The following is a 144,179-nucleotide window of genomic DNA, read 5'->3' as shown; positions in this document are numbered from 1 at the left end:
AAAGGCGTGCGAAACAGAGCACTTACCTGCTCCCATCCGCGCTGCTTTGCAAATGGTGGCCATCCTGTGGCCGCCATTCACTTTCTTCATAGCCGTGATAGGCTATGTAAATACTTATGTAGCCTATCACGGCGGGGGGGGGGGAACCCAGCGTACGCAAATGGCGGCGGCTACCGCCATTTGCGTATGCTGGGTTTTTTCCCCCTGCCGTGATAGGCTACGTAAATACTTATGTAGCCTATCATGGCAGAGAGAAAAAAACCCAGCGTACACAAATGGTGGTAGCCGCCACCATTTGCGTACGCTGGGTTTTTCCCCCCCTGCCATGAGAGGCTACGTAAATATTTACATAGCCTATCACGGCTAAATACAGGAACGCAAATGGCGGCTACGACAGCCGCCATTTGCGTCCCTGCAGGGCTGCCCAGTGGCTGGATGTCCGACTGCGGGCGGCCAGAGTCGGCCAGGCAGGATTCCAGGGGGTAGGACCGGATCGCCTCCGCCCCCCGTCGAGGATTCCGGGGGGAGGGACGGAGTGCCTCCTCCCCCAGTGGAAACAGAACGGAACGGAAGGTAAGTGTTCCGTCCACCCCTAGAACTAGCCCATCCCAACAGATGGCTGTCCAGTCTCTGCTTGAAGACTTCCAGTGGGTGACAGCCCACCTCCCTTCTAGGCAATTTATTCCATTATCAAACTCCTCTTACCTTTAAGACATTTCTCCTAATGTGCAACCAAAATCTACTCGCCTGTAATTTATGCCCATTACATCTAGTCTTGCCTTCTCGGGCAGCAGAGAACAAGCCTTTGCCCTATTCTGTGTGACAGCCATTCAGGTATTTAAAAGGTGCTATCATGTCTGTCTGCCCTCCATCTTCTCAAGGCTAAATATCCCCAGTTCCTTCACCCCTTCTTCATAGGACTTGTTTTCCATACCATCTTCTTTGTCCTCCTCTAAGGGCTTCTCCACACAGGGCTTTTATCCTGCAACTGAGATTTTTTACATCATGGAAGTTTGCGGGCCCTTTACATGACGTTGTCATCCTCCAGGGCATCTCCCGCGCTAAATGACCTTTATCCCACTTTCAGATCGGAGATAATGAGCTATCAAATTACTGCGCGTTGAGTTTCCTTGTGAAAAGAGGAAGTCATGCAATATGAGGTGCTAGACCACAGTGCCATCTAGTGGCTATGTAATGAAATATATAAAACCTGCAGATGGGGGGGAGTGAGGAAGGGAAGCCCATGTAAAGGGAGCCTATATTTAAAATGGAAGCAGAAAGCCCTGGTAAAGTTGTGGAATTTTAGGCTGGTGTAGAAATGCTCTGAAATGGGTGGTGCGGTGGGGTTCTACACCTTTGTCATATCAATATGATCCCATCATAGGGATGCTATTTTCATCTTGTGTATTTATATCTCATAGCAGATACAATGACATCTGTTCTGGTATTTTGGATAATACTGAATAAAAAGCAGGAAATAATGCTAGAAAAGCAGCATACGGAATGTGTAATGTGCCCCAACAGTTATCAATGCACTTCAATACTGATAAAAAGCACTAGTGTAGATCTAGCCTAGGAAACTGTAATGTGGTTTCTGGCCCAAAGCTTACAACAACAAGAACAACAACTGCATAGAATGGGTTATGAAAGCACTTGTATCTTCTTATGGAGGCCCACAGCACAGTTGGAGAACCAAGGACCAAGTGTAACATTTTGGAATCAACAGGGAAGGACCTTAGTTTGGAGGTTTGCTTGTACATGATGTGCTATTTATTAATAGCATTTCCTCCCTAAATAATTCTTCATGTGCAAAGTGAAATAACCTGCCACATCATAAATCAGTGTTTAGCAATATGAAGGGATGGTACATTTGTATTAAGAAGATCAGTTAGCATGTCCCATGAAAGGAACTTGATGAGCATCAAAATAAAAGTTAATCTTTTGGAGAAGATGAATGGTGAGCACATCATACATTTAGCAACAAAAATTATTCTAAGTGGGAATGATCCTGATTAGAAGCAAGGATGGCATCTTAAACAGACTGTGAAACACTTAACTTAGACATTTGAAAATGTCATTGACATTACAAATTTAGGATAATGAATTCGTTTGCTTGCCTCATATTCCATTTATAGGGGTTGTGTTTGGGCTGTTTCATACACTGCATGAATTATCAAATGCAAGAAATATGTCAGTGAACTCAAGCTTCACGCAATGATAATGGTGAAGGGCCTGAAAACCAAGTCCTATGAAGAAAAGTTGAATTAATTGGATATGTTTAGCCTAGTTAAGTGATGATAAAAAGTGATATGATAGCCACCTTCAGATATTGAAACAGTTGCTACCCAGATGATTGAGTAAATTTGTTTTCTGTTGCTTCAGAGGGTAGGACACGAACCAATGGGTTCAAATTACAAGAAGGGGGATTTTGACTAAACATTGGGAAGAACTTCCTGTCAGGACAAGCTGTTCAACATTGGAAAAGACTGCCACAGAAGGTGTGCGATTCTCCTTCATGAGAGTTTTTTTAAGCAGAGGTTAGATGGCCTCCTACAGTAATGGTTTTTCTTCATAGGCAGGAGGTTGGACTAAGTGACCTTTGAGGTCCCTCCCAACTCTATGATCCCACTTTATTATGCTTCTTATAACATGGGAAATGGCAAGCTGCTAGCTTATATTGTCCTGGGGCAGACAGTTAAGAAGGCCAATGTATTTTTTCTAGCTAAACAGAACTGACTTCTCTGGGCTTTGGCCCCTTAATTTAGGGAAAGGGAAATTGAGAGCACATTTTATTTTTACAGAAGGAAGCTGTCATACAATAGGTTTGTGCTTGTATGCGAGCATGTGCAGAGCACATTTTATACAGAGAGACCATATATTTGCACAACATGTACATCTTATGAGCTGTCGCCTGACTTGTTCACTACAATCATTTCAAGTTCAAGCCCATAAAACACAATTCACTTATATCAATTCTGCTAGCAAAGATATCTACAGAAGATATCTATTCAAGACTGAGCATTGAACTGCACGCACTGCAGATGAAGCAGAGATGGGCACGGGGGCCCTATTCAAGAGCAAGTGGTATGTATGGGTGAGGAGAGCCGAACCCTTCCCTCTCTGACAGCTTTCTTCCCGCAGCCCCTCCCCTCATTTTTCACCCAACCCTGCTCACTCGTGGAATCATAAGATGAGCAGTGCTGGGTCATAACAAAGGCCTGTCTAGTCCAGCATTCTGTTTCCACACTGGCCAACCAGATGCCCATGGGAAGCCCACAAGTAGGACATGAGTGCAATAGCATTCTCCCACTAGGAAAGAAATCCAATATTCCTTCAATAACTTCTCTCATAACAATCTGGGAATAACTGTGTATAAGGTAGGGACATTGCCTTGCATCTGGTAACCAGTCAATTGCCAGTGCAGTTTATAGCAAGATCCCTCCCTTCTTTATTTCCTTGCGAAAGGTGAATGATTTCCAGACTGTGTCTTTCAGCTGATCTTTCGCAACACATCACTACATTGGAAATGGCTTGTTTGTGATGCCATATTTAAATATTTTACTAGATGTCTGCATAAATTATGAAGGCTCTAAGTGTTTACACTGTGTATTTCACAGAGAAGCCAAATGGCAGATAAAATTAAGCAACAGAGGTGACATATGGAGTGCCATATGTCAAAGAGTAATTTATTGAGGCATATAAGTAATTCATTGAGGCATTGAGCAGGGGGTTGGACTCAATGGTCTTGTAGGCCCCTTCCACTATCCATTTAAGTCAGATAGTTACACTATTAAAACAGCCACTAGATGGCACTGTTTCATTGATCTCTATGGAAACTCAAAAATTAAAAGCTTCCCCTCTCAGCAGTCACGTGGTTGTCACGGAAAGGCTCCAAAACGGGAGGACTACCGTTTTTTTTCCCCTTAATGTAAAGGCAGCTGTAATATCTTGTAGGCTTCAGTACGTTGTCTTTAATGAAGGAGAGTATTATGGCACATACATGGCACTGCCTCTTTAATGAGCTTCCATCGTGCATTAAAAACGTGGTTGTTCAAGCAGGCATTTGGGGTGGGTTAGGGTATTTTAGAAAATGTTTTTATTGTAGAATGTTATTGTTTTAAACTGTTTTATTGTACGCTGTACATCGCCCAGAGTGGCTGGGTGGCCAGCCAGATGGGCGATTAATAAATTTAATAATAAATAAATAATAAAATAAAATGGTGAGCAGTCTTCTATAACCAAGTAAAGATCAATGCCTTATCTAGAACTGGAGTTACTGAATATGCTAGTTACACAAGGCAAGAATCAGAAAGGGGGCAGCAAAAATTCTGATGCACAACAGCACATCCAAATAAATGGTTGACATGCTGGCTAATGATGATAAATGTTTTTCCTCTGTGCTTTTCAAATGTTTATTCATCTTTATGTAACTATGCAGCTATGCAATTTTGCAGCCTCTGAAATGACCATTAGCAGTCTCCCATGAATATGTGTATCGTCATACAACACAGAAGTCATGTTGACTAAAATGGTTTTCAAGCTTCTGATTGTTTGAGAACTAGGATGCTTTTTATGTACTTAGGTTTCTTAAGCTGAGCTGAGGCAGTGCGTTCATCATAAGTCAACAATACATACTGTAAATATAAATATGAAATGTTCACATCTAATCTGCAAGAAGGGAAAAGAAAGAGACATGATCCACAAAACAAGGTGTTGTAGAAGCAGATGGGGGAAAAATAACAAGGGAAGGGCACCAAAATTAGAAGGCTTCTTCCCACATTTCATTTTGTTTTGTCCTTGTGGGAGTATACTTTAGGGGAGGAGCCACAGTTGAGCCATACACATGCTTTGTATGGATACATTCCCATGTCCATCCCCTGGTATTTAGTGATGTGCAAGCTCCCCTTCAAGATCAGTATGCTATGAATTCATTTTGTAAGAATGCTTGTTTTTATAAGAGTTCCCTCTTGCTTTGCAGTGGTGGCACAATATTGCTATAAGATGGCATTGATGCTGCACATGAACAGCCCATTGGGATTTGTAGTTTGATTTCTTTGATGCATTTAGGGGTGTACGAAACCCCCTTACCTGAACTCTGCGGGGGTCCACGGGGGGGGGGAGGCGATCCGTCCCTCCCTCCTGGAATCCTCGCCGGCCGGCTCTGCTCCTCAGCGAGTCCGCGGAGCTGCCGGCTGGCTCTGAAATGCCAGCGATACAGCTGCCATTGCCGTATCGCTGGTGGGTAGGATTGACCGGGATGCCATTTGCAGCCGTAAATGCTTTAGTTTAAGATAAATGCAGCCGTAAATGGCTGCATTTACCTTAAACTAAGGCCTTTACGGCTGCAAATGGTATCCTGGATGCCATTTGCAGCTGTGCTTTTACTTAACGCGATAGGCTACGCAAATATCTGCGTAGCCTATCACGTAAAAACAGGGATGTCTCTGCTTTTATGGCTGCATTACCTTAAACTAAGGCCTTTAAGGCTGCAAATGGCATCCCAGACGCCATTTGCGGCCGCAGTCAATTCGCCCAGCCAGCGATACAGCAATGGTGGCCGTATCTCTGGCACTCCGGAGCCGGCCGGCAGGGAGGATCTGGCTGGTTAGGATTTCTACAGGAGGCAGAGGTAAGTCTTCTGATCCTCCACGGACTCCGCGGGGCTGGATTCTTTCTTTTCCCCCCATCCCTAATGCATATGCAGCCTTCCATGTGCAAACTATCCATGCATTCCTGAGCTGCACGTCACATGTGTCCTGCAGTAAATGTTCAGAGCCACAAATGAATCCATAGTGTGAATCCATAGTAAAAATGGTCCCTGCATGGGAGACCTTCCTCCCATACTCTGGTGGAGGAGAGGTGCACCCTGTGACTTCTTCTGCAGGGCTGGGAGCAGCTTTGCACCCCTCTGCAGAGGCAATGGAGCCGGGGTGCTGGTGATGGGCATAGTAACTGATGGGATGGAGCAAGAGGTGCTGCTATTAATGGTGGCAGGGCAAGGCATTAGGCATGCATCGTTCCTGGTCTTCTGTCACCAGGTGTTAGACTTGTACTTGGCTGCATGGCTGGCTAGGCTGTTGCTTGTAGTAGAGTGGTGTGTTTTCGGTGGCAGAATCTTCTTTCATCTCCACCTCTGCAGGACCAGCTGGGGTTGAGGGTCAGAGCTGGAAGGCTGCACAACTCCACAGAGCCAACTGTACCTGCTCCTGCAAAGGCTCTTCCTGTACCACTGAAATGATCTAGTCTAGCCACAGGAGTTACGGTGGTTGTTGCTGTTCAGTTTAAGGTCCTGGATGTGCCCCCTTTCACTCTTCCCCCTCTTTGTGATGCCACTGCAATGAACAAAAACGATATTGGTTTGAATCCAGACTCGGATCCAAAAATGACAGAGGGTTGTTGGATCCAGATGTATGATGTGGACCCATTGAAATAAGTGGAACTTAAGCTAATCATGATTAACCAAAGTCCCATTTATTTCAATGGGTCTTCTACTCTAACTATGAATAAGTCTGGATCCAACCCATGATAAGTAACATCATCACAACTACCCCCATTTGTGCAAGCATTTCAAGAATATGTCATTGGGCATAACTCCCCCCCTTTATTTGCTAGCTCTGAGGCACATTCTGCAAATCTGATTAATTTTTAGTAATGCAGTAGGATTAATTCTGTAGTAATTAATCTGTAGTAATTAAACACCATATAATTAATTTTTAGCAGCACCACATGATAAAGTTTATATTGCTTAAGCAAACACTATTTCGCTATTTGCACGAATGCAGAGGCTTGTCTTGAAAAACACACACCTTGTTTGTATTATGCTAGCTTTGAGCAATATGTGTAAAAGCAACAGCAATAAAGGGATGCAATTTTACTTCTTTCAAGGCTGTGGACTTTATGATGGTGTGTTGTGTTGTATCTAGCTACTTGAAAGCATCCCGCAGGACACAGTAACATGAGGAGACCTAAGCCCTATACAGACTTATTCTTCTGTGTAGAATGAGCACATGATGGGGGAGAGCAAGGACACACATTCTAGCTCTGCCCCCCCCCCCCCCGCATTGCTGTCCCCATCATCCTCCATGAGTTGGAGGTTTAACTTCTAAAGCAGAGAGACTTCTCTACTTGGGCAGGCATCCTGCATGATTTAGAACCCTGGGAAATCAGGGTTCTAGATGGCACATGAAGCCTAGATGAGTGGAAAGGGCTTCCTGCTGTAAGTGTTGGCCTCCAACTCATGGTGGTTGATGAGGAAGGAAACAGAGGGGGCGCTAGTGAGCTCATCCTTGCTCTTCCTGCCTGCATGTTTCTGCTGCACAGAAGATGAACACCTGAATAGGGCTGTAGTGGTGCCTGGTTTTGTAGTGGTTGAATTTGGTGAATCAGTAACAAAAATAGCTAAGAAAGAAAAGGAAAATGTAAGCATGTCTAGAACAGAGAATGAGGGGAAAATCCCTTCCAAAGGCTGGCTGAGGAGTCAAGATGAGGTGGCAGTGCTGGGCAGTCAGTGGAGAAGGCCTCCACTGGTGAAGCAGCATGTGTGCTATGGAGGCCATTGGTATGCTGGAGAAAGCTGCACAGGTATAGATCGTCTGCCAGAAGTAGACCCTGAAATAGGGCATAACAGAAGTAGGGAGGGGGCAGCCATGTATCCGCTGGATCCAAAGCCCCCTCACTCCTCTGGCAAGCCTAGGATGGCCAGGTGTCCTACTTTATGGAGGACAATGTTCTATTTTGGAGAGCTGGCAAAGGACAATCTTCTATTGGAAAGTGCCCTCTATTGGATGGGCTGTCCAGTCCAAGTCCAGTTTAAATATAAAGAACAATAAGAAGGAAGAGCTGAGCCTTGAAGCTGCCTATCCACAGCTATCACCTGGACAGCAGACTGAGCAGGCACACGGGTCACCTGGCCACATGTCTTCCCCACTATGGTGAGATATATTACATTTATTTTTAAATAATAGTTCTTACTTCTAAATGTGCACCTATACATAAAAAGTTGCACATACAATTGTTATGCAAATGGCTGTCCTCTTTGGTCCTCTTTTTTTTGGCAATGTGTAAGTCACCACCTTAGATATACTCCCAGATTGGGCTCAATAGGATGGATAAAAAAAGAAACACAGATGAACATCTAGAACAAGAAACGTGAAAAAGCTTCTCCCCACTGTCTGCCCTGGCTGCTATGAGCTCACATGGCAGGGCTGTGGATATGGTGGCATCTCTGTGGTGGATCTCCCCCCCTGCCCCCAATACATTGCTCTGCCCACTGATATAATTTGTTAAAGGAAGACACCTGCTTTGAGTGAATGAGTTTGTGAGGCACTGTTGTGTTGAAGCATCTGTTCAAATCTCTGGGATTCCACTATGCAAAATTCTGAAACTGAGCATTCCACACCGACAATGAATATGAAAATCTTCACATGCGTGCACACACACACACGTACAGTCTAGTGCAGAACATTACACTGGTATATTCTACAAGTCAATATGTGCAAACATTTGTGTCAGTTCATCATATATACATTCTCTACATTTCAAACAAATGGAATGCTATAGGCCTATATACAATGAAAAGACAATGTGTGTTATTATTGCATGGGCAGCAAGACTGAGGAATCCAATCCATTTAAAATTACAGATAACAGAAAAATGTTAGCCCTGTAAAGTGAGTTTTTAAATTTTAATTGTATTTATTTCATCTATATCCCACCTTTCTTCCATCATGGAACTCAAAGGGGCTACATGTGATTCCCAGGTGGTCCAAGCACCAACCAGACCCAGACCTGCTTAGCTTCAGCAAGGTAGCTGTCTAATGTGCCTTCAGACCATGCTTGGGGGAAAGTGATATGAATATACTCTATGCTGCTGTTACAACCATGCATGAAAATTGACTGCCCTAGAGAATAATGGCTGACTTCCTCAGTACTATTCCAAATACAAATTTATTGGCATACTAAACCCACTGTGAAAAACTAATTGCAACTGTTTTGAATCTTTCATGTTTGCTGTTGGCATAATTAGGTTGGGTTTTTTTTATCACATTTATTCTGACTTAGCTGTTTCTGATAAATTGGATAAATGTACAACATAGAATCAGCTGGCAGAATATGAATAACTGATCCTAAATGAAAGCAATAATTCCTTGTTGCAAATTAATTCATGGCAGCAAGACTCTCAAAATGATACAGGCTTTTTGTCCTTTGACAATGGCAGGAAGCTTGGCTATTGGCTTCTGTAAGAAGCCGACTGAGCATATTATTGGAATTCAGAACAGAGTAAAATAAATCAAAAGCAGTGTAAACTGTAGGCCCGTAGAGAGAAAAAATATAAGCCACCAAGTGGTGGAGGCCAATATTATCATAAGTAAGTCAAGATGCATCACTGCGAAGGAGCGTGCTTTGCATGATGGGTGGAGATGCAACATATGCTTAACTGTAACTGTTGCAATATGTTCAAGGACAAATGGTGCTTGGGACACCTGTGGCTACTCCCTACCCACTTGGAATAAGTAAGACAGAAGGGCTGGATGTGCCTGATCTCGTCTGATCTCAGGAGCTAAGCAGGGTCAGCCCTGGTTAGTACTTGGATGGGAGACTGCCTGGGAATCAGGCTTCCTGCATTGAGCGGGGGGTTGGACTTGATGGTCTTGTAGGCCCCTTCCAACCCTATGATTCTATGATCTATGATCTAAGCCACTTTGCACAATTGGCAGGGTTAAACAAGCTACCATGGCTTGTTAAATTTCTGGCGCATGCTGGCGTGCGTGGGGGGAGTTAGCTTAATTACCTGTCCTGGTGCAGCTTGTTGTATCATCTGAAAGCAGGCGGCATGGCTTGTTTGAGGGGGAAACAACCCCCAAATAACCCATGGGCTGTTGTTGGGTTATTTGTGGGCTTGTTTAGCCCCTGCCAATTGTGCAAACTAGGTCAGAGTCTGGGCTTTGGGTCACCCTGAGCACAAGTGGTACTGAGGATGCAGATCTGTTGAGGAAAGAAGAACCTCTTGCTTTCTTTGTGGAGTCAAAATTAAAGGGCTGATTGGTTACAAGACCTTTTTGCTAAAAGGTCTATAAGAACTGAACTATTGCTGTGCTGAATGCTTGAAACAGAAAATGGCTAAGCTTTGCAGTAGTGACCCCAAGCTATAATTACTATTGGCTGAAATCATTCATAGGTAGGCTCATCCTTCCTGGCTGAAATCATTACTAGAATGGACGGTTTTTTGAGCTACACAAACAGCTTGGATCTTGTTTTTCAATTCCTACCAGCTGAAGCTGTGGAGACCAAAAAAGAGCTACAGGAGTAGCCTGCCAGATGTTGGTGGACTGCAACTCCCATCAGCCATGGCCAGCATAGGCAATGGTGTGGAAAGATGGGAGTTGCAATACAACAACATCTGGAGGACCACACATTCCCCATCCCAGCTCTAAGGAATAGCAGGCACCCCCAAAATATTTTCCACTACTTCATTCCTTCCCCTAGCTTTCAGTCACAGGATAGAGAAGCCCTATATACCTGGGGTGCACTACAGTTTCATAGCAGAGGGCTGGATTGCCCCCTCCCAGGCCCTCCACACCCATTGATGTCATTCCCCCTATGTCAGCATTCTCTGTGCTGAGAGAAACATGGAGTGCTCTGGCTTTATGTGGTGCCTGGTGTCCCCAGGGGGGCTCTGGACACTAGGTGAAGTGACCCGACCGCCAGTGGGAAAAGCAGCCACTTTTCCTGGCAGCAGCTGATTCCCCCACTGTAGTGAGTTTGGTTTTGGAAGACTGGTGACGAGTCAGGTGTTGAACTGACACAATGTCCTATATGCTGTTTGTAAATGAATAGAGACCTGCATAGCCTAACATAGGGGGCAGATTTTAGTAACCAAGTAGGCTTCTGTAAGCTAGGCCTCTCACACGAGATCATTGGTACCTAGCAAGTTCAGCCACAGCTCTTTGGCCTATGCCAAATGATCTCATCCTTTGAGATAAGGTTGTTGTTCTCCTCTCTCGTGAGAAGTGAAAGAGCCCCCCACCATCTCCTGAGAGGGGGTGTCCCATCTGTGTTTCTCATGACAGGCTGTGAAATTTAGGAGAAACACCTATAAAATCCAGCAGGCTGGTTTTACTCTTTGGTCTTGCTCCAAAGGGGAAAACATGCACTACCAGCCTGGAGAAATCTCTTGGTCCACGAGGCAGCATCTTGTGTACTGTGGGGCCACTGCACAGCCAGCCGTGATGAAAGCCTGCTTTGCTCATCTGAAGGGACATGTGAGCTATCTTTGCATTTCTTTCTGTATCCATGTGTCATCTGTATAATCAATAAACTGTTAATCTAACACATCTGTGACTTCATTTCACTTTGGCAATCCTCGAAACCAGTTTGACTGGCACCTGACAGAACCAGGCCTCCAGAATTAATACAACTGCTGTCCACATCTCCACTGTAACTTCCGATCTCAGATCAGAGATAACGTTTGGGATTCCCCTCCGTGCTGCTCCTCCTCCCAATGGGGGCTCCATGAGCTGGATTAGGGAGCCTGGCAAACTGCATTAGGTCCATGGGCCAAGGGTCCTGCATCCCTGTTATATAGTATATATGCTATCCTAGCTTCCCTAATTTGCTTGTGCCTTTGCCATGACTTCACTCCCAGCAAGCTGGCTTTTCTGGAGTCACCTCGAGGGTGACGATGGAGAGTAAGTGCCTTCTTAAGCAAAGGCTATTGAGGTGGGAGCCACTGGGGCAGCACGTACAGCACTGTGCAAGCAAGAGCAGTGGCCATGTGACTGGTAGGTGCCCAGGGGCTGATCCAGGGAAGTGGAGAACTGCTCCGCTTGGTTATCCTCGAGAGCACAAAGCTGATGAGACAAAGATGCAATCAGTTTCTTGTTACTTCATTATTTAGTAATGGCGGCAGTGGAGCTAAAGTGATGTGATTGAAGTGATGCTCTTTCAGAGCAGCAGAACGATTCCTGGCATGAGTCAGAGGCTTTTAACAGGTTGCTGTTCAGGACGATGGATCAGCAACGTGGCAAGGGCAAATCCCTTTATTTCAACATAGGCATGCCAATTCTGCCAGCTGTCAGTCTATCCTGGTAGTAATTGATGCTACTTAAACTCTCAGTTTGGTACAGAAAATGAGCACATTCAGCTGGGAAACTATTTCTAGCAATCAGCAAGTCACTGCACCACTGCATTCCTCTTGTTCGTGAGGTTCTGCCCACTAACACAATTGCCACATCTCTGAGGTCTAAGAGCCACATTGGCTTCCATTACCCCTGGAAAGAGGTGGCAGCTGGTGTAATTGGAATAGCCCTATTGAAATGAAGGGATTTACAACACTAGCCAAGGAGCTGACCCATTACTCTTTCCATATGCAGAGCGGTGCTGTGTACTGTAGCTAATTACTTACACTGTGAATGAGAGCTGGCTGGTAAAGTCAGTAGGTCAAACAAGGTCTATGTGAGTTCAGCAGAGGGGATCTATAGATGAGACTCAGCAGACTTTGATTGCTCAGGAAGTATGGGATGCGATGAGTGACCTTTGCTTGTTTAACTCCTGTTTTCTAAAAGGCCAGCCCTAGTGGAAAAGACTTCAGAGAATGCTCAAGGTCAACCTGAGGAATATATACACACTAGTGAATGGACCTAGATTTGCATGGGTTGGAATAGCCCTCAGTTTGATACTGTGGAGTGTTCAAGCAAACTTACACAGATGCAGTGGTGTAGTGGAAGCAGGGCTCACAGGGACACAGCCCCAGCACTTTTTCATTAGCAAGGACTCTGATGTCATCTGCCTCCCCGCCCCTGAATTCCCTGTTCCTTCTGAGCTTAGCTGTGATCCTCACTGTAGCTGTGGGGGGAATAAATTTTCCAAGCAACAATATATAGTTCCATGTTGGAATGCAAAGTATTTGGGATGCCTTGGTCTGGAATGGGCAATTAAGACCTATTCGCTTTACCAAAAACATCCTCCTGGTGGAGATGAAAACTCCTAGAACTGGTTTGTTGATATGGATAGACACAGCTGCCTGAAATTTTTGGACTGCCCTTGGAGACTGTCACAATGAGCTCCTGCATTTCCAGATTTACCACTACACAACTCTCTCTCTCTCTCTCTCTCTCGCTGTGTGTGTAAGAGAGAGAGAGAGAGAGTAGTTTAATCCAGCTGGGTGTGTGGATGTTTCTGTTGGGGGAGGGAGATATAGTGAAGGCGCTTAGGGAAGGCTACTGGGTAATGTTGAGGTGCTAAGGGAGTGTGCAAGGGGGCTGTTTAAATGAGAAGGGATCTGTCCATGAGGGCTGAGTTGAGAGGCTGAAGCTTCCATAGAGTATCATATTTTGAAAACCTAAAATGTTTGTGTTTGAGTGAGTGAGTGGGTGAAAAAGATCAACACCCCTGCATTTTTTCTCAGATGTCCAATTGAAATACCACTGCCTTACTCTCAGCTGCACTGTTTTTGGATCCCAGTTGAAGGCTGTATGTCTTAGAAGGGGTGTGGCTGTGAGGGGAGGTGGCTGTGACTGTCACGAAGGGACCCTGCACTTCTGAATCTGCCACTACACTACTGCATAGATGTTAGAGTTAGACACATTGTGCTCACCTCATCTAAGTGAAGCCACACCTGCTGGCCCCCTAGGCATTTATCCTGCCATGGTACACCCCTATAGCCCTCTGAGGGAGGGGCTGTTCACTTCATTCTCAAGGTGCGGGGGCTGCACCACAGCAGCGGGGAGAGGGCAGCCATATGATTCTGTCTGTTGGCCTACTAATCTGGCTTCAAACTGAATGGACTGCAAAACTACGTATGTGCTGGTTAGGGAAGTCTGCCCCTAGTGGCTGAAGGTGTTACTGCAGGCTTTGACCACATGGGCACATTTAAATGAATGAAAACTAATTAACGAGTTTAAAAAACCAAATAGTCCAAGGTTCAGATCCCCAGGGCTCTCTTAGTATGCATGCCAAGTTTCAGGTGTCTAGGTTTCATGGTCTTGTCGGTGTGGTACTGACAGACGCACAGACAGACAGACACATCCTCTTTTATTATTATATATAAATTAATATATATACACATACACTAACAAGAAAGCCACTTTGTGCTCCCTTTATGGCACTTGGTGCTACAGATGCATTCTTCCTAGGCTTTGGTCCAAGAACTGAAGATGAGATTATCAACAGCTATTACTAATCGTGAGTGCCGTGTATTATCTCTATCATCAGAGGCACTATGTCCCTGAATACCAGTTACTGAGGAACACAAGCTGGGTGGATGCTATTGTACTCATATTCTGCTTGTGGATTTCCCTTTATGGCAATTTGTTATGATTTTATTTTGTGATTTTATTTTTTATTTTGGATTTTTGTTCTAAAGAAAAGCGGTATGGAAATTCTCTAAATAAATAAAATAAACAAACAAACAGGCCCCTGGCTGGCCACTGTAGGAACAGAGTGCTGTTCTAGGTTGAATCTACACATAGCAGTTTTACCGTTATCATACTGCAGTGATAACTATTGGTGCCCATTGGTGTCATGTGCACCAATAGTTATCATTGCAGTATGATAATGGTAAAACTGCTATGTGTAGATTCAGCCCTAGAGAGCCTTGGGTCTGATTCAGCATGGCTCCTTTAATTTCCTTAACCCAGAAGGCAGAAAATCCAGCACATAAATGTTCTATGTAATTCAAGGCCTCTGCAAAATGCTGGCATATCTTTTAAAAATCTAATGATAAGGCATGCTTGCATATATAGAGCTAACTTTATACATTTAACATCATGTATGACATTACTGGACAGTGACATGGCCTGCTAATTAAGTCCTGAGCGGAAAGGGCGTAAGGAACAGGCATACAAACAATGGAGCATCCAGCTGCCATCGCTCAGCTGCTCACCTGAGGCAAACATGGACTACTCCCTCTCTGTCTTGGCTGGAGAAAGCAACTCTAGCTTGGAGAATGGGAACACCCACAATGACCTAATGAAGGATATGCCGCCACAGAGCAATGTGATGTGTCAGAATGTGCAGAAGCAGCCCTACAGTAATTTTGTTTTATTATTAAGGTAAGCCACCTTGGGGTTCTTTCTGGATCAAAAGGTGGGACAAAAATTGAATGAATGAATGGATCACAGGTAATGTGAGCTGGGAAGTCCTCTCACCTCAGCCATGGACTTAACTAGGTGGTGACCTTAGACAGGCTACTCCCATCCTCACCCTCCCATCTGCAATATACAGTGGTGTCACTGCAGCCCTCCCCCGTGACAAATGGTGGTGGTGGTAGGTAGATTCTGAGGGGAACGGCTCTATCGCACAAATTAAATCTTTGCAAGCAGAAGCATAGTTATAGTTCACATGAATGCTCCAATTCTAAACATAGTAATGCGTACGTGCGTGACATTGATTTCAATCAGATATATGAGCATGATCCATCTGATACATGTCTACCCAAAAGTAATCCCACTGAGTTGAATGGGGTCCTTCACAGATCAGTGGGCAGAGGATTGCAGCCTAAATATGTTCCAGATAGCAGCCTCAATTCAAACTATAATGTAAGATTCTGCTTATTTTATTTTGAAAAGTTGTCACAGAGAGGAAGGCCAGGATCTCTTCTCGATCATCTCAGAATGCAGGACACGGAATAATGGGCTCAAGTTACAGGAAGCCAGATTCCGGCTGAACATCAGGAAAAACATCCTGACTGTTAGAGCAATATGACAATGGAACCAATTACCTGGGGAGATGGTGGGCTCTCCCACACTGGAGGCATTCAAGACGAGGCTGGACAACCATCTGTCAGGGATGCTCTGAGTTGGATTCCTGCATTGAGCAGGGGGTTGGACTCAATGGCCTTGTAGGCCCCTTCCAACCATACTATTCTATGATTCTATGATTGTAGAACCATAATGGGGGGGAGGTTGCTTCCAAGGCCCTCCACAAGCCAGATGACATCAGTGGTCATCACCCCACCCCTGTCCATTCCTTCGCCCCGCGTGCATTTTGCCTTTCTCTGTGCTGAGAGTGACACGGAATTCCACAGTTTCTCCGCATGAAGAAAAGGGCCTGGCCAGTGCTGGGAAGAGCAGCCTCTCCTCCCAGCTCTGGTTGAGTCCCTGGCTTCAGGTGACATCCTCATGGGGGCAGTGCTTGGCATGCAAAGCCACTCAGCCAGTGGTGGGAAGAATGGCTGCTTCTCCCAGCACCATCCAAGTTACCTGCTGCCCACATCCCTGCTATATCTGATCCAAAGAAGGCGGGTTAGATGCGGAACCCCTACAGGCCTTATTAGGCCTATGGGCCGGAGCTTCTGCATCCCTGGCGTAGGCACTGTTAAACCAGAAGTGTTGTTCTTCCGAACAGGGAATAATAATGAGAAGACTTGCCTCTCCCCCCGCCCGCCATCTAGTGACCAAGTGTCAAGGGAAACAGCTAAATACACCAGTGAGTTAAGCGTCAGGGCAAGGAGAAGATAAGTACTACCCATTTATTTAATTTATTAAACATCAGCTGAAGCTGAAACAAGGGTGCAGCAAGGACACTGTATCCAAGGAGTTAGCAAAGAGGCAATTTCTGCGGGGGGATCCTATAGAAATTTAGTTTTGTCAGCTCTGTTCTAGCAGTAAAGCCTTCAATGGCTACATTAAGCCTCAACCAGAAACACAGACAAAAACCAGTTTTGGAAAGGGGGTGAACTAATATCGAGCACTCCACCGACAAAGGCTGCAATGGTGCAAAGGGAGTAGGGATCTCACTTCACTGAGACAGGCTGGTGCTGGGGAGGACACTGCAGCTGTGGTGCTTGTCAGCACCAGTGACATGGGCAAATGTAGTTGAGTGGTCTGGGAAACTAAATTTAGGCTGCTAGGAAGGAAGTTGAAATCTATGACCTCCACAGTAGCTTTCTGTGAAATGTAACTGTTCCATGTGCAGGGCCACTGTAGGCAGACAGTAGGAGCTGTGGGGTCTCAATGCATGTATGAGATGGTGGTGGCAAGAGGAGGGGTTTGCATTTGTTAGGCACTGTGTACAGTTCAAGCCATCCAGATTGTACATGAAATCAGGTCTCCTATCATGCATACACACATACAGTTTGTACACATAGGTTTTGTGCAGACATGCTGGACAGACATGACACAGGAAAGGCGCAAGAGCAGTGGGCATGATCCACTCCCCCAGTGTGGTGTAGTGGTTAGAGTGTTGGACCGGGACTCAAGAGATCCAGGTTCTGGTCCCTACACGGCCACGAAGCTCACTGGGTGACTTTGAGCCTGTCACTGACCCTCAGCCTGACCTACCTCACAGGGTTGTTGTGATAATACAACATAGAGGAGGACGACCATGTAAGCCACCTTGGGTTCCTTGCAAGAGCGAAAAAGGTGGGATATAAATGTAATAATAAAATAAATAAATATAAATAAATATGTGTGTTCAATTTATGTGACTGTAATTTCTGCACAGTCTTTCTGCCTTGAATGAAATAAGAAGAACCTGCCCATTGCACCACTCCCCAGGCATTGACTTATGTGTGTTCCTGAATACTGAGAGATGAATTGGGATTTATTCCCAATATTACTGGAGAATCTATTATCCCTGGTGAGAAGCATACCATCAGGGGTAAAATAAATCTTGAACAGCATCTGTGAAACATTGGGAAAGAGCAGATCCTTGTCAAGGTAAAGGCCACTGGGATCTCATGATTTATACTCTCACAGGAGTCAGATGTAGAAAGGCAAAGTCAATCTTCATGAAAGACACATTGGGCTCCTTCACACCAGGCTTTTATCCTGCGATTGAGATTGCTCCTTCGCGGAAGTTTGCAGGCTCTTTACATGACGCCATGAACCTCCAAAGCATCTCCTTCACTAAATGCCCTTTGTTCCGTTTTTAAATAGATCACAGATAATGAGCTATCAAATTACCCTGTTGTGTTCTGCTTAAGTTTCGTCTGTGAAAAGAGTTAAAGCAGCAAGAGGAGAAGCGAGATCAATGACAGATAATGGAAGACTCAGATAAGGGGGAGAAGGAGGGAGGAAAGGAAGCACATGTAAAGGGAGTCAGTTGTGATCCTGCATTTAAAACAGAAGCAGAAAGCCCTGTTATAAAATGCAGGATTTTAGGCTGGTGAAGAGATGCCCATTGTCTGAGGTAGTCTCTTGTTTGGAAGCGCTCAAAGTCAAAGCAGATGGAAAAGACAAGTAGCAGCGACAGAGTCCTCAGCCTACTCAGGCAGCACAACAGATCTAAACTGACCTTGACAGAATTACAAGGATGAGATTTTCACATGGATGATCTGTTTGTGAGCATTATCTTCTGCACAGTCAGCACAAACAGGCCTTTCTTTTTCAGCATTAGGAATGGAAGCATATTAGTCTTATGGTGAACAGAAGCTGCCATGCAATAGATGTGCTGACACAAAAATTAGGAACATTTGCAGCTGGAATATGAAAGTGGCAACATCAATGCCAGTAACATGAGTTGTGCAGGGGCAAAGGGGCAGTGGTGGTGGAAGGAACCCAGCATCTGAACAACCAGGTCCAAGCAATGAACTATATTTTTGCAAGAGACTGATATATCAGCTTTCCCATTTGGGGCATGAAACACCTGAGTTTAGGGGGACCTTCTTTTCATTTTGAGATTCCACATTAATGGTGGCTGTCATTAATGTGAACTTCCCAAGAGTTCACATCAAGAACAAAGCACTTTACAAAACAGTTCCTTGACAAGCTAATAAAAATCATCTTTGTAATCCAGCTATACAGCACAGACCTAAGAATATTTCATCTCTGATCAAAGGCTTGCATGCACATTTTTCAGAATCTCAGCTTTACCAGTAAGGTAAGAGAAGATCAGATATAGAACCAGATATAGAAGATATAGAAGAGTAGAATTTACAGAGGAGGAGAAGATAGCAAAATACTGGTCTGCCTTTCCACTGCCTACATAGTATTGCAGTATATGTATGCATGCATACATTTATTAAAATACCCTGCTTTTCAATTGGTGGTGGTGGTAGGGGGAATCTTAAAGGAGCTAATAACAATGTCATGCACAGAGCAAATTTAAGGGGGTGGGGAGATTGCATGGCAGGGAAAATGCCACTTCCTAACCCTGTCAATTTGCAGAAGGGCAGGGCAAAAGGTGTGTCAGAGGGTGGGGAAGGGCCAGCTCAAGACATTTTGCTGCTAGAGGGAAAGAACAAGATGGCATCCCCTCCTATTTCATGTACACACATCAGCTGGACAAGCAATTAAATCTTTCTTCCACACTGGTGATGGAGCAGCATCCTCCCCTGAAGCTGAGGGCATCAGACTAATGTAGGGAGTACAGGGCAGGTCATGTGGCATACAAGCTCCTCCTACACCTTTCTGCCCTCTCCCAGCAACTGCTGCCTGAAGTGGCTGCCTCACTCTACCTAATGATAGGACCAGGGCTGATGTTGGGGGGTGGAATTTCTACCACCTCCCATTTGGTCTTTTAAAGAATTGCCCTCCTGTTGCCACTAACGGGAGGGAAAATCATTGCGCCAGCTCCAGGGCTTGCATAATTTGTTGGCCTTTCTAGGAGCATGTCAGGGGGACTGAGAGGAGGCTTTGGACCCAAGCACCCCCCCCCCCGACACTCCTCAGAGTTGTCCCATTTTCAGCAACAGCGCCAGGAAGGCCTCTGGTGGTGGACATCCCTCTCCACTGATGGAGAGAGAGGGTCACAGCATTTCTTCTGCCTTGCCTGGTTCTTGCTGGCAGGACAGAGGATAGACAGCAGGCTCTTAATCTATTATTGTTGCATTTTTACTGCCAGGGATGGATAGAGAAGCTTGTAAGATTTCCTGCTTCAGGTGCAAAGCAATCTGTTCTTGGGTACCATACACCTTGACTTGGGAGAGGAGTGCTATTTGCTGCTGTGCTTCAGGCAGCAAAATATCTTGCGCCAGCCCTTAGCACGGAAACGGTGCTTGAGACCCACTCTTTTCATCTTCGACAAGGGCACTATGGGCAGTATCTCTGTCATCCCATTAGCACAAATGATGTTGCGCTACCGGAAACTAGGTTTTGAACTATGCGCAAGAGGGGAATCCGACTAAAGTTACATTTGCAGAAGCACAGCTGCGCATTATGCTTGTGTAACCTGTTGTGCATAACTCTTGTGCAACCGACTTAGAGTCGGTTGCACAACATTCCCCCAAATGCCCTGACTTAGTGTTCCTTTAAGGCATTGTGGGGAATTAAAATGGTAGGTAGAGCCAGCTACCTGGTGCTGCCCCTGCCCTCCCTATCCCCCCACCAGGTAAGCTTGCTAGGACTCACCAACTGAGGAGGGGCCCCAACTGAGTGCACCTCGCCCAGAACCTCCCTCAGTCCTGGAGCCAGCCCTGGAGACTAAGGGCCATACTCAACATTCTGCTAATCACACAGTGACCTGGTTCACGTGATCAAAATAGCCCCCTGTGCATCCCAGCTGGGATCTGCATATTTAATGCCTGGCTGCAGCTTGTCATGTCATGCAAAGCTGGGGACCATGGGTTATGCCAGGCATAACCCAACAGCAGACCACGGTTATTTAACCCTTGCATAACCCATGATCCTCAGGTTTGTACAGCACGAAGAGCCATGGCCAGGCACTGAACATTCAAAATAGCCACCTGCACACACTAGCTTGTTTCACAGTCAACTGCAGCTTAAACAGGCCACGACGAGCTGTTTCATTGTGCAGACTGGCCCACGGTGTGGCGATATGTGATAGTTTTCCTTACTCTTGAGTAAGCCCATGGGCCCCCAATTTGGATTGGAACCATGGCACTCCAGATGGGGGGTTTAAACCTTTTCCTCATTTTCCCTGAAATTCCACACACCCCATGGGGGGAGGGGTGTTATAAAAAGAAAAAAAGTTTCTATTGACTCCAGTGGAGAGGGTTTTTTCTTTTTCTTTTTTTCTACCCAGGTAGTATTTCAGGAAAAATGAGTGAGGAAGGTTTAATGCCCCCTCCTAAAGTGCCATGGTCCTGATCCAAATTGAGGTCCCACACACTTACACAAGAGTAAGGAAAACTCACACATAGCTACGTTATGCATGATAAGCAGAATATTTTGTTGAGCCCTGAGAATTCATGAGGAGATTGGCAGCCAATGTGCCCTAGACCTGAATTTCCCTTGCCTTCTCAGGTGCTGCCCCACTAAACTCCTTACCAAAGTTAACCACTGTCTGGGGGGCGGGGGGCAAAACAGGCAAACCTGCTTGTCTTACAGAGGGTTTTTTCTCCAGGTCCTTTAGTGTACTGCTCCATAGCCTTTTTAAAATATTGAATTTGGTTGGCTGAGACTTCTGACTGGCACCATCTGGAAGCATATTTTAGCATTAGCATTCATTAATGCTGCTTTTATCCTGTGTTTCTAGTCTGTTTTGGACATTGTTTCTTTTGGGGGACATTTTATGGTCTTGGTTGTAAACTGCTCAGTAAATGAATCAACGATAATAAAGAGAAACACAGAAGCACTTTAGCCTTCCTTGACACCAGAACAGACACAGAGACCACAGGTGCTGCCAGCTGCCACATCTTATCATATCTTACAGCAGTCTTGTAAGTTAGCTCCCAAATGTTATTAGCAGGCAAAAGGTTTTTTATGTTTAAACTCGCCTGCTTTTTATGCATAAGAGGGGCTGGCACAGGACAAACAGAGCACTTTGCTCCTTCTTCACCAGCCCTTTTTACGAGTAAAAAGCAGACAAGTATTTTTGCAGGCTAGAGGTACAGCAGGCTGGTGAAGGAGGCATCACATGGATCCTGCCTCCACTGCCAGCCTGCTTGCTTCCTATGCTGGCTGTGTTGGAAGAGGCTTTGGCCCCTATGTGTTTAGCATAGAAATGGCGCAGGCTAGCAGTGGAGGGATGGGTTACTGTGCTTTGGATGCATTGTAGGCACAAAAGTGGGGTGTTGATTAAGTCATTTTTAATGTGACTTCTATCCTTTCTCCAAGGAGTTCAGGGCAGTGAATATGTTCTCTCTCCCCCATCTGCCGCCATGAGGTAATCTGCCCTGAATCTCTACCAATCAGCTTCATTGGATGACTACATGTTCTAGTATTGAAATGCATGGATTTCCAGAAAACCAGGGCAATAACAGAAAGGCCCTCTCCTTCCTTGTCTGTGTAAATAACATGCCCTGTGGAGCTGGAACAATCAGAAAGAGCTCTGTATACATCTCAGTGAGTAGAGGGGCGTTTGTATAGGGAGAGATCCCTGCCATGGGTATTTATACACATACAAAAGATGGGGAAAAGTATTGGGTCATTAACTCCCAATTAAACTTTTTTCTTGTTAAGCATGTATTGGAAATCAAAGCTGCCAAGCCTTTGTTACTCCCATGCAACTACATCTTGATGACTGTGTTTTCCAGAAGGTGTACTTGGTTGGGTTGGATCATTTTTTTGAATTTTGCATACAGTTGTTTCTCCTCTGCTAAAGACTGGAGCTACAATTTAGCACCTTAATCTTCACTTAATTCCCTCTCAATTGGCACTAGATGGGAATTATTAGTGTTTCTCTTAATTATGTCAATGAACAACTTAAGTGGAAAATCAGTAGGCAAGTTTCAGGAGACACGGCAAAGTTAAATCTCTCTCTCTCTCTCTCTCTCTCTCTCTCTCTCTCTCTCGTCTCCCTAAAAAGTTTATATTCCCTCATTTGCATCCTGGAAGTGTTTTAGTTCACAAACACTTTAAGGGCGCAATCCTATGCAGATAGGTGGCTGCCTCTGAACTCCAAGGCGACCACCTATCCAATGCAGGGCAGGAGAAGCACGGAGGGGATCGTTCCCTCCGCACTTCTCCTGACCTGCATTTTCGGCTAGACAGTTGATTTTGGCTGTCTAGCTGTGGGAGGGCAAAGAGGGGGAGGAGGCTGCCAGATGACATATAGGATGTGTTGTATTGGCATTTCTGCCCTCCCTGCCCTGGAACACCCCATTTTGGCCACTCCGTGCTCCTCTTGCGAGTAAGGAGAATGGGGCTGTTCTGCGTTGCCTGCGAGGCAGCACGAAAGGGAGGGGGGAAGGTTGGTTCAGATATCAGATATCCTATGGCCATCTAGCTGCTGACAAGCAGCCATAGGATTGCTCCCTAAGTGTCTGGATTAATTTGACTGAGAGCAGATGTTAGAGGGAGATACAGAGAGGAGGGGCATCAGTGAATATGACACCTACGGATGCATTTGTTGCTGAGTGGCAAGCAAAAGGTAGAGCCCTACATCAGCCTTCCCCAACTTGGTGCCCTCCAGATGTTTTGGACTACAACTCCCAATGTCCCCAACCATAAGCCCAGCTATCTAGGGCTGATGGGAGTTGAAGTCCAAAACATTTGGAGGGCAGTGGGTCGAGGGAGGCTGCCCTTCTGTGGGAATATTAGGAAGCAGTTGGATAAGTTTGCAGATAGCAGTTGCAATAAACAGTCTGTTAAGACTTATAGTCAAGGTGAAAAAGAAGGATAAAAAGGATAAACAACTTTATTCAGGGTAAAAAAAGGAACATACATAATAATCTCAGCTGCTGGAAAATAAAACAACACCTCATTGCAGATGGAGGAAGGAGGCGAGATAAGAAGGGAAGTGGTCAAGATATAGAAGCAGACAAAAGGCAATTAAAAGCAGGTTAAGCAAGTTAACCCTTTATTTACCAGAGAGAGGATTAGTCAGCAAGGACAGAAAGATTATTGCAACTATCACCTCCCACTGGCCCAAACAATTAACTAATAAGTGTTGTTGCCCATTGCTAACACCTTCATGGTACAGTTTCTAGCTTTCTAGCCCTTCTTAAACTGTGGTCTAGGGTGCACATTCAGTTGGTGCCCTAAGTGAGTGCTGAGCAGTAATGGGGGTGGCGGTGGCCTCCTCCATTTTAGCAATATTTTAGGGGCAAACAAAAGCGTCCACTGGGACGGAGAAAACTAGTTATTAACAGGTCAACACTCCTTGCCTTCTCATATTTTGTAATCCTCTGGCCTCTACTTTCTCAATCTAAGAGAGATTCAGCTATTGGGCGGTAGAGAAATGTAATAAATACGTAAATAAATATCTTATAGCAGGGTGTTGAACCTCAGGGCCAGGGGCCAAATTCATCCCTCCTGGAGTCCCAGTTCAGCCCTCCCTGGTTCCTCAGATGGCCATGTCTCCTTCCCTATGTCATCAGGTGGTTCTCCCCACCCCACCCCCAAGCTAACATATGTTGGTATTTTTGATACATTGGCCCTGCCCGCTACTGGAATGCGGCACCCCTATCTTATAGGGGCAAACACCCGATAATGCATAGATGTTATTATTTAATATATTTACAGCCTTTTTTAAGGATAGGAGCTTGACAACTATATATTTATTGGATTTATATACTGTTCTTTATCATATAATTCCAGGGAGGTTTTAAATATTAAAACAATGTAACAATAACATATGTTCAGTTAAGAATATTAAGGCAACAATACTTAAAAGCAGCAGAAAAATGAATCAACTGGTAATTCTGTACTCCTATAAACACTTACTTGGGAGTAAGTCCCATTGGACTTAATGGTTTACTTTTGAATAGACATATGTTGGCTTGCACTGTCAAATGTTTAAAACTTAAAATGCTCTAAGGCTATATGAGGCTGTAATCTACTGATTCTACTTTCAGTTTCGTCACAGAATTGAGATCTGAGCTCTTCACAAAGAGCTTTTCCTTTCTTGCTTTTTCACTACATAACCTCTAGATGGTGATGTGCTACCATGGAATATCACAATTACACAAGTAGGAAAATATCATTTTTTCACTTTCATAATTAATACCCAATTTTCCCCACTTTATCTCCCCCACCCCGGAAAGTGCTCTTAAAAAAACAGAAGTGAAACTGAAGGATCACAATGCTGTCTAAAGAACCCATAAACAACCATGAGTAAGGAATCATGAGCACACAATAAACACTTCATGTAGAAAAGCTCTCAGAGGCATTGGAAAATAAAAAAAAGGCCTTTGGCTTCCATAGAAAATACAGCAACTTAGGAACCAGGTGAGCTGCCTCCTGGAGGGAGTTTTACAACTGAAGCACCATAACTAAAAATTGATGTGGAACTTAAGTACATAATATCAAATGTGAAGCAGTCTCAGTTGGACAGTGATTAGTCCAGTGGATTATTTTAGGGGTATAGAATAATGAAGCATATAACACTGGTTCCTCATGGTGAACATGGTTTAGACCTTGAGTTCTCTTCCATGAACAAAGGAGCTCCTTCCATCCATGGAAGGAACTCTGATCTAGCGGATGCTTCCACTGTAGGAAAGGGCAGGAGGCAATCTTCACTGATTTTCCCTGCCTTCTGCAGCTTATTGTGCCACCTGCTACATCATTCTAGACGGCCCACCAACCCTTTGGAGCAGATTTTTAGGAGTGCAAAGGGATGTATATGGGAGGGGGAATAGGTCAAAATTGCCTACCCCCCTCTAATCTGTCAGCAGGAGCATCTCCTCAGTAGAACAGTGAGGGGATAGTCCTATTGACAACATTTTAGTTAGAATCGAAGCCCATGATTGGATTATAAAGACTGCAGGGCATAGATAGCAGAGTATTATCTTTAGGCAGAAGGAGTTAAGGGCAAAAACAGTGAGCTGCCATGGCAAAAAGGAAAGAGATGCGATGTTTGTTCATCAAAGTACAAAATAATCTGGTCACAATATCTGACCTTACACAATGTCCATTGTCTTTACTTTGAGATTGTCCGTATTCACAGAAGATGAAAAACCCTTTCAAAAATCTTGGTTTTCTTTATTTTTCTTCCAGGGAAAAAAATAGACAAAAGATTTTTTAAAAAGTGATTGTGTTCTTTTTCCCATGCAACAAAACACTTCAAATGAAAGCATAACATTTCCTTTGTAAGTTGTCAGAATGGTCTACAAAGCAACAGCCCCATAAAGTTTCCCATCACTAATTATTTTTAATGAAGATTCAGCCATTGTCAGAGTAAAGGTTCAGGAAGTTTTATTTATTATAAATGGAATAAATAATAATAATAAGTAAAACCTTCTGGACTTTTACTCTGGCAACAGCTGAATCACCATTAAAAAAACAAAAAACTCTTGTGGACATTAAAATAAAAGTGAAGTTTTTCCCTCCTCTGGAGCTGGTTAAAATAAATAAAAGCAGACTGGTTATCTTGCTGTCCACCTCCTTTTTCCTCATCACTCTAAAGAAACGTTGTACGTTTCTGCTCTACTGTGATTAGCAATCAGACTGTAAACATCTTCCCTTCTACAAGAGATCATTTTCATGCATGAATTTAATCACTGATAAACATAATAAAAAGAAATAATTATTCAGAGTTTCATCTTTGTGAGGTTTTAGAAAGCAATGTGCATTTAGTCATTTCAGACTTTTCTTTCTATTTGAAAGTTCACAAAGTAGCAGCCAGTATTAATTATTGTGGGCAACCGCACAAAGAGAAGTGACATGACCTTCTCCTCACCCTCATTCTTTGTTCCATCCTGGCACATCCCCATCCTTCCTCTGTTATACAATCTGTATATTTTAGCCCTGGAGATAGTGAGCCATATAGTCTTTAGCAGTGAAACCTACAACTACACAAATTTGCAACTATTTTTGGTCATCTCTGAAAGGGCCTCCAGGAACGAAAGCATAATGTGAGCATCCATAATGTAAGCAACAGTCTAGCCACAGAAAATCTGTTTTGAAGTTGCCCTTCATCTTACCTCATGGTGCCATAGCCAACTGGAGTCTGCTCCATTCCACCCCCGCCCCCCATCACATGGCGCAATGGATGTCTGAAAATGACAACCTTGAGATGTAGACTTTGCTGTACTGTAACGTATCGTGGCTGGGATTCAAAGGTTCAAACTCACCTTCATCCACCACATTAATTTTGCGTGAGTTTGGCAGGAATGAAAATGAAAATCTTGATCCTAGTCAAGGCAAAGTGACTTTTGTGACTAACTTTAATGCACACTCAATTTGAAAAATACAGTTCCACCTGATTTTAGTGAGTTTGTGTGGATTAACTGCATTCATTAACAAATCAAGCAGTGAATGCAGTTAATTAATACAATCCAATATAAACAAGTGAAACTCTGTTTACAACCACAGTTTGACATAATGGGCTGGTTTGCATGATCAAACAAGCCACTGTGGCTTAAATAAACCATGGTGGCTTGTTTAAATTGGTGGTGTGTGCCAGTGCATGCCAGTCACCATTAGTCTAATTCACCTGGCCACAGCTTGTCGTGTTGTCTGAACCTGGATGGCATGGCTTGGTTAAGGGAGAAACAGCCCTCAAATAAGCCAGTAACAGGCCATGCATTATTTGAGAACCGTTTCCATGCCACCCAGATTTGGATGACCTGACAAGCCACACCTGGGTGGTTAATTAGGCTAATGGCATCCAGCACGTGCTGGTATGCGCTGCCAATTTAAACAAGGTTGTTTTGGCTTCTTTTGATCACACAAACCAGTTCATTGAGGTAAAGTTAACTGATAATTTAATTCATTCAGTCATTCATTTTATTTAGTAAATATATGGCCAACCTTCACTACAAATCTCCCAGGATAGTGTACAATTCAGAATCAGCAAAACAATAAAATTCAGAATAAAAAACCAATACCAAATCTCAAAAGCAGCAGCCATAAAACTAGTGACATCAATAAAATCCAGCAGAGCCCAAAATCACAAACTAAAACCAGCTACAAAACATTCCAGAATCTGTGTCACCAGAGATCTGAGACCATTCGAAGCTGAACTTCAGTTCTCGCTATTCTGCACTCGGGCAGGATAGGAAGTGACTAAAACCTGAAGCTCAGAAATCAGATATAGCAGAGATAAAAGTGCACACCAATTCACCCCACCTTTGTTTTCCTTCAAAGCAGGATCAGTTGTTCACATTAAAAAGATCAAGTGCCTCCAGTTCTTCATGGCTTCCACTTTCCTGGAAATGTAGCTATCTTCTCCCATAGCTAGAGAGTAAATGCTGACAGGCTGAACCCAAACCAACCTCTGTGATGCCCCGCTGTGATCACTGAATCAAAACTTTACAACCTTGCAGTTTAACTTGCATCTGCCATTTTTCTGGAGTTTCATAGAATCATAGAATAGTAGGGTTAGAAGGGGCCTACAAGGCCATCGAGTCCAACCCCCTGCTCAATGCAAGAATCCAAGTCAAAGCATCCCTGACAAATGGCTGTCCAGCCTTGTCTTGAAGTGTGAGAGAGCCCTCCACCTCCCTAGGTAATTGGTTCCATTGTCATATTGCTGTAATAGGAAGTTTTCCCTGATGTTCAGCCGGAATCTGGCTTCCTGTGACTTGAGCCCATTATTCAGTGTCCTGCACTCTGGGATGATCGAGAAGAGATCCTGGCCTCCCTCCAGTTTGAGTCATGATGCTTCTAGATGGACAGCTCCTAGTACTACCAATCAAAATACATTGTGGAATTATTCAATCTTTCTCTCCTGAACAAATTTTCTGTTGTAAAAAACCAACCAACAAACAAAAACAGATGTAAGAAGCAGTGAGCAAATGGGGTGGTGGTGGTGGTGTTACAAATGGAAGATGATGGAATTTGGACTGCCTGTGAAATTCTTTCAATGAGGCAGGGCAGTTGCACAATAAAAAGCCTAATCTAGAAGCATCCCTAGCCAGAAAAGGGAATATGTGTAGCAACATTAACAATATATAACATATACAAAGTTTTCTATTTGTAAATAACTGTGAGTGCATTCATTCAAGCATGCTAACGGCTGTGATTCTATTTTTCCATCTAAAGTAGAAGTTGAGGGACACAAGCTAAGCACAGATTTTAATAGTTTGCAAATGGTTAGGCATTAGGCTGTGCTGTGACATATCTGTACCCAGATGATAGTGTATATCCTTGGTCAATAACTCGGGAACTTGATTAGGTGCTGGAGCTTTTCAGTTGCTGATCCCTACCTATTTTTTGACATTCCTTGTTCTGTAGCTTCTATATCAAACTCTAAACTGCTCTTAAAAGTTGGGAGATTTCTTGGCTATGCAATATTCAGGGAGGGAAACTGTAGAACAGGCACTTATCTGCACAGATTTGGTGCTCCCATCTCTGGAGTGATATCGATACCCTGTAACTATATATTACACTTGTATCCTGCCCTTTCTTCAGTGAAGCTCGGGAAAGGGTGAACAGCATTATTCCATATTAACTGCACTGAAGCTCTGCCATAGATAAATACAGCATGTATGTATGTATGCATTTAATTCATTTCTATACCGCCCAATAGCCAAAGCTCTCTGGATGGCTCACAAAAACTAAAACCACAAGGTACAGTATAAAACAAATAAAATATGAACACTTGAAACTGCAATATAAAGAGATTTAAAATATAGATTTAAAACAGCGGAGCTAAAGCCTGGAATGCTAAAATGCTGGGAAAATAAAAAGGGTCTTCACCTGGTGCTAAAAGGAGTACAACGTAGGTTGTACTCAAAACATTTGAATTCACCCCCTCAAGAAAAAACTCTCTATTTTGGGCGGTCTCCTGTCAGGGGGCCCTAGCCGGCCTCTTTCAGTCTACTCCAGTAGCCAACTCCAGACACAGACAAAGGATTCTTTTCAAGGCTTTATTCCTTTTACAACTTAATAACTCTATCACCAGGGACTAAGCTATGAACAGCAGAGTTACCTATGCCCCAGGTTGGAAACAGTTGGTCCCTGTTTGAACAAGAATCACTTGCAGACCCTGAACTTATGGGCTAGGGAGAGTCCCTCCCCTTTTCCCTTGGGTCCTCTGGATGCGACCGTTGCTTGCGTGCCAAACGGGCGCTGTGCCTCCTTTCCATGCCCTCCATAGCTTGTCGCTCTTTGTGTCTGTGTCGAGCATCCAGCCAGCCCTCCTCCCATGCTCTTTCACTCCCAGGACCACTATCTATCTCTGGAATGCCGGCAGGAGGAATCTCTGCCAGCTGCAGGGCCTGGGAGGGATGAGCACGCTCCTCTCCCACAGATGGCTGTTCCTCCTCAGAATCAGAACTGCTCTGAGGTTCTATGGGCTCAGTGTCCACCCTGACGTCTCCCAACTCAGTCTGAGTCATCTGTTCCACGGGTGGGCATGCAGAGGCAGGGCTGGTCCTACCGTTAGGTACAGTGTGGCGGTCAGCTCAGGTGGCAGATGTTGGGAGGTGGCAGCAAGATGTTGGACGAGAGAGCCGCTGCCTCGCTTGCTGCCCTATGCCCTTGAAGCTAGCCTGCTGCCTTCAGGCATGGTGGAGGATGCTGACCCATTGCCATTGTTGAAGAAAGATTCAACTGCCAGTCCAGTTGGTTTTTGTACATGGAATGGGAGAAGGCATCTTTGCCTCAGGCAGCAGAATGTCTTGGGCCAGCCCTGTGCAGAGATCTTTATGTAGAGTCATTGTTCATGCAGCATTTGGTACCAAAGTTCAAGACTGCCACTGGAAGAGGACCAGAACAGGATAGCTCTGGACCCTCTCCTAAAACCACACACACAAGGCAACATCATGAGAACAAGCAGAAGCTCTTTTTGAACTCCTTTCTTTCCAAATCACATTGAGTTGATGGGGGCAGTGATGGTGCAATAAGAGCATAAGAAGAGCCATGCTGGATCAGATCACCACTCTGTTCACACAGTGGCCAACTAGCTGCCCATGGGAAACCCACAGGCAGGACCTGAGTGCAACAGCACCCTCCCGTCCATCTCCACAAATTCAAGGTGGATTAGTGATGATCATCTGCCAGGGGGCATTCAATCTACCTAGGTCCTGGTGGATAGTGGAGGAAGACAACATTGGATCCAGGATCCAGTCCTTCCCTAGAAATATGTGACATTTTCCAGACTCCCCTTGCCCCCACAATGGGGGCTTGCCCTGCAGTTTAAGAACAGTGGGCCAAAGAACAGTGATTTGCCCACATCAACCAGTGAGCTCTTTGGCTGATCAGGGATTAGGACTGAAGTTTCCTTGTCCAAGTCTAACACTTTTCATCACACGGACCTCCCTAGTAGTTCTTCAGGAGCAATCTTTCTTTGGTTTCATCCCATGGCATTGGTGTAACATTGACAGGGACACAAACATTTGGGTGGAAGTGTGTCATTCCCATAGAAATCTATTTAATTGTTTTAAAAATATTTATATAGTGGTTCCATTTTTAAAAATAATAATTCTGAAGCAGTTTAAAACAAATTCTAAAACAGTGCATAATCATAAAAGCACAATTTTAAGACAAGTGAATGGCTGGGAAAAGCCAGGGTAAACAAGTACGGTTTTAATAATAATCGAAAACATCTAATTGTCATTGCCTGATGTATCACAGAGGGAAAGTCTTTCCAGGGGGTGGGCACCACTACAGAGAAGACCTGTTGCCATGTTGTTTCCAGATGGGACTCTGTAGGATACGGCATGGACAACAAGGCCTCCCCTGAAGATTGTGGTGGTCTAACAGGTCTGTATAGGCCCTATATTATAGGGGGAAATGATCTCGTGTATAACTCATGTGTTGCCCCCCAACCAAGTAGTTGTGGGTCTTTCAATGTTAAAGTATTGCTGTGGTATGAACCCATGGAAAACCATCCCCCACAGCTTTTTAATCCCTTATGTGGAGCCAAGGTCTCTCTTTTCAACTTGATGTCCTATTTATGCCATTGAGGGAAATGCTCCATAGTCATTTGATGTTGTGGTTCTCCAAGAGAAAGAATAAGCTAGGCAGTGATGTGAAATAGCTGGAATCAAAGCTGTTACAAACTGGTTAAAAATGTGTGGTTTCTGTCACATTCACATATTGTTTCTCTGGAAAAACAACAGAAGAATTCAGTTACTCACCACACCCATCTTGATCTGCTAATGCTAAATACTGTGGAAGATAAGATAATCAGGTTCCAACTGTTAAAAGAAATGGATTTTGCTTAGAGCTATACTAGTTATTATTACACCAGCAGAAAAGTTAATATACCAGCCTCTCCCCTCCTAAGACTAAAATGTGCATTAATAGGGACATTGCACTTCCCCAGGCCAAATAAAAAACAGGATGCACATTGGGTTTCTATAATTCAAAGTTGTTGTTGTTCTTGTTGTTGTTGTACTGCAGTTAGTGGTGGGGAGGAAGCAGATTGAAAGATCACTGGTATCCATTGCTTTTATGGAGCCACTCTTTCTTTCTATGTAATATGCCTCTCCTTTCCTTTTAGAAATGTGCCCTGGGAGCAGTGAATACGGGCCATGGCTCAGTGGTAGAGCCCCTGTTTTGCATGCAGAAGGTCCCAGGTTCAATCCCCAGCAACTCCAGGTAGGGCTAGGAAAGAATCTTGCCTGGATCCCTGGACAGCCGCTGCCAGTCAGTGTTGACAATACTGGGCTAGATGGACCAATAGTTTGACTCAATAGAAGGTTGCTCCCTACGTTCCTATCATTACAGGAACCTGGGAAGCTACTTCATACAGAGTCAGACCATTGATCCATCTAGCCCAGTATTGTCAACACTGACTGGCAGCGGCTGTCCAAGGTTTTAGGCAAAAATGTGGTTTGGCATTTCAGGTTCAAATCCAGTATCAGCTTTGTACTCGGTTCCTTGGGCAAGTGACGTGCCTCTGAGCCTCATCTGTTTTCCTTCTAAGTTTCCCTTCTGTGAAATGGGAATTTTGTTGTGGTATGTGCAGTCAAATATGCGATTTGGTGTTTGAGGCTCAAACCCCACCTCTTCCTCAGACTCACTTTCTTGGACAACACACACACACACACACGGCAGACAGTTTGTGACTAGGCAACCTCCCCCCACCATGGCAGTTATTTTGTGGTGGTGCTCACAACAGATTTCCAAATGGGCCCATGGGGACCCACAGGTGGGGACCGCTGCAGTCACATGGGATCTGTTGATGGAGAAGCAGGCTGCACATATACAGGGAAATATTTTAAGGGCCTGTCAGTTGGTGGATTCATAGACTGGGTTACCATTGTCGTCTTGTCCCTCCTATCAGGAGAAATGTGAAGGAACCATCCCGTTGCTGATTGTCCCCCACAAAAAATACAGCTTGGGGGGCAGGGAGCAAGAATTCCTTTTTAATATGCTTAACCTGTTGCTACACTTGCCTAATCTTGGGTGATCACCCTGCATGTACAAGGAACATGTAAGCTAGGAAGGTTGCTGTGTGAGAGTGGTGGGGTGATGGCTTCTTTTTTCTGTTCTCACCTAAAGGAACAGGCAAAGAGAGGAGAATGGTGAAGCTGACCTATCTTCAAAGGCCTCTCCAGGCTCCAGCACTAAATGTTGGTTTAAAAGTGGCACTGAAGAGAAACAATAAACCTACACATGTGGGATACCCCTGGTCAGCATCTTCTTTAAACCAGACAGCTGGTTCTGAGATGTGCAGCATTAGCACATCAGGAATCCATGGCTCTGATGTTTGGCAGTCTGGTGGGATAATTTGGCATGCACAGAAAGCATTGACTCCATTTCATTGTGATGCTGGCTGTGCTGTAGTAGTGAGAGTGTTGGATTAAGACCTGGTTTCATATCCCTCCCTACTTGGCCATGAAGCTCAATGAGTAATCATGGGAAGTCACTATCTCTCTTTGATACTTTTAGGGCGCCATCCTATATATGTTTAGACAGAAACAGTCCTTCAATTCCCAGCATTCCCCAGCCAGCATGGGTGACTAAACATTTATTTATTTATTTATTTATTTATTTATTTATTTATTTATAACATTTCTATCCCACCCTATATCATTAAGATCTTAGGGCGGCATACAGATAAAATCAATGTAAACAGTATAAAACCATAAATAATTTAAACACCTAAAACACATTAAACTATTAAACAAGCTAAAACCAGTTAAAATCTAAAACAGTTAAAACAATGTGCTAGGGAATGCACTTAGCCCTCAAAGGCTTTGGTAAAAAGCCACGTTTTTACTTGGCGCTGAAACGAGACCAATGTCTGTGCCAAACGGGCCTCCAATGTGAGGGTATTCCACAACTGGGGTGCCACAGCAGAGAAGGCCCTCTCCCACTTCCCACCATAGTGTATGTCTTGTACTGGTGGGACACAGAGGAGGGCCCCTCCAACAGATCTCAGTTCTCAGGCAGGCATATATAGGGAGAGGCGCTCTCTCAAATATTGAGGCCCCAAGCCACTTAGGGCTTTAAATGTCATCACCAAAACCTTGAATTCCGACTGGAAGCATATTGGCAGCCAGTGCAAATCCTTTAAAACTGGTGTTATATGGTTTTTATGAGATGTTCTGGTCAGCAGTCACAAGCTGCAACTTCTGAGTCATCTTCAAGGGCAGCCCCACGTAAAGTGCATTGCAGTAGTCTAATCGGGAATTTACCAGCACATGTACTACGGTGTCTAAACATGCATAGGATTGCATCCTTACTGTATTTTTGTTTGATGATGATGATGATAATGATTTTGGTTTTTTAGGAAGCAATCTTATGGCTGCTAGACAGTGCTAGACAGCCATCGGATATCTGGTTTTCCGGAGAACCGACCTCCCCCCACTTCTGAACTGCCTTGGAGGCAGTGCAGAACAGCCCCGTGCTCCGTGCTCACAAGAGGAGTGTGGAACGGCTGAAAAGAGGCATTCCAGGGGGCGTTTTGGGGGGCATTCTGGGGCAGGGCAGGCGGAAATACCTGTATGACACATCCAATGTGTCGTACAGCAGCCTCCTCCCCTGCTCAGCTCTGTCCTGGCTAAACAGCTGCAATTGGCTGTCTAGCCAAAAATGCGGGACAGGAGAAGTGCAGAGGGAACAATCCCCTCCACGGTTCTCCTGCCCTGCATTGGACAGGCGCTCGCCTCTGAGTTTGGATGCGGCCGCCTATCTGAATAGAATTGCGCCCTTTATGATTGTAAACTGCCCCAAGGGCTTTTGCCAGTTGGGCAGCACAGGCATCTAACAAACAAAAAGAAAAACACTAATAAATAAAATAAACCTACCTCAGAGGGTTGCTGACTTGCTGTGAGCATAAAATAGGTGACCGACCATATATGCCACTTTGGAGGAAAGGTGGGATATAGATGTTATACACACATGCTACACACCGGACTGAAATTTGGCCTGACTGTTCCAAGCCTCAATAGATAGGAGCCTCTCCACACTCAGCAACCTGAGGAGTACTCACCGTGTGTTTGAAGAGATGCATGATGGCTCCTTCACATTTCTCCTCAGAGCAGGGACAAGACAGATGGTAACTCAGTCAGTTCCTGAATGAATGAAGCTTTAGTTACACTATCTTTTGTGAGGTGGCTGGCCCTTCCTTAATTCTCTAACTTGCTGGAGTCATGACTGTTTAAGTTGAGTAACCCTTGCTTTAGCTTGAACCATTTTGACACTTATCGCATTCCCTTGACTTACAGCAAGGGTGGGCAGAACTTAGATTGGGATGGGATCTCCGAGCAGAGTGACCAGCAGTGGATTAGCAAGGGTTTCGGACTTCCATTTTTTTTTAACAATAGCAACAACAAAATTATTTTTCCCACTGAAATTAGGCTGCTGAATGCAGAGCACTTGGGGTAACCAGAGGTGGACTTCTCTGTGATAGGACTGTGAGCTCAGTTCAGTTCTAGCCCTGAAAATGAATTCCTAGGCTCAGAATGCACCCTGCTCTTTAATTCTAAGTGTATGTCTTTTTCACCTGGTTCTGCTTGGTAGATCTTGGGGTTCCTGTAAAAAAATTAAGTAGATCTGACATACCTGAAGTCTGCCTACACCTCCCTTGCAGAGTAAACACACCTTGCTGGCAAGCATCCCTAACCTTTAGAGCAGGGGTGTTCAACCTCAGGCCCAATCGGGCCCACAAGGGTTCCCCAAATGGCCCCACCCCCTTTCCCCTGACACCAGTCATTTTGTGTTTTCCCAGGTTTTGCAGGGTTGTTTTTTCCAATTTCCAAAGGTTGAAATGCCTCTCCTTTAGCTGAGTTACTGGCAGTGAGAGCTTTAAGTTTAAATATGCTGGTAGTTTGGCTGTTCCCTTTAGTCTTTGGCTCCACCCCTTTGGCCTTCATCTCTGCCCACCCCAGCATGCAGCCTCCAGGAGCTTCTATGAAACTGAATTTGGCCTTTGGGGGTTGAACACCCCTGCTTTAGAGGAAAGAGAGTTGTTTACAGCTTCTGTGTGTCACTGTGTATTCATTTCTTCATTACAGTTTGTAACACTCTTGCCTGGGTATGTGTTTAATGCATCCAGTTAATATGAAAGCAAGTTGTGTGAAAGGATTCACTGATGGAATGGCTAAATACATGTGACATTGCACAGCCTTAGAATATTTTTTATGTAGTTCTGGGCAATTGTCACTTATGAAACAGTGAGTATATAAAAACATTTTAAATCATGCCCTCTCTCCCTGCAGCCATCCTCTCCTTCTGCAGTACTTGACACCCTCTGCCACCCAATCACACTCATACGTGTATAAAATGGGGTGGCCGGGGGGAGGGGGGGAGGAAGTCAACAGGCCCATATTTACTCCGTGGCTGGGTCACATAAGGATATAGGAGATGAATCCTAATAACAGGCAAATCGGGAGAAAAAAGCAAGACCGAAATAGTGCACCCAGATTTAGAATAATGGGATTCAATCCAGGAAATGTTGAATTGCCTATGCAAAGGCAATTGTGAAGTGCAATCTACTCATTGCCACACCACTGAATTTCAATGGTAAATTCGGTGGTGGCAGGAAGAGTAGGGGCTTGGAAAACAGCCAGGGAGGGCCGCATGTGTCCAGGGGGCCACGTGTTGCCCACCCTTGATCTAGAGGGACATTCTACACAGGCCCTGCTGAAATGAATGAAGAGCACTATTGTAACATTCTTGCATGGCTTCCATTCATTCTAGTGAGGTGTGTTGTGCAAGGGAACTTCCCATTGGATTGTGCCCTACATGATTAACGCACTAGCATTAAAAGACTCACTTTGAACAATGCATAGAATGCCTTACAGATCAGATAGCAAAAGAATGGATAGTATTTAATAGATGAGATCAGATGGGAAAATTTCCTTGCATATGGTCAGAGTTTCTGAAGTGAGTGAAGCTCACCGCTCACCTTGATTTCTCTTCTCTCATTGTCTTTGGGTTAGATAGCAACTGGGTGGATCAGCAAGGAGTGGAGTTAGTGAGTGATGGGCAGGCAAAACACCACTGGCATGATACTTTCCATGGTCACTTATTGTAAGATGCATCTGATCTCACCTTGCAGGTTTGATGGCACTAGCTATGAATGTTGCCAGAACATGACCTTTTCTTTGACTGTCATGATCTAATACCACAAGGGCCGTACACAAGATCAGGATCAAGCACTCCACTAAAGAGGTATGCACATTCTCCTTTCCAAAAGGAGCTGCTAAAGTCTGAAGAAAAAGAGGTTTTAAAAAGGACCAAACTTTAATCTTAAACCCTTTAGGCTAATGGGCCATGTGACACTGAGGCCAGCTGTGCAAGAAAACAGGTTAGTATTTGGGGGCAGGGTGTGTTGGGAGCAGAGAGAAGGAGAAAGGAGTTTGCCAAGGGCAAAGCTGAAAAAAAATAATAATTAAACAAGCTTTCAGAAACAAGAGCAGATTAGCTCCTGTTTTGATCACATTTAATCTATGGGAAGTGAAATACTTCTTGATCAGGATAACCCGTACAAAAACATAGTATATAGAGCAGTATGTATTGGTCTTAGATACTGAACCAAACTGGTCTATTTAGCCCAGTACTGTTGGCTCTGACAAACAGTGACTCTCCATGGTCTTAGGCAGGGGTTTTGTTACTACCAGAGATCTTTTAAAAACTGGAAGAAACTTGGGAACATTTGCATGTAAACCATGTGCTCTACCACTGAGCGAACACAAAGTTGACAGTGGGGATGGCAGAGAATTCTGCCACGGATCTCGGTAAGGCTAAATGCCAGTGCATTCGCCCCCCCGAAATCTGTGGCGGAACGGCCTGCCATTGCCCCGCCCCCCTCCGCGGATCCCCCCCGGGACGAGACTTACCTGGGGCGGATCTTCCAGGCGGCGGCGGCTCTGGCGGCGGCCGGTCTTCCGACTGGCTGCCGCCGCCACCATTTGCAGAGTTGTGGTTTCCCCCCCCCAAGACATGATAGGCTACGTAAAGATTTACGTAGCCTATCATGGCTGGGTAAAAAACAAAACAAAACCGCATACGCCATTTTGCGTTCCTTATTTTTGGTGTCTTAGTCTACGTAAATATTTACGTAGACTAAGACGGCGAAAATAAGGGGAACGCAAATAGCGTAGCAGGCGCTATTTGCGTCCCTTTTTGATTCCCCATTTTAGCCTACATAAATATTTACGTAAATATTTACATAGGCTAAAACGGCAAATCAAAAAGGGATGCAAATAGTGCCCACTACGCTATTTGCGTTCCCCTTTATTTCCGCCGTTATAGTCTACGTAAATATTTACGTAGACTAAGACGGCCAAAAATAAGGAATGCAAATGGTGGTGGCCGGAGCCGCCGCCATTTGCGTATGTGGTTTTTTTTTTTTAAACCCACCCCACCATGATAGGCTACGTAAGGCTGTTCCTATTGGTCAATGGGGTTGTGGGATGTGACCTTACAGGGCTAGGCTCTAAGACCTCTTCCTATTGGGCTCTGGTGGTATGGCGAGTTCGTAGAGGGGTCACATGACCCCGCAGGACCAATCCGGGCGCGGCTTGGAAAAGACCCCATGGGCTATCTCTGCACCCGTACCCACTAGGGCTCTAAAACCAATTCATATTGGTCCACGGCAGCATGACGAGTTCGTAGAGGGGTCACATGACCCCACAGGACCAATCCGGGCATGGCTTGGAAATGGCACTGCAGGCCATTTCTGCATGTCAGAGTGCAAACCAAGCCGATAGAACCCCAGAGCAGTTCTGATTCTGAGGAGGATCAGCAATCCGTGGGAGAGGAGCCAGCTCATCCCTCACAGGCACAGCAGCTGGCAGAGATTCCTCCTGCCAGCATTCCTGAGATAGATAGTGATCCTAGCAGTGAGAAAGTGCAGGAACGGGGCTTGCTAGATGCTCAACGCAGATGCAGGGAGCGACGAGCAATGGAGGGTGCGGAAAGGAGGCGTAGTGCCCGTTTGGCGCACAAGCAATGGTCGCCTCCCATGGACCCAAGGCAAAGAGGGAGGATCTCTCCCTAGCCCATAAGTTCAGGGTCTTCAAGGGACTCCTTCAAACAGGGATCAACTGCCTACTCAGAGCATAAGCTACTCTGCTGTTCCTTGCTTAGTCGCTGGTGATTAGCATCTGAAAGAGTCATTAAGTTGTAAAAGGATTAAAGCCTTGAAAAGAATCCTTTTGCCTGTGTCTTGCGTTGGAGTCTACTGAAAGAGGCCACTAGGGCACTCCTGACACTGCGCATATGTGGGGCTTCCGGCTAGGGCGGGACTTCCCGTCTCAACGGGGGGCAGTGCAACTGTCACCTTCAAAAACAGGGCATGGTTTAGAGTTTGATGCGAACCCCCCTCCTTTACTACTAATCTTCCTCCATGCTGCTACTTGACTCTTTCACTGGAGATGCCAGGAATTGAATCTATGACAGTGTACATGCAAACCATGCATTTTAATACTAAACTGTGGGTGCATTCCTAATTTTGTAGAACTCCTTTAAGAGAGCAATCCTATGAGTGAGGAGCCCAAATGACAGAGCACTCCAATCTCTGAGGCTCTATTCTATCCAGAGCCCTGCTGGGCTCTTGCCAGTAAGGTAGAAGAAATGTTGCTACCAGGCCAAGCTTAAGGTTTTAGTGCTTTGTGTACAAAGCCCTAAAGCCCCAGTGTGCCAATTTCTCCAATCTATGAGCTTGGAGTCCCGAGCTCTTAGAGTAGAGGTGCAGAACCAAATCCAGCCTGCCTGGGGTCCCAATCCGCCCCTCCCAGGTTCCTCAGAAGGCCATGATTGAGAGCTTTGGCTATTGGGTGGTATAGAAATAAATAAATGAATGAATGATTGGTCCCCTGGCCCCTCCCCCTTTCATAGAATCATAGAATAGTAGGGTTGGAAGGGGCCTATAAGACCATCGAATCCGACCCCCTGCTCAGTGCAGGAATCTAAGTCAAAGACCTCTGACCACCAATCATTTGGTGCTCTTCCTGGGTTTTGTGCACTTTTGGGGCCATTTTTGTGCAAGAGTTGTCACCACTTAGTTGGTGACAGTAAGATCTTTAAGCTAAAATATGCTGGTACTGGGGGGGGGGATCAGCTCCACCCTGTTTGCCTTTGGCTCCACCTACCATTGGAATGTAACCCTAAAGAGCTTCTCCTAAATGGAATTTGGCCCTCGGGCTGAAAGAGGTTCAACACTCCTGTTGTCAAAGGATCCAATGAAAAAATATTTGCAGAGGGTTGGAGGAGCCAGGAGGGGGTTTTGATGCTAGAAAGAAACCCTCCAATATTGGAGCTCTGTCTGTGGCCTTGGAGGGTTTTTTTTCTGACATTTCTATGGCCCCTGGGACACTATCCATGGACCAGAGGATTGCCCTTTAAATTTGTGAAGCATGAATTTGTAGTATCAGTGTGTTTAGTGTAAAATTAAAAGCCAACACCAAGAAGACATGCTGGTATAATGCTTAAAATTTTATATTTGAAAAATCAGCTAATTTTGTCACTACTGTTATTTATATTGGAACACAAACTGATTTTCCCTCCAGCTTTATTGAAGCAGGTTTGCTTCAAACCTGATGAAATTGCTAAGTGGCCCAATGCCAAAGCAAATAAGAAGGATATTTGGATGAAAAGTTCTGTCATCTAATGCCAGATGCTTATTCTCTAATCATCTCAAGCAATTCATCAAGGGCTTTGGCCATCTTTTATTTATTAATTTCCGAAATGTATACTCCACCCTTCAGTGGCCAAGCAGCATGCCCACAGCAGCTTACAAAGGTGTGAAAAATACAAATACTACAAACATCTAAAACAACAAGGAAACAGAACAGTGCAGTATAAAATCCATATTCAGACAATCAGAGGTTGTATTCATCAAAGGGATGTGGGCCTGCATGTACATTCCCCACCCCTCCACCTCTGACCTTCCCACACCAAGTGGGAAGGTCTGAAGAGGAATTGTAAGCATGTTTGGCTGAATACAGTTACAGTCCTTTCCAGGAATCTGATGAACACAGGGGTGAGGGGACAATACACACCACTCCATAGCCCCTCTACAGATAGGCTTTCAGAATGCCTGAACATGGCTAATGCATCCCTTGAAATACATGTGGGCATCTATCAGGAAAAGAAATGGTCCCACAGTAATGTGTGCACTGAACATCAATGCTATGGTTTTTACACAAGGGTTCCCTTCATAACTTTTACTTTACAGGTTATTTTATATCCAGGAATCTGTTCCTGGATACAAAATACATCATGAATAGGCTTGAGAAGGAGAATTTCAACCCAGGACAGAGGAACAGAAGTCTATCAGCCAATTGAGGGGCAGGAGATGAAAAATTGGAAGTTCCAAAGTTCTTGTTCCATCACTATGGACAGCTCCTTGTAGCCTGCATAATGTTCCAAGACTATTCTCTGAGTGTCAAGAGAGTTATGAACGAATGCTTGGTGATTCCTGAGGAGGGTGATAAAAACCTTACAGCAGAAGTCTTCCATGTGTGGAAAAAAGAACCAGACTTGGCTATTGTTGAATCTGAAAGATGGCTGAGGAGCGACACTGATTGTGTTTATTATTGTAATGTAACTAGTAAGGTCCCAGCTTTCAAACTCTCCTAGTATTTATTTATTAGGTTTATATACTAGTCAACTGGCAAATATCATCAGAGAAGTTTACAATCATAACAACCCAAACCAACAGTAGAATAACCTGTCAAAAATTTAAGATATTTAGGGTACAATCTTATGCAGGTTTGGACAGGAAAAAGTCCTACAACTCCCAGCATTCCCAGCTATGCTGGTTAGGGAATTCTGGGAGTTGTAGGACTTTTTCCTATCTAAACATGCATAGGATTGCACCCTAAAACATTAAGGGAGCAATCCTATGGCTGCTAGTCAGCGGCTAGACAGCCGTGTATGTCAGTTTTTGGGAACTGACCTCGGAGCCCACTCTCCAAGGTCGGTTCCTGGAGAACCAACCTTCCCCCTCTCTGACACTGTCTCACAGGCAGCCCGAAATGGCCCCGTGCTCCACGCTTGGAAGAGGAGTGTGGAGCAGCAAAAACAGGGCATTCCATGGGACATTCGGGGCAGGGAAGGCAGAAATACCAGTATGACACATCTAACATGTCGTCCAGCAGCTGCTTCCCCCACTCTGTCTTCCCATGGCTAGACAGCCAAAATTGGCTGTCTAGCTGCAAATGCAGGGCAGCTGAAGCATGGAAGGGATGATCCCCTCTGTGTTTCTCCTGCCCTGCATTGGATAGGCGGTCACTTCCAAGTTCAGAGGTGGCCGCCTATCCCCATAGGATTGTGCCCCCAAAAGCAAAGTGCCAGCAGTAAAACAGATAATAAAGACAACAAATTAAATATGCCAGCTAGAAGAAGGTGTTAACCTGGCATCTAAATGTATACAGTCGGAAGGACACTCCACAGTGAGGGGCCAATACAGAAAAGGAGGTAGCACCCACAGAAGAGCTTCCAATCTGACAGAAGCACCAGCCATATCAGCAAGTATTTACTTGAAGTGAGCTCTGAGACTTGGGGGTAGGTGTTAAATATAATGATCTTCTGCACATAACACATTACTTCTTACAACAGCATTATTTCAGATGGTTACTGAGGCTGTACCACTAATGCCAACAGCTGTCATTAGCACTGGAACAAAAATGGCATCCACATAGTTAATGATCTGTTTTATTGCCTTCTGCAGCATTTTAAAAAAAACAAAACAATTCCTCTCCTGACTTCAACCCAGCAGATAAAAGTCTGTTCTCAGCAGCTCCCTAACTAGATTTAAAATATTATCACTTGTTTTGCTGCAAAGCATTAGAGATATCATATGCTGGTTATGCAAAGATAATCAGCAATTAATACCTTACCTTCTTGAATGAAAACTCACATCTGATCAAAAGCAGTATTCTGGGATTCAACAGCCCTACATTATCAGCCATGACAATTGAGATACGTAAAAGCCACCTTCCCATGCTGGAAGTCTGGCATCATGTGCCTTCTGTTTCAGAAGATGCATGCATACTATTCTTTTCTTTTTCCTCTTAGGACAAATACCTGATACTCACTTCTTTCCAAAAGAGTAAGATGTGGCATTTACAGATCATCAGGACTTGAGTTTACAGGGGTGCTTGAGCTGGTGGCCTGGAGGATGTCAGGCAGAAATCCATCCTATGCCCCACTTTGACACTGGATAAGGGAGGGTTCTTCTGAGAAACCAGCCGCCCTTGGTCAGGGACCATTCCTTACATTAATAGGCCAGAGCATGTCCCACGAAACTCACATGGACACTTCCAGGATCAGGGTTACTCATTGGTCCGAGAACTTAAGATATATGCTGCCTCTGCCTCATAGGACCTGAGTGACACCGACACCATTGGAGGCCAAAAATATTGTCACCCTAGCTTCTGTTGACAGGGGCATGTCATGCTAGGTGGGGGCCAACTATGTGCATTAAAGCCCCAGAGAGATTGCACCTCCAAAGATCCCTGTAATCCACAGGCCTTTTCCCATTTATCTCCCACCATCAAAATGTTGATCATTTTGTGCTGGTGCTTAATGAAAGCTAATGAATGGACCAGGAAAGCCACAGTAGAACCCAGGATGATGTAATTACTGAGAGCTTATTATATGAGTAGCAGAGAAGGAGCTGGTGCATGTGTGCGTGTGCATGTGTGTGTGTGTGTGTGTGGTCAGGGGACAGGTTACACAAAATGGTAGAAGCAGTCAATCAACTCACCTATCTTTTTTTCCTTCTCCTCCAAGACAGCAGAATGTAGCCTGCTGTTTTGATCACAACTTAGGTAAGATGAGGCAGCACTCGAAGCCAAACAACCCCGTAAACAATGTTTATGAATTCAAGCTTCTAGTATTGGAGAGCTCACAAAATTTACTAGAGAAGGAAAATGCTTCATGTGACTGTTATTGATTTGTTGACATGTGCACAGGCTATGAGGAACTCTCAGCAGAATACCTGCTCTTTTCCACCTCACAATTTTCCCCATTCTCAATAGCACTATAAACCAAAAGAAAGAAAGAGAGGTAGTTGTTTTGCAGAGATGCTATCAAATCAATGGCTCTGAACTCAGTGTTGAATTTTTAATAAAAAGTCTGGCAAACTTGCTCCTCCTTCACAACAGCAGGGAACTATAGTATTGATTCCAATGCTTCATTTCGTCATTCAAAAACCCCAAAGTTTTTTTCTGTATTCTTACACTGGTTGCCAAAGAATGCTTCTCTTCCATCAGGTATGGTGTAACATCTATTGGTGGAATTAATATAAACATATAGATGAAAAGAACTGTTATGTCTGCCCTAGATGAGGCAAGTAGCTCACACTAAATCCCACAAAGGCTCTTGGGAATCCTCATTTTACCTATTTGATACTGGAAGCCAGGGTAGCATGTTATCTAACTCTAATATGGCCTCAGTGGAAGCAGAACAGTTTTTACACTATTCTTTCTTTCCAGTCAGTTACAGGAGTAAAGTTCCATACCAAGGCATCTGAAGCTCTTGTCCTTGACCCTGTTCCACTGTTGTACATTTCTGCCATTTTATTTGTTTGTTTCATTAGTCATAAAATGTATTGATTGCCCTATAGCTAAAAGCTTTCTGGGCAATGTACAAGTAAACACAAATAAAATCCATGTAAGTAAAATAAGAAAACAATTGGAAAACAAACCAGCAGAGATTAAAACAAGCACCACAAGAAAATTGAAAACTACTATGGAGATTTTGATTTGGTCTAATGATTTTTTTCAGAAATGTAAGGATGCCCATGCTTCATGTAATTATTATTAATTTATCTTTAGCATGGTCAGTTCCAAAGCCAATGTCATGACATGTCAAATTGATAATCATGGCACAAAACCAAACAAAACCAAAATATTAGATGATAGGTAAATGGGTAGGATCACTTTAGCATAGTCCCGTTTTAGCACATAATGAAATGGAAGGAACCAAAATATGATGACAGTTTCAAGGAATGGGCACATGATAATTTCCACTATCATATGGGGAATGAACATATCCTTTTCAAGAAACCTTCTTTGTTTGATATACCCAAGTTGCTTCCTTATGTGATTGGATAGACATGGTAAAAAAGTTGTAACAAAACTATCTATTGTCTGTCTGTCTGTCTGTCTATCATCTATCTAATCAAAATTATTTCAAGGCCACCTTTGAGAGTGGAGCTCTCCTAATACTATTATCAAGTCTAATATATGGTCTACTCTGTGCCCCTGCCTATGCATGCTAATCCATATTATGAACCTGGATTGTTAAAACTCCAGTTACATCTGTTGTCTCCTTCCTGCTCTTACAACTTCCCTGATGCCCTTTCTATTTTCAGCCACTCCCCATTCAATCCCCTTGTTTGTTTGTTTCTCTGCTGTCCATTCCTTGCAATTCAGGATGGTGCTATACTGAAATGTAGTCATTCCGTCAGACTGTTCCCAGCCTGGCTGGCCTTGCAGGGCTGGCAGTAGAATTCTTTTTAACTGCAATCTGAGTATATAGAAACAAGCAAGGCAAAACCAGTAAAACCCGCGGCACCACTCTATAGTGATCCTTTTCAGAGCTCCACGCTGTGTGTGTTATCATGAGGAGAGCACTGAATGTTACTTTGTATAAAATGCGATCCCCTGCGAGGAATATAGCACATGATCATTTCTCCGAGTGGCTTTTAGAGCCATCCAGAAATGCAGGGAATTTGGATATGTGGGTATATTACCTAAGCTGCCTTCTGCCTGAACTGTGCTTTAGTGATGGGAAAATTCATTTAAGTTTGCCTTGGAAGTCATCACTGTTTTCTGAGCTTTCCTGGAAAATGCTTGTGCAGGAGGAACTTTCCACCCATTCTCATTTTTATGAGAAAGCTCATGGGCAGGAATAACAGGTGGCCCCCACTTCCCTGCCAGCTCCATCACTCCTTCCCAAGTCACCCCCCCATACCCTTAAGAAGGAGAAAGGGGCAACTGGCAATGGGGTGTGTTGGCCATTGCTGGTTTATTTATGGTACTGCTTTTATTATGGTTTTAAAAATGGTGATGTAAGATGCCTTGCCCCACAGAGTCAAATATTTAGATTGCCCCTCTGTTTTCTTTCCCTTCACACCTGGTGATGGCAAAATGCAAGGATCTTCCAAAGGGCGTCATTGATGAGGACCCCAAACTTATGCTGTTGCACAGTATTGACAGTGATCACCCACTGTACTTGCATTGGGCTGGGTCCAGACTAACTCCCAATCAATGAGAAATCAATGGGACGTAAGGGTACAATCCTGTGCATGTTTAGACAGAAAAAGGTCCTACAGTTTCCAACATTCCCCAGCCAACCAAAGAGCTGTAGGACATTTTCTGTCTAAACAAGCATAGGATTGCACCTTAATCTGGTCTGGATCTATCCCATAGAAATGTACTATTCTGCTTGTTTCTGTCAGCAAAGATAGCTTGGGCAAGTCAGTGGAGGCTTCCATCTTCTCCCAATCATATGGATGGGATGGCAAAAGTGTGGGGGGAACTAATTGTTGATCATAAATTGATGTGTCAGATTAGGGAGACCAGGACTCAGAAGAGTTAACAATCCTTTAATGATACATGGCTCCTTGTAGCCCCCCCCCCCCACAGACACACTCACACATGAAGTTTCCTGAAGAAAATGAAAACACACCAAGGCAATATATAAATGCACAAGAGCACAATCCTACACATGTCTATTCGGAAATAAGACCCATTGAGTTCCATAGGGCGTACTCTCAGGTAAGTGGGTATAGGATTGCTTGTTAGTCTATTGATGGGTTAGGTTTGTGTAACTAGGTTCATAAGTTGAGGAGGCTGGGGGAGTAGGTGTCAGGTGGCCAGATGCAAAATAGGACAGGGTTCCTGCACCTTTAATCATTGTGCAGAAGAAAGCATTCCAATGGGGGTGGCTTGCATGGCAACCCATGCCTGCTGAATTTCCCTTTTCTACTTAACTTCTCTTTTGCAGCTGGCCATCCTAAGTGGCATGGGGTTGCACCATAAAGTGGGATGCTTTTCCTCTGCAGCACCAGCAGACTGGGGGAACAAGGGATGCAAACAGGCATAATATATGCAAAATAGGAAGGGTTGTCTTTGTGAACATTCTTTGCAACCTCCAAAATGGAAAGTCTGGCTGCAAAAACTAGACCTCATGAAAAGTTGGCCCAGCGGTGTTAAGTAGGGCTGAGTCCCAATGAAAACCAAGATGACACTTACAAATAGGGTGGCCAGATACAAAAGAGGGCAGGGCTCCTCCACCTCTAATAGTTGTGTAGAAGAGGGAAGTTCAGCAGGTGTAGCTTGCATGATAACATACACCTTCTGAAATTCCCTCTTCCACAAACTAGTAAACATGTAGGAGCCCTGTCCTCTTTCTCACTTGGCCACCCTACTTAGAAACGCTTAACTCTAGTAAAATTATGCCGTAAGTTCCTTTACAATGGATTTGTAAGTTCCAAAACAACTGGAACTAAGTTCTCTCTCTCTCTCTCTCTGTGTGTGTGTAAGACAGAGAGATAGAGAGAGATGAACTAAGAACAGAAACATTGTCTTCAGATATTTTGAAGCATTCATGTTTGATCTCTCTTTGTACTAGTGAGCATAATCTGGTTTAGCAATGCATTAGTTGTTCTGAAATAAAGGATTGTATCTGATGAACTATTTCCCCAAGTTCAAAACAAAAACATAGGAACACAATTCCACAGTCCCCTGCATTTTTGCAATTATGTAATTCTAAGAACACTGTATATATTCAGCTGCTGCATAAATGCTAAAGCATTCTGGCCTTTTTCTCTCCCCAGACAGACCAGTTTATACAACCCTGAAAACTTGCTTGAAACTTCAGAAATCTAAAAAGCAGTCGCAACCTAACTGAGATGGGGTGGGGTGGGGGCAGGGAGCATCAAACACATGTCACCGACCACTGGAGGGTTAAAATAGACCCCTCCTCCATTCTTTCACCTTGTCAACATATACTGTTGTTTGCTTGATATTAAGACCAGCCCCTTCTGTGTACGTTTCTCTGCCCTAAATGTTATTATCAGGTTGCACGGGTAATGCTGTTGATTTGATACAGTGCCTCAGATACAAGTGAGGGAAGCAGAAGAACCGTCTTTTCTTGGCCACGTGGTGGAGCATCACTGAAATAAATCCTTGATTTGTTTTAACTCGTTGAGGTTACCATCTACCTAATTCTAAAACATTACAAGAAAGAAAGATAAAGAAATGACCCAGTGAAGGTTTATTCTTTTGCCTTTTTTTTAGCGTTTTGGGTGTGCATCTGTGTCTACATACGAGATTTCTCCTGGGCTGATCTTGCAATGCTTAGCTGGGCAGTTGAGGGAGATTTGGAAAGAGCCTTCCTGAGATGCCTGTGCCTCGCATCAGCCCCGGTTGCAGTGGTGAGGTTCACAGCATCCGGTGCAGCAGTAGCAGCAGGGTTGGCGGTGGCAGCGACAGTGATCAGCGATATGGGCAAGGACACAGTCTGAGTCCCACCGGTCACCTCGCCACAGCCATCTGCCTTGGCACCATTGGAACCCAGGGCTTCCTGAACAGCCCCCTGGTCCTGGTGCTCTTCTGCCGGAACAAAGTGCTGCGGTCTCCCATTAACTTGCTGCTGACGAACATTTCAGTGAGTGACCTGGTGGTGTGCTTTGTGGGCGTCCCTTTCAGCTTTGCTGCCAGCACTCAGGGAAAGTGGCTCATCGGGCCAGCAGGCTGCGTGTGGTATGGCTTTGTCAACACCTTCTTCGGTAAGTGCCCCTCTGCTGTCCTGCATCTGCCTAGCAGCATCCCTCCTTCACTCCTGTAGGGCTCATGTCCTCCCTTGGGCCTGTCTCCCCAGCAAATCCCATGTGGTACTCTGCGTGTTTTCTCTAGAAAGCCTCACATCCTCTCACAAGGGGGCTTTGAAGCAGCGTTGACTCTAGACATTGCCTTACAGCCACCCTGAGACTGGGTCATGAAGAACAGGGATCCAGACCCCTCACATCCCCTGTTGTGATGGCACAGAGTTTGTAAGGAAGTGGTGACAGTAAGCATGGAGGGATGTAAATGGGGGACACACAATTATGTGTTTACAGGGCTGTAGGGTTAAGTGTATTCTTAGGATGAAATGTTCTGCTGTTCTCCCTTTCTCTGAGAGATGGAGCAAGTGAGTGGGAGTGCAGGTGTAAAGAAGTACCAGAAGTCCTGTGGATTTTAAGTGTGGAGGAATGTAAGTAAGGAACACACAACTATGTGTTTATAGGGCTGTAGGGTTAAGTGCATTCTTAGGATGAACGGTGATGCTATTCCCTTTATCTCTGAGAGGGGGAAAGAGAAAGGGAGCACACACTGGTGTATAGAAGTACCAGAAATCCTGTAGGTTTTACGTGTGCAGAAATGTAAATGAGGGACACACAGCTATGTGTTTACAGGGCTGTAGGGTTAAGTGTATGCTTAGGATGAAATGTTCTGCTATTCTCTCTTTCTCTTTCTCTCAGAGAGGGAGGAAGTGAGTGAGACCACTGGTGTATAGAAGTACCAGAAATCCTATAGACTGTGCATGCAAAGGACTCCGATGATTTAAGTGTCTATGGAACATAGTCATAAGTGTTCTATGCGCAGAACAAATAACCTTGGGATGGTGTGTCTGTCTGTAACAGAACAAAAGTTTCTGGAACAGTGTGTGTATAATAGAGATGGGTTGAACAGCTGGGACTACAAAGGGAACAGTAAAGAGTTACGGGACTGCATGCACAAGTGTGTGCTTGTATTTCTGACTGTTTATATGAAAGAGTACTGGGACTTAGTGATTGGCTATAGCATGGCAAGTACATGGTGAAGGAGTCTTTGGGATATTATGGTACATGGGGAAATAAAGATGTGATTCCTTTTGTGAGAGGCTGTAGTGTGGTACATAGGTTTCAGCATTTCTTTTCAGAAAGTGAGCAGCTATGTGGGTAAAATGACTATGAATAGGACAGTGAGGCTGCAATTCTATGCACACTTACTTGAGAGTAGGCTCCACTGAAACCAGTGGGACTTACTTCTGAGTAGGCATGCTCAGTGTCAATTTTTGTTTTGTGGCAAAGTTTAGGGCAGAGGGAGGCAATCTGGTGCCCACCCAGATGTTTTGGATCACAACTCCCATAAGCTCCAACCAGCATGGCCAATAGTTGGGGATTGTGGTACCTCGTACCTGTTGTCCAAAAATCTGGAGGGCATCAGGTTGCCCAGCCCTGGGTTAGACTGTGGATAAGTTTAAAAACTACAGAGTGTGAGTAGTAATCTATGTCAGAACTGTGGGCTGGAGTGTGTGTGTGTATTAATGATAATGGGGTTACACATTGCGATGAAAGGCTCTAATGAAGAAAAGTTGGAGGGAAGTTCAATATGACTATGTCCATGAACTCAGTATAGGATGCATAACCGTGTATGAGAATCATATGCAAAAAGCTGGGAAATTGTGCAATGCACAAGAATACTAATACTGACAAATGATGAGTGAAACTCATGGGCAATATTTGAAGTGTGGGGAGGGATCATGGCTCTGTGGTAGAGCACATGCTTTGCATGCAGAAGGTCCAAAGTTCAATCCAGGGAGGGTTGGAAAAAATCCTGTCTGAAGCCCTGAAGAGCCACTATCAGTCAGTGTCAACAAAACTGGATAGATTGATTCAGTGGGCTGGTTTGCACATAAGCAGAAGCAACCACAGGTGAATTTTCCCCATGGGGCTTCTCATTGTGGCAGTGGCTGCCATTTTGAATATTCTGGCCATAGCAGGGGTGTGCCATAGCTTCTCATTACATGTAAACCTGGCGAGGGTGAGTTGCTGGGGTGGTTGACAAGCCACCCACAAGCCTTAAAAAGCCCATGGGTTCTGGCTGGGTGGCTTGTCAGACAGCACTCCAACAATCCACCCTTGCTGGGTTTGCATGTAGCAAGAAGCCATGGCAGCATCTTGGATTGGCAACCTGGCACCCATGGGCACTGCGACCCACCATGGCCAATAGCAGGCTGGGGTGATTTGGTGAATCAGGTCAATATAGGGCAGCTTCCTATGTCCTTCTGGTGTTTCCTGGAGATTAGAAATGTTGGATGCAAATTCAGGAGATGGTTAAGAAGGCATTTGGTTTTACTATACTACAAGGTCCATTTGTTGTTTTGATTGGTTTCAGGAAGGGGGAAAGATCAGAAATAGAAGGGTAACTATATTTATTTTCAGTGAAATTGACTTATTATCTACATTAAAGTGGATTTAGGTTGCAATCCTGTACCCACTTACCCGGTGGTCAGCCCCACTGAACTCAATAGGACTTGCTTCTGAATAGATCTGCATATGATTTCACTGATAAGGTGCTGGATTCATAGCTCTAATGGTCTAAATTTATCTATTTTTACAATCAACATAGAATCTTAGTAACTATGGTTTGAGACCCCGTTAACAGATTAAAAAGAAAAGGATATAGTTGTGTTGTTCCTTTTGCCATTTCTTGTTCTTCTATAAATGGATTGCCATTTTGTTATGTTACTGATCTTATGTAACTTCTTTTCATGTATATTCAGATAAAGCTCAATAAAAATTAAAAACGCAGACACAAGAACTGTATTTATATTGCAGTTTATAGAGTATACAGTGTTCCACGCACATTATCAGACATCCTTACAAGAGCCTTAAAAGATAGCCCAAGATTAGTATCTCTACAGTTTAAGTGGGGGGTTGAGACAGAAACAAAATGGCTTGCCTAAGGCTACCCAGTGAGGTCATGACTGAGGTAAGATTTGAACCTGGGGGTCCCTGGTTCACTGTTCTACCTTTTAAAGCCCACACTACATCAGTTTTCTCACATATGGGGCTTTGAGTATCAAGAAAAAGGACAATGTATGAAAGCCACTATCCGAGACAGGATATTAGCAGAAATGGAATATAGCTGGTCTAATGCAACCTGGTGCCCTCCAGATGATTTGGATTACAACTCCCATGATTATAGAATCATAGAATAGTAGGGTTGGAAGGGGCCTATAAGACCATCGAGTCCAACCCCCTGCTCAATGCAGGAATCTAAGTCAAAGCATCCCTGACAGATGGCTGTCCAGCTTCATCTTGAATGATCTCTAATCATTGGCCATGTTGGCTGGGGCTGATGGGAGTTTGTAGTCCAAAACATCTGGAGGGTGACAGGTTGCCTCTCCCAGTCTCATCTGTATGCAGGCTCCTTTGTTTTTTACAAATATGACAAGCTATTGCTGAGGTATGGTTATGAAATAACAGCAATAAATGTACTCTTTCAAAAGACTTCAAAAGCTTCTTTCTGCATATGTCATGTCTTAGATGAGAAACTGCTTGGCCTAGAAATTTCAAACTTTATCATTGAAAAGGCTTTTGATGAGCATCACTGTTTCTTGGTGGTATTTTAGACCTGACCATATACTTATTTTACAAGTTACCTTCTAAACACTCTGGTAGGGATGGGCGAATCTGTCAAACTCAATCTCATTCAGGTTCTTACTCAGTTTTTCATCACTAGGCTCATTCCAGCCTGGTTCCATGCAAGATTCTTTTCCCCATACAGAAATTGATATGTATTTTTGTATGTATTTTCCAAATGAACACATTTTTGTATCCATGCACAGATTACCTAAAGCAAGTTTATGCACATTTGAGAAACGTACACATTTTTCCTTGCACATTTTTCAAATTTGTGCATGTTGTTGAACAAATGTGTGTGTGCATGTGTGGAACGCATTGCAAACTTGAAAATGTATGGATTTCTGACCACAAATTGTCCGCATTCAATTCTGGGAGTTGTGAATTGAACCATCTTGCAAATGCAAACCCAACAAATTTTTCACTCGCCCCTATTGGCAAGTGGCCCTGAGAAGTTTGCTGCCTTTCCTCTTGTTCACTATTTCCTAGTTGTCTTCTGAGTGTGCCTGTTCCAGGTGTCAAAACAATTGAAGGCACTGCTCTAGATGAACAAGGATAGTTATTATCCCTCAACTTGGTCTTATGTGTGCCTTGGGGGTGGGGGAAAAATGGTGAGCATTGCCTTCCCAACTCCCCCAGGATTGGGAAATAGATTACATTTGGGCCTTGTTAATGTTCTCTTGAAATCTGTGGAAACAATTCATTCACTGGGAACTTTCTATCTACCCTATTTCAAAAGTTAAAAATAGGCAGAATTGTTTCTCTAGCAATATATTTTATTAATATTCCCTGTGTTTCTGGTGGTGCATTCTTAGTATGCAACAATGTATTTCTTTTATCAAATCAATGGAGAGAATGCCCTACTTTTCATATGGCCTTCCATGCACCGATACTATCCAGACTGGTTTCCCCAGTGTGTTCTCCTGTTCACCTAGACACCCTGGTCTCTGAGCTGATCAAAGGTGTTTAGGGATGTTGGAGAAATCCACGATGAAATCAAATGAGTTTGGATTTCTATGAATCTGACCTGTGCATTCTGCAGCAAACTGGCTTTTTCTGAGTCGCACAGATTTCGTGGACTTGTAGTTTTTTTACTTTGGGGAATTTTACGCAAATTTAGTTGTAGAAAAGTACATAAAATAAAAAATACACCAGCCAAAAATGTGCATTTCCCCCATAGGCTAAAGCATGAACATGCACATTTTGGAGGGATTTGTGTGTGTGTGTGGATGGGGGGGGGGGAGTTGTGCATTTTTGCAAGTGCGAATTTATGCACATTTAGGAAATTGGAAAAAATCCAATTCTGTCCCTGAGTGGACGATAGAATGAAAGGCACTTGACAATCCGTGAAATGCGAGGAACAGATTTTACCAAATATGCATACCCCTAAATGCGTTCAGTATAGCCACAAATGTTTTTGTTTTTAAAATCTCTTTCACAGTCAATCTTCCCCAAAGAACGTTTTATGCGGTGTTTTTCCATCAGGCAGAAACTCACCTCCTGCTTGCCTCTCATTAGCTTCTTTGTTAGCTATGTCGAAGTTAGTTCCGTACTTAACATTCAACCTCGATACCTAACAATGCAGCTAATGAGAACCAATTAGGAGCCAGATGCTTGCCTTGTGGCAAAATATTTTCTAGCATCTAAAAAATATTGCTGTCTAGCATCTGTATGCATCCTTCTTTGGGCTACCACATTTCAATAGCTGCAGTTACTTTTCTGAAACTTTTCGCCCTCCAAATCAAGCACTTCCATGTTGAAATGGCACATGTGAGAAGGTAACAAAGCACATGGCATGCTGTAGAATGGAAGAATATGAGTATGCCCTTCATGGTGGCTCACAGTGCCATCTTAGGTATGTTCGTGCAGAACTAAGTCCCCCTTAGGACGGTGGGACTTACCCTCGTGTAAGTGTTTAGGACTGCAGCCTCGGAAACAGCTCATTTCCCGAAAAGACATAAGGCGAAGCGAGCACATAAACTGACATTTTGCAAATTGCATAGAGATGATGGCCACGTTGGCAAGTTTCACTAAACCTGGAGAGCACAACCTGTGGCTGCTTCCAGTGCAGCCCACAAAGCTGGTTGTCCCCTCTCACTTCCCCCACAGCGCAGCTGATCAGACCAGCCGTGGGAATAAAATGCAGGAGTTTCACTGGCTATCACTGGGAGAAGTGAAAGGCCCAGCCCACCCCCACTTCTGAGATTTCTGTTTTCCTATCACTAGTAGCGGTGGAGAAACGGTGATCTTGGTGATGATGGCTGGGGGTGGGGGTTGGGAGAGCCTTTCACCTCCACACGCACCCAATGATCCCTAGATTTCAGGAGGTAGCGGGCAGACTCCTGCATGCTGGGTGTGGGTGTATGTGCCCATGCATGCACACACATGGCTGTTGACCATCACCCGATTCAGTCGTAGGGACTGAAAAGGGTGTGCGTTGCTGCACTAAACCATGGTCTAGCACAAGCAGAAAGGATGTCGCATGAAGCGTCAAGCTCACGTGCTCCCCTCCAATGAGGCTTGCTGGCTTGTTTTAACCCATAATTCCTGGATTATACATAACATCCAACCAAGAATTTGCTAAAGGAAATTTTAATACTGGCATATTCCTTCTTCCGATCATGTTGGAAGTTGAGAAGCGATTCTAAGCACGATTACCTTGGAGTAAACCCCACGGAACACAGTGAGACTTGCTTCTGGGTAAACATGCATAAGATTACACTGTAAGATTTCTTTCATTGGGTAACACCTCTAATATACCTGTTTTCTGGCATTGTACCTACCATGCAGCTGAGGGGATGTCCTGAAATTCTATTTCCTTTCTTTTCATTTCATTGAAATCCCCACAAAGTAAGCTGTGATACATCCCATACCCTACTGAATTCAATGGGAAATATTACAGAGTAGATTTCTTTCTTTCTTTCTTTCTTTCTTTCTTTCTTTCTTTCTTTCTTTCTTTCATTTCTTTACAGTGCAATAGCTGAAGCTCTCACAACAGTTAAAATCATGAAATACAACGACGTGACGAAACACAGCATAAAACATTTAGAAGTTTAAAACTACATTATAAAACCAGAGTAAAAACCAGCTGCAGTGCAAAGATCTAAAAAATACAGTAACAGTTTTAAAAGAATAAAATCTGAAGAACTAAAGTGTTTGGAAGAATAAAAAGATCTTCACCTGATGCCGAAAAGATCACAATGTAGGTGCCAGGTGAGCCTCTCTTGGGAGGGCATTCCACAACTGGGGCACCACAAAGGAAAAGGCTCTCTCTTAGTAGCCACCTGCCTCGCTTCCTTTAGCAGGGGCACCTGGAGGAGGGCCTCTGAAGGTGATTTTAAGGTCCAGGCAGGTATATATATGAGAGGAGACAATCTTTCAGGTAACTTGGCCCTGAGCCATTCAGGCTTTGAAATGGAATATCAGCATCAGAGATAGAGCTGGGTGTCATCTGCATATTGATGACATCTCAGCCCACACCTCTGGATAATCTGCCCCAACAGCTTGATATAGATGTTAAACAGCATGGGGGATAAGATAGAGCCCTGTGGAACCCCATAGCATACCTGCTAAGGGACAGAGCAATAATCTCCCAGCACCACCTTCTGGAATCGGCCATCCAAGTAGGAGCAGAACCACTGCAGCGCAGTGCCTCCAACTCCCAACCCAGACAGCCTATCCAGAAGGATATCATGGTTGATGGTTTCAATAGCCACTGTGAGGTCCAGGAGAATCAACAGGGTCACACTCCCCCTGTATCTCTCTCGGCAAAGCTCATCCCATTGGGTGACCAAGGCAGTTTCCATGCCGAAACTAGGCCTGAAGCCTGATCGAAATGGATCCAGATAATACTTCACTCAAGACTGCCTGGAGTTGATTGGCAGCCATACGTATATGTATAAGATAAGACTTCATTTGCAGACGGATCTAACATGGATCTGTCATAATGTCTGAGCTTCTGTCAGATTTTTCAAAGATGGTAGAAAACATTTCCACATCTGATGTTTAACCTCTACACCTGACAAAAAAGCTAGCGAGGGGAAAACCCTTGCCTATCATGAAAATGTTGCATACCAAGTTTTATAGAAAAACCTTCTACATTAATTGATCTAGTAAACAAAGGGTAGGGGACAGGGAACAGCTTGGGGGAAGACACTGATCTAATGAATCGCATAAAATACATATTTTATGTATTGTTCATCACCTCTGGCACTATATACAAGAGTGGCAATGTACAGATATTAAAAAATAAATAAGCTACTTGCAATGTCACTTTGGAGAAATGCAGAGGTGTTCAAAGGCTGATGCAAATTGAGAACACTTTAGTCTTACTGTCCTTACACTTTATGGCAGATGGTGTGAGGATAGCCAACACATGCCCTGCTTCCCTTCCATGTCCCTTCCAGCACATGCCCTGCTTCCCTTCCATGTCCCTTCCAGCACATGCCCTGCTTCCCTTCCATCTCCCTTCCAGCACATGCCCTGCTTCCCTTCCATCTCCCTTCCAGCACATGCCCTGCTTCCCTTCCATCTCCCTTCCAGCACATGTCCTGCTTCCCTTCCATCTCCCTTCCAGCACTTGCCCTGCTTCCCTTCCATCTCCCTTCCAGCACATGCCCTCCTTCCCTTCCATCTCCCTTCCAGCACATGCCCTGCTTCCCTTCCATCTCCCTTCCAGCACATGCCCTGCTTCCCTTCCATCTCCCTTCCAGCACATGCCCTGCTTCCCTTCCATGTCCCTTCCAGCACATGCCCTGCTTCCCTTCCATGTCCCTTCCAGCACATGCCCTGCTTCCCTTCCATCTCCCTTCCAGCACATGCCCTGCTTCCCTTCCATCTCCCTTCCAGCACATGCCCTGCTTCCCTTCCATCTCCCTTCCAGCACATGTCCTGCTTCCCTTCCATCTCCCTTCCAGCACATGCCCTGCTTCCCTTCCATCTCCCTTCCAGCACATGCCCTGCTTCCCTTCCATGTCCCTTCCAGCACATGCCCTGCTTCCCTTCCATGTCCCTTCCAGCACATGCCCTGCTTCCCTTCCATGTCCCTTCCAGCACATGCCCTGCTTCCCTTCCATCTCCCTTCCAGCACATGCCCTGCTTCCCTTCCATCTCCCTTCCAGCACATGCCCTGCTTCCCTTCCATCTCCCTTCCAGCACATGCCCTGCTTCCCTTCCATCTCCCTTCCAGCACATGCCCTGCTTCCCTTCCATCTCCCTTCCAGCACATGTCCTGCTTCCCTTCCATCTCCCTTCCAGCACATGCCCTGCTTCCCTTCCATCTCCCTTCCAGCACATGCCCTCCTTCCCTTCCATCTCCCTTCCAGCACATGCCCTGCTTCCCTTCCATCTCCCTTCCAGCACATGCCCTGCTTCCCTTCCATCTCCCTTCCAGCACATGCCCTGCTTCCCTTCCATCTCCCTTCCAGCACATGCCCTGCTTCCCTTCCATCTCCCTTCCAGCACATGCCCTGCTTCCCTTCCATGTCCCTTCCAGCACATGCCCTGCTTCCCTTCCATGTCCCTTCCAGCACATGCCCTGCTTCCCTTCCATGTCCCTTCCAGCACATGCCCTGCTTCCCTTCCATCTCCAGTTATTGGGTGGATTGATGGTGCTGGGGGCCATGGAGCAATGCCCTGTTTTCTGACTTTTTGCTTCTTGATGTCTCGCCTTTAGGGACCTTGGCTTAAAGCAGGGGTGGACAACACAGCCCACAGGCCAGATGCAGCCCGCTGGCTATTTTTTTGCCCCCTGCTACCCTCCTTCCATTGAATTTCCCACTGTAGTGGTAGCAGCAAAAAAACCATGATCTTCGTTTCAAACATCACATGCGGGGGATGCAGTTTTTATTCCCACCAAGGTACACACTCCCCACGTGCCTTGTTTGAAAAGAAAATCATGTGTTTTTTTTGCTGCTGCTATGGCCAAATTTCAGTGCCAAAGTTGTCAGCACAGGAGCAGCAATTTCTGCAGGAAGGGATATTCCCCCCCCCCCCCCGCAGTGGATCCTGGATGAGAAATTGGCCCTCTGGACCTATGGAAGTGGCCCTCCCCTGGATTTAAAGGAAGCCATTGGACAATGTTGATTTTCCTCTCAGTTGTTTCCAGTAGGTTGCAATCCTATATACACTTGCCTCGGAGTAAGTCCTATTGAACTCAATGGGGGTTACTTCTGAGTAGACATGTATAGGATTGCACTGTTAGTCTCTCTAACCCAGGTCTCCTGACCTTGTGAGCTCATTAGCCATCACTTTCCAAGCTGACCAACTTTGTTTTCTCTTCCAGTGCAAACCTGCACATTTTTACTCAGACGTAAGGCCTATCGGGTTCAGTGGGGTTTACTCGTAAGGAAGTGTGCATAAGACTGCAACCTTTGCTGGATTTTCAGAAGCTCAATATGCACAAGCAAACAACAATGTAAGTAATTGCTTATTGACCTTGAATTACAGGTCTCCACTGCACACAGGCTCCTATGTGAACTGCATTATTGGAATCGCAACTCAGCCAGTAATCTGAAAGGCCAAATCTTTTGAATGTTGACCTGTTCCTGTCAGTAATGTCTGAGGTGATTAGTCATACCAGACAAACTCTCAGAATCAAGATGAATGCCAGCTTGGCAAGCATAGAAGGTATTTATGAAAACAGCTTTAGAAATAAATACGGGGAAGAAGAGAGAGACAAAAGGCTCCTTCACATGGAGGTTTTCTCCTGCTATTGAGATTGCTCACTCATGGAAGTTTGCGGGCACTTTAGATGACGTCGTGAACCTTCAGGGAGTCTCCCACACTAAATGACCTTTATTTCATTTTTAAATAGATCGGAGATAATGAGGTATCAAATTACAGGCCCATGGGAAGAGAAGCAGTTTTGGCTGCAGGTAGGTGGAAACGATGTGTGTGTGTATATGTGTGTGTGCTGGGGTTCTTGTTTTGCCTTACTAGCCATTCTAGGTGAAATAGAATGGCTGCTAAGGCAAATGGCTAGTAAGGCCAATCATCTAAGGAACAGATCACCCTCGCCTTTCAGATCCCACAAGTCTGCAGAATCCAACCCCGCTTTCCTTAATGGGAAAAAAATGTTTCACAGAGAACTCAGAAAGCAAAAGGCGGCACAAGGAAGCATTACAAATTGCTCATATCTATCCAAATGTCGTTCATAACTGTTTAACAATGATGTGTAGACTTAAGAGGGAAAATGTAGCAATACTGACAAAAGTTCAAACCTTACCTATATGTCATTGAATGAATGTTGACCTGTTGCTGTCAGTAATGTCTGAGGTGATTAGTCATACCAGACAAACTCTCAGAATCAAGATGCACGCCAGCCTGGCGAGCATACAAGGTATTTATGAAAACAGTAGCAATACCGACAAAAAATGTAGCAATACCGACAAAAGTTCGAACCTTACCTATATATAAAATTGAACAGAAATTTCATGCTATCCTTTCCATATGCTGTTGCAAGCATTCCTTTAAGTTTTTCCATTGCATCTAATAATTTAACAAGAAAAGATCTTTTCTTTCCTTTCGCAGTTTGTGGGTGCTGTTGCTCTCATGTCCTGCTTGAGGGTTTCCTATGGGCAGCTGGTTGGCCACTGTGAACAGAAAGCTGGATTAGATGGACCCTTGGTCGGAGCCAGCATGGCTCTTCTTATGTTCTTATGCCATTTTGGGAACCCTGGAAGGCCAGATTTGGCCCCCCAAGAGGGTCGGATTTGGCCTCTGGGCTTAGGTTCTGCACTTCTGCTGTAGATCCTTTTCCCTATTAGCATTTCTTTCTATTGCAGCCTCTACCTTTTTTTGGCAACATGTGACATGACATTCTACTAAGAGAATCAGAGGTAAAATACGTTTTTTTCTCTTTTCTAGTTCTTTTTAAACCTACAGAACAAAAAGAAAAATCAGGAAAACATAGATAATAAAATCTGTTCAATGAAGTACAAGTTACCCTCTACTCAGCACTGCTTTGGCCTCATCTGGAGTACTGTGTCCAGTTCTGGGCACCACACTTTAAGAAGGATGCAGACAAACTGGAGAGGGTTCAGAGGAGGGCAACAAAGATGATCAGGGAACTGGAAACAAAGCCCTATGAGGAGAGACTGAAAGAACTGGGCATGTTTAGCCTTGAAAAGAGAAGACTGAGGGGAGATAGGATAACGCTCTTCAAGTACTTGAAAGGTTGTCACAGAGAGGAAGGCCAGGACCTCTTCTCGATCATCCCAGAGTGCAGGACATGGAATAATGGGCTCAAGTTACAGGAAGCCAGATTCTGGCTGAACATCAGGAAAAACATCCTGACCGTTAGAGCAATATGACAATGGAATCAATGACCTAGGGAAGTAGTTGTCAGGGTGGAAACTGAGCCGATAGAACCCAAGAGCAGTTCTGATTCCGAGGAACAGCAATCTGTGGGAGAGGAGCGCGCTCATATCTCACAGGCACAGCAGCTGGCAGAGATTCCTCCTCCCAGCATTCCAGAGAGAGATAGTGACCCTGGCAGTGAGAGAGTGTGGGAGGGGGGCTTGCTGGATGCTCGACGCCGATGCCGGTAGCGACGACAGCTGGAGGGAGTGGAAAGGAGGTGTAGCGCTCATTTGGCGTGCAAGCAATGGTCGCGTCCTGTGCACCCAAGGGAAAGAGGGAGGAACTCTCCCTAGCCCATAAGTTCAGGGTCTTCCCATGATTCTACTTCAAATGGGGACCAACTGCCTGACCTGGAGCATAGGCTACTCTGCTGTTCCTTGCTTAGTCGCTGGTGATTAGCATCTGAAAGAGTCATTAAGTTGTAAAAGGATTAAAGCCTTGAAAATAATCCTTTTGTCTGTGTCTTGAGTTAGCTATTGGAGTAGACTGAAAGAGGCCACCAGGGCGTTCCTGACAGCAGTGGGCTCTCCCACACTGGAGGCATTCAAGACGAGGCTGGACAGCCACCTGTCAGGGATGCTTTGACTTGGATTCCTGCACTGAGCAGGAGGTTGGACTTGATGATCTTATAGGACCCTTCCAACTAGGGATGTCAGAGAATTCTGCCACGGATTCCAGTGAGGCTAGATTCTTTAGAATCCGGCCCCCTGGAATTCATGGTGGAACGGCCTCCTGCCCGCCCCCCCCGCAGAATCCCCCTGGACGGAACTTACCTGGGGCGGATGCGGCGGTGGCGGCTCTGGTGGCAGCGGCAGCGGCAGCTCCAGCTGATCTCCAGGCCGGCTGTGGCTGGGCTGCTGTGGCCGCCTTTTGCGTTCTTGCAGCCGTGATAGGCTATGTAAGTATTTACACAGCCTATCACGGCATAGAGAAGGGACGCAAATGGTGGCTGCTACGCCATTTGCGTGGCTGCCGTTTCCGTGATAGGCTACGTAAATACTTATGTAGCCTATCACAGTTGCTTGCAAGGACGCAAATGGCGGCTGCTATGATGGCCACCATTTGTGGCCGCAGCTGCCCGGCCGTGGCTGGAACTCCGGCTGCAGCCGGCCCTGGCCGGCGGCTCCACGGAGCCTCCGTGGAGCCACCACAGAGCGGAGCTGGCTGGGGAGGATTCCTGGGGGAGGGGTGGAGTGCCTCCCCCCCACCGCGGATGCCCTGGTGCGGAGCCAGGTGAATATTTCGTACATCCCTACTTCCAACCCTACTATTCTATGATTCTTTGATTCTATGAATATCAGCAATTTTCAGAGAATTTAGATTCTGATCTGGAATAGATCCTCAAAAAAGTGACATTTGAAAGAGTTGATCAAATAAGCCATTTTCTGATGACAGCCTAGTTGCATAATGAAAAGGTTGACTGACAACTTGCTTAGTTAGAAATAATAATTATTTCTAACTAAGAAATAATTAGAAATAGTTATTCTAGCAATAATTGTTTTAGCAGAATGTTGTCTTTAGGGTGAGTTTTCTGTTGTAGCAGCCATGCATGTTTTCATACATGTTGCATACTTTTTTGCACCTGAAATGTAATCAAAGTTACATTTCCCAATACTGATTTATCCAAAACCCATAGTTACATCTTATTATGATGTGTCAACACCCCCCAAATTCCCATAATACTATACTTTAGATAAAATCTATGTTCTTTGAATAGACAACATTGTATTTTGCATGCCAAGGGAAATGGCTAAATACTGGCATTCAAGTCAACACTTTCCTACAACCTACAGTGTCACATGTACTAAACAATTACTCTAAATGTGTCTTATGCTGTCTCCCAGGTTTGTAATTCTTTTCCTACTGATGTAGTACACTGTGGCCCAGTCTAATCTTAATGATTTTTGGGCTGGATGTGCCTGATCTCATCTGATCTCGGAAGCTAAGCAGGGTCAGCCCTGGTTAGTACTTGGACGGGAGACTGCCTGGGAATCAGACTTCCTGCATTGAGCAAGGGATTGGACTTGATGGTCTTGTAGGCCCTTCCAACCCTATGATTCTATGATTCTACATATCTTGTTTCCTTTGGGCTCTGTGTTTTAAAAGATCCCAGAGATTAGAGCTAGAGGCACTGTCATTAATCTTCATCTTATCTGGTACCTTGCTAGTTCTAAAAATGTGTTAGTAGATGAGCTCTCTTTCTCTAGAAGTGTAGCCAAGAGCCATTTCCTAGGTCCTGGGATACTGATATTTACCTTTTTTGTAGATATAGGAACACAGAATGCCTGGAAGATGAAGTTGCTGTGTGAAAGCATGTCATCATGTTCTTTTTATGATATTCCAAACAAAAAGGCTGTATGTTGACTGGACTTCTGGACTGAGAAGCCATGATATTAGTAATATATAGCTGTGTGCCAATCTTTGATGAATATGTTTTAGAATAAGGGTGTGCAACTTGTGGCCCTGATGTTTTAGCCTACAAATCTCATCAGCCCTAGCCAACATAGCCAATGGTGAAGGATGATGGCAGTTGTATGGCAAAACATCTGGAGGGTCATAAGTTGCCCACCCCAGTTTTAGAATATATACTTCCAAGTGGGACCTGCAATAAAATGTTGCAGCATGGAGTGCTTCTGTTCAGTGATTTCAGACCATTCCATTCCCCATCTCTCCCTGTGTTCTGTTTCCCCACTCCAACAGTTAGTCCACATTCCATGTTCGCTGAACATGTTCAGTCATCGGGCTCTTTTGGAGGTCCCTCTCTGATTTTTTTTCTAAAGGTTTTTTTGTCTGGAAACCTTGGCACTCTTCCATGCCAGTTGATCCCTCCCTCTTGAGTGTGGAGATCTGAGATTGCTTTTTGTATATATAGTATCCTTTCTTCAGATTAAGAAACACTTAATGATAGGGATTTTAAAGAAGTAGAAAAGGAACCCCAATTTTGGGACATTTATTTTTAAAGTATGTTTCTACTCAATGATATTGAAAATTCCTGGTATGTTGTGAAAATCTACTAAAAACCATTGGGTTGGATCCAGATTTAGGCATGTGCAACTGGACTGGTAGAAGTGGACTTCCTCCTCCCCTCCTCCCTACGACAGCCCCCCAACCCCCTGAAAATGATGAACAGAGGGACAGGGGACCCCCTTGAATGGGGTGCTTATGCCGAAATTAGCACATTTTGGTAAGTTCTACCAAAAATGAAACAAACAAAATTCTCAGTTATCCCTCACTGAGAATGCTGTATCTGTTTCATGACTTTGCCTGAACTGATATCCAGATGTAGTTGAATTATTTCAGTCACAACTGGGCCATTATTGCTACCTTTTGAAACTTGGACAATGTCAGAAAAAGCAAAAAGCCCAGAAACAAACAAGATGGTGTATTTACTAATAGGGAAAGATGAAGAGATCTGCATGTTTGTAGTATGTATTACTTTAAACATAAAAGAACAACAACAGAAAAAGCTATGCTGGTGGAAGAGAAATGATGGAACAACAGCCTCAACCTCACAACATGAGCATTCACTTAAAAACAGGAGCATCAGGTGTCCAGACCCAAACACGCCTTTCACAGCTCATAACGGACATTGCAGTGTTATGTACCAGCAACCATGCAACATGGTGGTGACACAAAAGGCACTGCCACAGAGCCCTCCCCAGGATCATATACAACTCCACAGGACCACATAGGGAGGGAATGCCACAAAGGGAGGGAATTCCACAAAGGCAATGAGTAAGACGCACCCTGAAAGGTCCACACAGCAAATGCCAGCCCATCATAAACCACAGGATGTGGTTAAACACAGGACGTTAACATGCTTGCATTGGTTCAGTTTCTGGTGGAGCAGCATCCCCTTTTCTGCTACTTATCTGCTTTCAGCAGTTCCATTTTCAAGGCCTTTCCCCACAGTAACATTATTTTTGTTGGCTTAGTGTCAACAAGGTGTTAAGGAAATACCCAAGGCAGGGTAGGCTGAACAGTCAGCAATTTATTAAAGCATATCACGGCTGTGGGAGAGACAGATGAAACTCTGTCTCTCCCCACAACAGGATGCATTTATACAGACTGAAGGCTGGAGAACAAAGAAAACACTACGCATGCTCAGAAACAAATTAGTACTCAGCACAGTCTTATCAGCACAGTGGCCTTCTTATCTTTAGGGATGACTTACTTTGGTGGATAGGAATTTCTTGCTTATGAGCAAGTTACAATTACCTTCTCATGGTCAGACACACACACACACACACATACACACACACACACACACACCCCTCGCCTGAACCAAACTACTTACAAGGCCTAGTCGGGGTACTTTCACAAAGGCAATGTAGCATATATTAGGCAAAACAGTCATTCACTTAATTTATAGTCCCTAGACATGTGGCTATGAAATTCAATTGATCTCGTAGAGACATGCTATGCGGTTTCAGAGAAAGGGCACTGAGGTGTGCATCACTGGTGGTTATTTACTGTATTTATTTATTTATTTGTTTATTACATTTATATCCCGCCTTTTTGCCTCTTTCGGAAACCCAAGGCGGCGTACATAATCCTTCAATTTTATCCTCACAACAACAACCCTGTGAGGTAGGTTGGGCTGAGAGTCTGTGACTGGACCAAAGTCACCCAGCGAGCTTCCATGGCTGAGTGGGGACTAGAACCTAGATATCCCAGCTCCCAGTCCCAAATTCTAACCACTACACCACACTGGCTCTTTACATTTCTACCTCCCTTGTTGTTGTTACATGGCCCTCTCCTCTCTATTTTATCCTCAGAACAGCCCTGTTAGGCTGAGAGTCAGTGACTGGCCTAAAGTCACCCAGTGAGCTTCATGGCCAAGTGGGGACTAGAACCCGTATCTCCTGAGTTCCAGTCCAGTACTCTAACCACTACACCACACTGGCTCTCCAAAAACTACTCAAACTATTAGAGATAGAAGCTGTAGCACTAGGGTTCCTTAACAAACATTTGACAGTATAGCCCATTCCAGATGTTCATTAGGGTTAAATGAACATGCGGAAGAGCGGGGAGTAGCGCCATTGCAGCAGCATGCTCCAGCCCTAACCTACATGTATTCATTATAACAGCTATAGAGAAACTACGCATATTGTTACAGGCATTCTAATGAGCATGTGTAGGCCAGGACCAGATCCTGCCATCCTGATGATCTACACATTCATTTTACCCTTAGGGACTGTCTGAACAGGGCTGGTATATCTAGGTTTAAATTAAGGATGTGCATTGAATTCAGATGAAGCCTGAGAAGAATCAGGCTCCATCACACCATTCCTGCTGCTTTGTTTTTCTTATATCAGTTCAAATTAGAGGGAAAATTACGTTAATTAATTAATTTAATTTATTGCATTTCTATCCCACCTTTCTTCCTTTGTGGAACTCAAGGTGGCTACATGTGGTTCCCAGGTGGTCTCCCATCCAAGCACTGACCAGGCCCAAACCTGCTTAGCTTCAGCAAGGTGGCTGCCTCGTGTGCCTTCAGACCATGCCCTGGGACAGTGTTGGCCCGATTTTAACAATTACTGTTTTTATCTACTTAATCAGTTGTACCTGCCTTTTGCATAAAAACTTGTATTTGTCTGTGACCACAGCAAACCATTCATTCATTCATTCCTGCTGCTCCCCAAGGTGAAGAAGTCCTCCAAAGCCACTATAACTGAAGCCAGGCTAGAATTGGGCTATATTACTGTTTTGTGCTCAGAGACACAGACATTTGGGCTCCTCTCCAAATAGTGTCTTTTAGTTTTGTCTCTCCAAAACACTGAAGAGCAGGGGCAGGGGGAGCAGGGAGGGAGGGATTAGGGTTGAGTGACTGAGGGGTCCATCTTCTAATCTTAGGGCATGTTTTACCAGGAACTCCAATCACTTTGCTTTGGGGGGAGCAAGGATGAGACCACGAGATGGTCATTCTTTCAGTGCTGCCAAGCTCACTATGAAAAAGGCCTTAAACTGGTTTGCAGTCATCTTAACTCCACCGGCTATGCATCTATCTTTCCGAAACTTTTCAGGTTTCTTGACTGGATACACCTCTATGATGTGTGTTATTTTCATACAAATAACTCCCCGTAAAAAACCAGAGGGGAAGGAACGTGAAACGAATCACTCCCCTCACCCCCAATTGACGACTGCCCTTCCACATTAACTGCTGTACCTATCCTTCCAAAATGTTGCACGTTTCTTACTCAGGGACACCTCTAGGCCATCTGTCATTTTCAGAACAGTGGTCCAAAAAGAAGATAGGATAAGCATGTCCTCTTTGAGATACCATCAAAATGTTACATGCCTACTCATCTGAAACTTGGCAGGCTCAATCCCCTCAGTAGAGGCAACTATCCCTGAAAATTTCATCCAGTTCTGCCAAGACATACAAAAGTGATTGGTATTTCCATTTAAAAAATAACCAAAATATAAAGGCATGTAGCTATTTTTCTGACATTTAGCAGGTATAATCTCTTCCTAAGGGGCTACTGTGCCTGCAAATATCATCCATTTCCAAGAGAAAAGACATGACAGATTTCTAAATCTTGGCTCGGGTCTAGTACCTGAGTTGAAGGGGATGACCTCTGAATCAGCCTGAACAGGTTTTCTGAAGGACCAAATTAGGGTTCAAGTTGAATTTGGGGGTTGATGCACACTTCTTGTTTAAATACAGAATTTGGGTGGTTGTTTCCCAAGAAAAGGGCATTGTCCCCCAGGTGATGTAACTGTTATTGTTTAGTATTCATGCTGTAATGTTCCAGCCATGTCTTGTCCTGCAAATGATTTCTCTTTGGTGTGTGTATGTGTATGCGTATGTGTATGTGTACCTTCTTCCAAAGTCATGGCATCACTCAAGTCAGTATACACACAGACTAAAGCGTCACAAAGACTCAGGGTGCTTCCAAACAGAGAGTTCCTAATGCTACCAATCAAAAACGCTGTGGTGGTGACCTGACTTTTGAATGCTGTCCCAAAGGAGATACAATTGGCGCCAAAGTTGTTTTCTTTTCAGTGCCAGATTAAAACATTTCTTTTAGCCCAACGGTTTTAACATTTTAGAATTCTACGATTAAAATTTATTTTATTTTTAAACAAAATTAATTGCAGTTTTGTTGGGCTTGCTGGTTGAAGAGTTGCTGTTTTAATTTGATTTTTAATGTGTAATTGTATGGTTTTTATATTGGGTTTGTTTGTTGTTAATGTTGTGTACACCACCCTGAAATCCCTTGTGGATGATGGATGATTTATAAATGAATACATTATTCATTTTGCACAAATTTCATCTTTTCCTCAACAGATTTTTTTCTGGTAAGAAAAAAGTTGGAAGAAGAGGTGGGGAAAAATGGGTGGCTTACAAGTGGAAGATGACAATGTCAGGAACCAGGGCCGACATCAAGGGAAGGAATGGTTGGGTACCCACCAAGGGCCCATACCCCAGCAGAGACCCTTTGTCAAGAGCCCCTTGGAGTTTCTCCTCCTCTTCTCCACTGCAGCCTGCTTGTTCACCTGGTCCAGACAACGGTGTTGGTGAAACGGGGCAGCAGTAGCTGCCACTGCCTACTTGCTCACTAGCTCTCTGCCCGCCAAGTAAGCAAGTGGTGGCAATGATGAGAAAGAGGATGAGGAGCAATAGCAGTGGGTGACAATGGCAGTGAGAAGGCAGCCTCACTGAGGGGGGGGGCACTGAGGGTGTCTTGCCCAAGGGCCCTCAAAAACCTGCAGCTGGCAGTGTCTAGAACCCCCCTCCTCCCATGGCTGCAAAATTCCTTGTTTGAGGCAGGGTGATTGCAGGATAAAGGCCTTGTCTGAAAGGACCTCCAGGCAGCAACAGGAGGCACCAAAGAATGGCTCGAGTAGTCCTGTTGCATCAGGTTGAGTCTTTGTGGTGGTCTTATATGTATACCTCACTTGTGTGGTATTATGGTAACAGCCTTAGAAGAAAGTCACAGCATTTCAGATGACCGTAGTCACTCTTGCTGCATTACTTCATGTTGTACATTCTGTGCTAACAACTAGGAGTAGGAGTTCTGATAACTATAACACCCACGTGTGTTACTTCAGAGTCGGATGTTTTAGAAATGCCCTTTTCAAATTGCTGCTATTTCTGTCAACGATGCAATGGATCAGTATAAAGCAAAAGGCTGTAATTATTTCTGTGTGGGGCCAAAGGATTTTTTTTTAAGAGAACCATATTCTTATCTAGAGATCTTATTTGTACACAGCCTTCTTTCTCCTTTGCTGTTCTCTCGCATCCTGAAATTTAGGGGATAGGGACATTGCCCAGATAAGCTTATTTTGTATGCTTAAGGCATTATACAAAATAAAATGTCAGTAAACAGACTCCATTTCTGACTTAACTTTAGTGGCATTCAATCAGTTGCTTTGCCTAACTGACCATTTTAAAACAGATGATGAGCAAATCTCCAAAAATGTGGAGGGACAGGGACTTGCAGTGGTAAATGTTGAAATGAAGGCACTCATCATGAGACTCCCCATGAAAGCCACACCCCCTAGGAGAATCCAAACATTCAGGCAGCTGTGTTGATCCTTTTACCAGCTTTAGCTGGTTTGCCAGCTGTAGCCTCCCCTGCTGGGGGCTGTCTTCAGGAGCGGCTTAGTGCGAAGTTACAGCTGTCTGAATTCTTTTGCAACAGATGATGTCGTCACCAATCCGCTGCCAACCAGTCACTTCCTTCTTGAAAAGCCGCATTTTCTGAAACTCCTTTTACTCCCACTTCTTTTACTGAAACCAGCTCCCTGGTGGTTTTACCACAATGTGCCATGTCCCCCCCCCCACATTAAATTCTGGGCAGCCCTCTATGACCTGGCAGTGATGTGGTCAAGGGGGTGTGACACCCCATTCCCCCTTGTTTCCCCAATTAAAGTAGTTTTTCCCATTGAGAAAATCCCCAGCAGCAGTGACCCCTCACATTACCGCACTAGTGGGGACACTCATTCACCTTATCTTATTATGTTATTATGTTCAGTCATTAAGTTGTGTCCGACTCTTCGTGACCCCATGGACCATAGCACGCCAGGCCTTCCTGTCCTCCACTCTCTCCTGGAGTGTGCTCAAGTTCATATTCATTGCATCGGTGATGCTATCTAGCCATCTCATCCTCTGCTGTCCCCTTCTCCTTTTGCCTTCAATCTTTCCCAGCATCAGGGTCTTTTCCAGGGAGTTTTCTCTTTGCATTAGGTGGCCAAAATATTTGAGCTTCAGCTTCAGTATCTGTCCTTCCAATGAGCAGTCAGGGTTGATTTCCTTTAGGATGGACTGATTTGACCTCCTTGCTGTCCAGGGGACTCGTAAGAGTCTTCTCCAGCACCACAATTCGAACGCATCAATTCTTCGGCGCTCAGCCTTCCTTATAGTCCAGCTCTCACAGCCATACATTACTACTGGGAAAACCATAGCTTTGATTATACGGACCTTTGTCAGCAAGGTGATGTCTCTGCTTCTTACTATGCTGTCTAGGTTTGCCATAGCTTTCCTCTCAAGGAGCAAGTGTCTTTTAATTTCATGGCTACAGTCACCATCTGCGGTGATCTTGGAGCCCAAGGAAATAAAATCTGTCACTGCTTCCATTTCTTCCCCTCCTATATGCCAGGAAGTGACATACATTAGTTTTTTTAATGGAGTTTCAAACCAGCTTTTGCACTCTCCACTTTCACCCTCAACAAGAGGCTCTTTAGATCCTCTTTGCTTTCTGCCATTAGGGTGGTATCGTCTGCGTATCTGAGGTTGTTGATAATTCTCCCGGCAATCTAGCCTGCTTTTAATCTTTAACATATTCCTCCTTCTGTGCATGTTTACTCAGAAGTAAGAACCAAATCTCTCTCCCCTGCAGTGCAAGGCTTAAAGACTTTTAGTAACTCACCCTAAAGCATTCTTTTAGGGGTTGGACTTGATGGTCTTATAGGGCCCTTCCAACCCTACTACTCTATGATTTTGCTTCTCTGTTGCTCTCTTAAATTGCTATTGCGGTGTTATGCTTCTTTGATGTTATGTAGTTTCTCTGTTGTTATGTAAAGTCCCTTCTTCACTTTATCCCTTCATCACAGTAACAATCCTTTGGGTTTATGGGAGCTTCTCATTGCGAGCAGGGAGAAGGAGAAGGGTGGGGGGATTGGAAGCAATAGGCACAAGTGCACACATGGGGAAAAATGGGGTGGGAGCAATAACTCCACAGCAAATTGCTGGGATGCAGCGAAATTGGGGTGGTGGTGAGCTCTCAGGAGCCTTCAGATGCTGCACTGGAGAACTGAGGATTTTGGTTTCTTCAGGGAAATCTGCACACAAGGGGAAAATTAGTTGCTCTCCATAATGTAGTAGCAGAGGGGGAGCCTGGACAGAGGCAGGAAACAAGCCTGTCTCATTGGTTGAACAGCTTCTGCCAGTTTGATGACATTCAGTCCTATACCCCCCACCCCACCTTACCTGGAAGTATGTTACTTTAAAGCGCTGAAAACCAGACTTTAAAGGTATGCTACACTTGGCTTATCTTGCTTCGTGTGTCCCTGATGGACCAAAGCCAATTTCATTAAAATCTGGGTAATGCTCCAATGTGCTTCTCATTACATTGTCATGAAGATCCCCTGCAGGACAGGGATAGCTTGGCAACAGTGGTACAGGCACTAGTAACCTCAAGACTGCATTACTGCAACGTGCTCTATGTGGGGCTGCCCTTGAGGCTGGTCCGGAAGTTGGAGCTAGTGCAGAATGCAGCAGCTCAGCTGTTGTCAGGAGCTGCCCCTTTTCAGCATGCAACTCCTTTGCTGAGGGAACTGTGCTGGCTGCCTATTCGCTACTGGGGCAGGTTTAAGGTTTTGGTACCAGCGTACAAAGCCTGAAACAACTTGGGACTAGGATACCTGAGAGAGCGCCTTCTAGGGATGGACGAAAGTCACTTACCTGATCCCGAAGCTTGCTTCGCGGTGGGGGGGGAGGCGCTCCGTTTTCCCCCTGAAATTCTGGCTGGGGGGGGAGGTGCCCCGTCCCTCCCCGCCGAAATTCTGGCTGGGGGGGAGGCGCCCCATCCCTCCCTGCCGAAATTCTGGCCGGGGTGAGCGCCCCGTCTCTTCGGCTGCGAATCCTGTTGTCCTGCTGGGACGCAAATGCGTTTGCGTCCCTGGCCTGCAGTCAGCCGTGACAGGCTATGTAAATCCTTACATAGCCTATCACGGCTGACTTTGAAAAAAAAAAAAGCACATATGCAAATGGTGGTGCCCATGGGCACCGCCATTTGCGTTCCTTATTTTGGCGCGGGTAGTCTACGTAAATATTTATGTAGACTATGGCGAAAATAAGGAGAACGCAAGTAGCGGCCCTTATTTTCGCCATAGTCTACGTAAATATTTACGTAGACTACCTGTGCCAAAATAAGGAACGCAAATGGCGGTGCCCATGGGCACCACCATTTGCATACGCACTTTTTTTTTTTTTTTAAAGTCAGCCGTGATAGCCTATCACGGTGTGTTATGAAAATCTAGCCGTGATAGGCTACGTAAATCTTTACGTAGCCTATCACGTTTGTTTGTTTTGTTTTGTTTTTACACTTGGAAATGGTGGCGGCAGGAGCCGGTCGGAAGATCGGCCGCCACCGCCGCCGCACTGGCGCCGGGAGCCGCCGCCACGAGGGACATTCGCCAAAGGTAAGTCCCATCCCGGGGGGTGGTGGACCGTTTCTCCACCAATTTCAGGGGGCCGAATGCGTTGGCATTCGGCCTCCCGGAGATTCATGGAGAAATTCTCTGACATCCCTAGCGCCTTCTCCCTTACCAACTTGCCCAATCACTGAGGTCATCAGAGGGCTTGATCCTAGTGGTTCCACATGGACCTATGGCCTGAATGTAGTCCACTTGGAGAAGAGCCTTCAGTGTGGTGGCTCCCTTTCTGTGGAACACCTTGCTTCTGGAGGTCAGGCAGGCGCCAACATTGGGTTGTTTACATCTTTATTTCAGGAAGCCTTCCTTGACTGATCAGCCACAGTTTTTATCAGAATTCTGTTTAATAGTAGTAATAATAATAATAATAATAATAATAATTTTTAACATGGAGTTTTATTCTGTTATCTTATCTTTGTATCTTTTATTGTTCACCACTCTGGAATCTGTCTAGATGTGGAGTAGTATATAAATACTGTAAAATAAATAAATGAATAAGCAAGCAAGCAAGCAAGCAAGCAAGCAAACACTTCTGGCCATTTTCATTTCCAGGAACAAGTCTTTTGTAAGCTTAATTGCCATTCAAGAACAAGTCACCCCAAAATATTTTGCATTACAATAGGGAACAATATATTGTTGCTTGGGAAAATCATCCCCTGCCCCCAGTTACTGTGAGGATTGCAGCTAAGCTCAGAGGGAACAGGGAATTCTGAGGCGGGTGACAGATGAAATCATTGTCCCTGCTAATAAGAAAGTGCCAGCGCCATGTCCCTGCGAGCCGTGGCTTCGCTACACCCCTGGGAGATAGTTAGTAGATTTTAGGTATCCAGTGCTTAGGGTGGCCTCTTATGCATCGTCAAAAAAGAGGACAAAACTGGGCACAGAAATGCATAACATTTGCATGCACTAATTAATATATGTAGATAGAAATGTAGAAATAATTACTATAGTTTAAAGAGAAATACAATACATCTCACCACAGTGGGGAACACTGGGACCAGGTGACCTGTGTGCCTGCTCAGTCTGCTGCCCCAGAGCTAACGTTGATGGGCAACTTCAAGTCCCCTGCTCCTCTCCCTTCTTATGGTTCTTTATCTTTAAACTGGACTTGGACTGGGCAGGTCTTGAGATGGAGGATGCCTTCCAATACAGGAATGGCCTCTGTAAAGTAGGAGACATGGCCACCATACCAGTGCTTCTCAAATCCTTTTTGGATTAGACTACAATTCCTCTGGAGTCTGGCCCACCTAGAAATGGGCCCAATTCCCCCTATTTCTGCTACATTGTTCCCTGAAGACCTCACCCACATTTGCCCCTTTTTGGCAGTGGTGTGAGGGAGAAGGAGGGGGCAGCATAGGAGACCCCAGCAAATGCAATGGCTGGGACTGAGGCCATGGATACTGTGGCAGCATGTGCTAACCACAGTGTCCAAGTATGTATTGCTAGGAGCCATGGGAAATGTAGTCCCTGTTCTTCCTAGCTTTAAGCAGGGCCTTGGTTCCTGCTATGTAAGTGGGTGATTAGCTACTGAGCAGGTTTTCTAGGAATGCGAAAACATGGACTGTATGTATAATCTAAAGGTAGATTGTATAGCCAGTGCCGGTTCCACGTTTTTGGGAGCCCTTGGACAAGATGTCCTCAGTGGGCTCCCTTCCTTCTCCTCACTCACCTTCTGTCTCTGGGCCCAGTCCCCACTGCCACCAAGAGATAAAGGGTGGGCAAATGACCTGGCAGAAGTTACGTCTCCTTCTCCCTCCCATCACTTGCTTTCTTCATGAAATTAATGACCAGTGGAAGAAAGTGGGCATCAATGGCAAAAGGAGCAGCAGTGGCAGGGCCAGGAACTTTGGTGGTCATTAGTGGGCCCCCTCCCGAAGTGTGAGCCTCAACTGGTGCCTGTCTGTCTGTCTATTTATTTTCTATACCACCCAATAGCCGAAGCTCTCTGAGTGGTTCACAAAAGTTAAAACCAAAAAGCGCAGAATAAAACAATATAAAATATGAAAGCATTAAAACCACAATATAACAATACAACGAGAAAAAAACCTAGCAGCAATGCAGAGATTTAAAATACAGATTTAAAACACCAAAGCTAAACGACTAGGAAGCTAAATTACTGGGAGAATAAAAAGGTCTTCACCTGACACGGGAAGGAGTACAACGTAGGTACCAGGCAAATCTCTCTAGGGAGCTCATTCCACAGGCAGGGTGCCACAGCAGAAAAGGCCCTCATCCCGGTAGCCGCCCGCCTCAGTTCCTTTGGCAGGAGCCCTTGGAGAAGGACCCCTGAGGATGATCTAGGGTCCGGGCAGGCACATATAGGTGGAGGCGATCCTTCAGGTAACTTGGCCCAAGCCATTAAGGGCTTTGAATGTTAATACTAGCACTTTAAATCGGGCCTGGAAATGGACTGGCAGCCAGTGCAGTTGGAGAAGTAGTGTTGTAACGTGATCTCATTGGCCAGTCCCTGTTAACAATCTTGCTGCCCTATTTTGGACTAACTGAAGTTTCCTGTCCGTTTTCAAAGGCAGCCCCACGTATAATGCATTGCAGTAATCCAGACGAGAGGACTGGTTTATGCCTCCCTCTGATGCCAGTCCTGGGTACAGCAAGCTTGCTGGTGTGGGTCTGGTCTGGATGGGACATTACCCGGGAATCCTAGACACAGCCCAAGCATGGGTGGGTGAGGGTATACTTTTCTAGGGCCCAGATATTCAAGAGGGCCTGGCCTAGGCTGCAAATCAACTGCAAAAAGTTTGAGGCTAAATTTTAGAACATGCTTGAGGATATTTATATAACCTTGTTTCCCTGTACTGATGTACCTATTGTCCAAATCTTGTGAGATCTGATGAAGCTAATCAGAAGCAATACTAGAGCAGAACCAGCAACATTCTGAACAGTTAATTTCTGGCCTGGGCCTCTCTCTAGAACAGAGAGTGGGTATTTGTGCGGATAACCTCAAGGTGCTTCCGGGCGAGGCTTGTCCTGCCTCATTCACAGAATGTTAAAGGAGGTCCAGAAAATGTCATCTTCAGCTTGTAACCTTCCCCCATTTTCTCACCTCTTCTTACGTCTTTTCTCTTACTGCCTTTTCACTGGGAGCACTCGGAGCCCTTGACTTGGAAGCACCTTCGGAAGTGTAGTTTGAGAGCCATAGAGATTTGTGCTTCCCTGTGTGACATGCTCTCCCAAGAACTACCAGGCCGAGTTCCTGGTGCATAGGCAGGAGGGAGGGAGAGCTGGTGAGTGGGACAAAGCACCGTAATAATCAGGGACATTGATTCCAGGAACAGTGGGAGCCAGTGCTGCTGGTAGGATCTGAAAATATATGTGATGAAATGTGTAGTTCACACACACACACACACACACACACATACTGCCTGGTCATTTTTTGCCATACTGCCAAAAATACAAATCAGGCAATCAGAAATGTAAGACGGTTAAACCTAGGAAACAAAATGATGCTAAAGGATCTAGTTTCTATAAGGTCATTCATTCTGTAAGGACATTTATCTTTCAGATACTCAGCAATGCTGAACACAAATGATCTCTGAACTATTATTGCTCTGCCACTCCACAACTTCTCCTCGATTTCAGATCAGGTGAGAATGTGTAGTAAAGTTGGCCTCATTACATGGGTGGACTTTATAACCAACCAGCTCCCATCCCACATGGTCGTATGCCTAACTGCAGTAAGCTACCACTTGGTAAATGGTAATCTTTATCAGAAGTATTATTTTACATTTATTTAATGTGTGTAAAGTGGTGTGCAAACATAGAAATTATATATGGCCACTGCCCAGAGCACCTTCAGTCTACAAACGTTGGAGAAGATTTGTGAGATCAAGGCCAAGAACTGCCACATCTCTGGCACCAGGGCTGGAAAAGACATCTGACTGATATCTTAGTGACCTGCTGCCAATCAGAGTGGACACTGCTGGGCTATATGCACCAAGAATAATCTTAACTCTGTACAAGGCATCTTCATATTGTTATCTGTAACCCAGTTCTCCAAGTGTTTCCTGGGGTGCAGTGCTTACTCAGGTTTGGATTCCTTTGAAAGGAATCCATTGGATGCCTTTTTGGCATTTTGTGATAAGTGCATTTATTTACAAATATGCAGGTTAAGCATTGATGACAACACACAGTTGAAACACTCCAACAGCCACAGCCCACTGCTCACACATAAGATCTGTGGGGAGACAGAAAGGTGCTGTCTGTCAGGGTTGCCTCTGAGCATATAGAGTGTCAGAGCAGTTCAGATTCTGAGGAAGAGCTGCAACACGTGGGGGAGGAACTTTCCCAGGCTTCAGAGGCACAGCTGGATGGAGAGGCCCTCCCTTCACGCATCCCTGTGAGTGAAAGCGAACAGCAGGAGGTGACAGAAGGGCAACCTGAACTCTGAGACGCAAGGCGCAGATGCAGGCACAAGCAGGAAATCGCAGGGGCTGAGCTTAGGCGCACTGCCTGATTGGCTCGGCGTCAACAGCTGCACCTAGAGGTGTCACGGAAGAGGGGGAGATCTTCCCCTCCCACCCCTTAAGTTAAGAGACTTTGCTGCCTTCCCAAACGGAGACCAACTGGAGACCAACTTTTCTAACTCCCCTTTGAACTCCTTGAAGGCTTTTCCTTTGTAGTCTGTGAGTCTCTAGAAATTTGCATCTGTATGCCTCATTTTTGTTGTTGTTCAGTCGTTCAGTCCATGAAGGGGTATGCCTCATTAGGGAAATGGAATTAAAGCCTTGGAAATGCAGCCTCTTGTCTGAGTGTTGTTTTGGCTATTGGAGTTCTCAGTAGGGCAAAAGGGAATCCTGACACTGTCCATGGCCCCAAAGCTGAGCTCTCTGTGTCTGTTCTCACTCAAACTGCCTCAAACTGTGAGACTATTTCTTTTTTCACACAGAGACCACTTTAGTAGTCCTTCTCTCATCCAGACCCAATATTAGAATCACAGAATTGGAAGGGACTCGGGAGGTCATCAAGTCCTTGCTCACAACAATTTGACTGCATAGATAGAGATGGAGAAGTCAGTAAAGTGAGGCCAAGGTGTTTCATGGAAGAATTTGCTAATGGAGTAGGTCTCATGGCTCAAAACCATCCCACTTTTAACAAAGAGTTTCCTTTCTCATATTTCTAAGTGCTATTTATTATAAGCTGCATTTGTTTGCCTAATCAATAATTCTCCAAAATAAAATGATCTGCTGTTACTTTACAGGTATGGTGTCACTTATATCCCTGGCTGTGCTTTCATATGAATGATACTGCACAGTGATGGGAACAACCGAAGCAGACACTACAAACTACAAGAAAGTATGGATGGGAATATTATTGTCCTGGATGTATTCTTTATTCTGGACCACCACTTTTTGGATGGAGTAGCTATGGACCAGAAGGACCAGGCACGACATATTCAGTTAACTGGTATTCAAGGGATGCTAACAACATATCTCACATTGTTTGCCTCTTCATCTTTTCCCTTGTCACTCCTTTTTTTCATTATAGTTTACTGCTATGGGAAGCTGCTGTGTGCCATAAAGCAGGTGAGTTGATGTTTCTATCTTCTTTTCAATGGTGTCCTTGACAGTTGCTGTCCTTCCCTTCATGGAAGGCTCTTTGATCCAGTGGGAGCTTCTGTGAATGGAAAGGCTGGGAGCGATCTTCACTGATTCCATCTTCCCCCTGCAGCCCCCTGCAAAATCTGCTCCAGAGTGTGAGGGACTCTTTGGAACAAGTGGCACAGGAGGAAGGTGGTGTGGGCAGGGGGCTGCAGGAGAAAGGGGGAATTGGTGACTATTGCCTCCTCCCCCCTTCCTTTCATGGAAGTCTCCACTGGAGCAAAGAGCCTTCCATGAACGGAAGCACAACGTTGGGTACAACCCAATAGCTTTCACTTGGACAACAGGATGGCTGTGTAACTGTAGTGGTTGTATATAATATTATGATGTGAGTGATCGGTTCTGTGAAAGGTGTATGATTTTTCAGTTGGGCTGAAGAAGCCTGCCCTGGTGCAGATAACTGAATTCACTATTAGTATATAGGATAATGATGGAAGAAATGTTGTCCAGCAGCAGCAGCAGCAGCAGCAGCAGCAGCAGGGAGTGTGAGAGGCACAGGCAGTAAGTGGGACGAACTCTTCACACCAGTACACATGACCCCTCCTGCAAAATCCCCAGAATGCCTTTCCCTGTCTCCACACTCTGCAAACCAAGGAGGTGATGTTGGAGGGCCATTTTTGGTTCAGCTTCAGTAATGATTCTCTACTCATGAAAATCTTGAAAGGTGAGAGGTGGTTTTGCTTGAAGTAATATGCACGATTTCTCGGATTCCTGCTAGGATCTGTAAAGATGCACAAGAAAGTATCTTTGGTGGGAATCATAGCTCACTGACAACTAATACAATGTCATCTTTTAGAGTGGGACAGGGCCAAGTGTGAAATTAGGGACTTCTGAATTTCACTTTCCCTCTACATGTGCAACTGCCCTAAGCCAGACCTTTACAGACGAGGGCTGCAGTCTTCTGTGGATTACACATTAGTCACCTGTACCCTGGGGCCACTGTGATTTTCCCTCTGCAAATGTGTGGGCATAATTAGAGTCTTGTTTCTATTAAGGGAACAAGCAGGGGTGTGTGGCTGAACTTGAGGAATGAGCTACATGGAGGACAACTAATCTTCTGCAATATCCTATGTAGTGGGTGATGTTTATTGTGGTCCAGCTATGTACCTATCATTTGCTCTTTGCTGCCATTATCCAGAATCAGGTGGAAATGTTTGTGTCTACAGCTGCCTTGTCCTCCCATGCTTCTCTGCATGTATATTAAAACAAAAACATATATTTCAATTAAAATGGCAGCGGTCAGGGTGCGGGGGAGTGAATGAGAGAACGAGAACGAGAGAGAGAGAGAGAGAGAGAGAGAGAGATCGACTGTGCTGATATTGTAGATCTGGAAAAGGTGCAGGAAATGGCAACCAAAATGATCAAGGGGCTGGAGCAATGCCCCTGCAAGGAAAGGTTACAAAGTCTGGGGCTTTTTAATTTAGAAAAAAAGTGAGAAAGGGGAAACATGATAGAGGTGTATACACTTATGCACAATGTAGAGAAAGGAAATAGAGAGAAGTTTTTTCTCCCTCTATCATCATATTAGATCCCAGCGTCATCAAGTGACACTGATTGGAGGAGACTCAGGACAGACAAAAGGATATATTTCTGCACATAGTGCATAGTTAATTTATGGAATTTGGTGCTGCAAGATGTGATGATAGCCACTAGCTTAAGGGCACAATCCTATGCATGTTTAGACAGAAAATAGTCTTACAATTCCCAGCTTGCTGAGGCATGCTGGGAATTGTAGGACTTTTTTCTGTCTAAACTTGCATAGGATTGCACATTAAATGGTTTAAAAAGTGGATTAGGCAAACTCATGGAGGATAAGGCTATCAGTGCCTATTACTTATGATGGCGATATTCTTCCAGGATGGATGGAAGGATGCCAGGTGCTGGGGAACATGAGCAGGGCGGTGCTGTTGCTGTTATGTCCTGCTTGTGGTCTCTTCTGGTGGGCCGTTCTTCTGTTTTTACATCAGGAGTAAACAAGCTCTGAGGTCTTGATTAAAAATGAACCCTCCAAAAAACATAAGGAGAACTGTGCTGGGTCAGACCAAACTCACCAAAGGCTTATCTGTCCAGCATCCCTGTCACCCTCAGTGGCCAACCAGATGCCCACCAGAAGTGTAACAGTACCCTCCCACTCCAGTTCCCCTGCAAGTAGTATTTGGAGTATGCACTCTTTGAAAGTAATACATAGTTATCACGACTAGTCTTATCCTCCCTGAATTTGTCTAATCCCCCTTTAAAGCCATCCAGGTTGGTGGCCAACACTACAAAGTTCCTTTCTACTCTCCTTATAGATAATAAAAATGCAGCTGGTAGTCACCCACAAGAAGTGGCTGAATTCACAGTAGAAGCTGGCAGCGAAGAGCCGTGGTTTTTCTACTCTCAGTGATGGAGGCAATCACCTTGCGTAGTTAATATTCCCTTCAGTAGCCTCAGGGTACTTTACTATCAGTTTGCCATTTAACAAGGATTGCAGTTAGGAAGTAAGCCTTAAGCTTGCTTTTCAGAAGAAACTCTGGTGTCAGGCTCTGTCATCCCTGCCCTGCAGCTGGGATAGGGTAAGAAATGCCTGTCTCTGCCAACAGAACTCTGCTCAACTTAATTCATCAGCCTCAGGGCCAAACAATATCTTTGTACTGGGAGGTCTCTCAGTGTATGTTCGTTTGTTTTACCAACATACAGTGTGAGGTGAGTTACTAATTTGCTCAGGAAAGTGGCAAGGGGTCACAAGAGGTTCTTAACCCCTTTCCCTGTGCCCTTTTCCCCAAGCTAACCCCTCTCCCCAAGCTGCTGTTTGCCCCATGTGGGAAAAATACAGGCACCATTACAGGCGCCAGCAATAACGACAACTGCACACACAGACACACATGATCAGGAGATGAACCACCTCTCCCAGAGCAACATGCAGTGTGGTCCTCAGAAGTGGACTGTTTCATTTGGCACAGAAAAAGGCCTTGGGGTTCCCCTGCTCCAAACCAGGCTGCCGAAGCTGCTGCTTACACTATCCCAAGACAAACAGCACCAAGAATGCAGTCGTGCACCCCTGTAAGCACAGGGTAAACTTGCAGAAAGCCAGCGCAAGCACATGGAGCAGCCACATGGCCACCCTGTGCTGGATTCTACTGCATAGATGTAGATTACAAAGCAGGCAAGAAACCGAAAACAAAACAGGATTTTCTCTAGGAAGGCAGCTACCCAGGACCATCAGCTGAAGTTTGGGCTGTTCCAGGCCATTTGGGACATTTGGAGGCTGTAGGCACTCAGTGGGAGCACCTTCAGAGAGGGAAACTGTCCTGGGGGCTGGGGGTTCCGATTTCAGTGTGGTTGTGAATCCATTCTGGGTTTTAGTCAGAACCATCCAGAACTCCAAAGTCCTGAACCCTATCCCCCAAATAGGTTCAGCACCCTGGATAGCTCCTTTAGAGTTCTGGCTGGTTCTGACTAAAACTCAGAATGGATTCACAGCCCCACCGAAATCAGAGCCACCAGCCTTCTCACCACCTCGGCTAGATGCACTGCTGGTGAGGCTGGGGAACTGTCCAGGGCAAGGCCAGGCAAGGCCAGGCACAGACTCTGTGACTTTTATATGCTCGGACTGGACAGCCCTTCAAACAGAGGCCAGTCCTTTGTAAGGTAGAACACCTGACCATCCTGTTTTGGCACCTACTCTGATGCTGAAGGGCCCAGGGAAGCTGCTGCTACAAGCCCTTATATCAGCTCTCTTGCATTGATATGGGGCGCTTCCTCAGTCCTAGCCTCCTTCATGTATTTAATCTGACTTTTATAGAGTAAGCTCTTTACAAAGCAAGCTGAAAGTGCTTTAACTAAGAAAAATGTTTATTTATTGTAAGGCAGTCCACAGACAGCATTCATCAATCAATTAAAGAGTTCAATGACACCTAATGTAGTGCACTCCTGGACATTTTCTGGAACCTAATACACAGTTGTCTTCTTGCCAAGACTTTGTTGCCCACTGGTGCCTTTGTAGTAGGAACAAGAAACTTCCTGAATTATGCTCCTCTGTTTTAATCATTAAATCCTTCTGGCATTGCCATGAACATGACAAGCCACTTCAAGTACTTTACCAGCAAATAATATTGCTACTCGAGTAGCACAGTAGGTGATTTAAACAGATGACATGTAAATGATTGGTTTTATTAACAATGAAGACTTTGGATTGGACAATCAGGTCTGCTCAACTTTCCCCTCAGTTAAAGAGTATCTTAAGAAGCCTGTGCATGAATTTTGGGAAATACCAACGTGTGGCAGGGAGTAGGATTAAATGACTTCTGGGGAAAACCAACATGAATTCTGGGGAAAACCAACATGAATTATGGGAAAAAACCACATGTGGAGGGAGTGGGATTGCACCTGCTGACCCTCCTCCTGACCTCTGTAGTGCTGGGCCAAGGTATTCAGCCCAGACTTTTCTTCAGTATTTCAGGGCTGGGTGATAGGGTAGCCATGTGTCTTAATTTACAGAGGACAGTCCTCGATTTGATGGGTTGCCAGAGGAGAGTCCTCTGTTTTAAGGGCTGTCCAGTCCAACTCCAGTTTAAAGAGAGCGTCAGCTCTTGGGTGGTATAGAAATTCAATAAATAAATAAATAACCACAAGAAGGGAGAGCAGCAGAGGACCCGAAGTTGCCCATTAACTGTTAGCACCTGGGCAACAGACAGGGCAGGGCATGTAGGTTGCCCGGTCATAGTCTCCCCCACTATGGTGAGATTCTATGTATCCTATTTCTGTTAAAATTAGAGTATGTATTTCAAAATTTGCATCTATACTAATCAATTAGCATATGTACATTTTATGCAGATCTGTGTCCTCTTCTTTTGGTGATGTGTATGTGGAGCACCCACCACCGTTGGATTAAGTGGGTTGGGGACACAGTTGAAACGGAAGAATTTTCAAGTGGAGGTGGGCTTCCTTTTAAATATGAGTGGCTGAGGGTCTCTCTCTCTCTCTCTCTCTCTCTCTCTTTAAAACAGAAGAAAAGCTTTCCTTGGCTGCCCTCCAAGACCAGTGGGCCTTCTCTGTGTAACTAGCCACGGAATGCTGCATGGGAACAATTCTACACCATGAGATCATCCTGATGGGGCATTCTGTCCCTAGTTACAAAGGGAATGCTGCTGGGCTGCTGCGGGCAGACAAGCTGCTGCGTGAAGCGATGGCAAATTTTCTGTTACCAAAAAAATATCGTAAGAAAAAATTCATAAGAAAAAACCTTAAGCCACAATTAAGCCCACCTCCAGAAAAAAATATTTGATTTCGCTTTTCTCCCACTATATGTTGCAATCCCCCCCACACACACACACACTATGGTGGCTACTTATGAATTGCCAAAGAAGAAGACAAAAAAGGACATCAATCTCCATACAATTAGCATATGCTAATTTGTATGTATAGATGTGAATTTAGACACCATTTTGATAATTTAAGTAGAAATGCAATGCATCTCACCACAGTGTGGAAGACTAGGTGACCGGGTGACCTGTGTGCCTTGCCTGGTCTGTGTCCATGTGCTGCAGATGGGCAACTTCAAGGCCCAGCTCTTCCTTCTGGTGGTTCTTTACCTTTTAACTGGACTTGGATCGGACAGCTCTTCAAACAGAGGACTTCTTCAAAATAAAGGACAGTGCTTCAGATAGAGGGCTCTCCTCTGTAAAAGAGGACACATGGCCAAATATCTCTCCCCCCCCGGCCAATACACACACATTTTTATGGAGATGAATGGTCTCATGATAGTGTATGTGTGTGTGTGTGTGGGGGGGGGGATATTTGGCCTCATGTGGTCTTCATGCACTGCTTCATGCACTGCAATGTTCTTCTGCTTCACTGTAAATGTCAACATTCATTAACATTCTTTTTCAAAATGCTATTTTTTTTCTGAAGTAAGCAATTTGGCTCCTGTATGATGATATACTGTCAAATTATTGCAGAAGTAAATAGGAATGATATAGAAATTATACTAAATGGGAATCTTTCTCTGACAAGATGCTTATGAAATTACAAATTAATTTGTAAGTATATTACAAAGTATATTAAGTATATTGGTTCTCAGAAGAACATTGGTTCTTCAGTCTAAGAAGCAGAAATATCACTTTAAACTCATTTTATTTTATTTTCATGTTTTTTTAAAAGATCTCTTCTTACTACGTTCTTAAAATTGATTATAGGAAGTATGGCTATTTTTCCTTGTCCTCCTCTTCCTAGGAACACCATTGCTAAGAAATCTCACATGTGGGGTTTTTCTTTTTTTAGTGGGTTGCTGTTTATTAACAGAAATTAAAAAACATTGTTGAGGGAAGTGGTATGTGGAAATAATGTTAGGGTTGCAACATGGATTTAGGTGCATCTTCCCAATGAAAACCCAGTTTAAAGACAACAAAATCATAAGAGGGGAGAGCAAGGCCCTTGAAGTTGCCCATCAACAGTTAGCACCTGGAGAGCAGATTTAGCAGACACACAGGTCACCTGGTCACAGTCTTCCCCACTGTGGTGAAATTTATTAGATTTCTATTTAAATTTAATAATTATTTATAAATGTGTATCTATATGTATAAATTAGCATATGCAATTTTTATGCAAATCTGTGTCCTCTTTGTCTTCTTTTTTTAGTAATACAGTTCCCCCTTTTTCTGTAAATGTGTAAGTGGCCACCTAGCTCTTGCAAGACACTTGTTGCCTTATAAAATCAAATACTTCATTTTGTAAAAGCTTCCTCCACCTGATCACCTGGATGCAATTCTAATTCACCATAAGTAACCAGGCAAGAGACTATTTACTAGAGCTGTGCGCAAATGGTCTCTTAAAATTCTCCATCTTATTTGTGGGCAGAGAAATTTGGGAGACAATTTCACCACATTTTTCCAGGGGAAGGAGAAATTCTCAACAGTTTCTCCCAGGTAGGGCTTCCCATTGGCAGGGCTTGTAGCACAGCTTCTTTCTTTTTTCATAACAGGGTTTGCTTCCCCCCCACCCTGACTGCAACAGCATCAACTCTGTTGGCAGACTGGCCCCCATTTCGCATTCACCACAATGCAGGTGTGAGTGGGGGGCAGTGTTATATATAGCTGAAGGGAAGAGGTAGTGGTGAGCCAAAATCTGTCTTCCAGTTTCCTGAAAGTTTTCTTCCCCCATGAAAGAGGTTTCCATTGTTCTGCCTCATTCCTTGGGTGTTTTATAATTCTTTTTTGTGGTGTTTTTGAGCTCACCTAATCACTGCTACCATCTCAGGCTGCCCGCATCTCCTCGTCTGAAAAGGCCCTAGGGGAGGAATTACCTCATAGTGCCTTCCCCTGGGCTTTGATTGAAGTGAAAGAAACTGAGGAGGCTACAGGCTGTGAGAGAGATGATTGTACAATGAAAGACAGGGCACTTGTGCTCACTTCTTGGCCACCTCCTAAGTAAGAGAAGCCCAAGAAACCCAACCCATGATAATTTCTCTGAAATTTCTTCAGCATTGAATTACTTTTCGAAAGCAATTTATTTTCTATCAAATGAAATGAGGGTGGTAGAAAAAAATGTGGGAGAAATTTTTGGCACAGCACTACTATTTACAAGTCTGAGTAAGCCTCAGTGTTGCCAAGTATGGAGGTGATGCATCCAGTGATGTCATTTCCCCTCTTTATGCTTCTGTGTAGAAACACACACAAATACAGTGATCAGTGCTGATGATCAGTCAAATCATCAGTATCCTATAGCAAACTTATTCTCTGACTGTGGATCTTTATGTAGTAAAAACTGTGCCATCCGTGCACAAGAGGGAGGTATTACAGAAGTATAAAAACTTTTTAGAAAAAAACACCCCAATGGGGAGGGGATCCCCAAAATAGCCCAATGAAGACTGAGCATCCTTAGTGGACACAGAATGCTGACACCGTTTAGGAGGTAGATGGAAAATCAGGGGTGTGATGGAATGGAGTATCCCGGAAAGGGCATGGCTGGCTAGAATTCTGAACAGGAATATTCCCCACTGCAACATTTTGTTGCAGGTCCCACTAGTGGTAGATTAAATATTCACACATCCATAGAATATTTACTATCAAAACTGACATCTCTAAAATGAGCAATTGGAAATTAATTCAGACAGAACAGTTAAGACAACACAGATGTCCCGAGATGGCATTTGCAACTTGGTATTTTCTTTAGCCTTTCCAGGTGATCTGTTTTCAACACAATTGGTGCATGGTCATTAATAATCTTTTGCATGCACAAAGAACTAAGTGCTTCATAACTATGATCTTCACATAGCACTCTGGGGGATGCTGCTTTTATTCTCAGTCTTACTGTCTAAAAGTTTTGGTTAATGCAAAAATATATGAACCACCGTACCATGTACATCAGCTGTCCAAGTCTTAAATCGCTAATGGTGGATTTCACTTGGTTCTAAAATCCTCCAAGATGCATTAAAGTCTTTCTCTAAAGAGATGTGCTTGAGAGCTTTTTGCTGCTCTTCAGATTTGATATTTATTGACATTCTGAAATAGCATTGTACCAAATAAAAGCCATCACAAAAGCAACTCAGGGATGTCTAAATCTGGGGGAACAGAATGATGCCAACTTAACTTTTATAAACAACATCACAGTGAACAAGGTCATTACTACCTTTAAGGCCATAAGCTTGCGACATAGAATGAATAGGAGAAAAAATCAATACTAGATGTTTTTCACTTATTTGGCCATTTCTAAAAGGAGACACTGTTAAGAGGGTTTTTTTTATGTTTTGTCCTCCCCCACACACACTTTATTCTTCTGTCACAACAATGTGGTTTAGCAAAGGTATGTGTGTTGGATATAGGGGAAAGGAAGTTAAGAAATTTGACATTTGTTTTTAAACATTATAACCATGCTGACTTACATTCTTCATTATCCTTAGCTGAGTAAAATAATCAAGCATGGTTAGCCTGGACTAGGGGTAGGCAACGTGGAGCCCACGGGTGCCAATGCGCCCCAGACACATTTCTTGGCACCCACCAAGTCGCCCTAGCTCTCCCACTGCAGCATGGATACATAGGGTGCTTGCGTGTGTGTGTGTGTGTGTGTGAGAGAGAGAGAGAGAGAGAGAGAATATATGGGTGTGAGAGAGGGAGAGGGAGCATTTATGGGTGGTGATCCAAGCAATAGAGGCTGGTGGCTCTGATGTGGGGCAGTGAATCTGCTCCGTGTTTCAGTAAGAATCCTAAATGAGCTATCCAAGGTGTTTCGCCTTGGAGAGCTCATCTGCGAAGCACCTTGGATAGCTCATTTAGAGTTCTGACTGACATCAGAGCCACCAGCCTCCACTGGACCCAAGGTGTGTGAGAGAAAGAAATAGTGTGTGTGTGTGTGGGGGGGGGGGAGATTGGGTGGTTGGCAGAGGAGGGACAGCCAGTTTGTGGTGGGACAGTTTCTCAAATTGCCAAATGTGCACACGAGCCCAAAGTGGCTGCTTACCCCTGGCCTAGCCCCGTTCTTCTCCCGGAATGGTACATTGCATGTTTCAACATTGGGAAACATTGCACCCAAGTCTTGCTAGACACATACATTTCTTAAGTCAATCACATGGTACCTATAATAGTCTAAGTTTGGTGGAAGGGTTTGTGCCTGAAATATGACTGTTGCGTCTTCAACTGTTCTATGGCATTTTAGTTTTTTAACTGTTTGCAATCCACTCAGAGAACATTAGTTATTGGGTGGATAAGAAATTAAATAAATAAATAAATAAATGGTGCAGCAGCAATCATGCACTTTTTCATAAAAGCACCAAATTTACACCAGTTGTACTTGGCTGCACACATGAACAAAACCACATGCCTCCACATCTGAAAATGATCACCATGTGTTAGTCCACAACTGGTGTAAATTTAGTACTTTTATGAAAAAGTGTATGATGGTTCTGAAAAGCTGAGCTATGCTCCCACACTATTCTCAGAAATGTGATATTGGTGGAGAGTGGGGAATGAGCATCAAGGAAGTTAATGAAACTTTGTTGACTGGTTTTAGCTATCCTTGTAGACATTGTTAGAGGAAGGAGCTAGCCCATTTTAACTGTAAACTCAAACTTCCAGATGTAGCTGCCTGATCCAAAATCCATTCTTGTCAACCTGGAAGACTTCATTAACCTCAACAAGCTTTGGAACAGGGGCATAGACTGCGCATGCTGGCACTTGAAATAAAGCACAAGAGTTCTGTCACACGTATCCGTGTGGGGAAAACAATGTGTGCATGAAGTTGTCAGTTTGTGCATTTGTCTCAAAATACATTCTGCACTTCAGAAAAATGCCCCCCCCCCCCCGAGGTGATATTTATATATGAAAACATACCACGTGAACCATCCCTTCAAGCCACTGGTACATTAATATCAAATAACACATATGGGGAGAATGCACAGAGCAGTTATGCAGAGTTCTTTATCCTATGTGAAAAACCTATGCATAAATTTGCACCCTGGATGACCTTCATCTAAGGCTGGAATGAATAACACATATATCCTGGGGGTGACTGCTGAAAACCAAACCTTGCAGATTGGAAGGTTCAATGGCAGACAGGGCTTAAGAGGCTGATTGAACAGCTGGACCCAGAGGTTTTTTCTTTCTTTCTCATCCATGCCCCTTACCCAAAGCTGTTCAGGATGGGTTGTATGCAAATTAATTACAAATTAACTGGTTAATATCAGGACAAAGCTGGGGCTGGTATTACACTATTGGAGAACAACAACTTGAAAATGAGCATCTCAAAAATAAAAATCATCATCAAGGGACACTACTATCCCATATGCGCATTGAAAGGTGATCCAATGGAGGTCATGAGCACTGCTGTGTCAAGCTGCCAATATTGATTCAGCCCACAGATCTTGAAGTATCGGTAATGGTACCCTCAGTTTCGTGCTTCGGGACGAGGGCTTTTCTCTTGAGACGCCTGCTTTTTGTACCTAGCATCCAGTTCCAGTCTCAATCAAGATGAGATCAAGAAAGATCTCTGCCCAGTGCCCTGGAGAGCTACTGTCAAAGATGAGGGTATTAGAGTAGATAGGGCAATGGTTTGATGCAGGGTAAGACAGCTCCATATGTGTATGTATGTATGTATGTATGTATGCATCTGTCTGTCTGTCTGTCTGTCTGTCTGTCTATCAGTGTGTGAGAGAAAATGGCTGAGGACATGAGATCTGCCTCTTCTGAAGATGATTTGACTGTTTGGCTGGCTCTGTTCCTTTTGTAAATACCACATTTAAGGGCAGACTCACATAGTTTCATATTTTATCCATTACGTACATTATGAAACATTTTTAAAGATTTAATAGGAGATTGCCAAGTGTTTTAATTGCTAAACAACATGTGAATTAAGAAGTTTTTGACTTATTTTATTTTATTGGTTAATGCTATCCCATTTTTCTGTGCTATTCCCAGAAACTGAATATTTTTGTTTATTTATTATGATACATTTCAGGAAAATGGGACTTGGCAGAGAGGCTAAGTGTATTATTTTACAATCCTGGAAAGCAAATAAAACCTCAGATATACACATATCTGACCTGAGCTGCCCATGAAAAACTATATTACACTAAATTCCTAAAAGAAAATAAATTCCTATTAATATGAAGACATTTTCTTGAATTATATGCAGAATAATATGATTCACCACAAAACCAGTGGAGGCCAGCAAAGAAATATGTGTGACACAACCTTTTATTTTAGTTTTAAAATTTAGGGTGCAACTCTATGGGTTGTGCTCCTCATAGACAGAGTGCTCTGAGTTCAGAGGCCTCCACCTGTCCTGTGCTCTGGTGGCAAGAGCCAAGTGGGGCGAGAGAAAGACAGAGGCAATTTCACCTTAAGTTAGAATATAGAAAGCTGCTAGATGGGCCTCTGAGACCATCTAACTGACTTACCTTTCAGGACAGGAAGGGGACAGGAGAGGACTTAGGATACTGTGCAACCTGGCCTCTCCTCTCCCCTCCCACCAGCACACCCCTTTTCCACCTCTCTGACTTCTCTTAAGAGAAGTTTTCCATGGTGGCTGAGAGTGGGGAGAGGTTGGACGAGAGAAGATCCACAATAGCATCTCCTCTGCACCAGTAGCTCTGGGCTTTTCCACATGAGGCTTTAAACGCATACCTTTTCTGAGGCTTCTGCTTCTGGATTCTTTGTGGGATTAAGATCAGCTCCTTTACATGTGTTTTTTTTCTGGTGTTTTTCTTTCTCTGCCTTTCTATATGTTCCATTACACAACCACTAGAAAGTGCTGTGGAATAGCAGAATTGCGGAAATACATGAGAGCTCTATAACGTGATTCAGAGAAAATACCAGACATTCTTTGTTAGGTAAAAAACCACAATAATGGGTGCAAAGCATGGGAGGGGCCCTGGAGGATGATGACATCATGTAAAGGACCCGCAAACTACTGTGAGTGAGGAATCACAAGTGCACAATAAAAGCCTCCTGTAGAAAGGCTCTATGTCTATGGGTGTGGAGGTGGAGATCTGCACCATCCTATGGCGTCCCAGACCCTCCTTTTACTCCGGGGGTAAAAGTACAACAACAACAACAACAACAACAACAACAACAAATTAAATAACTAACAGTATGCTGCCCTTTCATGACACCCAGAATCAAGAAAGAACAGAAAGCAGAAAGTAGGAATAAATGGTAAATTCTCCTAATGGAGGGAAGTAAATAGTGGGGTCCCACAGGGATCAATTTATTATCAATTATTAATTATTAGGACCAATGCTTTTCAACCTGCTCATAAATGATCTGCAATTAGGAGTGAGCAGTGAAATGGTCAAGTTTGCAGATGACACCAAATTATTTAGGGTGGTTAACTTAAAAGAAAAAGGGATTATGAAGAGCTCCAAAAAGACCTCTCCAAACTGGGAGAATGGGCATCTGAATGGCAAATGCGGTTCGATGTAAGCAAGTGTAAAGTGATGCATGTTAGGGCAAAAAATCCCAACTTCAAGTATAGCCTGATGGGATCTGAGCTAGTGGTGACTGACCAGGAAAGAAATCTTGGGGTTGTGGTGGACAGCTCAATGAAGATGTCAACCCAGTGTGCGGCTGCTGTAAAAAAGGCAAACTCCATGTTAGGCATAATTAGAAAAGGGATTGAGAATAAAACTGCCAACATCATACTGCCCCTATACAAAGCTATGGTGTGACCACATTTGGAATACTGTGTACAGTTCTGGTCACCACACCTAAAAAAAGATATTGTAGAGCTGGAAAAAGTGTAGAGAAGGGCAACTAAAATGATCAAGGGGCTGGAGCATCTCCCCTATGAGAGAAGGTTACAACAGCTGGGATTGTTTAGCTTGGAAAAAAGGAGGGTAAGGGGGGACATGATAGAGGTCTACAAAATTATGCGTGGTGTGGAGAATGTGGATAGGGAGACTTTTCTCTCTCTCTCTCAAAATACTAGAACCCAGGGTCATCCTATGAAGCTGATTGGTGGGAGATTCAGGACAGATAAAAGGAAGTACTTCTTCACACAGTGCCACAGGAAGTAGGAATTCGCTACCACAGGAAGTAGTGATGGCCACCAGTTTGGATGGCGGTAAAAGGTGGTAAGACAAATTCCTGGAGGAAAAGGCTATCAATGGCTACTAGTCTTGATGGCTATGTGCTATCTCCAGTACCAGAGGCAGTGAACCTATGTACACCAGTTGTTGGGGAACATGGGTGGGAGGGTGCTGTTGTGCTCATGCCCTGCTTGTGGGTTCCTGGTCGACAGCTGGTTGGCCATTGTGTGAACAGAATGCTGGACTAGAGGGACCCTTGATCTGATCCAGCATGGCTCTTCTTATGTTCTTAATCAGCTGCCTCATTCTGCCTAATGGCAGAGTCAACCCTGTGTGTTTGACAGTATTTGAATGACTGCTACCATAAAGTAACCGTATATGTCAGTATCTGATACAAGATTTGCAATAGGAATTTACAATGCAATCCTATGCATGTGTACTCAGAAATAAGCAGCATTGAGCTCAATGGGCCTTATAAGTCTATATAGGATTGGAAGCTTAGGAATTTTTATATAAACCTCATAACCAATCGAACCAATGAAAGTAGTAAATTTTGAATACTAATGTCAAATTTCGATTCCTAAATTCCCATGTCAAATTTTGGTGTCCAAAATCCAAATTTCAAGATTCACTGAATCTTGAGACTTTGCAACAAACTTTCATTTCAGTTCTTCTGACCTTAAAAAAGAAGACGTTCAAAGCAATGGTGGAGTTGCATATTTTCAAGAGGAAGGACTGACTATTCATATCCCCACACCTTGATTTCATTAAACTCACATATCTAAAGAAGAGAGGAAAAAGGAGTGTATCAAAAATGCACACACTGGACACATTTAGACAGTGATCTTGGAGCTGTTGGCAGAGTTGTATTCTGACAAATCTCCAGGCAGCAAATATTACTTATAGTGCCAATATCAAGCTACCCAAGACATGTAAGATGGCTCAGGCCAAGTATGGAGCCCTATAAGCACCAACCTTCATGTGCTTCCATTTATTCATATTTACAATAACACCAAGCATTTTTGGATTAAGACACACACACACTGAAAATAAGAGAGTGGGGAGAGAATCAGGAAAAAAACCCCGTAGGACTAGAGAGAATATAAATTATAACTTGCAATGGAGGGTGAGGAGGGATACTGAATCACGAAAACCCCAGCAGGACTAGAGAGAGTATAGAGATTATGAATTGCAACCTGAGGAGTGGGTCAGTGAGATACAGAAACATGAGAAGCCTGCAGCGCAGGGAGACAATCTGTTATGAATGGCAAAAGATTATTCATAAAAGATTATGAATGGCAAAAGGCCGTGGCTGGAGAAGAATCATGAAAAATCCCAGCAGGATGGGACTGGAGACACTGAACAGATTGTGAATGGCAAAAGGTGTGAGTGAAGAATCATGCCATGTATTTTTTTTAACATACATGCCATTGGATTAGATTATTTGCTTTTGGGGGTCATTTAATACCTTGCTTGATGGAGTGTGCGGTGCAGTTGCTTGCAGCCTGGCTTGTTCTCCATCCTCACAAGATTGCTGGCTGTTCAGCTCACAAATGCATACTGTGCCTGCCCTTCCCAGGACTAGCAGTTTGGATACAGGAGACCCAGCATCCAAGAGCAGTCAAAGTAATTTGGCGGGGGGAGGGAGGGGAGAAATGGCAGTGAGGGGGGAAATGATAAAAAAGGTGCTTGACAAGAGGAGAAACCAGAGCAATCTGGATTTCTCTCCTCTCAGGAAGGACACTGAGGCATGGCAGGAACTAAGCAGCACCTCTGGCAGTGTTGAGGCAAGCCCAGTGGCAGTTGTGGGCAGACAGGATAGCAGTAGATGGGGGTATCCTGGCCAGGACCCACCTCCCCTCCCAATCTGCCTCCTGAGGCAAGGGTCTCTCTCGGCCTCATGAGACAGCTGGCCCTCCTAGGGAGCCTCTAGTGACCGTGAACTAGTGGAGAGCAGAAGGCAGGGAAGAGCATCTAGCAGGAGGGAGTGCTAAATCTGCCTGAAAGAAGGTGTGTAGCCTGATGTGTATGTCTGGGGTCTGACACAGTGAAATCTCTACAATGGGGGGCGGGGGCAGGAAGGAGATGGGAGCAGAGCAGGGAGGTTGTCTCTGAACAGGGAGGTGGTGGATGGATTGAAGAGCCCTTTCTTTCTTTCTTTCTTTCTTTCTTTTCTTTCTTTCTTTCTTTCCTTCCTTCCTTCCTTCCTTCCTTCCTTCCTTCCAACAGCCAAAGCTCTCAGGTCACAAGAATTAAAACCATAAAATACAATATGATAAAATACAATTTAAAAATTCAGTAGTTTAAAACTACATAATAACCACCACCAAACAGAATCTAGCAGCAGTGCAAAGATTACAGTACCAGATTTAAAACAGAAATTGATAAACTAAAATGCTGGCTCAATCCTTGGGGGAGAGGACACATTTCATCTCTGGCCATTTCACCCCCCCTTTCAAAAACCAGAGTGTGGCACGCACAGCACCATGTGGGGCTGCTGGTCAAGAAACACAACTCCAAACCAAAGCCTGCTGGGCATGAAGAGCTAGATGTGCAGTTCTTTGGACGGTGCCCTTGCTAAATAATCAATTACATGGGGACCTGAGTGACTAGATGCTATAGGGTCTCACCCAATGGTGCAGTTAGGTCATTTTAGACTCTGGACATAATGGTTTCACTGGGGGGAACAACACAGCTATTTCTTTTCCTCCATAAAGTTTAGCTTGCTTCTGTTACCCTGGTGCTAAGCACAATTCCCAGGGAATAAGCCTGGCTAGATGCCCCCTGACTATAAAGTGCTTTTTAAAATAAGAAAGGAAGTTTCAGCAAGCAGCATTAGCCCTGGGGGCCCCCAATCTGACCATGCCAACTCAGGTGCTGATGCCGAGCTTGTTTGCCACCCCACCATCACTTGCCACTCTTTGAGTACTCATTTGGGGGGCCCAAATGAACTGTGTGGGTTTTGAACCATGGGTTGTTTGTTGAACCATGAATTAGCGTGTTGTCTGAAAACAGCACATTTTCCACAGGGTGAGTTATTGTGTTGTCTGAATGCAGCCAGGGTGGCTTGTTAACCACCCTAAACAACCCAACGATAAACCATGGGTTCCCTTGTTTGAGAAAATGAGCCACACTACATGGTTAACAAGCCATGCTGGCTGCGTTCAGACAACACGCTAACCCATGTTTCAACAAACAATCCATGGTTCAAAACAACCCACACTCAACCACTGAGTGTGGGTTAGCATGTTATGTGAACAGTAGTCATTTGGGGCCTCTCAGGGCTGTGGGGCCCTTTACTTCAGCCCCAAGGTCCAGCCATACCTGCATCACTGGTTCCTCATACTTCTAAGATGAACTCTGTGATAGTTTACTAAAGAAAAGCCTCACAGTGTGATTCTTCCCAACCTCTCTCACAATCTCTCCTCCCACCCCACCTCTTACATGAATCTGTTTTGCATATCTGAGATGTTTTGCAAATGGAAATTCCATACATGAACAGGTGGGCTCTAGCTTAATTGCCATCTGCTTAATTGTTTTATTTGGCTATGTGTTGCATCTGTTGGTTGCCAGGGAAGAACACTGTGGGGAGCGAGGAGGGGTTATATTGCTGCAGAACCAGATAAACCCCCTGATTCCTTCCAGATGTTACCAGTTAACACAATCACTGTGCCCGATACTTTTCCCACCCCACAGGTGAAATTTCTTCACCTGTATGTAAATAGCAGCCTTTCCCATTAATTTGATCACAGCAGTTCATCTGTTTGCTGTCATCTGTTTGGTGGTGCAATCATTCCTTAATTGCCATTCTGTCTTTCAGGGGTCTGAAGCATGATGGTTTGCCCTCATGCTGGGGTTTTCTTTTTTTACAGCAGATCTCAGGGTGGCAGCAATTGTAGGAAAGACTTTTTAAACTCATGTTTGAGTCAAGCAGGGCATAAGCACAAATATTTAAAAGGTTATGAGTTGAGAAAGAAAGTGCTGACTGAATCATCAGCATTTCCCCCTGTTGGGAAGTTAATCTGGCTAAATGAGATCCCTGGATAGAAAGCACTTTCAGCAAGATGTGATGTTCTCAGGATCCACAGGCTATATGCTCAGAAATGGCCAAAGTCTACTCATTATGCTCACAAAATGCAATGTGAATATATTTGTATTTCAGATTGGTAGCCTGGGAATAATTGCCTCATATGATCACATTGCTTTATACTTGTGTACATTAAGAAAGAGTTTTTGGTTGGCTGGCTGGTTGGTTGAGAATGAGTGAAATTCCCTATTGCATGCTTGTAATTAAAGTCATTTGTCTGTTAAGGATCATGCATGCTCCCATAACATATGACCACATAACATCTCTTCAATAAGGGTTTGTCTAAGTCGGCTAATTGCTGGAGGTGTAATACCACTAATGCTTCACTTTATCATTTCTTTTGGCAAAGTCCAATTGTTGCCTCTTTTGGGGAGGAGATTATTATATGGATAAACTTTGTATTGAAGCACCCTTTAATATTTCTGATGTACATGCTCTTTTTAAATTAACTACCTGCTTCCTGGAAGTTAATGCACCATCAGTGTAAATGGGTTCTCCACAGCCTTCTGACAGCTAAAAGACTGATATTACAACATTGGAAGAATAAATCCTCACCTGCTATAATGCAATGGATTGAGGACATAACAACGCTGTCAACATTTGAATGGGTGTTATATAGGTGCCACTCATGAATGGATAAATATATGGATATTTGGTCTTCTTTTGTTGATGTTTATGTATAACTTCTTTTATTTTCTAGAAAGCTACACACACACACACACACACACACACACATATTTCATATGTATTAACTGAAATTGATACATTCAGCCATGTTGACATACTTTTTCATTTCTTTTATGATTTTGTTTTGCTTTGCTCTGTTGAAATTTATAGTAAAAACAATTAATTAAAAAAACCCATATGGCCACAGAGGCATGCTCAGTTTTTTGTCCTTGACTGTATAGACAGCTGCACATTCAGTGGTACAACTAGCTAATTTTAGACCATCGACTCAATGGTTTTATGGGCCTACACTTAGATGGCCATATATATATAAAATTTATTTAAAACATTTGTATCCCACCCTATATCATTAAGATTTCAGGGCGGCGTACATATAAATACATTTAAACAGTGTAAAACAATAAATAATTTAAATAGCTAAAATATATTAAATCATTAAGCTAGCTAATATGAATGTAAAATCTAAAACAATGAAACAGTTAAAATCTTAAACATATTACTTCAGCTGTGAAGCACACAACTAACATTTCCCACCACCACTACCATTCCATGTTTTACAACTGCTTTTACATTCTTGATGTGTTAGAACAAGAACAAAACTGTTTGCCAACCCTGATATATATATATATATATATATACACACACACACACACGCACTCTGAGCATGTGCAGTTTTGTGTTTCCAACTCACTTGAATCATAGCACCAGTGTGACTACAGGAATGAAACTGCTGCCCTGTACTCTCTAGGTGGTAATTTGGGGCCGCCCAAGATCCAGCCTATCTGCACCACTGGACACATTAGTTGCTCAACTAGGAGGCTGCCTGTTTAAACATAGAACAACTACTGATTCACACAAACATTTAGCCCTTGGTGGTTGTCAGAAAAATCTACCTGGCTCCAAATGGTGACAAGCCAGTTGTATGAAGCCCAATGTGCTAAAGGCATCAGGAACCCATTATTTTGGCACCCAACCACTGCTGGGTGATGGTAAACTAATAGAATTTTCAGACCCTAAAAACAATTACCCAGTAAAGCATATATAAATTAAACTGGATATTTTAGTATGAACTCAGTTCAACCATTGTAGGGCTGTAAAGGCAGTGTCCAACGTGACACTACTGCAGCTAATGTAAATTATGTTGTGCTGGTATAAAATGGCCTCTAGTGCAATGCCAGTTGCATTTGCTGCCATGATGGATTTCCCTGGAAAACCCATCACACCAGCAAGCAGTATTGGTCCTGCGCTAGATGTCATTTATGGTAGCACAGTGTACTTTACATTAGTGGCAATGTCCCATTGGATACTGCTCTAAATGTTTGAAATTATCTTGTCAGTTTATCTACTCACACACCAAAGAGAGTTAATCTACAAATGATTTCATCTGTTCTGAAGTGAGTAACAAAGTGGAGATACCTATATGAGCGGTTTTCATGAATTTTCTTTGCAAAAATCTTTCAGTGGTTTCTAGTGGTAGCATAAAAGCATTTAATTTTTTTAATTTTTTTTGCTATATGCTTTTGTCTTAACTTTCTTTGATATTTCCATGGGGGGTGGGGTCTAGAGTCAAATATTGTTTTCTCCTGGTTGTGTCAGGGTTTATTCATTGTCTTCTATGACAAATATCTAGCTGTCTATTGTCTTTTAACCATTTTAAGCAGCTGTTTGCAGTAACCACATAGGGTTAAGAGATGTGTGCTGTAGTTTAACATTTTTACAATACCTCAGTTTGTCAAGAAACCAGTAGGACTGATAGAAAGTAGCACAGAAAAACACTGTGGAGTTTAAAAGTAAAAAGAAAAGTTTACTAGGATGTTAAAATGTTCAGTAAATGGCAATGCTCCTTTGACAGCCAATAACTATTGAAATAGAAATGAACACACCGAAGGTTCCAGAGTTTCTGAGCCTTTGAATATACTATGCTATTTTCTTAATGGGGTCTTCCGGAGAGAACATCTTCATACTTCAAAATCTAGCTTGAGATAAATCACCAACTCTTTTTTCTTTTGGCTATGGACAATAATAAGGTGTTCAGTTCACCAGCGTGCATTTTTTTATCACAGATATTTAATAGTCTCTTTCTGGATTAATAAAACCAGGTTCTGTGTGAAATCAATCCTTGGGAATCTTTTAACAAAGATTTGTGTTCTCCTGACTTCTTGAAGTCTACTCAGCTAACATGAAGTCTGTTCAGACACCAAACTGTCATGTTGAGAATGTGGGCTCACAATTACATACACATTTACTACTATTAATCATTTGGAAACAAATTGCCAGTTTTTACGGCTGTCTTGTTTAAAGGACTACCCTGCACAGATGATACAAACCAACCAACCAGAAACATTTGCCTACTACTTGCATGTATTACAAAGTTCCTTCTTTCACATGCTCCTGAGCCCTCAGGGGAATTCTTCTCAAACTTTTCTCTGCCCAGAACATTCCCAATTTGAGACTGAGCACCAATACAAAAATCCATCCTGTCATCTTTGTCCTACATGCTTCGGGTTGGATAAAGGATCTGCCTTCTGTGAGAGGAAGGATCTCTCCACCTATTTTTTGGAGCTCCCGTCTCTCCCCTATCCACCATAAACACCAAAGCTTAATAATGTTTAGAGTAGAACCATTGAGATCAACAACAACGAAAAAGACATCACAAGTGTATGCCTGTGCTCACATTTGCACTAGCAGTGCCCAGGATCCTTACATTTGCACAAGTACACTTGCATGTGTCCAAGGTTCTCTATCCTGCCTCAATTTAATTTTCTACCCTAGGTTGGCAGGCTAAGTAATCATAGTCCATTTGTATACTGCATTTCCCACAATACATTGCACTCGCAGGAGAAACTAACATCTTTGTTGAATCTTCTCATCACTTTTGCCTAATGTTAACAGAAAAGACCTGGGAAAGGAACTATTTCAGCTATAGGCAGTAGTTAATCTATGCATGGCAAAGTCTCCATGCAAGTTCTTTCTACTAACTGTAGGGCAATGGATGTAGATTTCAGCATAATTTTATTTTCTCTTCCATATCATCCAAGCCAACCAGCTCAAGAGGACTTAGCAGTTGCAGTATTATATCTCAGTCCAATCATGACTCTTGAAAACAAATCCTTTTCCTAGCAGAAACAAATGAAGCCTTGAAAAATGAATGGCACTCAGATACCATCCTGACCACACAACTGCATGTGGCATAGTGGGAGTTCCAGAAACTGGTGTGTCTTGATGCTGCCTCTCTAGTATTTCATCACTGGAGGATACAGGACTGGTATAAATCTCACCAAATCAGAACTCTTCCCTTAACTTAAGGATGGGTAGGGTCCATCCTACAATGCATAGAGAGGTTCCAATGCTCTTGTTAGTCACTTTAACCCCCCCTTTTTAAAAAGGAAATTTTCTAGCCCTCATGGTCACTGACCTAAGAATGTTGTTGAATAATGGATGGTTATGTATGAACCCTGCACTATGGTTTAACTATGGGTTGTTAACAACGGACAACCTAGAAAGAGAGCCCATGATTTGTTGTTGGCTTGTGAACTCTTGGTTAATAACCCATAGTAAAGCCACAGTCCATGTAATGGCAACCCACAATTCAGTGACAACTCTGGGTTGTCGTTATGTGTGAACCAGGTCTTTATATCATAGGAAAGACTTTCAATTGCACAACTTTATTTAAATGGCCTTATTTAAAAAGCATCATGTGCAAAGATCACTGTTCTTACAATCAAAACAAACATCCATGAGTAGATGATATGACAGAGGTTATGACAATATTCATTTCACAGTTTATATGCAAAAGATGCCCTTGTGATAAAGCCAGTCATGAAGAAACAGAATATGAGTTCCCGACAATGACAATATAAATCAGTGATTAGGGTAGAGAATTTGTCAAAACATTGTGAAGCTGTTACTTGTTGTGCAGGATTAATGAGATTTATTGAAGAGAAGCATCACATTTTCCCTTGAGGGTGACAGACAACAGAAATCATCACACTTTCCTCTACAACTCTGTTTATGTGCTTTGCAGTGATCCATAATATACATCCTCTCTTCACTTCTTTTCCAAGTAAGTTGAAACCTTTCTTCCACATTTGAAAACCAAAACCAAATGGCACAATTATTTTTGTTGGTGCTGTCAAATGACAATACTGAATGAGCAAGTTCCAGAATGTTCCCAATCAGTGATTTGCTTTAGTCCAAATTCAGAAGCATGCATAATTATTTCATTAAGATCAGAGGAGGACGGTAGAGACATAAAGCATTGTTTCCTCTTAGTGGGTAATAATTCAGTGGAGTGTGCAGGGAGTTAAAATTAGATATTTTCTATCAGTTTACAGACTGGTTCATTAAAAAACCCAACAAACATAATGAAGGAGTGCGATTACACCTTATTAACTAAGCCCCAAATCTGAAAGTTTTCCAAAATACCAGGACATACTAACTTAGCCATGACCTCAATATTTGCAGGCAACGTGGGTAGCCATGTTTGTCCATTAGGAAAAAAAAATACAGAAGGAACAGTAGGGCCACATCTTCACTGGGACCAACTAAAAGTGATTTTTAAAAGTCCACAAACTTCCAAGTTCATCAGAACTCCTCATCAGGCTGGATGCCAAGCAAAAAAAGAGGAAACCAATCAAGGTTGTGGGAGGAATATTGTTAGACATGATTTTAAAAAGGCCTTAGTCTGCTGCAGTTTAGAATAAGGACAGTGCAAATATATTCATGTGTACTCAGAAATAAATGCCACTATGTTCAATGGGGTTTGTTCCCTAGGAAGTGTGTTTAGGATTGCAGCCGCAGTTAAGTTAGGCCAGCCTTTCCCATATTGGTACCCTCCAGGTGTTTGGGGCTTCAATTTTCATCAGCCCTAGCCAGCATGGCCAATGGTCAGGAATGCTGGGAGTTGTAGTCCAAAACATCTGGAGGGTATCATTTTCAGGAAAGCTGAGTTAGGCCAAGCTTGGTGCTAAAAGATCTGGGGATGCACCGAAGGCTGTGGGGACAGAGAAGCATGCTTTCTTCCTTGGAAAATGTAAACAGCAGCAGTTATTCAGGCAAATCTCCCTCAAATACTAATTGGATCACACAGCAAGTCCTTTGTAAAGCAGAGATCAGAAGTACAGAAAAATGTGATTGTCTAGTTCTGATAGTAGCAAAGCTAAAGATTAATTTTAGGTTGTGCATAGGTAAAACTTCAAGAGATGAATGGTGTTACCAAGCTCTCAGGGGGCATATTGATTACCCCACAGACCAAGTGCCATACTCTTTCTCCAGTTCTATGCTTTTTTATTACAATCACCACTAAATTTGATATTCTCAAAAGCAGACAAAAATTGTCCTAAGAAGATTCTCCAAAGATTTCATTTTGCTTGCTTCATTGTGGTTTTTTAATATTATAAAATTTAATATTAACTTTACTGTTGATATTTGTAGGAGCATTTGCTTAACACAGTGAACCACACAAAGTATCTTCCCCAGAACACCACCATGTGGAAAAAAAAGTTGTGTGAACTGGACCCAATTATAGTGGTTTCAGGTTAGGGTGCAGTAGCTGCAGTTGTAAATTCACCCATCATATTGTCTATGTTATATTTGGGCAAGTTCACAGTGGTGTAGTATTCCAGTGGTTTGGTTTTGCTTTGTAAATCAGTTTTAGTGAAGGCCTGGAATAAAGAAGGTTATAAGTAGTTGACTCTGGTGTCTTGGGTTTCGGACAATATGACAAACACACAACAGCCTGTGGAAATATACTGTCGACTTTCAGTAGAGTTGCATGCAGATTCATGACTTTAAACCAGGATGTTCTGCTTTGTACTGATTTCCTAGTCTTTTTTCTGCCATTTTTTCCGTGGAATAATAAGAGCCTTCTAGGGATGGATGATATCCATTGAAGGGGGAGGGGCTATATCAAGTTTTTAGTTAAAACTGCTGAAGGAAAATCCTGTTAATGAGCTGGGCTTCTGAACCCTGCTGGAAGGGTGAGAAGGACCCCCCCCCCTGAGTTAAAGAATGAGAGGTGGAATCTGAGGGCTTTCTTTAAGAGTAAAAGCATTGAACTTCCCCTTCTCTACATTGGGAGAAAGTCTGACACCTGGCTTGTTTGGCTTGCCTCTCCCCCTACAAGCCAGAGTTCCTGGTTCATGCATCATTTGAAACAACCCAGGGACAGAGCATCCCTGAGTTGTTTAGCCACTCCCACTTGCTGATACATGCTGCTGAAATGCTCCCACTCCCACTTGTAGTGGGAACATTTGGGCAGTGTACACTGGCACACTACCATGTTCATGACAACCCAGGGTTTAAAAGAACCCTGGCTTGTCATTCTGTGCAAACCAGGCCAAAGGCTGCATTCACACATAATGCTAAGCCATGGTTTATGTTAACTATGGTTTGTTGCTTTGGCCATGAATTCTCTTGCAGATGAACAAACAAACTTTGGCTTATTTTCCCTATTCTGGTTTGTTTCTCTCCCATCCATTTTGCCAGCTTTCAGAGTGGTTTCATTTTCAGGCTCCTCTTGCTGGGCACCCTGTTTGTTTGTTTGCTTGTTTATTTCTATACCACCAATAGCCGAAGCTCTCCGGGTGGTTCACAAAAATTGATGAAGCAAGAGTGACTTGGATGCATTCCCCAAACCTATTCTTCTGTGAGTGTTGGGACCATTTCCTGCATTTTCCATTAAATATGTGGGAGGCAGTTGAGATCTCAAATGAAACCCTGCCTCTCTTTGACAACAGACTGGAGGAGAGACAGACAAAAAGCTATAAGCTATAATCATGCTTATAATTCTTAAATCATTGTTTGGCATCCGCTTTGCACTTTTGTGCTACTTACTCTCAGCAAAATAAGATCTGTAAACTATTGCAAATATCTTTACTCAGCTAGGATTCAGAACATTTAGAGTCAAGGATAAATGACAGCCGGAACTATCACAGCAACTTGCAAACCAGTCCATAATACATGTTTGCCAAAATATTCCTGGACCATCATAGAGTTCTCAGGTTCTGTTAGAACAATACAGAAGCTCCCCCCTCCCAACTCATGAAATACATTCTACAGGTTAATTCTGCTAATGTTTGTTTGTTGCTTTCTGCCTGGATTTAATTGACTGAAGTAAATACAGAAAGAACCTGGCTATCTCTGGCCGCAGATTACTCTCTTGCTTCTTATCAGAAATAAAAGGAAACCTTCCCTTAGCAGCCAGCAGCTCATGTGTGGGAGAGATTAGATTTCAATTTGGAATATCAGGACAGCACAGAGAATAGCAGGAAGAGAGGTAGTCATTGGCTTCACATGAACCAGTGCAGGAGGTGGCTAGTCTGGCTGCTACCTGAAAAAAAAATTGACAATGGGGAAAGCCAATTTAGGAAGCCATTTCCTTGAGCCATTTCACATCTGCTTGAGACAGCAGTGTAGCTGATGCTGAAAAGGCTGAATATCTTCCCACCTCCTCAGTCTAATTTTTGTAAATGATTTTTCCAATCATAAAAATCAGTTCAAGCCACATTTGGAGAATGTTCCCACTCCCAGTCTTATGTTCAGTTCATCCCTAACAGTGAGAAACTTTTAAAAAAGTTTAATGAAAATGTGTATGCATTTTTGTGCTCATCATTTCTCCTAACCCAGCCGCCTTGGGTTCTTTGCAAGAGGAAAAAAGGTGGGGTATAAATGCAATAAATACATAAATAATTAATAAATAATAAAAATAATACATGCATATTGCCTAATATGAAATTTGCATTTTGAACATTATTTTCACTTATATGTATTTTTGTAAGCATTTTTGATTGGAGAACACCCTTGCAAAATTCCAAGAAGTGAGAATTTCTCAGGATAACTGAGTTTCAGTTTGCATACTAGTTCTCATTTTTGAAATTATGTACATTCAGATTAAAATGAGAACATAGCATTTCTCCCCCATCCCTACTTCCAAACCATCTTCAAGGACAGCTCCACATATACAGTTCCCAGGCTGAAAGCAAGACAGGACTTTTCTTTGTCTTTAATAGCAAATTAAGCTTACCATTCATGGTATTACAGTGGTGTAAGAATCTGTACTATGCCACATTCTCCTCTATACCTATTTCATATCAACATTGATCTGGAAACCATACCTTGAATTAATGGTGGTGATTATAACAGGCTCATGAAAACATGGATATCTAGGACAGGGGTGGACAGAAGGTAGATTTAGATCTACTGGTAGATCTCTGGATGGTTTTCAGTAGATCAGAAAGAATTTTGGACTTGGAGGGAGCAATCCTACATCAGCGGCTAGTCAGTGGCTAGACGACCATAGGATATCTTGTTTTTCAGGGACCTTGGAGCCCACGCACTGAGGTCGGTTCCCGGAGAACCGCCCTTCCCCCCCTTCCTCACTGCCTCGCTGGCAGCGTGGAGAAGCCCCGTCCTCCACGCTCGCAAGAGGAGCACAGAGCAGCCAAAATGGGGCATTCTGGGGGGGGCATTCCGGGGTGGGGAGGGCGGAAATGCCTGTACAACACATCCTATGTGTTGTACAGCAGTCTTCTCCCCCACTGTGCCCTCCTGCAGCTAGACAGCTGCAATCGGCTGTCCACCTGAAAATGCAAGGCAGGAGGAGTGTGGAGGGAACGATCCCCTCCGTGCTTCTCCTGCCATGCATTGGATAGGTGGTCGCCTGCAAGTTTGGAGGCAGCTGCCTATCTGCATAGGATTGCGCCCCTAATTGTTTAACAAAAGCAGCAACAAAATGATTCCCCCATTGCCCTGGAGGCCATAAATTATACTGCTGAAGTGAAGAAAGCTTGGGGGGGGGGACTATGAACTCTGTTCACTTCTGGTACTCAAAAACAAACTGCTGGGCTCAGAATTCTTTCATTCTAAGTGTATGTCTTTTGCACCAGACAACTGTGACACTTCACAATTACATTCCACAGTGCCCTTGTGACAGAAACAGAAGTTGCAAGTGGAGACGGGGCAATGAAGAGGCAGACAAGAAAGGCATAGATTCAAATTGGATTGAAAAGGCATTTTTTGAAATATCTGCAAAAGGGAAACCTAGGACGGGCCCTGCCTGTGTCAGCAGCTAGTTGGCATGTTTATGGTCGAAAACACACCCAGCCTGAGGGGTGGCGTGTCAGCCTCACCACCCCTCTGGACTGCCCCTTATGGGGGAGGTACACTCAGGGCCAGAAATATTGGAACAAGCATAACTGTTTTGGCAGTTGGCCTCTGTACACCACCACATTGAAGTTGAAAGGAAACACACCCAGATGGGAGCGAAGTCAGGTCTTTCAGCTGTAATTCAAGGGGTTTGACAAAAGTGGGGCACTAACCATTCAGGAAAGACAGCCAGTGGCATACACACACACCCATTGTTGGTGGCTAGGGATGTCAGAGGATTCTGCCACAGATCTCAGTGAGGCTGCATGCCAGTGCATTCGGCCCCCTGAAATCCGTGGCGGAACAAAGCCCCACCGCCCCACCACCCCGCGAAAGGTACTGGAAACGGAGCTCTTACCTGGTGCTGTTTGCGCTGCTTTGCGAATGCATAGTGGGGGAGAAGACTGCTGTACAACACATTTGCTTCCCCATTTTTACTATGATAGGCTACGTAAATACCTATGTAGCCTATCACGGCTAACGCAGGGATGCCATTTGCATCCCTGCGTTAGCCGTGATAGGCTACGTAAGTATTTACGTAGCCTATCATGGCAAAAAAACAGGAACGCAAATGGCGGCTGCCGTAGCCACCACCATTTGCGTCCACAGGCTCTGCACGCCTGCGAATGCACCTGACCGGTGGCTCCGCAGAGTTGCCATGGAGCGGATCCGGCCGGGTGAGGATTTCGGGGGGAGGTGCGGAGCGCCTCCCCCCCACCGCGAATCACCCCTTCGAAAAGGTAAGTGACTTTCGCACATCCCTATTGGTGGCTCATAAGTAATGGAACAAATCTCTGACAAGCAGCTGAATGGCCAGGTATGGCCTGTTTCCTGGGTACCCCATGACCAATCAAGCAGATAAAAGGCCTGGAGGTGGTTCAAATGGACTTATTCCTAGATAAGTTCTGACTGTAGGGATGTCGGAGAATTTCTCCACGAAACTCCGGGAGGCCGAATGCCAACGCATTCGGCCCCCCGAAATTGTTGGGGAAATTCTCCGACACTCCCCCCACCCCCCCGGGATGGGACTTACCTCTGTAGAATGTCCCTCTCGGCGGCGGGTCCCGGCAGCATTTCGGCGGCGTTTCGGTGGTGGCGGTGGTGGCGGCCGGTCTTCCGTGCCCAAATAAGGAATGCAAATGGCGGTGCCCATGGGCACCGCCATTTGCGTACAGGTTTTTTTTCCCAAAGTCAGCTGTGATAGGCTACGTAAAGATTTACGTAGCCTATCACGGCTGACTTTGAAAATCTAGCCGTGATAGGCTAAGTAAATCCTTACGTAGCCTATCACTTCTTTTTCTTCAATTTACTTTTTTATTTTGTGGCCGGGGAGACAGGGCACTGCCCCCCGGCCTGAATTTCGGCCAGGAGGGGCGGGGCGCCTCCCCCCCGCCAAGAATTTCGGGGGGAGAAATGGAGCGCCTCCCCCCCCACTGAAAACAGCTGTGGGACCAGGTAAGGGACTTTCGTCCATCCTTAGTTCTGAGTGTGGCATTTGCATTTGGTAGCTGTTCACTGGAACTCCCAACATGAGGTCCAAAGAGGTGTCCATGCGAGTGACGGAGGCCATCATTAGGCTGAGGAAACAAAATAAACCCATCAGAGAGATAGCAAAAACAGTGGGAGTGAACAATACAACAGTTTGGAATATCCTGAAAAAGAAAGAATCAACTGGCAAGCTCAGCAACAGCAAAAAGCCTGGAAGACCACGGAAGACAACTAAAGTGGATGACTGCAGAATTCTGCTCATGGTGAAGAGGAACCCTTTCACAACATGTAGCCAGGTCAAGAATGCTCTTGAGGAGGTAGGCATGTAATTGTCAACATCTACAGTCAAGAGACGGGTTTATGAATGTAAATACAGAGGCTTCACAACAAGGTGCAAACCACTGGTAACACTCAAGAACTGGTAACACTCAGATTAGCCTTTGCCAGCAAACACCTGAAAAAGCCTTCCCAGTTCTGGAAAAAGATTCTTTGGACTGATGAAACCAAGATTAACTTGTACCAGAATGATGGGAAGAGAAAAGTACGGAGAAGGAAAGGAACAGCTCATGATCCAAAGCATACCACATCATCTGTCAAACATGGTGGAGGCAGTGTCATGGCATGGGCATGTATGGCTGCCAATGGAACCGGGTCACTGGTGTTTATTGATGACCTGACTGCTGATCAAAGCAGCAGGATGAATTCTGAAGTGTATAGGGCTATACCTTGTGCTCAGATTCAGCTGAATGCTGCCAAACTGATAGGATGCTGCTTATATTGCAGATGGATAATGACCCAAAACATACAGCAAAAACTACCCAAGAGTTTCTGAAGGCAAAGAAGTGGGATGTTCTTCAATGGCCAAGTCAGTCACCTGATCTCAACCCTACAGAGCATGCTTTTCACTTACTGAAGACAAGACTGAAGGCAGAAAGACCCACAAACAAGCAGCAGCTGAAGGCAGATGCAGTAAAGGCCTGGCAAAGCATCTCAAGGGAGGAAACTCAGCATTGGGTTATGTCCATGGGTTCCAGACTTCAGGCAGTCATTGACTGCGAAGGATTATCATCCAGGTATTAAAGGCGATCCTCAAGTTTGAAATGATGTTGGTTTGTTCCATTACTTATGAGCCACCAACGATGGGTGTATGTGTATGCCACTGGCTGTCCTTCCTGAATGGGTAGTGCCCCACTTTTGTCACACCCCTTGAATTACAGCTGAAGGTCCTGACTTCGCTCCCATCTGGGTGTGTTTCCTTTCAACTTCAATGTGGTGGTGTACAGAGGCCAACTGCCAAAACAGTTATCCTTGTTCCAATATTTCTGGCCCCCCTGACTGTAGACATTCCCATGTCACTCCCTTCTGGTGCCACCAAACACCTGGGTGAGTGAGGTGAGTCAGTCTCCCAGGCAACCCTTATCCCCCCGCTGAACCGCAGAACCCATTCGGGAGGCCTCAGGCATCACCTGTCACCATAAGGTGCCTCTGCATGCACACCATCACTAATCCTCTGGGAGGGGCACAGGGCTTAAAGAGGCTTCACCGCCCCCTCCCCTTTGAAATGGTGCCACGAGGGATGCCCAATGGCATCCTGAGACGTCTTCTCAGCCCCCCCACCCACAACGCCCCCCCTGCCAAGCAGGTCGAACGTGGGGGTAGGGCATTTCTCACTAAGGGGAAAATAACATTGTCCCAGGAACATAATATTTTGGTCCATGTACTGGCAAAATGTGAAATACTCATAACAGAAGCACAGCACTACCTTTGGGAGGTCATCTGGCTCTATCACAACCAGTAATTAACATCTCCACAGTGACTGGGCTAAAAAAACTAAGTGCTGTTCTAGTTTCCTGCATCCCTTTTTAAGGCTGTTAACTATACCACCACTGACTTTCTCACTTCCATGAGCAGACAGGCAGCCCTAGCTTAAAAGCATCAAATGAACATAGCCACACAACTGTATGTTATTTCCCTCACAGTATATATTTCTTTGTGGTGTGAAGAAGGAAGACAGAGACTAAGCATGCCATTTTAGATGGCGACCCCTTTGCAAAAATCATTTGCAGATCTAGTTCACAAGTTGTATTCATGAGGATTTGGATTTTAAGTCCTCCAATTCAGTTTTGATTAATTTCCTGCATAAAGTGTTGAGGTTTTGACATGGGCAGCTGATGTCCACCTTTTTATGTCTAGATACAAAAGGAGGGAAAGGGTCCTACACTTTTGATAGTTAAGTAGAAGATGGAGTTTTGATTCTGCTTTCGCAGGTATGAGAAAAATGAATGGATTGATATCCCCTTTTTTTTGCAAGAAAATTGCTCTCCATTTTATCTGGTCACTTTAGCCTTCCCCCCCTTTGAGCAGTGGGATTGCCACTTTTTTCCCTAGTACAGGTCCTGTGACTTTAACAATAATTTTTTTAGGGTGCAATCCTATGCAAGTTTAAGACAGAAAAAGTCCTACAATTCCCAGCATCCCACAGCCAGCACAAACATGCATGGTATTGCAGCCTTAATAACAGTGCAATCCTATGCATGACTACTCAGTTAAGTTCTGTTCAATTTAGCTCAGTTAAATCCTGTTAAGTTCAAATGGACTTATTCCTAGATAAGTGTGTATAGGGCCATATCTACATGGCACCGATTTCAGCGTTCACTCAGTAGGAGCTGCGCAGTATTAGCGCTGCGAATTAACAACTGGGACGGTAGATGGAAGGGTTTAAGCAGGCTTCCCAAGCGGGGAAGAACAGAGAGCACAGAGCTGTGGGGAAGAGGGTGTGCAACTAGCATGTAGGACTTGCTTGTGAGTAGACGTTCATAACAAACTCTGCATGCACATTTCTGAGGCGGGCAGGCAAGCGGGCAGCTGCTGCCTCCAGTGACTGAGCAGGCGCTGAGAGCATGAAGTGCTTCTGAGTACATGTTTATGAAAATCATCTGCCACGGCACCTGCCCTTGCTCAACTGTGCAGCTTCGAATCCACAGGCATCCAGCATTTCTTAGCTGTGTTCCTTTGTAGCTGCACATCTCCACTCTCAAGCTCTATACTTAAAGTGAGAGAGGCAGCCAAGTGGAACTGAAGGCAATGAGTAGACACTGAACTGAAGGCAATGGCTTCCCAGTAGACATGTTTGCCCTCTGCTCTCCCCCCGCCCCCACCCCAGGCTACTTTCCCTTCCACCAATCAGCGCAACTTCTTCATGCCTCTGTAACTATGGATCTGCGAAGGAGGAGGGGCATCACCAACGATGCTGCGGTTTCAACTGGAGGAAGGGACAGACAGCTCAATCCCCTGCGGTGAACCCGAAGCAAGTGAAGACTTCACAGCAAATGGACTCTGAGAAAACCCAGATTTCTCTGTGAAAACCATGATTGGGCTGCGAAGCGGCGACTGCATCATCTGTCACAAAGATCTTCCCTTTGAAGTGGTACTGGGGCAAATGGCTCATGTAGATGGGGCCATGGATTGCAGTCTAAGTGAAGCTCTTCCCTGTATGCTGATGCAGTGAAACAAAATGATTTAGTTGTGGAAAGTCTGTCTAACAAGTAGTTGTTAAAGGCCAAGGAGCCCTACCAGAAAAAAGGAAAGAAAAAGGTAGCAACACTTCCTATACGATGTGCTATTTCAGAGAAACTGCCTGGGATGATGAAATGCCAACAACCACAGAACATTTCTTACTCAGTGGTTTTAACCCCCCACCCCACATCTCATTGTGTAATGGAGGTGACCGAGCTTCTTGTACATATCATTTAATTCCATTTTTTCTAAGGTAATAGACAGCAGTGTCACATACTTGCCTTTTTCAGAATACGGTGAGGATGGGTCATGGGCAAGGAATAACCTGAGGACCATCCATGGTCTTGAGAACCAGCGGCATTTCCTGATAAGCCAAGGACAGATCAGGACATCTCTACCCCCTTTCCCTTGAGTGCAAATGTGCCTTCAGTTGTGTGTGTGTGTGTGTGTGTGTGTGTACAGGGCACAAGCTACTGTGTATATTATGGTAGTCAGTCCCCATTCAGCTAACGTGAGCCAGTGTAGTTGCATTGGCTAGAGGGTCAGACCTGGACCAAGGGGACCTGAGCTCGAATCCCTGCTTGGCCAGTGAAGAAGATCACTGGGTGACCTTGGGACAGTCACTGTCTTGTCCTAGCCTATCTCAAAGGGTTGCTGTGAGGATAAAATGGGGTGGGGGCAGGGAGAATACCTTGTACATTGTCCTGAGCTCCTCTGAGAAGTGGTTTGATCAGACACCTGGGTCGTGCATCCCTGCAGTAGCAAATGAGTAGCAACCAGTTTTCTATACAATTTTCTGTCCACAATACATAACGTGCAACATAGAATAAGTATCAAAGAGATCAGCCAATGAAAAGTACATGCAATGCTAAATCTACTTCATTTTAAAAGGCTGGCTGGGAATTATTCACTAGCACTATTGATCAACTTATATAAAAATGTTAGCCATGTACTCAGCATTCACCTGTAAGAGGCATTCACCTCTTACAAGGTCATTCCAGGATCTAGACAACCACTATGATGAGTGACAGTAGCACTTTCATTTTTTCACTAACCTGTACAAGTTTTCAATCTCCGTTGCCAAGTTCTCACCACAGAAACAATGGCCCATAGTTACACTGCAGGCTGCTGTGGCTGAAGTTGCTGCCATAGCATCCTGAAATTCAATGCCTATCATCATTTTAGTTTTAATATGTTCTGTTTCAAAACATCCATCACAATTATGTAGTGCATGCTGTGTTTTGCTATTTGAAGAGACAAATGTACACACCACCCCTCTGATTCTGTTGGCGAAGTAGCAGGTGCTCTGTTGAGGAAACCCACAGCAGTAACCATCTAAAGAAAGAAAATGTGTTGGAAAGCTTGCAGAATTTAAATCTTTGGTGCGGATACCTAAAGGTTCTGGATTATTGGAAGATGATTTTATCATGGATAACAGCATATTCTCTTCCACAATATCCAGTGCTTTTACTGCTTAATTATATGAAAAAAGAAAAAGGAGTTTACACTATAAAGCTGCTTGTGGATAGGATCACTAACAAGAGGGAGTGTGATTTGATTCTACCAGTAAAGAGGTGATCTTTTTGAATGTGGACCATAATTATAATGGAAAAAGGTAATGGAAATAATACAGCTTGGGATTCAGAAATCTAAAGGACCATTTGTTTCCATATGAACCTGCCCAGTCATTAAGTTCTTCAGAGGTCCTTCTCTGGGTGCCCACCAGTTTTGGAGTCAGTCAACTGGAGAGAGGGCCTTTTCTGTGGCAGTGTCCTGATTGTGGGACATCCCCCCCCCCCCCAAGTCACCTATTCTGTAAAACTGAGGCACCAGCTTAAAACCATTTTTTATGCCAGGAGTTCAATGAAAAGTAGGGTTGATTTTAGTGCAGCGTCTTACTGATATGTTGATTATGATGTTATGCTGTATTCTGTATGATTTTATTAGCCATGTTCATTGTTGTTGTTCAGTCGTTCAGTCGTGTCCGACTCTTCGTGACCCCATGGATCATAGCACGCCAGGCCTTCCTGTCCTCCGCTCTCTCCCGGTGTGTGCTCAGGTTCATATTCATTGCATTGGTGATGCTATCTAGCCATCTCATCCTCTGCCGTCCCTTTCTCCTTTTGCCTTCAATCTTTCTCAGCATCAGGGTCTTTTCCAGGGTGTTTTCTCTTCGCATTAGGTGGCCAAAATATTTGAGCTTCAGCTTCAGTATCTGTCCTTCCAATGAGCAATCAGGATTGATTTCCTTTAGGATGGACTGATTTGACCTCTTTGCAGTCCAGGGGATTCGTAAGAGTCTTCTCCAGCACCACAGTTCGAAAGCATCAATTCTTCGGCGCTCAACCTTCCTTATAGTCCAGCTCTCACAGCCATGCTTGCCTGTTATCCCGGTGATTTCTTGTCTTTCTACTTTAGCATTCCAATCCCCTCTGATGAAGAGGACATCTTTTTTTGGTGTTAGTTCTAGAAGGTGTTGTAGGTCTTCATAGAACCGATCAACCTCAGCTTCTTCGGCATCAGTGGTTGGGGCATAGACTTGAATTACTGTGATGTTGAATGGTTTGCCTTGGATTCGTACTGAGATCATTCTATCATTTTTGAGATTGTACCCCAGTACTGCTTTTCCCACCCTTTTGTTGACTATGAGTGCTACTCCATTTCTTCTAAGGGATTCTTGCCCACAGTAGTAGATATGATGGTCACCTGAATTAAATTCGCCCATGCCTGTCCATTTTAGTTCACTGATTCCCAAGATGTCGATGTTCAATCTTGCCATCTCATGTTTGACCACCTCCAGCTTACTTTGATTCATTGATCTGACATTCCAGATTCCTAAACAATATTGTTCTTTACAGCATCAGATTTCCTTTTCATCACCAGACACATCTATAGCTGAGTGTCCTTTCGGCTTTGGCCCAGCCGCTTCACTCTTTCTGGTGCTACTTGGAAATACCCTCTGCTCTTCCCCAGTAGTATATTAGACACCTTCCGACCTGAGGGGCTCATCTTCCAGTGTCATATCTTTTAGCCTTGTTGTCAGGGTGGACACTGAGCTCATAGAATCCCAGAGTAGTTCTGATTCTGAGAAGGAGCAGCTGCTCCTGGGAGAGGAGCACGCTCATCCTTCCCAGGGCCAACATCTGACAGATATTCCTCCCACCGGCATTCCTAGCATAGATAGCAGTCCTGGGAGTGAGAGAGTGCAGGAAGCAGACTTGTTGGATGTGCGACGCCAACGCAGGGAGCAGCGCAAAATGGAGGGCGCGGAAAGGAAGCATAGTGCCCGGTTGGCGCGCAAACAATGGTTGCACCCAGAGGATCCAAGGGAAAAGGGGAGGGACTCTCCCTAGCCCATAAGTTCAGGGTCTGCCAGTGATTCTCCTTCAAACGGGGATCAACTGTTCCAACTTAGGGCATAGGTACTCTTCTGCTCATATCTAGTTGCTAACAGTAGAGTTGTTAAGTTGTAAAAGAGGAATAAAGCTTTGAAAAGAATCCCTTTGTCTGTGTCTGGACTCGGCTACTGGATTAGACTGAGAGAGGCCTCCAAGGAGCCCTTGACACTTGTGATACGTTCCATAGGGTTTTCTTGGCAGGAATACTGGAGTGGGTTGCCATTTCCTTCTCCAGTGGACCACATTTTGTCAGAACTCTCCTCCATGACCTGTCCGTCTTGGGTGGCCCTGCATGGCATAGCTTATGGCTTCACTAATTTACGCAAGCCCCTTCACCACAACAAGGCAGTGATCCATGAAGGGGAGCCATGTTCATACATCATGCTAAACCAGGGTTTAGTGGATATGCATGAGCAGAAATGAGCTGAAGCAGGCCTCATGTGCTCCTCCCCTCGACCTGGCTGTGCAGGACGAGGAGTTCAGGACTATTGCTTTCACTTTCCCTTAATTGTTGGTTGTGGTGTAATCTGGAGCAATAAACTGGTTAATATTAGCTGCAATTCGTTTAAAACAAGCCAACATCAAACTATGGTTTCTAATGCTTGGTTGTTTAAGCTAACCATAGTTAAACACCGTTCTCAGTTGCGGGGACACAGGAAGCTGTGGTTAACTAAAAGCAGAAGCAAGAGCTTCTGAACGCCTCCTCTCAGCTATACAGGAGGAGGGGGGGAGACAGAATGTATGAGACCAAAACTCACTGCACCTCATTCCTGCTCGTGCATGTCATGCTAAACTATGCTTTAGCATGATGATGTGGAAATACAGTCATTGAGTTTGTATTTTGGTAATTTTGTTTATTTTAACTATGTTCTTATTTTTTTGAAGCTGTCTTGAATTATTATTTGTAAAGGATAGGCTGGAAATGTTTTCAATAAATACACAGAAATAGGGATGTATGAATTACTTACCTGCCATTCCGGGGGGGGGGTGTCCGTGGAGGGGGAGGTGATCAGTCCCTCCCCCCAGAATCCTCACCAGCCAGCTCTGCTCCACGGCAATTCCACAGAGCTGCTGGCCAGCTCCAAAGCCCCAGCGATATGGCCGCCATTGCCATATCGCTGGCTGGACTGACGTACTGTGGATGCAAATGGTGTCCGGCATAGCAGACGCCATTTGTGTCCCTGCTCTTTGACATGATCGGCTATGTAAATCTTTACGTAGCCTATCGCACGAAGGAACAGGGACAGAAATACACCATTTGCATCCCTGTTTTTTCACGCAATAGGCTACATAAAGATTTACGTAGCCTATCACATCAAAGAGTAGGGAAGCAAACGGCATAGCGGATGCCATTTGCATCCGCAGTCTGTCAGTCCAGCCAACAATACGGCAATGGCGGCCATACCACTGGGGCTTCGGAGCTGGCAGGAGGCAGGATCCAGCCATTGAGGACTTCGTGGGGAGGCGGAGGTAAGAGATCCGATCCTCCACGGACTTTGGGGGGCTGGATTTAATAGAATCCGGCCTCACTGGGGTCCATGGAGGATTTCTCAGACATCCCTACACAGAGATCACACCCCAGCTGGACTGGGATCTTATTCAGGAGGTGTGCCTGGGCACAATGAACATGGGGAGAACAGCAAGGAGGTTGGATAAGACACTGGATCTGGGGCAGCACAATGAAATGCCGCATCCCCAAATCAAGCATTGCCTGACCTGCTCAGGGGCAGGCATTGCTTAATAAGGCAGAATATGCTAACCTAGAGCTATGCACAAATGCCCTCTTGAAATTCTCCACCCTATTTGTGGGCAGAGAAATTGGGGGGGAAACTTCACCAAACTTCTCCAGGGAGAGGAGAAATTCTCAACAGTTTCTCACAGGCAGGGCTCATCACTGGAAGGGCTTCTTTCATTTTTTACAATAGTTTGTTGTTCTTGTTGTGCTGCCACAACAAGTGGGAAGAGAATCAACAGCATTGGCAGGCTGACCCTCATTTTGTATCACCACAGTGCAGATGGTGAGGGGGACAGTGTTGTTTGTAGCGCCAGGAAAGAAGTGGAGATAGTGCTGAGCCAAAATCTGTCCTCCAATTTCTTGAATGTTTTCTCCTCCCATGAAAGGGGCTTCCATTGTGCTGCCTTATTCTCGGGATGTTTTATAATGTATTTTTGTGGTGTTTTTGAGCTTACCTAATCACTGTGAGGTGGCTGAAGTGGCTGTGTGTGTGTTTTCTTTCTGTTACAGAATTCTCCATTGCTCTGCAGTAGGGATGTACGAAAGTCACTTACCATTTCGTGGATCTGCTTCGTGGTGGGGAGGGAGGTGCTCTCTCCCTCCCCCCGGAGTCCTGCCCGGCCGGCTTCACTCCACGGAGATTCCGCCGAGCTGCCAGCCAGCTCCGCCCACAGCCGGACATCCGGCCGCTGGGCAGCAGGGAAGCAAATGGCAGCGGCCATAGCCGCCGCCGTTTGCGTCCCTGTACCACGGCAAAGTAAAAAAAAAACGCGTACGCAAATGGCAGCGGCTACAGCGGCCGCCATTTGCTTTCGCTATTTTTCACTGTTCTAGCCTATGTAAATATTTATGTAGGCTAGAACGGCGAAAAATAGTGAACGCAAATGGCAGCCGCCGTAGCCACCGCCATTTGCGTATGCTGCGGCCAGCCGTGGCCAGCCAGGAGACCAGCCGCCCTACCACTGAATCTGCCCTCGCCGCCACCCCTGCCGCTGCTGAATCCACCGCTGGAGCCGCCCCCCCGCCGCCGCCCCCGCTGCATCCGCCCCAGGTAAGTGCCGTCCCGGGGGATTCCGCGGGGGGGGGGCAGGAGGCTGTTCTGCCATGGATTCCGGGGGGCTGGATTCTGTAGAATCCGGCCTCACTGGAATCCGTGGCGGAATTCTCCGCCATCCCTACTCTGCAGCCTCCCAGGCTGCCTGAGCTTCCTAATCTGAAAAAAGCCCTATGGGAGGAATTATGGGATTTATCTCATGATTTATCTCACTTCCTAAGCAAAGTACACACAAGAACCCCAAACCCAGCACATGCGAATTTCTCTGAAATTTTCCTCACCACTGAATTTATTTTCAAAAGCAATTACTCTTCTACTAAATTGAATGAGAATGGTAAAAAATGTGGGAGAAATTTTCAGCACAGCACTACGTTAAACCACATGAAAGTCTGGAATGTGATGCATATTTTAGGACAGGAAGTTAGGTTTGTTCATGCCTCTATGAGTGAGCGTTAGGTGCGTGCATTTTGTTATTGATTTTAGGGCTTGATAATTAATAATATTTTTGCCAGAGTGTCTGGATTAGCACTTGTGCAATTTTAAATCAAAGCAAATAAAGATATAAACAAACAATTTAGACTGAAAAGGCACAGAACAAGCATTTGAGATTATTTTATATGGAACAATAACAAACACACTTTCATCTGCAACTAACAACCTTTTCCTTTTTAACAGCATTCTCATTTATAAAAGCAGCTGATAAATTGGATCCTTGGTTCTGAAAAAATAAATCTTATCTGTCACATATCCTGCTCATCCTTTTAAAAGCTCAAAGCAGATCCCAACCATAAAAAGGTTAAAATGATAATATCTTAACACCTAATCCATAGAATACCCTAAAATAAAGTCAATAAAAACAAACATTAAACCAACACCAACCAAGCCACTACATAGTTACTTGATCAAAATGTTTCCTAAACCAAAATCATTTCAAAATATAATCAATCTTGCTATGTTTAGATTTTCTTGAAACACTAATTCTTGAAGCATTCTTAGGTTTATGGAACTGGTTCTAGAAAAAGTTAACATTTTCAAAGCAGAGAGACAATTTCAGAAGAGATTCAGATAAGACCCTAACATCTGCACCTCTCGCTGTTGGCTCAGAATGCTTTTAAAACAGCAGGCACATAACAGGAATGTTCAGCAGATTGATTCTTTGGCAAAGTGCCCAAATAACTCTGTAGTGTATGCCAGGTATTCAGGAGAAAATCTACATTAAGCCAGCGTACAACACTAAAATCAAAATAGTTCATAAATTTTATAGGGAAATAGCAAACACAATCTTATATCCTCCAGCATTTCACAGGTTTTTTTTAAAAAAGGAATATACTTGTGACACTCTCCAATCACTTTCACAGCCCAACCCACCCAGTCTACTATTACACATTGTTGAAGGATGTTTGTGCATGAGCAATTTATTGCATGCTTGTGACTGGTCATTCACGGAATTTTGCGGGTCCTTCGCAGGACGTTGTCAACTTCCAGAACTCCTTGTGCACATTTCCCCCTTTATCGTGCTTTCAAAAAGATCAGAGATAAACTAGCAATAAAAGTTAATGGCGCCATATTGGCAGTGTGTAATGCTGGCTTAGCACCATGAACTTGCTGAGGAAGGACTCTCCTGGATTCAAATCACGTGTCTCTTGATTGCTGATTAGAGGGAGAGTAAAATGCCTCCCTGCAACAAAGGGAGACTCATCTGATCTCCCACTCTACCCAGCTCAGAATCAATGTCCTCTGTTGATTCAGAGCACCCCATTAGGTTCAGTGGGGCTCACTCCCAACCCAAGTAAGTGTGCCAAGGGTTGCAGACTTACAGTGCGATCTTATGTCTACTCAGGAGCAAGTCCCATTGACTTCAAAATTGGACTTTTACTCTGGATTTTGTTGTTGTCGTCTTTTCGATCTAGTCAGACTGTCTCCTGAGAGTTTCCATGCAAGACACATTCAGTTGTATATAAGTATACTGTCTCAGAGTGATGATCTGGCAACCTTAACAACTCCAAATGCTAGTAAAATATTAATTTGAGCACCTTGGAAGGAGAAGAGGAGATTATCAACACACAGAAACGTATGGTACTGGAAAGATGTTTTGAGGCTAAGGGTTTGATTCTCAGGTTGCATACAGATCTGCAAACAGAAGCAGGGGTGGATTTTTTCTGCTGTGGGCTGAGCTCTGTTTCTTTCCAAGTGCAATCCCCAAATGTCACACAGAAAAGCCCCTCTCAGACATTTGGGAGGTGCTATGTGGATACAATGAGTGCGCAAGGGGATGGCAATGGCAGACTCCCCACCACAACCATGTTCCATTATGCACATCTACATGTATATGTGCCTTCTCCCTTACCAAACTGCCCAATCACTGAGGTCATCAGAGGGCATGCTCCTGGTGGTTCCACATGAACCTATGGAGTCCACCCAGAGAAGAGCCTTCAGTGTGGTGGCTCCCTTCCTATAGAACTCCCTGCCTCCGGAGGTCATGCAGGTGCCAACACTGTGTTGTTTTCGGTGCCTCCTGAGAACAGCTCTTTTCCAGGAAGCCTTCCTTGGTTGACCAGCCTCAGTTTTATTAGCACTCTGTGTTTTAAAGAATAATTTTAATATCATGTTTAATTCTTCTCCTTTTTATCTTTTGTTCATTTTATCTCTTGCTGTTCACCGCTTCGCAAGCTGTTTAGATGTGGAGCTGTATACAAATGTTGTAAATAAAACAAACAAATATGCTTAAATATAAACACCACTCCGACCCAGGGTTCCTAATCATGGTGCATTCCAGATGAACCACTGAGGGGCTATATTATATTCAGCAGTAATATAACGCAAATAGCCCACTACGCTATTTGTGTTCCCCTTTTTTTCACCGTAATAGCTTACGTACATATTTACGTAGGCTAAAAAAGCGGAAAAAAGGGAACGCAAATGGCGGCCGCCGAAGCCGCCGCCATTTGCGTACGCGGTTTGTTTGTTTTTTTAGTTTGCCATGATAGGCTACGTAAGTATTTACGTAGCCTATCACGGCAAAGGCAGCTATGCAAATGGCAGCCACCACGCCATTTGCGTAGCTGCCTTTGCTGTGATAGGCTACGTAAATACTTACGTAGCCTATCACGGCAGTCTGGCCGGAAGCAAATGGCGGCCACTACAGCGGCCGCCATTTGAGTCTGCAGCAGCCGGCTGACATACCAGCTGCCTCCGCCGCTGGAGCCGCCACCAGAGCCACCACTGCCGGAACATCCACCCTAGGTAAGCTTCGTCCCGGGGGGGGGGGGATTCTGCGGGGGGGCAGGGGGTGGGAGGCTGTTCCGCCATGGGTTTTGGGGGGCTGAATGCCAGTGCATTCGGCCTCACTGAAATCCATGGCAGAATTCTCCACCATCTCTACCTTTTACAGCTTTTAGGCTCAAGTAGACAGTGATGGTATGACGTTTACATATTCACAGAGAGATTCTAAAATCATGTGTGCTCTTTCCAGCACCAGGTAAAGACCTTTTTATTTTCCCAGGAATTGTAACATTTTATCATTCTAGTCTTTTAGCTCTGCTGTTTGAAATGTGCTACTCTATTTTAAATCTCTACATTGCTGCTAGGTTTTATTCTAGGTTGTACTTTTATACTGCAGTTTTAAGCTGTTATGTTATATTGTTTTTATAACTTTTTAAAACTTTTTTAAAACTAAAAGTTTTAAAACTTTTTAAAACTTCTGGTTTTAATTTCTGTGATCCGCCCAGAGAGCTTCGGCTATTGGGCAGTAGAGAAATGTAATAAATAAATAAATAAAAATTGTCCAATTCCAAACTTTAGCAAGTAGAGCACAGGCCTATTTATGGCAGACGCATAAGTCATGATCCGTCATGCCATCTGCTCTGATCTCAGATGAAAGGTTTCTCTGTGTTCTCTCTACAGACTTTCAAGACTCTCAACAACCAACACTAAATAACCACAACGCTCCCATTTTCACAAGCCAACACAAGTGCACCAAAAAAGAAAGAAAAAAAGAAGAAGTCATAGCACACACTCCACTTAACGTCTTATCATTTCCTATTCCAAGGTTGTGGTTTAACATCCACCATACCTACTATTGTATTGTGCAACAGAGTGTCATATTAAAAGAGAATCTTCCTTGGGAATTTTAGCCACAGTTACCAGAGCTTGAAAAACCCAGTCAAAGCAATTAAGCCAGTAAAGATACATAATTGAGAGGGCAGCTCATCTGGAGAACATGTCTTTCTTCAGTAAGAGGGCTCATTTTGCTTTCCAGCCAAGCCGTGCACTGGCTGGGCAGTCAGACATCTAGTTGTATTATGATTCTATAGCAGATGTGCAATACGAAATCTTGTACAGCTGCTGACATCTTCGGTTGCATTACACAAATTCTTAACCTCTTTTAAGGCAAGGTGAGTGCTACACGAGCAGAGAGATTTAAAAGCCAGTGTGCATAAGAATACCAAAACTGGAAGCAAAGAACCAAATGAGGATGTTCCTAATGAGCACTGTTAAACCAAATAAACTGCTGATCTGTCCAAAGTCTTTACAATCAAAGCTCAGAATTAGTCAGGAATCCAGGCTTACAGAGATCCCTCTCAATTGACATGGCACAGTTTAAAGCCAAATTCCCTAAGTGTGGTAAAGCTTGATCTTGAGGCTCCGATTCGCCTTTGTTTGGTTTAATAGAGATCCTGCGGGTTCAAATGGAGGCTGGTTTCAGTCTCTGTGTTTACTGCTCTCTTTCCAACTACAGAGCCATTAGTGTCTCCTCAGAAGTAGCTGCCCTTGTGCTGAATGAGGCTTGCCCTCTGAATGTCCACATCAGAACCTACAGAGATTGCCCTCAATTGACATGGCACAGTTTAAAGCCCAATTCCCTAAGTGCGGTAAAGCGCAATCTTGAGGCTCCGATTTGCCTTTGTTTGGTTTATTGCCTTAGGAATTAACTACTTCAACCCTTCATTATAGAGATCCTGCAGGTTAAAATAGGGGCTGGTTTCCTGTCTTTGTGTTCTCCTCACCCCCTTTCCCAGCACAAGCATATGTGTGTCTACTCAGAAGTAACTCCCATTATGATCAGTGAGGCTTACTTCTGAAATGCAGGTGCATCTGGACTTTCAGGGGAGAGGGGGAGAAGCCTCTCTTATTGGTTGAGCAGCCCCTGCCAGTCAGATGATGTTCGCTCCAACCCCCACCAACAAGAAGTATGTTCCGTGAAGCGATTTTTACTGGTGCGGAGAACCTGCTCATGGAGCCCTGCATGGACCAAAGTGCAGCAAAGCTAGGGATGGCGGAGAATTCCGCCACAGACTCCAATGAGGCCAGATTCTAAAGAATCCGCCCCCCCCCCAGGAGTCCAAGGTGGAACGGAACACTTACCTCCGACTCCCCGCAGAATCCTCTTCGGCTGGATCCTCCAGCTCCGGATTGCCAGCGATATGGCTGCCATGGGGACTGACTGAAGGGGACTGACTGCAGACACAAATGGCATCCAGGATGCCATTTGCAGCCGAAAAGGTCTTAGTTTGAGGCAAATGCAGCCGTAAATGGCTGCATTTAGCTTAAACTAAGACCTTTATGGCCGCAAGTGGCATCCTGGATGCCATTTGCGTCCCTGCTTTTCATTCACGCGATAGGCTACGCAAATATTTGTGTAGCCTATCATGTAAAACAGGGATGCAAATGGCATCCTGGATGTCATTTGCATCCGCAGTCAGTCAATACCCCTCAGACAGCAAGACGGCATGGCGGCCGTATTGCTGGCGCTTTGGAGCCGGCCAGCGGCTCTGCGGAATCGCCGCAGAGCGGAGCTGGCCAAAGAGGATTCCAGGGGGAGGAACAAATTGCTTTCCCCCTGTGGGCGGATTCCCCACGGACCAGCAGGTAGGGAATCCGCCCATCCCTAAGCAAAGCTGATACCTTGAAAGAAACCCGGTACTCCTCTATTTGCTTCTCTTTCCATTGTCATGGAGACATGGCCCAGGAAGACATGGAGACATGGCCACCTATGTCTTGCCTTCTTTTCGCTTTGGAGGCAAAGCATTTATAAAGCACCTAAATGTTTATAGTGGCAGCAGCACCAAAAAAACAAAACAAAAAGAATTGGTGAGACACAGAATGGGTATTGGAAGTTTTTAGAAAAAGAGATAATGGCATATTTCACATGGCCAGGGAAATCCTAAGGGGGAAGGAGAGGGAGAATCGTGGGCTTACATTAACAGGGTAGAAAGTGGTGTTTTCTGTGTATCTTTTCAGCCATCTTTTTCTTTCAGATTTTCCCTCTCATTGGTATGGTATTATTATTTTTTATTATATTTCTATACTGCCCCATAGCCAAACCTCTCTGGTAGCTTCAGGGCTGGCATACTTTCCCCCTGTATTAGGGGCTTGTTGGAGAACAGGAGTGCTTTCGATCCAGCAAATCCAAACCCTCCACTGATGTGCCCCTGGAATACCCCCTTTATGCAATTACTGCACTGAATGGCAGAGAACCTTGAAGGCAGAGTGGCAAGGGTGGTGGAGGTTTCTGTGCCTGCAACAGGGAGGTTAGCAAGAGTGGACCTTCTCTTCTGCCCATGGACCTCCCTCTCTGGAGGCAGATCCACTCTATCCCAAGGCCCCTGGGATGCTGTTCCAGGGATCACAGATTGCATCTGGACTAGTCTTCCATCCTACACAAACTTTCTTTGAAGCCCCATTGATTTTGATGGAATTAATTTCCAAGGAAGCCTGCTTTGGGGGTGCAGCCTTATTTTAATTTCCACTTATATTTAGTATGTGAAAAGTGTCTTTCCTACAAGTAACCTCAGGGGGTCCAGCAAAGGTGGTGAGAGGGCTACTTGTCTGGGAGAAGTGTTCCCTGCTCCACACCTCCTGCAGCCCCCTACAAACATTTAGCAAAGACAAAGCAAAAAAAAATAATTCAGATATCTTCCATTTATTTACTGGGGCTGCGGTGGCTTAGTGGTTAAGACGCTGAACTGCAGACTGGAAGGTCGGCAGGTCAGCAGTTCGAGACCTGAATGCTGCGTGACGGAGTGAGCTCCCGTCTTCGGTCCCAGCTCCTGCCAACCTAGCAGTTCGAAAGCAAGAAATTGCAAGTAGATAAATAGGTACCGCCTCGGCGGGAAAGGTAACAGCGTTCCGTGCACCTGGGTGTTCAGTCATGCCGGCCACATGACCACGGAAGCGTCTTCGGACAGCGCTGGCTCTTTGGCTTAGAAACGGGGATGAGCACCGCACCCTAGAGTCGGACACGACTGGTTGGGGACACCTTTACCTTTACCTTTTTACAGACTTACTGTAAATAGAAAAGTAAGCAAAATGTAGTTAATGGATTCTGTCGCAAGAAAAATGAAAAAAGAGCAAATCCTGTACAAATATATAGGGTAGAATTTTGTATTTTCATAACTGTCATTTATTTTCAGGAAATAGATTTAGTTTTACAAGAAACAAAGTAGAGGTACCCAAAACAAGGAAATCATGCAGGTAGATGCTGAATGAATCATAAGTTTAATGATGTGGAATTTTTCTAAATTAGAAAACAGAGCCTTGCTATTTACTATTCTTCATGGGATGGGATGTCAGGTTTGACAGTTTATGAAATAAATCTCTTCCATGTGATTTTTGTACAGCATTCTTCAGCATTAGACTAATTAGGAAACCTTGCCCATCAGTTTGAATCCCCATGCAACCACAGAATGAAAAGTATACAATAATTCCAGAATGTGCCAAAATCAGAAGTAAAGTGTTGGATAATAACTTGTTGCTTAGGAAGCTAGCATCTTTATGCAAATGAATAGATTATCATAGATTCAAAGAGCTTGGAATGGATCTACCAGTTCCCACCACTTTCTCCTTTACCAATCAACCTATGTAGTCCATTGGGTGATTAAACCAAAGTTGTTTGAACATGGCACAGAGCCTATTTTTCTCCCATACACTATAGCAATATAATTTGTATGCTTCAGCCATGCAAATCCCAACAGCTGGAAATGGCATGGAAGGATTGTGTAAATTACACAGATTTACATGCATTTATTCTGTTCTTCACCCTGCTTATTTAACTTATATGCAGAGTACATCATGAGAAAAGCCAGGTTGGATGAATCAGAGGTCGGAATTAAGATTGCCGGGAGAATTATCAACAACCTCCGATATGCAGACGATACCACCCTAATGGCAGAAAGCGAAGAGGATCTCAAGAGCCTCTTGTTGAGGGTGAAAGAGGAAAGTGCAAAAGCTGGTTTGAAACTCAACATTAAAAAAAACTAAGATCATGTCATCTGGCCCTATCACTTCCTGGCATATAGAAGGGGAAGAAATGGAAGCAGTGACAGATTTTACTTTCTTGGGCTCCAAGATCACCACAGATGGTGACTGTAGCCATGAAATTAAAAGACGCTTGCTCCTTGGGAGGAAAGCTATGGCAAACCTAGACAGCATAATAAGAAGCAGAGACATCACCTTGCCGACAAAGGTCCGTCTAATCAAAGCTATGGTTTTCCCAGTAGTAATGTATGGCTGTGAGAGCTGGACTATAAGGAAGGCTGAGCGCTGAAGAATCGATGCTTTCGAACTGTGGTGCTGGAGAAGACTCTTACGAGTGCCCTGGACTGCAAGGAGGTCAAATCAGTCCATCCTAAAGGAAATCAACCCTGAGTGCTCATTGGAAGGACAGATAATGAAGCTGAAGCTCCAATATTTTGGCCACCTAATGCGAAGAGAAAACTCCCTGGAAAAGACCCTGATGCTGGGAAAGACTGAAGGCAAAAGGAGAAGGGGACGGCAGAGGATGAGATGGCTAGATAGCATCACGGATGCAATGAATATGAACTTGAGCACGCTCCGGGAGACAGAACAGGACAGGAAGGCCTGGCGTGCTATGGTCCATGGGGTCACGAAGAGTCAGACACGACTGAACGACTGAACAACAACAACAAATTCTGTTCTTCTCTCCCTCTGCACCAACTCAGTAAGCATTTGCTCCTGTGTTCCTTTTCAACTTGTTATGGGCGGTTCAGATAAACATCAGAATAAGGCTCATACAAATTTATTCTCCGGAAAGCATCCATTTTCCACCATTGATGCTTTTTGACAATGAACAGACATGAAATAATCCTACACTTCTCCTCTTGGGAGGTTAATAGGAACAAACCAAATCTACCCATTTCAGCTTAATAGGTAATAAAGCATACAGTACATCAAGAAAAGAAGTCATTAAACAATTCCAGAAGTGCCATCCAGAGTTCACTACGCAAATAAAACCATGCAATTAAACACTTTCAATCTACTTAGGATATTAACATTGCAATGATTACAGCATAAGTAACTTAACTTTTGCTTAAAGTTACACTTAAAAAAAAAAGTAATTACTCCAATGAGGTCATGTCACACCCGAGTCTCTGTCAATGAGATCATATTTTGTTTGATTCTCCATTGTCTTACAAAATACTTGTCAATGTGGTTATGATTGCTCAGAGCAATATGTGAGCTTTGAGATATTTAGGCCTACTACTCCCATCATCACTCACCATTGGCTATGCTGGCAAGGGCTGATGGGAATTGTAAGCCAAAACATCTGGAGGGCCTCAAGTTGCCCACTCCTGGCATAGAGGCATGCTGGAAGCCATGAATGCTGTTTTCTATTAACTGACATTGTGTATAGGTACTTAGAACTTGGTGTGAAAGGCCGAATACTGCATTGTTCTGTTTTTCATACTCATGCTCAGCTAATCATCATCATTGTCATCGTCATCATCATCAGCTCCATACCGCAATACTAAAATATGTAAAGCTAGATGTATCAAAGGCAGTTCAGGCCAAACCAGTCTCACTTCTGTGAAAGATAGCTGTGTTATGGACTGTGGAGCTGCCCCCCCCTTCTTATGGCAAGGGGCCCATGGGAGCATTTGGGAATTTGAGATACTGCTGTGGGCATCACCACAAAATGCCTAATTAATGGATCACTGCTTTGGCATCTGTCTGTAGCATCTATGTGTCTTATTCAGCAAAAACATTTGCTTTGTGTCTGTTGAATACTGCAATGACTCTTTAATAAGGGATTGTGTAATTCAGCTAATTGCTGGCAGTGCAATACAGCTAATATTTCTTTTAAACATATGCTTTGGCAATGTCCAGGAGTTGCTTCTTTTGCAGGGAGGGTTTTACACAGATAAATTTTGTATTGGAATAGTCTTTAATATTCACTGATATACATGCTCTTTTAAATTATTTACCTGCACCATGGAAATTAACAAATGTCAGCATACATGTATTCTCTGCACTCTTTTGACAGCTAAAAGACAGCTAAAATTACAACACTGGAAGGATAAACATTCACCTCCTGTCAAGCAATGGACTGAGCACCTTAGAACACTTTCAATATTTGGACAGGTGGCATATAGACACCACCTTCAAATGGATACTTATTTGGATGTTTGGTCCACTTTTGTTGATGCCCATGTATAATTGCTAAAAAACTAAATGCATTTCATACAAATCCATGTGTATATATTTAAAAAATTGGGAAAAAATAAAAAATGGGGTGCCTGTAGGAACTATGACACTGAGCAAGGGACATTTAACTATCCTATCTCCCCCTCAACGTTTTCCCAATGCTCTTAAAAATTTTAATGGGAGATTACTTTTACAGACACTGCAGATTGTGTATAGAACAGCAAGAGGGGTGCTGAGTGTCTTTTTTTCCTAAAAGGTGCAGAAGGTAAAGATGAAGAGAGATAGAAAGGCTGGCAAAACACCAAGAATAGTTAAGATGAAATCAGAAGCCCTATTTAGGTGTGCCTGAAAGGGATTAAACAAAACATAGAAGCAGGGAGTGTGGCCACACCACATAGCCCTGCCTCCAGTGTTACGAATGTGATGTTGCCCTCCCCCAGCATCTGCGCATTCTGCGCATAAAGCATGAATGTTTGGAGGGAGGGGCATATTTAAGCCCTCTCAGGAGCACCTGAATAGGGCTTAGATCTCTCCCTGGATTATATACAACTATGCCCAACCTTTAATTTGCATAATTGGTTCCCAGTTGTCTTGTTGTTCTGTTCTCAAAATATGCTTTATAGTATTTGCTGACTATATATATAAAAATCAGTTGATTGACACCTGAATAAAGCGCACAGATATGACCTGGTAAAGTGCAATTTTTTTGACTGGAGGAGCATATTGAATTGTTGGCTCAGATTACTTGGCAGCTTGGAAAGTAATGTATGGCCTCTGCTCTGGAAAGCCACCTATTAGGCTATTACCTAGATGAATTTACATTCAAGGGGCAGAGAAAACAGATGATATGAGAAAAATCCTGTAGAGTTGGTAAAGGCAGCACTAAGTAAGGAGGGACATTTTTCTCTATGTCCACTAAGTAGGAGATAGGGATGTACGAATCCCTTACCTGGCTCCGCGCAGGGGCATCTGCGGTGCGGGGGAGGCATTCCATCCCTCCCCCCGGAATCCTTGACGGGGGGGGAGGCGCTCTGTCCCTCCCCCAGAATCCTGCCCGGCCAGCTCCTCTCCGTGGCCAAGCCGCGGAGCTGCTGGCCAGCTCTGGCCGCCCGCAGCTGGACATCCGGTCACTGGGAGCCCTGCAGGGACGCAAACGGTGGCTGTCATAGCCGCCGCCATTTGCGTCCCTGTATTGAGCCGTGATAGACTACGTAAATATTTATGTAGCCTATCACAGCAGGGGGAAAACCCCCAGCGTATGCAAATGGCGGTAGCCGCTGCCATTTGCATACGCTGGGGTTCCCCCCCCCCCGTGATAGGCTACGTAAGTATTTACGTAGCCTATCATGGCTATGAAGAAGAGGAAGCAAATGGCGGCTGCAGGACGGCCTCCATTCGCAAAGCAGCGCGGACGGGAGCAGGTAAGTGCTCCATTTCGCACACATTTCATGGGGTGGGGGCGGCGGGGACTTCGTCCTGCTCGCCTTTCGTGGGTTGGGGGGGGCAGGGGCTTCGTTCCGCGATGGATTTCGGGGGCCAAATGCACTGGCATTCGGCCTCACCGAGATCCGTCATGGAATTCTCTGACATCCCTAGTAGGAGAGAGGAACAAATCACATGTTATGGAAGGCCCTAGGCAGCAGGCGAAGGTATACGTTTCTTTAGACAACAGGGCCCCTTTAATGTGTGAACCACAGTTGTTGTTGTTGTTATTACTATATTTATTTATACCCTGCCTTTTTCCCAGTACTGGGACACAAGATGGCTTACAAAAATTAAAACGTATACAATTAAAACATATGAAAGTATACAAAAGTTAAAATATACATTAAACAACAATACAATTAAAACTATATTAAAACATTAAAACAGCATTTTTAAACAGCATTTTTTATACCCCCAGGTTCCAAGTATGTCCCAAAGACCTGCTGGAACAAGAATGTTTTAGCCTACCTCCGGAAACACACCAAGGAGGGAGCCATCCTAGCTTCCCTGGGAAGGGTGTTCCCACAGCTGTGGAGCAGCCACTGAGAAGGCCCTCTCCCGGGTTCCCACCAAACGTGCCAGTGACAGTGGTGGGACTGAGAGAAGGGCCTCCCCAGAAGATCTCAGGACATGGGCAGGTTCATAAGGGAGGATATGGTCTTTCAGATAACCTGGACTGGAGCCATATAGGGCTTTATATGTCATAGCCAGCACTTTGATTTGGAAACAGACTGGAAGCCAGTGAAGCTGCTTTAACAAGGGAGTTGTATGCTCCCTGTAACCTGCCCCAGTCAACGGTCTGGCAGCAGTTCTTTGAACCAACTGCAGTTTCTGAACACTCTTCATAGGCAGCCCCACATAGAGCGTGTTGCAGTAATCTGAATGGGATGTAACTAAGGCATGTGTCACTGTGGCCAGATCAGACATCTCCAGGAACGGGTGCAGTTGGCACACTAGTTTTAACTGTGCAAAAGCACTACTGGCCGCCGCTGAAACCTGAGCATCCAGGCTTAAGGCTGAACCCAGGAGCACCCCCAAACTGCAAACCTGAGTCTTCAGGTGGAGTGTAACCCCATCCAACACAGGCTAAATCCCTATTCCCTGATCTGCCTTTTGACTGACCAATTGACAGTTGTAAAGTATGGACTCCACAGGGTTTAATTTAATGACTTATTCAAATGAAGCAGAATGTCTGATATAACACTCTCTTTGGGAAAACTGTTGCCATTTTTATTACAAAAAGTAGCAGGAGTTAAACCCATGTAGTACAGTTCTCTCCTAGGCAGCCAAAGTCAGTCATTTCCCAGCTGCAGTCCAATGGGAATTCCACATAAGAGGAAATGTAGATCCTAGTTCAGATGGGGCTGTGATTTACTGATGAATATTATGAGAAGGGGGAATCCTATACTCAGTGGGAGGCAAACAACACACCTTCTCCCCCCGCCCCCATATATCTCTAGAGCTCAAAGAGCTATCTTAAAACTCTTCTACATTTAGGATAAAATGGGAGATATCTGAGTCTCCCAAACTCTGCCACATGCAGACTTTTGTCATCATAGTCTATGATTGGAAAACCCACCCCAGGTGGAATTCTCCCTTCTATGTCACTACTAAAGGGACATTCTTTCATCAAGAGGCATGGTTAGGGCAGAGTCGTGGTTAGGGGCTCTGCGTCTGTTGGTCAGAACAGCTGGATTGGTGAGCACAAGGGGCAAGGCTTTCCAAAATCATCCCCAAAATGGAATGTATGACCAAAAAAAGTACAGTGGTTGGCATAAACTTTGCATATGCGAATTAAATGAATAGATGCAAATTTAGAAATAATTTTGATAATTTAAATAGAAATACAATACATCTCACCAGAGTGTGGGTGACTGCTTTGCTCAGTTTGCTGTTGATGGACAGCTTCAAGGACCAACTCTTCCTTCTGATGGTCCTTTAGCTTTAAACTGGACTTTGACTGGACATCCTTCAAATAGAAGAAACCTTTGAAATAGAGGACAGTCCTCTGGCAGCTCTACAAATAGAGGACTGTCCTGTGTAAAAGAAGACACATGGACACTCTATGCCATTTTTGCCACTTTGTGCCTTAGGGCACACTCCTATGCATGTTTAGACAGAAAAAAAGTCCTAAACTCCCAGCATTCCCCAACCAGAAGAGCCACATGAAGGCTCTGGCTACTCTGCAGGCTCTGCCACCTCACTTCCCCTGGGGGCTTGAGGAGGGACTGGGAGGGGAATCCCCGGGTTATCTACAATCAGTGATTGACAATATGCCTCTGTATACCAGTTGCTGGGGAACATGAGCAGGAGGGTGCTACAGCACACATGTCCTACTTGTGGGCTTCCCACAAGCAGCTGGTTGGCCACTGTGAGATCAGAATGCTGCACTAGATGGACCTTCGTCTGATCCACCATGGCTTCCCTTATGTTCTCAGATAACAGTGAGGATTCCTCCGTGTGCCGCTTGCCCTGATACCTGCAACGCCTACCACTGACTAATTCTTTCAGTGTGCAATCTCCATTGTGAGACTGGATCTAACTAAACTGCAGACCTCATGGCCACAACCACACATGGTCATTTTTTGGACTTCTTTGTTTCTTTCTCCAATCCCAAGTTTTTGTACCATCTAGCCTGATGAAGAACTCAAGACCTTACACATTTTTGTGGAATTGTGGTCAGTCCTAATGAATGTATTCCCCAACTGTGGGTTTTGGATAGAGCTGTGTGAAAATGGCTTCTCAAAATTCTCCACTCTATTTGTGGACAGAGAAATTGAGTGGATAATTTCACTTCTCTTCTCCAGTGGGAGAAAAATATTGGCAGGGCTTGTAGCACAGCTTCTTTCTTTTTTTCACGGGGTTATTTGTTTTGCTTTTGTACTGCCACTGCAAGTGGCAACAGTATCAGCTATGTTGGCAGACTGGGTCTCATTTTGCAGCCATCACAATGCAGGTGTGTGTGTGTGTGTGGGGGGGGGCAGTGTTGTATTTCACTCCAGGGAAGAGGTAGAACTAGTGCTATGTCAAAATCTGTCCTCCAATTTCCTGAAAGTTTTCTTCACCCATGAAAGAGGCTTCCTTTGTTCTGCCTCATTCTCTGGTGTTTTATTATTTAGTGTGTGTGTGTGTGTGTGTGTGTGTGTGTGTGTGTGTTGAGCTTACCTATTCACTGTGAGGTGGCTGAGGGTACTGTGTGTGTGTTTTCTTTCTATTATACATCTCTCCATTGCTCTGCAGCTTCCTAGCAGGCTGCCTGCAGTTCCTGAGCTGAAAAAAACATACGAGAGGAATTACTTTACGATGTCCTTAGCTGGGCTTTAACTGAAGTGTGGGAAACTGAAGGAGTTGCACTGGTTACCAGTTGTTTTCCAGGCCAAATTCAAGGTGCTGGTTTTGACCTTTAAAACCCTATATGGTTCTGGCCCAGCCTATCTTAAGGAGCGCCTCCAGCAACACCAGACAGGCCACTTAACAAGATCAGCCTCGGATGGCCTTCTCTCTGTCCCATCAGCCAGGACAAGGGAGAGGGCCTTTTCTGTGGTGGCCCCCACTCTGTGGAACTCCCTCCCTAAGAAACTCTGTCATGCCCCCTCTTTAATGAGCTTCCGCCATGCATTAAAAACGTGGTTGTTCAGGCAGGCATTTGGGGTGGGTTAGAGTATTTTAGAAAATGTTTTTATTGTAGAATTTTATTGTTTTAAACTGTTTTATTATATGTTGTACATCGCCCAGAGTGGCTGGGTGACCAGCCAGATGGGCAATTAATAAATTTAATAAATAAATAAATAAATAAATAAATACTGAGGAGGCCACAGGCTGCCAGACAGATGATTGTACAATGAAAGACAGGACACTCATGCACATGCCTTGGCCACCTCATAAGTAAGGTAAGCAGAAGAATCCCAAACCAAAACCCATAAGAAGTTCTCTGAAATTTTCTTCTCCTTAAATTTCTTTTTGAAAGCAATTTCTTCTTTATCACATTGAATGAGAATGGTTGAAAAGTTGTGGGAGACATTTTCGGGAAAGCGCTAGTTTTGGATTTCATTCTACAGAGTTTTATCAAACAGACATCACAGCCATGTTAATGCACCTTGTTTTTGAAATATTAGTCTAGTGGGTCTTTTCCGGACCTCTACAAAAAATACAAATAAAAAATATTGTGAGGAATGTGACTAATTAATCTGCTGAAGAACGCAGCAGAAGTTATATTATAGGAAGTTTGAAAGGGTGCTAGAAAGATCAACTTTCCTATGCCTTTTGTGAGCCTTGGGTCAAGTCAAGTGGCCCTGTTCACACGTAATGAGAAGCCATGATGGTTAGGGAATTTGTGCTAACCATGGTGCCTTAGTGTGTCATGTGGCAAGAGAAAAACCTGCTTACCATGGTTCTAGAATCACCTTGCGTAACCCCCACACACAACATGGTTAAGGGGCCCTGGGGTGGCTTACGGTTATGTGTGGCAGGCTTTCTGGTGGTTAAAATGGGCTCCTGGTGGTTTCTAGGCTGTGAACATAGAGAAGGCAACCTAGAGCATTCAGCACTTCTGGCGACGCTCTAGCCAGTGCAGACTTTTTCTATAGTCTCCATCGCATAGCAACCGATGGAGCGGCAAGTGCACGTGTTTTCAACGCTATTTGTGTTGCCCTTATTTTCGCCGTAGTCTACGTAAATCTTTACGTAGACTACCCGTGCCCAAATAAGGAACGCAAATGGCGGTGCCCATGGGTGCCGCCATTTGCGTACGCTTTTTTCCCCCAAAGTCAGCCGTGATAGGCTACGTAAAGATTTACGTCGCCTATCACGGCTGACTTTGAAAATCTAGCCGTGATAGGTACGTAAATCGTTACGTAGCCTATCACGGCTGACTTTGAAAATCTAGCCGTGATAGGCTACGTAAATCGTTACGTAGCCTATCACGTTTTTTTTTTTTTTACATAACTTTTTTCTTTTGCGGCCGGAGAGGCGGGGCACCCCCCTGGCCAGAATTTCAGCAGGGAGGGATGGGGCACCTCCCCACCCACCAAGAATTTCGGGGGGAGAAACGGAGTGCCTCCCCCCACCAAAAACAGCTGCGGGATCAGGTAAGGGACTTTTGTCCATCCCTAGCCAGACGTTTATCCTGATGTTCAGCTGGAATCTGGCTTCCTGTAACTTGAGCGATTATTCTGTGTCCTGATCGAGAAGAGATCCTGGCCTTCCTCTCTGTGACAACCTTTCAAGTAATTGAAGAGTGCAATCATATGTCCCCTCAGTCTTCTCTTCTCAAGGCTAAACATGCTCAGTTCTTTCAGTCTCTCCTCATAGGGCTTTGTTTCCAGTCCCCTGATCATCTTTGTTGCCCTCCTCTGAACCCTCTCCAGTTTGTTTGCATCCTTCTTAAAGTGTGGTACCCAGAATGGGACACAGTATTCCAGATGAGGCCTTACCAGTGCTGAGTAGATGGGAACTAGTACTTCATATGATTTGGAAGCTATACTTCTATTAATGCAGCTCCAAATAGCATTTGCCTTTTTTGGAGCCACATCACATTGTTGGCCTATATTCACCTTGTGATCGACAACAATTCCAAGATCCTTCTCACTTGTAGTATTGTTGAGCCAAGTATTGCCCAGGGATAGGGTTCAGCACCTTGGATAGCTTCTTTAGAGTTCTGGCTGGTTCTGACCAAAACCCACAATGGATTTAATGCCCCACTGAAATCAGAGCCACCAGCCTCCACTGCCTTTAACCATGTCTGCAGTGGTTTCAGAGGTATTATGATTTAGAGTTCCATGTACAAGTAAGTTTTTCTGAAGCGCATATCAGGACATCACACAGAGTCTACCTAAATGTCAACTGCCAGAAGCCCACTGGTGACTTTTATCTACACAGCCAATAAAATTCTGGACTAAGACAGCTGAGCTGATGCATTGTGCATTAGTCATTTACTCTCCTCTCACTGCAGTAAGACATCATTGGCTTTATTAGAGTTGACTAATGCTTTGTCAATGCATTGTGATTGTGTGTGATGTATTACCTGCAGCCTGTAACTTGACAATAGACTGTATTGCACTCTGGATGATATACTGTACCTTGCCTTAGTGAGTTGGTTCTTAGAATATAAGAAGAGCAGTGCTGGTCAGACCAAAGGCCTATCTAGTCCAGCATTCTGTTCCCACACTGGCCAACCAGATGCCTATGGGAAGCCAGTGAGCCAGTGTAGTGTAGTGGTGAGAGTGACAGACTGGGAGCTGGGAGATTCGGGTTCTAGTCCCCATTTGGCCATGGAAGCTCACTGGGTGACTTTGGGCCAGTCACAGACTCTCAGCCCAACCTACCTCACAGGGTTGTTGTTGTGAGGGTACAACGGAGAGGAGGAGGATAATGTAAGCCGCCTTGGGTTCCTTGCAAGAGGAAAAAAGGTGGGATATAAATGCAATAATAAATAAATAATAAATAAAGCCCACAAGCAAGACAGGAGTGTAATAGCGCACTCTTGCTCATGTTTCGCAGCAACTGATATGCAGAGGAATACTGCCTCTGATACTGGAGGTAATATATAACCATCATAACTAGTAGCCATTGATTTGAATTTTCTGTGGTAACTTGGAGGAGCCAGCAAATTACAGATGGCAAGAGATGGGAGGTTCATTGATAGTCTGGTAGCCACTGATAGCATTATTCTCCATGAACTTGCCTAATCACCTTCTAAAGCTAAGTTGGTGGCCATCACTACATTTTTGTGCAAGGGAATTCCATGGTTCAACTATGCACCGTGTGAAGACATATTTCCATTTATCTGTCCGGCATTGTCCACCAATCAGCTTCATTGGATGACCCCAGGTTCTAGTATCCTCAGAGAGGACAAGCAAAGGGCTGGATGTGCCTGATCTTGTCTGATCTTGGAAGCTAAGCAGGGTCAGCCTTGGTTAGTACTTGGATGGGAGACCGCCTGGGAATCAGGCTTCCTGCATTGAGCAGGGGGTTGGACTCATTGGCCTTGTTAGACCTTCCAACCCTATGATTCTAGGAAGAAAAACATCTCTCCATCTACTTTCACCACACAATGCAAAATTTTATACACTGCTATTGCATCGCCTTTACTCACCTTTTTCTAAGCTAAACCCCTCCAGATGTGTAACCTTTCCCTATAGGGGAAGTGCTCCAGCCCCTTGATCATTTGTATTCATTAATGCTTTCTTGCTTTCTATATAGTAAATGTAATGAGGAGCTAGAAAAGCCAGGTAACTTTAACCACTAGCCAGCTCTTCATAAAATCTTGTGCTGTAAGATGAAAACACAGTATTTTCTTTTCACCACTAACATTTAATTTATAGCCAATGGGCCTTCATCCTGCTTCTTCATTCTGAAATATTGGTATTATGTGTATATCAGATACCAACTGGGGTCTGCACGTAATTGGGGAACTTGGGCTTTTTTGTTCATTGGCTCTGATCTGGAATTACACAGAAAGCACACAGAGAATGGCTGAGGATGGCAGGCATAATCCTGTTTTCTACTTACACAAATTCTGTGAACCCAGATGTAATATCTGTACAGACCTTGTATCTTAATTGTAAGGATGGCTTTATTAAAGGAAAGGGTAAATGGCACTGAAGCAGGAAAAAAATAAAAGCAATGAGCACTATTAAAACATGTCCTGTTCTAAACAGGCAAACTTACAGATGTACAAGTTTCAGCAGAGAGCTTCCAACACCTCTCTCTTTCTGCTTCCTCTTCAAATTATGGACATTCAAAACATAAATGGTATGCCAATGAGGGGACAAGTACTAGTGTGGGAAATGCCTCATGTGATACAAAGAATGACCAGAGAAGCCATCACATGAAAATACATTGTGCACATTCCCATGCATGAATGGGATTTTGATTTGGATTGTCAGCTGATGTGATCATGTGTTTCTGAGATGCTGTTATTTCCATCTTCCAAATCTAATCTCTCCTTTATGGAAAATGGATGTGGCTTTGCTCAGTCCTATAATGCTCGGCTAGCTCTGATATATCTGCAACCAATGTTGTGTCACATTTGGATAGCACCAGTCAGCTAATGATAAAGAACAGATTAAGCTCAGCAAACAAAATATGGCTGTGAGAAATCAGTAGATCTGATGAACTTACTTGACCATTTCCACATCTTCCCTGCACAAGGCAGCAACATTTTTTTACTGACTTTAAAAGAAGTTTATATTTTGTTGTTATTGCTGCTTCTGCTTTTGTTGTTCTACAGAACATGATAATAACAAAATCAATTTAAAATGCTTTTGATTTTGGTGAGCATCTTACATATCTTTGGGGGGGGGGGTTGCTGTTATGTGTTACAAGTGGAAACTGGCCTGATTGTAGTCCATTCAGATACTTTACCTATGCTACATTCAGTTTGGTTTGTGCTGAAATAAAAAGACAGAATATGGTCAGTGTATGTAGATAATATGGACACATTTAGGCACTGTTGTCAAATTAATACCAGGTTTGTGTTAAAGTCTTGCTTCTTCAGGGCCATGCTAAATGAGATGCCAGGAGATCCATGATCAGAGCCATGCATGCCGTGATGGAATCTCCCGCTATATGGTGTGGTCCTCAGTCACCTCTTCTCTGCTTTTCTGTTTTTTTCTGATGTTTCTTTTTTGTTTCTTTGTTGTAACATATGTAAATATTGCAGTGTGGAGTGCTGGCTGATCACTGGGGGAGTCTCCTGTTCAGAATTCTACAAGCCTTTCTAGGATACTCTATTCCATTCCATTCTCCCTTCCCCTTGCTTTCCACTCCCCCCCGGGGGGGTCAGTCAGCATTCTGTATCCACTAAGCATTGTCAGTCCTTGTTGGGCTATTTTTCTTGCCCCCTTTCCTTAGGATTCCACCCCCCCATCCCAGGTTTTTTTTTTCTTCTGGGCACAGAAGAACCTTGGGCAAACCTTGGGCAGTATCCAATAGTGTCATTCCGCAAACTTAAATAGCCCTTTCAGAGCTTTGCCAAATCTTTCAGTTGTGCAACACTTGCATGCTGTGCTTGTGCAACCAGTTGCATAACCAATTGTGCAAGTGTAACTTTCATTGGACCCTCCACTTGTGTGTAGTTTGGAACTTAGTTTCTGTTAGTGCAACAAAACTTGTGCTAGTGGAATGACACCATTAGATCCTGCCCTTTGGGGTTTCCTTAATCCTGCTGATACCTCCCTCTTGTGTTTGGGTGGTACTGTCTTGGCTACACAAGTATTGTCACTCAGAGTATGCTATTTGTATATATGATGAATAAATATGTGTTGTGTAACTGAGATTTGTTTAATAAATGATGCATTTAAAAATAAGTGACCCAAGCGGTGATGTGGCTTGACCCTAAATCAGAAGATTCTAAAGTATTTGTGGTCTTGCTGACTAACTGATTTGTTGATATCTGTGACTCTTTTATTAGGTGATGAATAATCTATTCAAACATACCTGGCACAGATCGCTATAACTTCTAAATAATAGCACCTGCAAGTTATAGTCTGGCCTGCCAAATAGTGAAAACCAGCCTAACTGAGTCAATGAATATTCACAGAATTAAGGCTGCTGCAGCAAGACCTTCTTTCCATTAAAAGGGAAATTAATATTTAATTTAATTTATAAAAGTTATTAAATAACCCCCAGTTGAAAGAACTCATTAGCTATTGGTCAACTGCGATGGAAGGGCATGCCCTGAAATCACATTTAATTTTTATTTTTTTAAAAAATGAACAGAACGTACACCAGTCCAGAGCTCCTGAAGTTCAAACATGTAGTGAAACAGAAATTCACTACAAGGTTAACTTCAGTATTTAACTGTAATCATGTCCTTTGGGTGAACTGCAATATAAGAAGTAGTAATGTGCGTATCAACAAAACTGGAGCTCACTGAAGTTCTCCAAATTCCACCTCAAAACATGTTCCAGTTCATGCCCATTGCAGATTGCAATCTTGTCCCCCCCCCATTTTGCATGAAAATCCATGCAAAATGAATTTTCATGCACATTTTCCTAAATGTACATCAATTGTGCACATTCCATTGATTAAAGCATATTTTAAAATACACGTTTTCTAGAAGTATGCATTTTTTCATGCACATTTTTCAAATGTGCGCATTTGTAGGACACTTTTTATTGTTGTTTTGCAAATTGCGTCGGAAACTTGGCGATATATGGGCTTTGACTCAGATTTTGTTCAAGTCCACATTTGGGTCTGGGGTGTGTAAATTGGCTAAACTCTGGCTAAAAATAAACTGAAATGTATTTCTTATGCATCCGTAATAAGAAGTGTTTCCTTGGTGTGTCCTCCTCAAGTGCTGATCCTCTCTGCTGTTAGGAATGACAGAACAGCAAGTAGTGAAAGATAGTATTCTTTGGCTCACTATTATGCCTCCAAATATACAAGTTATCTTTTAAGTGGAAGCTAATGTCACTGTTGTTCTTTCCTATTTTATTTGTGAAAGATATAAGGGCTCTTCATATGTTCAGTGAGCATGTGCAGGCCTGAACAGGATAGCACCCACCCTCTGCACCCCTGACTGCCATGTGTCCAACTGAAGATGTGCACAGAGTCCATGTGCATGCAGTCATATACTTCTAGGCTCTATGTGGACTCAACCAAATGCATGGAGGTTGGGAATGGAAAATGTTTCTGCGATCCTGGTATCCTTGCTCCACACATCCTTTGAATGCATTATTTGCATGTGAAGGTGGCTTAAATGGGCCCCTTTCCTTGAGTTTTAGCAATACAGAGTGGCCCAAAAGTAGGTATACTATACAGTTGTTTAGAATGTTGATGGGGCGGGGGGAATGTGTGAGTAGAAGATGTGTGGGTGCAGTCAGAATGACAGCTGGGAAGAGTGAGTGACGGAGAGTGACAGTTAAATCAGTTAAGTGTAGAGAGTGAGGGGAGTCAGTCCCTTAAGTAGGTATAGAGTTGTTTAATTGATGGAATACATATCGAGCACTTATGAGATTGAACAGTGTTAAACAAATGTAAATGTAATAAACAATGTAATAAAATGCAAATAAACTATACTATATACCTACTTTTGGGCCACTTTGTATATTACCTATGTGGTTCTTTCCTTTCAGGTGAGTGGAGTAACCAAAGGGATGGCCCAAACACGAGAGCAATGTGTCCTGATCATGGTTGTTGTGATGGTCATTTGCTTTCTGCTTTGCTGGCTGCCTTACGGGATTGTGGCCCTGATCATCACTTCTGGGAAACCTGGCCTAGTTATCCCCTCTGCTAGTATCATCCCATCCATCCTTGTGGAAAGCAGTACAGTCTATGATCCAGTCATCTACATCTCTTTGAACAAACGGGTAAATTAAAGCTTGCTGTGATGTAGGGGAGTGACAGCACTGTTGGCAATAGAGGTCATTTTTTAAACAACCACTAACAAAATACAAATGGTGGCTGTAAAAGGAGATGCACCTGCTTACGCCAGCTGAGGGTTTTGCCAGCTATATCAAACCATGGAAATCCAAGAATATATAATGACGTTCCAGGGCTTTAATAATAACTCACTTATCTTTTCAGCTGAGAATACTATGACTGTGTGACAAGTAAATAGAAGAATAAGCAGTCAAGGAAGTATAAGGGCTCCCCAGGGAAATGATACCAAGGATATGATTTTGAAATGCATGAGATACAAACATGTGAACTTGAGCAGTAACTTTCTAAGTAAAGAAACTGACAATTTTGGACTACTAAAAAGGAAGCAGCCCAGTTGGTTGGTTAGTTGGTTGGTTAGACTATTTGTCTTCTTCCAGTCAGTTATAATTGGCAGCAAAACATGTGAGAGTTACAGTTTTTTACAGCACTGGAATAAAACGGTGAGAGAATGACAAGGAGGGAATCTTGGAATCTTCCATTTTTCTTGAGTCTTTTTCAGACTGGGTTTAGCAAAAGCTCTGTCTAGTCCTGTTTGCTCTCATTTAATTCTTTCAACACAATATTTGGCACTGACACCCTCAGATGGTCCATTCTTATAGTTTGATCCCCATGGAAAGTGGCAACCTGAGTGCAACATCAACACATTTATCGTCCATGTATATTTGACATGACAGAAGCTTTGATCACAACATGCCACTCTGATTGCTGACTGCATGTATTCTTAGGAAGCCATTCCAACACTGAAATGGCCTTTTAGACTTTATGTTATGGAGTACCTATGGCAGAGCCTTCAGATAACAACTGCTTCACCATTTCATATTTCACCTCCTCAGATTTTTAAAAAGCCCTGAAAGAAGTGACTGCTAGTCATGATGGCTATATATTGCCTCCAATATCAGAAACGTTACCTCTCTGAATACCAGTTGATGGGGAACATGAGCAGGACGGTGGGCTTCTCCATGGCATCTAGTTGCCACTGCTGGAACAGAATGCTTGACTAGATACACCTTTACTCTGATCTATCATGGCTCATCTTATGTTCCTAAGTTGTATGAACAGGCCCTACGTTTGTGTGGGCTATTTTTTTTTTTTTTTTGCACAACACAGACAAAAAATGAGGTTTGGTTTGGAGCCACACATGGCTTTTCCAATTGATTGTATATGATACATACATCTGTTGTATTCACACTCCACATTTTTGGGTGTAGATCTAAAATATCTTAGGTGTACACACATCATGTGCGATGCCCCTAAGAGCAAATAAGACATGGAAAGAATACTGCTTCCTTGGTAAACAGAATAAGATAAAATAGGGCATAAAAATGATGACATGGTTGATCTTTGGAATACAAATGTATTATTATTATTAATATCCCGCCTTTTCCCAATACTGGGACACAAGACGGCTTTACAACATTAAAACTAAAGCCTGTCATTACTATTTATGGAAGATTAATAATCTGACTTACCTGTACATTCAAGAAAATCTACACAATAGTTTAAAATAATCAATATAACATTTTAAAAATAAAATAATGTGTAATACTGCCTAATAAATGAAAATTACCTCCAGTAGCAGGATTAGCTGATCATAAAATTATCCTGGAATACCTATTTAAACAAAAATGCCATATCCCATTTCCTAAAAGTCAACAGGGGTGGTCTTCATTTGTGGACTTCACTGGAGAGTATATTCAGCATCATTTGGCCACTGGTCAGAAAGTTTTTCTTTGCCCTGCCATTGCTCTAACTTCCCACATAAAATAGTTTCTGAGCAGTGCCTTCCTAGATGACCTCAAACCAGGGCTCTCTCTCCCTCTCCTTCTCTCCCTCTCTGGGAAGTATGACTTTACTTATTCTTATTCATTATTCTCCATTAATATATTTTCATTTAGCTAAACTGATCTCAAATAACCCACAGAAAAACTTTATGTCAGAAGACCTTACAACTGCTATTGCTTTGATATATTTCATAGGCAGGGCTGTTCCAAAATGTTGTGTTTCCTGAGACAAAGGGCATGATGGTGTCTGACCCATTCCATGTGCAAAAAAGCCAGCTGGACTGGTAGTTGAATCTTTCTTCAGTGCCAGCAATGGGATAACATCTTCCACCACACCTGAAGGCAGTGGACTTGCTTGCGGGGAGGGGGGGTAAGGGCAGGCTGTGTGTCCCATGGTTCTCTTTTCCAGCAGCTTTCTGATACCTCCCAGCTTCTGCTACTTGAAGAATCCACCTCACTTTGCCTAATGCTAGGGCCAGCCCTGTCTACTTTTCAGAACTGTTAAGTATTCACAATGCAGTTAATGGAAGGGTTCTCAGTCAGCATCTCTGAATAGTTGAATAACACCAACAAAGAAACTCTTTAAAAACTGAAGATCAAAAATTAATAATTGAAATATTTCCAGTTTTAACTAAAACTGTTGTGGACTTATTGAACCATGCAATTATCTGACTGAAACCATACTGAAGTATTTTAAAATTCAGTACCTCAGAAGCCTTCAGTGACAGCATATGACATCTCAGTTCCATCTGGCAGAGGTTGCCAAACTCAAGCGCACACACCCATAAATACCCAGAGTATGTCAGGTTTAGAAGCAACAGTAAGAACCAGACATGGAACAACCAATTGGTTCAAAATTGGGAAAGGAGTATGACAAGGCTGCATATTGTCGCCCTGCTTATTTAACTTATATGCAGAGTACATCATGAGAAGTGCTGGGTTGGATGAATCACAGGTCGGAATTAAGATTGCCGGGAGAATTATCAACAACCTCAGATACGCAGACGATACCACCCTAATGGCAGAAAGCGAAGAGGATCTAAAGAGCCTCTTGTTGGGGGTGAAAGTGGAGAGTGCAAAAGCTGGTTTGAAACTCAACATTAAAAAAACTAAGATCATGGCATCTGGCCCCATCACTTCCTGGCATATGGAAGGGGAAGAAATGGAAGCAGTGACAGATTTTATTTTCTTGGGCTCCAAGATCACCACAGACGGTGACTGTAGCCATGAAATTAAAAGACGCTTGCTCCTTGGGAGGAAAGCTATGGCCAACCTAGACAGCATAGTAAGAAGTAGAGACATCACCTTGCCGACAAAGGTCCGTCTAATCAAAGCTATGGTTTTCCCAGGAGTAATGTATGGCTGTGAGAGCTGGACTATAAGGAAGGCTGAGCGCCGAAGAATTGATGCTTTCGAACTGTGGTGCTGGAAAAGACTCTTACGAGTCCCCTCAACTGCAAGGAGGTCAAATCAGTCAGTCCTAAAGGAGATCAACCCTGACTGCTCATTGGAAGGACAGTTACTGAAGCTGAAGCTCTAATATTTTGGCCACCTAATGTGAAGAGAAAACTCCCTGGAAAAGACCCTGATGCTGGGAAAGATTGAAAGCAAAAGGAGAAGGGGACGGCAGAGGATGAGATGGCTAGATAGCATCACCGATGCAATGAATATGAACTTGAGCACACTCCGGGAGAGAGAGGAGGACAGGAAGGCCTGGTGTGCTATGGTCCATGGGGTCACAAAGAGTCGGACACGACTGAACGACTGAACAACAACAATGTCAGGTTTGGAGCAAAATTCACCACTAATCTGAACCTTACTCTTAACAGGAACATTTTAGGGGTGATATCTAGCAAGTTTCAAAATCATCCCTGCCCAAAGTTGCACAATCTAGAGATAAAGGTCCTGACAAAGAGCTGGCCTCTGCATGGCTAAAGAGATTTTGCTGAAGCTCTTTCATGTGGCTTAGATCTAAAGATTATAAATACAGTAGACCTGTCACATCATTTCCTAGGCTTATGGGACAAGAAAGCTTTATGGCATCTTTGACAGAAACCATGCACTAGGTTGTTGAATTTGGGAGACAATCCAATGTATTTGTCTTTCAACTCTGTGTGCCACATTGACTTCTACTTCCTTTTTCTTGTTTTTGTTTCTTTTTAGTGCTACTATTAATAGCTGCCAAATATCAAAGACTACATACATTTTCCCGACTAACCTTGCTTCCATTCCATTGCATTGCTTCCCCCCAAATATTGCATAGCCCAGACATCATAATTTAACACTTGCAGCCCTCCTGTGTTTTC

At 44.1% G+C, this 144,179-nt stretch overlaps 1 pseudogene; it reads left to right on the top strand.

Annotated features, from left to right (window-relative positions):
• Positions 1 to 48,484: 48,484 nt before the first annotated feature.
• On the top strand, positions 48,485 to 140,040 carry LOC146351303 (opsin-3-like; annotated as a pseudogene).
• The last annotated feature ends 4,139 nt before the right edge of the window (positions 140,041 to 144,179 follow it).

Source organism: Heloderma suspectum, chromosome 3, assembly GCF_057233095.1.
Source record: "Heloderma suspectum isolate Gila_16-S chromosome 3, 16-S_ref, whole genome shotgun sequence".
NCBI classification, from domain to species: Eukaryota; Metazoa; Chordata; class Lepidosauria; order Squamata; family Helodermatidae; genus Heloderma; species Heloderma suspectum.
This window is presented reverse-complemented; position numbering and strand designations above follow the sequence as displayed.